Source organism: Aulostomus chinensis, chromosome 22 (genome assembly GCF_037954235.1).
Source record: "Aulostomus chinensis isolate RoL2024-O1b breed Wild chromosome 22, RoL_Achi_v1.0, whole genome shotgun sequence".
NCBI lineage: Eukaryota > Metazoa > Chordata > Actinopteri > Syngnathiformes > Aulostomidae > Aulostomus > Aulostomus chinensis.
Genome location: NC_141341.1, coordinates 19,154,973 through 19,299,151, shown reverse-complemented (window position 1 = coordinate 19,299,151; position 144,179 = coordinate 19,154,973). Strand labels below are relative to the sequence as shown.

The 144,179-nt window shown below is 47.2% G+C and overlaps 3 protein-coding genes and 1 long non-coding RNA gene across 20 annotated transcripts in view; 1 reads left to right on the top strand and 3 right to left on the bottom strand.

Annotated features, from left to right (window-relative positions):
- Positions 1 to 26,596: 26,596 nt before the first annotated feature.
- epb41a (erythrocyte membrane protein band 4.1a) lies at positions 26,597 to 103,396 on the bottom strand. Of its 14 annotated transcripts, none has more exons than XM_086194176.1 (22): positions 100,042 to 103,396; positions 72,056 to 72,375; positions 71,261 to 71,542; positions 67,166 to 67,270; positions 67,016 to 67,058; positions 66,853 to 66,928; positions 64,161 to 64,379; positions 62,154 to 62,241; positions 59,459 to 59,611; positions 59,260 to 59,357; positions 58,864 to 59,039; positions 56,748 to 56,995; positions 54,618 to 54,695; positions 53,166 to 53,213; positions 51,752 to 51,814; positions 51,572 to 51,619; positions 49,253 to 49,423; positions 34,327 to 34,455; positions 33,752 to 33,868; positions 31,319 to 31,399; positions 31,109 to 31,218; positions 26,597 to 28,537 (listed from the first exon to the last, which is right to left on the bottom strand). In XM_086194176.1, the coding sequence occupies exons 2-21, from the start codon at positions 72,365 to 72,367 to the stop codon at positions 31,120 to 31,122; spliced, it is 2,634 nt and encodes an 877-aa protein (XP_086050302.1). In that variant the 5' UTR covers positions 72,368 to 72,375; positions 100,042 to 103,396; the 3' UTR covers positions 26,597 to 28,537; positions 31,109 to 31,119. The 14 variants fall into 14 exon arrangements, with proteins under 14 accessions (XP_086050302.1, XP_086050301.1, XP_086050304.1 ...); XM_086194175.1 differs by lacking the exon at positions 100,042 to 103,396 and adding an exon at positions 83,411 to 83,589; XM_086194178.1 differs by lacking the exon at positions 100,042 to 103,396 and adding an exon at positions 83,411 to 83,589 and having other exon boundaries at positions 33,752 to 33,853.
- LOC147241066 (uncharacterized) lies at positions 60,713 to 65,540 on the top strand. The gene is made up of 4 exons (XR_015111347.1): positions 60,713 to 60,892; positions 61,795 to 62,001; positions 62,112 to 62,729; positions 65,165 to 65,540. It is a non-coding gene; the product is annotated as an uncharacterized LOC147241066 (long non-coding RNA).
- A 3,707-nt stretch (positions 103,397 to 107,103) lies between the features above and the next one.
- On the bottom strand, positions 107,104 to 116,812 carry ccn2b (cellular communication network factor 2b). 2 transcript variants are annotated; one of them, XM_086193822.1, is made up of 5 exons: positions 116,188 to 116,372; positions 114,819 to 115,035; positions 114,024 to 114,275; positions 113,292 to 113,548; positions 107,104 to 109,569 (listed from the first exon to the last, which is right to left on the bottom strand). In XM_086193822.1, the coding sequence occupies exons 1-5, from the start codon at positions 116,239 to 116,241 to the stop codon at positions 109,264 to 109,266; spliced, it is 1,086 nt and encodes a 361-aa protein (XP_086049948.1). In that variant the 5' UTR covers positions 116,242 to 116,372; the 3' UTR covers positions 107,104 to 109,263. The 2 variants fall into 2 exon arrangements, with proteins under 2 accessions (XP_086049948.1, XP_086049949.1); XM_086193823.1 differs by lacking the exon at positions 114,819 to 115,035 and having other exon boundaries at positions 116,188 to 116,812.
- Positions 116,813 to 144,078: 27,266 nt separating this feature from the next.
- Positions 144,079 to 144,179, bottom strand: part of stx12 (syntaxin 12) — a 13,553-nt gene continuing 13,452 nt past the window's right edge. For 2 of the 3 annotated variants that reach the window (XM_086193908.1, XM_086193909.1), the window contains exon 10: positions 144,079 to 144,179. This exon is cut by the window's right edge and continues 654 nt beyond it. The gene's annotated coding sequence lies outside the window, so the exon portion shown is untranslated. The other variant, XM_086193907.1, reaches the window with a different exon arrangement.

The window sequence follows — 144,179 nt, the reverse complement described above, 5'->3', positions numbered from 1 at the left end:
ACTAGAACCCTACTGCACGCTCATATATGGTCGGCTTGTATAAACAACTCAGTGGGATGTAAACATTACGGTGCTCATTATCAGCAGTGGAACAAGCATCTACTTCCTTTACTTGAGTAAAATTAGAAAACCCAGATAAAACAGGCCTCAGATTGAAGTAAAATTCTACCTTGCAAACAGAAAAGTATTTGATGTTGAGCTGATACAAGTATCAAAAGTACACTCCCAGCCATGCCTACGGTCAATTTAGAGTCTGGATTAACCTGGTCCCCTCTTGATGTCTTTGGACTGTGGAGGAAGTTGGAGTACCAGAGAGAACCCACGCAGGAACAGGGAGAACATGGAGACTCACACAGAAAGATCCCGCGCTGGGACTCAAACCTGGAACCTTCTTGCTGTGAGGCCACAGTGCTGACCACTGCACCACCGTGCAGCCGCTGTGGTCAGTCAGTTATTTCAAATGTCAATAAAACTGACAATATTATCATCAGGAGCTGCCACTGTTGAAGCAGTGCACTTATATGCAACAATATAAACATGTCTGTATTCCAGTTGTTCCTCTTCCTCCTAAAACAGCAAGAGGTGTTGCCTGGTCTTATTAACTTGAGGAAATTTTGTTGATTTGATCAATTTCTCTTGATTTCTGTGTTTCTGTCACGTGCAGAACGTGATTAGTCCTTTTCTCTCTGTCTATGTGACCAGGAGTTAGGGCGTGGTGTTTTATTTTGAAAAACTCATTCCTATGGGGACTTCCTATCTGAGTCCCATCCAACCCAAGTTGGGGGAGAACTCATCAGCCCACCTTCAAACAAAGTTTAAAAATTCAAATGCAGAGTAACTGATGGCCCCCCCCCCCCCCCCTTGCTGGAACTGCACCAGCTGTTGTGGCTGGTGTCCCACTCAAATATCGAGTGGGATCCAATCAGTGGAAAAGTAGAACTTGGTGGTGCTGGTACAACACCCTCCTTGTAACTGTGCGCCGCAGTTTGGGAGTCAAATGGTGGAACTGTCAAGCTCACATTGATGAAGTCCTCACCTCTTCAAAGTGACACTGTGTGTGTTTCAAATGGAACAATTTGGAAGGAAGAAGAGGATTTCACGCTCCATATGATCACTGAATAAATGAATGACCAGACATCTTCCTGAAAGCTGAGTGGAGCCAGAAGAGCGAGTCATCGAGGCTTTAAAGACATCAAAGGCTGATTTTCTCTCTCACGCCTGGAAAACCGGACTGACCTGATAATGTATCACACAGTGAGCTGAGCCGCACGTGAACTGGTGAGAGGAACATAACACAGTTTACAATGCAGATGTTGGCCTCCAGGCCATGCTGCTTCCCTCCAGGCCTGCTGCAGGAGGAGCATCTGTCCCAGCATCTATCAAGCTACACCTGTAGGCCAACATGCTGTAGTTAGATGGGGGTCTTTGCAGAGCCAATTAAGTGTGAGCAAGGAGAGCAGGAGACGCATGAATCAGCATACTGCCAGAGACAGCCTTACATAACTCAGGCTGACAGGGAGGAAGATGCAAATTGTTGTAACTAGTAAGCTCATCGTGCTCCGCAGCAAGCAGGCCCAAGAGAACATCAGGGATGACCTGAACTCCACTTTGATTCATCCCAGCAAGACTGACCAGGTCCCCTGAGTTGACCTGGCTGACCCCCACAATGACAACTATGGGCATGTGACTGGGCATAACAACAAGAGTAACAACTGTCTGTTACTGGGGAGCATCGGCAATTACCAGGCATTGCTAACAGATTGATGCACGATAGATCCAGACACGAACCAGCAATACTGATTTTAATGATGGAACACTGTAAAGATTGTAGGTTTGTATTCCTCCATGAAAAACTCTGAACTGCCCACATTTATGTGTTTTGGTATATTTTTCAAAGGTAGGGTACTTCTCGTACCTCATCAGTGACGAGTGGTGGAGTAGTTAGCTTCCGCTCCATGTTACAAACAGCTGGCTTCTTTAGCATTTGAGTAATTATTGAATAAGCTGTAAAGTTCATCTGGCAGATGATTCACGCTGTGTTTGTCCAGCTGCTGATTTATGAGTGTCAGACAAATAAGTTAGAATGGGCTACATGATTTATGTAAGCTAATAGTTCATCAATGGATAATTGATGAACTATTAGAGAAGCGCTTGGGGCCAGGGTCCTGACCTGGCTTCAGGGCTCCATCCAGGCACAACTCCAGGACTAAGATAGCATTTAGAATTTTCCCTCCAAACCTCTGCAGCTTCTGATCAGGCAGCCACAGCTTGAACAGAACCCACATGTTAGCACGGATCCAGAACTCTACCAGTACTGAGAGGACAGAGGGAGTACCAGTTGTGAGAGGACATTAGGAGTACCAGTACTGAGGGGACAGAGGGTGTACCAGTACTGAGGGGACAGAGGGCGTACAAGTACTGAGGGGACAGAGGGAGTACCAGTACTGAGGGGACAGAGGGTGTACCAGTATTGAGGGGACAGAGGGAGTACCAGTACTGAGGGGACAGAGGGAGTACCAGTACTGAGGGGACAGAGGGCGTACCAGTACTGAGGGGACAGGTACCATCTACAGGACCACACATGTGTGACACTGAACCAGGCTGAACATGTGATTGATAGCTGAAATCAACAGACAGGTCATGACTCCTGCAGACAAGTAGAGACAACACCCTCCCGCCACCAAACTGGACCCCTCCACCACCCGGTTGCACCGAGAAATTCTGTCCATAAAAGTTATGAACAGAACCGGTGACAAAGGGCAGCCTTAGTGGAGTCCAACCCTCACTGGGAACAATTCTGACGCAAACCAGATTCTCATTCCTCCAGTAGAGAGACTGAAAGGCCCTTTGTAAGGGGCTATCCACCCCATACTCCCGGAGTACCCCCACCTGGGAACACGATCATAAGTCTTCTCCAGATCCACAAAACACATGTCGACTGGTTGGGCAAACTCCCAACTAGCGAGGGTAAAGAGCTGATCCACGGTTACACGACCGCAGCAAAAACCACACTGTTCCTCCTCGATCTGAGATTGGCCTATCGCCCTGACCCTCCTCTCCAGTACACTGGAGAACACACCCATGAACATCACCCATGAAACATAAAACAAAATGAATGCATGTTCTCTTCCTTCATAGTTTGAAATTTTAAAATACACGATTTATAAAACTATATTCACAGTTTACTGCTTTACTCCTAGTGTGAAAACCCTTTCTACTGGTCTGCTCCTGGGTCACAGGTCACACACTCAATGTCCACCTATCCGTTCTTCAGTTCCACTTGATCTTGAGAGTTTTGCAGGAATTGCTTGCTTTAGCAAGAGATGTATAATGTTTAGCTAGTTGATGTTGTGGTTGGTTTGGAGAGCTGATCAAAAATAGCTTATAGTTTCATTCTAAAAAGTCTCTTTCTTGTGTCTGTTGTCTGTGTTCACTGAGAAGTGATTACGTCTACATTCAGAACGGTTCTCAAATAGTCACCACGTCTGCTCTGGCTTCTGCAGCTTGCCTCTACCCACGCTGAGCTCCTGCCAGCAGCAGTGTTGACTGAAGTCAGAGGGATGGTGGCCATTTGATGTCATTATAGATGTCTGCAAACATGCTGGTGGCTTTGGTTTGCTTCCATCTCACTTACTCCCTGTCTCAAATACACACAGCACAAGCATCTTTCATTTTGGCAGCTAATTCCCAGTCTGCACCTGTCTGCTCAGTGGGTGATGCCACATTTTTCCAGAGTGGAGGAAACAAGAGAAAGTTAGGGTTAATATTGGTCCAGTGTGTTACAGGAAGAGCTCTGTCACTGGTGCATTTTATATCCTGACACCCCCCCCCCCCACACACACACTTTCCAGTCTCATTTAGGTAAATCAGAACCATGTAGGGAACGTCACGCGTGGCCCTGCAGCTGAAGGTCCGTGGGAACTGAGACACCTTCCACCTTCAGATGACTTCAAGCACACCCGAGTCGAACCTTGCGTGCAAGCCTCCAGTGGCTATTTAATTATTGCGTGTATGCCTTTCCAGTTCTTGTGTGGGTGGACTGGATAAACAGTGTGTGTGTGTGTGTGTGTGTGTGTGTGTGTGTGTGTGTGTGTGTGTGTGTGTGTGTGTGTGTGTGTGCCGCCTGGTGTTTTATTTCCTCTCTGCCCATTGGCAGTGCAGCGGAACAGATTGTCAGCGTTGCATCCCCACTTTGATAACGCAGCATTTGTGGTATGTATTTTTATCAGTAGCAGAACAGACTCTGGCTCTTCAGACCTTCTGATGCAAGCAGAGCCTGACAGGGAGCCAGTGAATCATGTTCATGAAGTCAGAAAATACTCAGAATTCTAAGTAGAGATGGTATATCTTGCTTAGCTGGGACATACAGTGCATATGGGATTCCAGTGTGCCATATTAGTGAAGGTCCTGGCCAAAAAAGCTTCAAGAATCACTGGAATGGAAACATTCTGCCCAGCACTTGTAACAGATATCTACTGGGAAGGAGTCTCCTGGTGCTCCAGCCCCACCATGGTCTCTGCATCCTCAGCTGCTGTCCGAATCTTCTCTGTGCTGCAAGGTGGAGCTGAGAGAGGTGATGGTGGAGGTGACGGTGGAGGTGAAGGAGGCTGGTCAGTGTGACACCAGAGACGAGGATGGATGAGGGAGGATGAAGACGACCAGTACTCATCTCTTCCTCCTACAGCCCTGTTCAGACTACACAACTTTTTTTTGTTGGCGACACGCCCTGCTGTTCACACCACCTGACGCTAAATCGGGCTGCTGCTCACACTACAAGATTTGTCGGCGGACGGGAGTGTTCAGACTACATGATTTTCCCCGTCAGTAGGCGCGGCCGACTGCCCAGCTGGCCAGGAAACTCTTGAACGCAGTGCACGCCCCTTTCATTGTAAACATGGACACAGAGCGGAACGCAGCCCTCCAGGTCGTTTGTGCGCTACTATGTAGCGAAAAAAATCCTGTGTCCACAGATATCGCGAACCCTTTGAAGAAACCATGCCTCTCGTTGTTGTTGTTGTTGTTGTTGTTGTTGTTGTTCGCTATGCACTGCTTTCATTGGCTGCAAGGCCGTTTATGTCACTGTGACAAGTCCTGGATATCTAACAGTGCTAGATGTCCACTTTTTGTTGTCGACGTTGCATGCGACCTCCAGTCCACTGTCTTTGAGCTCTTCACACCTCATTACATTTGTCGCAGCGGGCGTCAGTGCCTCACCCCGATTTGGGGGAGGGAAGTCGCCGAAGTCGCAGACGCCTAAAATCGTGTCGTGTGAACTGGGCTTAACATGAACTGGCGTGTTCTCGCATACGTGATACTATCACAATGGAAGGATTCTGACCTCTTCAGTCTCAGCCAGGTGAAAAGGTTCTGTGGGTTCTTTGTAGAGCAGGTGTATAGAATAGTTTATATAGATGGCGGCTACTACGTAGTGATAGTAGTTCCTAGTAATGGTGATGGTAGTTCCAAGTGATGGAGATAGTAGTTCCTAGTGATGGTGATGGTAGTTCCTCGTGATGATGGAAAAAGTATTTCCTCGTGATGGTGATAGTAGTTCCTAGTGATGGTGATGGTAGTTCCTCGTGATGATGGAAAAAGTATTCCTAGTGATGGTGATGGTAGTTCCTAGTGATGGTGGTGGTAGTTCCTAGTGATGGAGAAGGTAGTTCCTACTGATGGAGAAGGTAGTTCCTACTGATGATGGAGATGGTAGTTCCTTGTGATGATGGAGATGGTAGTTCCTAGTGATGGAGATGGTAGTTCCTTGAGATGATGAAGATGATAGTTCCTACTGATGATGGAGATGGTAGTTCCTTGTGATGATGGAGATGGTACTTCCTTGTGATGATGGAGATGGTAATTCCGAGTGATGGAGATAGTAGTTCCTTGTGATGGAGATAGTAGTTCCTCATGATGGTGACAGTAGTTCTTCGTGATGGAGATGGTAGTTCCTAGTGATGGTGATGGGAGTTCCTAGTGATGGTGGTCGTGGTTCCTAGTGATGGAGATGGAAGTTCCTTGTGATGGAGATAGTAGTTCCGAGTGATGGTGATGGTGGTTCCTCGTGATGGTGGTCATAGTAGTTCCTAGTGATAGAGATAGTAGTTCCTAGTGATTGTGATAGTAGTTCCTAGTGATTGTGATAGTAGTTCCTTGTGATGGAGATGGTAGTTCCTAGTGATGGAGATAGTAGTTCCTTGTGATGGAGATAGTAGTTCCTCATGATGGTGATGGTGGTTTCTAGTGATGGAGATAGTAGTTTCTTGTGATGATGAAGATAGTATTTCATTGTCAAGTCAAGTCAATTTCATTTATACAGTGCCAAATAACAACAAAAGTTATCTCATGACACTTAACAGGTAGAGCAGGTCTAGTACCACACTCAATGAACCTCCACCCAACAATTCTCCATCAGCAAGCACATCCTGCAACAGCAGCCACCAGAACCTTCCTTTACCTGCAGGAAGGTGGCGCAGATCCAGGATCAGTGGGGACGGAGAGAGAGCAGGAGAGCAGGACAGAGACAAAGACAGAGAATGGAGGAAGACAGAGAGACAGAAGGAAAGAGAGGGACAGAGATAAAGACGGAGAGAAAGGAGGAGAGACTGATGGACAGAGACAAAGACAGAGAATGGAGGAAGACAGAGAGACAGAAGGAAAGAGAGGGAGACAGGAGGAGAGACTGATGGACAGAGACAAAGACAGAATGGAGGAGGACAGAGAGACAGAAGGAGAGAGAGGGACAGATAAAGAGAGAGAAAGGAGGAGAGACTGATGGACAGAGACAAAGACAAAATGGAGGAGGACAGAGACAGAAGGAGAGAGAGGGACAGAGATAAAGAGAGAGAAAGGAAGAGAGACTGATGGACAGACAGGGACGTGAGCAGGTGGAGCTACGGGTGGCAGCTGGAGCCTCTTCAGGTCTGGAGCCTCCTCCAGCAGCACCAGGATCTGGGATGAGGGGAGAAGAAGAGGAGTTAGTAACACGTATGAGGACAGGAGAAGGAGAGAGAAGCCCTGTGCATCATGGGAGATCCCAGCAGTCTGAGCCTATAGCAGCAGATCTAAGGGCCAGCCTAAGCTGCCTGATAGCTGAAGGCTCTGGCTCCCAGTCTACTTTTAGAAACTCTAGGAACCACCAGTAACCCTGCATCCTGAGAGCGAAGGGTTCTAGCTGGATCATAGGGGACTAGGAGCTCTGTCAGGGATGAAGGTGCCTGATGGTTGAGGACTTTGATGGTAGAAGAAGAATTTATATTCTATTCTGAATCTGACAGGGAGCCATGCAGAGAAGCCAGTACAGGAGAGAAATGGTCTCTTCTACTAGTTCTCGTCAACACGTGGCAGCAGCGTTCTGGACCAGCTGGAGAGTCTTTAGGGACTTTAGTCCATTAGTCCAGCCTGGTAGGAGGGAATTGCAGTAATGGAAGCTCCTAGTGATGGTGATGGTGATGGTAGTTCCCATTGATGGAGATAGTAGTTCCTAGTGATGATGATGGTAGTTCCTCGTGATGGTGTTAGTATTTCCTGGTGATGGCGGTGATAGTATTTCCAAGTGATGGAGATAGAAGTTCCTAGTGATGGTGATGGTAGTTCCTGGTGATGGTAGTATTTCCTAGTGATGGTGATGGTAGTTCCTCGTGATGATGGAGATAGTATTCCTAGTGATGGTGATGGCAGTTCCTCGTGATGATGGAGATAGTATTTCTAGTGATGGAGATGGTAGTTCCTAGTGATGGTAATAGTAATTCTTGGTGATGGAGATGGTAGTTCCAATTTATGGTAATCGTAGTTCCTAGTGATGTGATGGTAGTTCCCATTGATGGAGATAGTAGTTCCTAGTTATGTTGATGGTAGTTCCTAGTCATGGTGTTAGTAGTTCCTTGTGATGATGGAGATAGTAGTTCCTAGTTTTGGAGATGGAAGTTCATAGTGATGGTGATGGTAGTTCCTCTTGATGGTAATGGTAGTTCCTAGTTATGGTCATGGTAGTTCCTAGTTATGGTGATGGTAGTTCCTAGTGATGGTGTTAGTGGTTCCTGGTGATGGTGGTGATAGTATTTCATAGTGATGGAGATAGAAGTTCCTAGTGATGGTGATGGTAGTCCCTGGTGATGGTGATGGTGATGGTAGTTCCTGGTGATGGTGGTGATAGTATTTCATAGTGATGGAGATAGAAGTTCCTAGTGATGGTGATGGTAGTCTCTGGTGATGGTGATGGTAGTTCCTGGTGATGGTGGTGATAGTATTTCATAGTGATGGTGATGGCAGTTCCTAGTGACGGTGTTAGTAGTTCCTGGTGATGGAGATGGTAGTTCCCATTGATGGAGATAGTAGTTCCTAGTGATGATCATGGTAGCTCCTAGTGATGGTGTTAGTAGTTCCTTGTGATGATGGAGATAGTAGTTCCTAGTGATGGAGATGGTAGTTCCAAGTGATGTTGATGGTATTTCCTAGTGATGGTGATGGTACTTCCTAGTGATGGTGATGGTACTTCCTCGTGATGATGGAGATAGTATTTCCTAGTGATGGTGATGGTAGTTCCATGTGATGGAGATAGTAGTTACTCGTGATGATGATGGTAGTTCCTAGTGATGGTGATCGTAGTTCCTCATGATGATGGAGATAGTATTCCTAGGGACGGTAATGGTAGTTCCTAGTGATGGTGATCGTAGTTCCTCATGATGATGGAGATAGTATTCCTAGGGACGGTAATGGTAGTTCCTAGTGATGGTAATGGTAGTTCCTAGTGATGGTGATGGTAGTTCTTAGTGATGGTAATGGTAGTTCCTTGTGATGGTGATGTTATTTCCTAGTGATGGAGATGGTATTTCCTAGTTATGGTAATGGTAGTTCCTAGTGATAGTGATGGTAGTTCCTCGTGATGATGGAGATAGTAGTTCCTAGTGATGGTAATGGTATTTCCTAGTGATGGTTATAATAGTTCTGAGTGATGGTGATAGTAGTTCCCAGTGATGGTAATGGTAGTTCCTATATATGGTATTGGTAGTTCCTTGTGATGGAGATAGTAGTTCCCAGTGATGGTGATAGTAGTTCCTAGTGATGGAGATGGTAGTTCCTTGTGCGTCCGCTAGCTAGAACATCAGTCGTCTGAATGTGGACTGCAAAAAGACTGGAAAGTCTGGCTTCATTTTAATTTGAAGAGGACGAAGTCGCACTGAGCAACATCTGAAAAAACAACTTCTGCCAAAGGAGGATCACCTCAAACATGACGAACACCTCGGCCTGCCTGGTGTAACAATTAGCGAGTGGACTGAGTTCAACTGGTGGGTCGCTCTCCTGCTCCCGCCACTTCTTCCACTTCGGATGGTCAACCTTCACCATCAGCCAGCAGCTCCTCGTTGCTGCCAGAATCCGGTTGGTGACAATGATGGTTGTCTCCTTCTGAACAAACCAGCTTCAGTCATAGACGACCAGCTCTTCAGACTGGGTCTGTTTACAGTCGGTGAACGCTCCCTAATTGATGCTAACCTTAGCAGTCACAACCTGCTGCTGCTACGTGAAGCAGCCACGCCCCCAGCCAGCAGGGTCCACCTCCATCATATCCATGTACATCCGTCTGGGCTGTCGAGCTTTGATTGGCTAAACTGGCCGTGTGGAGGAATAACCTGGCCTGTGTGAAGTCTTCTCAAACAGAAAGATTCTCCTGATGAAGAGGCAGTGACCTGCTGACTTCCATCTCAAAGAACCGGAATCGAGGACCGTTTCGAACAGGAATCGATACTTAGAATCGGAATCTAGAATCGTTTAGAACAGGAATCGATGTGAGAATCGGAATCTAGAATCGTTTAGAACAGGAATCGATACTGAGAATCGGAATCTAGAATCGTTTACAAGAGGAATCGATACTGAGAATCGGAATCAGACTCAGGACTGGTAAAATACAAACGATACACAACCCTAGTCAGGACAAATTAGCAGCAATCAGCACCTGTCAGCTCCAATCAGGACTATCAGGACCAGACAGCACAAGGTTTCAGGTCATTTGCAGCACAGGACACAAGAACGTGTGAGCCACTACACAACATTTATTACCATATTTACCACCGAAACAAAAAGTATCATGAATGTGCATCATTCTATGAAGGAGGTGGGACGAGGGGAGATGTGTGGTTCAGAACCATGGCGTGTGGCTGTTGTGTTGAAGGATGTCAGTTGCTGAGAGTCATGTCGACTGCGGCGGCAGCCGCTCAATCACTCAGACAAGCAGCGTCACTGCAGGGAGCTTGTCAGTCCCCATCACAGAGCTCAGGACAGCAGTGGCCAGCAGGAAGGGGACGGAGCGTGGGGGGGCAAGGACACAAACAGGGCAGCAGTGACTGTTACATCCTGGTACTGAAATGTCCTCTGTGGTGACTCATGCATGTGGGAAGTTCTTTTACAGGAAGCAGCGCAGACAGGGTTCCTGTTTATAGTTGAGTGTCCTGCCTGATGCTGACACTCCACCACTGAGACGAGCAACCAGACAAGGGCAGCTGGAACCAACAGTAACAGGACATTTTAAAACAATCAAAGATATTGTGATTGTGATTGCGTAGGGAATTGCAGCATTAGCTTAGCACACCTGGCAGCAGGAAGCAGTTCTTCCTCTCTGACCTGGAAACTGATGAAACCAACTGATGTGGTCTGAATACTTCTAGAGGTCTGAACATGAAAACATGAAAGAAGTTGCATCAAACCGGATAGGATAAACAAAACAATCAAGCCATTGTTGGATTGATTTTTCTTTCTATTTTCTCATGAAGAGGATTAAATTAAAGTTTTTCTCATGTGAACATTCAATCTGGATTATAATCCAACTCTTACAGGTGTATTTAAACGACCATTCTACGACATGCAGAGATGGATGGGGCATTTCGCTCCTGTGAGGGACCCTAACTCAGCCTGACTCCTTCAGATTCATTTAAGTATTTAAAGAGTACATGACGTATACAGTATATAAAGGGTACGTGTACTCAGTGAGGTGTGTGTGTGTTTGTGTGTGTGTGTGGGGGGGGGGGGTAGTGACGCGACATTGAGCAGGAGGTGATGAATCACCAGATGGCTGGTTAAATATGCATCCATGTCCCTCCCGAGGACCTTCCTCCTTGGAGAGCAGGTGGAGAACCTCCCTCCTAGTAGAGCAGGGGTAGAACCTCCCTCCTAATAGAGCAGGTGTAGAACCTCCCTCCCAGTACAGCAGGTGTAGAACCTCCCTCCTAGTACAGCAGGAGGAGAACCTCCCTCCCAATAGAGAAGGTGTAGAACCTCCCTCCTAGTAGAGCAGTGGTAGAACCTCTCTCCTAGTAGAGCAGAAGTAGAACCTCCCTCCTGGTAGAGCAGGTGTAGAACCTCCCTCCTAGTACAACAGGAGTAGAACCTCCCTCCTAGTACAGCAGGGGAAGAACCTCTCTCCTAGCAGAGCAGAAGTAGAACCTCCCTCCTGGTAGAGCAGGTGTAGAACCTCCCTCCAAGTACAGCAGGAGTAGAACCTCCCGCCTAGTACAGCAGGAGTAGAACCTCCCTCCCAATAGAGCAGGTGTACAAACCTCCCTCCCAATAAAGCAGGAGTAGAACCTCCCTCCCAATAGAGCAGGTGTAGAACCTTCCTCCTAGTCGAGCAGGTGTAGAACCTCCCTCCCAATAGAGCATGAGTAGAACCTCCCTCCCAATAGAGCAGGTGTAGAACCTCCCTCCTAGAAGAGCAAATGTAGAACCTCCCTCCCAATAGAGCAGGAGTAGAACCTCCCTCCTAGTAGAGCAGGTGGAGAACCTCCCTCCTAGTAGAGCAGGTGGAGAACCTCCCTCCTTCTATGAATCAGCACATCTGAGACAGCAGAGATGAAAACCTTCCTTTACCAAACAGAATGATGATGCTGATGCTAATACAGTATTGCGAATACTGATATAAATACTACTAGTACTAATATTAATACTGGTGCTAACGGTGGCAGCTTGAGCCTCTTCAGGTCTGCAGCAGCAGCAGTCAAGGATCTGGTAAGTGGGGCAGCCCAAAGGCTGCAGTATAGCAGTATCGTCTCTCTCCTCCTTTTTCTCTCTCTTTATCTCTGTCCCTCTCTTTCCTTCTGTCTCTCTGTCTTCCTCCATTCTCTGTCTTTGTCTCTGTCCTGCTCTCCTGCTCTCTCTCCGTCCCCACTGATCCTGGATCTGCTCCACCTTCCTGCTGGTAAAGGAAGGTTCTGGTGGCTGCTGTTGCAGGATGTGCTTGCTGATGGAGAATTGTTGGGTGGAGGTTCATTGTAGGAGGGAGGTGCTGGACCTGCTCTACTTGGAAAGAGTCAGGACAGAACTTTGGTTGGGGTTTGGTGCCACACAAATAAACCTGACTTGGTCCCTCCTCTCAGAGTGAGTCATTCCTGACTTGACGAGTGGTGTGGTAGAAAAGCACTACAGTAGTATGTCAGGATTGCAGTATATATATATATATATATATATATATATATATATATATATATATATATATATATATATATATATATATATATATATATATATACACACACATACATACATACATACATACACACACACACACACACACACACACACATATATACATATGTGTGTGTGTGTGTGTGTGTGTGTGTAAGTGAACGATTAGTGGATCAAACAGACCCGTGTGTGTATTCACCTTAATGACAATAATGCATATTTGTGTTTGTATCAGACGGTCTCGCCATTTGTTCAGTGCTATGCAGCCATGTAGGGAGCGTCACGCATGGCAGGTGGAGTGGAAGGTCGGTGATACCTTCAGACGCCCAGCACACCAGGGAGCAGTGCAGCATTCCAGTCCTTGTGTTGGCGGACTGGTTAAACAGTGTGTGTGTGTGTGTGTGTGTGTGTGTGTGTGTGTGTGTGTGTGTGTGTGTGTGTGTGTGTGTGTGTGTGTGTGTGTGTGTATGTACTGATGGATTAATCATTAGTGAATCTCCCCAGTGAGACAGCATGACACAGTCTTTGTGGAAGGGGAGGGCAGAACAACTCATTACACCAGTGTTACAGTCAAAATGGGCCCAGTTGGGACCTTGTGCCTCAGGCTGCTCTGCTGAACTGTGACACCAGCTAATATTTGCACTCTGCATCTGCTATCATGCAGCTGTTGGTGACATTGTTGCTATGATGCTAACCTGCATGAACAGAGCAAGTTCATATGACCTCATTTAAATATCATCCATCCATCCACCCCTCCATCCATCCATCCATTCCTCCATCCATCCATCCACCCCTCCATCCATCCATCCACCCCACCATCCATCCCTCCACCCGTCCATCCATCCACCCACCCATCCATCCATCATCCCTCCCTCCATCCATCCCTCCATCTTCTCCATCTTCTCCTGTTCAGGGTGGTGGGGGTGCCTTCCCAGCAGCCTTCCCCCTGGACAGGTCACCAGTCCATGGCAGGGCCAACACAGAGATACAGACAACCATTGGCTCTCCCAGCCACGCCTACGGTCAATTTAGAGTCTAGATTAACCTGGTCCCCTCTTGATGTCTTTGGACTGTGGAGGAAGCTGGAGTACCAGAGAGAACCCAGCAGGAACAGGGAGAACATGGAGACTCATCCAGAAAGACCCCGTGCTCCAGCCAGGGCTCCACCCACAACCCTCTTGCTGGGGGGCCACAGTGAGGACCACTGCTTGTAAGGGAAATTCTCCTTGTAGATCATTGAGAGTTGCTAATTGTCTGAAGAATCACAGACTCGGTGTGATGAATAAAGTCTCTTTAATACATGCAGCATGGAGAGAAGACTGCTAAATGCTCTCTGCTGATCCTTACAATGTCTCAACCTTTATACCATCAACAACAAATGGCAGATGGTTTCCCCATCACAGCAACGACTGTATCACCTGTTCATCAGCTGCTTCTCACCTCCCCCCTTCATCCTGTCTGCTACTGTTGTCCATTTGTTCCTTGAGGTCAGGAGATGGTCACAGAAACTCTTGTGATTGACAAAAGGCTTCCTGAGACAAATACTCCTTATCCACAGTATCTGTTAATTTAATTCCTACATGCTCCACCGTGCTGACCTCATTTAAATACATTGATAGACTGTTCGTCCAGGAGTTTTTTTGTGATTGTTGCGGGCAAAAATCCTTGATTATGTTAAACATTTTCTTTAAAAAATGCGACAGAATATGCAGGATATTTATGCAATTTTATGCGATGAAATTGTGGGAATTTGTAAAAATTACGGTTTGATGAATAAGAAAACAAAAAGTGATTCTTCTTGTGAAGAGTCGTTTCTAATGACTTCCTATGACAAGCGAGCGCACCAAGTCACAGGAAGTGCTGGGAATCATTAGGTTCACATCTGGTTTTGTTTCAGACCTCAATAAACACACAGCTCAAACTCACAGAACCTTGATGAGTCACATGAGCTCCAAGCTTGTTTTTGTTGGTAAATGAGACGGATTGGTGGACTTCATCATGTCTCCTTCACAGGGTTTGCAGCTTTCCGATGATGTCACTTCACAACGTTCCCAAGGCAACAGGAGGAAAATGGCTGCTCTTGTGTGAAGTAAACACATTTTTCAACTTTCTGCAAAGATATGTATGACTTTTTTGCAACGAAATTGCAGGAATTAAGAAATCATGCAAGCCCCACATAAATAACGCAAAATGCGTAGAAATTAGCATCTTTGAAAAAATGAGGCCCCCGCATAAATGTGCAGACTTTGGCTGAGTATGTGTTGGATTATGCGATTGCATGGTTGTGTTTTTCTGGGTAGCAGCAGAGTGCTGAGGTGCTGTTTTCTTGGACATATTTAATAAGCATCATAGTCACACAATCAGTTTGTGAATTCAACCCACGGCAGCGCTGGATTTCCCCCTGGAGAGGCTCTCGGGGTGGAGGTGCGTCTCCCACACTGACACCACTTCTGTCCACATTAGGGTACATGTCCAGAAACATTAGAGAGCCAATGAAATATGACTCTGCATGAGCTCAGAAACTTATAGAGGAAGAAACTGAAACATTTCAGATTCAGTGACACACTCCAAGCCAGCATGCTTGACATGTGCACTGCCATGTGTAACATGGACTCATCCTGTTTGATTCATCATCCCAACCAGGATGTGAGGCGATGGTGGGCTGGTGGGTCCCGTCCTCCATCTGTGTGACAGAGATGTACCTGTTCCCGGCAAAAGTCACAGCCAGACGCAAAGATGGAGGAGTAAACAAAACTATCACTGTACCCTTGAGCGTGAATCTGCAGGTCCAGATTATGACCTGATACGAACGGAGACCTTTACAGTTGACCTTGATTTTGTCAGCTGCTCTTTGAATTCCAGAAGGTGTGTAATAACCCTTCACTTGGGCAGTAACGGTGCAGACCAGCACTGCTCCAGATGTTTTGACTCTGTTGGGGGTGTCAAGCTATCGGGGGTCTGATGTCACTGTCTCGACTCTTGTCCAACTGCCGAGTGAGTTAACAAGTCCGCCCTATCAAGGTCTAAGGAGATTCACTGTTGCCACTTCTCATAGGCGAAGTCTGGATTATTCACTACTGATGAATATGTGGACATTTAGAGAGCCCCCCCCCCCCACACACACACACACACACACACTCACACACACATTTGGATACAGGATATTTAATTCTATTTAGGAGTGCTGATGTTGTGTGAACTGTGGTTTCCTGATATTTCAGGGGACTAAGTTTTGCAGTCATCAAGGCAAGGCAAGGCAAGGCAATTTTATTTGTAGAGCCCGTTTCCACCACCAGTTTGTCTCAAAGGGCTTCACATGGCATCATAACAATATCCTCTGCCCTCAGAGCCTCACATCGACTGAGGAAAAACTCCATAGAAAACCCTTTTAACAGGGAAAAATCTGAGAAACCTCAGGGTGAGCAACAGAGGAGGGATCCCTCACCCAGGACGGACAGACGTGCAGGAGATGTTGTTACAGAGAAGAAAACAGTTTACAATACAAAATGTGGGAAACACGGAAATGTTAATAACAGTTGAAGAAGGAAGCTTCTGGTAGGGGAGGCAGGGAGGGCAAGCCAGCTTGATGGGGGACTGGATGGTAGACTGGTTCATGGGAGGGGAGCGCAGGCCGGTGTGACAGTAGGGAATAAGAGGGGGGGGGGGGGGTGGGGGGGCGATGCAGGCGGCAGTTGGGGCTCTGGTGGATCTGTGGAAACACAGAGAGACTGTGAGACACCAAGGCCAAACTACAAAGTGCAACAAGTAGTGGTAATGACAGTTCCAAAAATGTGCAGGGAGGAGAGGAGGAGAGAGGAGAGGAGAGGAGAGGAGAGGAGGGAAGGGCTCCATGTAACCTGATGTGTCCCCCAGCAGTCTAAGCCTATAGCAGCATAGCTATCAATGGTTCAGAGCTACCTGAACCAGTCCTAACTGAAGGCTCTGTCATAAAGGAAAGTCTTAAGCCTGGACTTAAACGTAGTCAGAGTGTCTGCCTCTCCGACCCATGGAGAGATGCTGGTTCCACAGTAGAGGAACCCGGTAACTAAAGGCTCTACTTCCCAGTCTGTTTTAGAGATACTGGGAGTCACTAACAGACCTGCATTCTGGGAGCGGAGTGCTCTGGTAGGACAGTAGGGACTAATGAGCTCTTTCAAATAGGATGGGGCTTCATCATTGAGAGCCTGATGAGTCAGCAGAACGATTTTGAAGTGGATTCTAGATCCTACAGGAAGGAGAGAAGCTAAAGTGGAGAGATGTGTTCTCTCTTCTTAACTCCCGTCAAAACCCTCGCTGCAGCGTTCTGGACCAGCTGGAGACTCTTTAGAGAGTATTTAGGACATCCTGACAAGAGAGAGTTGCAGTGGTCCAGCCTAGAAGTGATAAATGCATGCACCAGTTTCTCAGCATCACTCTGGGAAAGGATGTTCCTAATCTTAGCGATACTTCGCAGATGGAAGAAGGCGGTCCTAGTCACATTCTTTATGTGGGAGCTGAAGGAAAGGTCCTGGTCAAAAAATGACCCCAAGGTTCCTTGCAGTTGTACTCGGAGTTAGGGTGATGCCATCTAGAGTAGTGATCCGATTCAAGAGTGTGTCCCTGTGGTGTTTAGGTCCAAACACGATGACCTCAGTTTTATCTGAATTTAGCATTAAGAAGTTAGAAGACATCCAGGATTTAATGTCTTTCAGGCAGTCTTGCAGATGAGTAAGCTGGCTTGTGTCGTCTGGCTCCATCGACAAGTAAAGTTGTGTGTCATCTGCATAACAGTGGAAGTTGATCGAGTGCTTCCAGATTATGTCACCTAATGGGAGCATGTAAAGAGTGAAGAGAATCGGTCCTAAAACTGAACCCTGTGGTACACCATATGTAACTCTGCTATACTCTGAATAGACATCATTAACATGAACAAACTGAAACCTGTCAGATAAGTAGGACTTAGGGCAGATCCTTTAATCCCAGTTTCATGGTCTAGTCTCTGTAGCAGGATGCTGTGGTCGATGGTGTCAAATGCAGCACTGAGGTCCAAAAGGACAAGCACAGAGACAAGACCTCTGTCTGAAGCTATAAGCAGATCATTAGAGACTCTGACCAGTGCTGTTTCAGTGCTATGGTGTTCTCTGAATCCAGACTGGAAGGCTTCAAAGAGCTCGTTGCTGTGCAGATGTTCATGTAGCTGCTCCAGGACAACCTTCTCAAGACTCTTGGAGATGTAGGGAGGTTGGATATTGGCCTATAGTTGGCTAACACATCTGGGTCAAGAGAAGGTTTTTTTGAGTAAAGGGTTGAAGACAGCCACCTTAAAGGCCTGTGGCACATAACCTGTGACTAAGGAAAGATTAATTTGATTTAATATAGAAGTGTTGACTAGAGGGAAGGCATCCTTAAGGAGGCTTGTTGGGATGGGATCCAGCAGACAAGTGGCTGACTTGGAGGAAGTGACTGCAGAAGTTAATTCTGACAGGTCGATGGGGGAGAAGCTGTCCAAGTGAGCACCAAGTCTGGGAGGTGCTTCTGTGGGGACTGTAGTCTGTCCTCCATTACTGGCAATCTTTGTTCTAATATTCACAATCTTTTCAGTGAAGAAAGATAGGAAGTCGTTACTGCTGAGAGTTGGGGGATGCATGGCTATGCACTATGGTTCTTGGTGAGCCTGCCCACTGTGCTGAAGAGGAACCTGAGGTTGTTCTTATTCTTTTCTATCAGGGACAAGTAGTAAGCACTTCTAGCATTATGGAGTTCTTTTTTATATATTAATAAACTCTCCTTCCAGGCTTGGCGGACTTCCTCGTGCTGGCTGGAATGTGTCTTCCTTTCCAGTTGTCTGGTCTTCTGTTTTAAGGCACGCAGCACTGGGCTGTACCAGGGAACTATTCTTTTTTGGTTGATAACCTTCTTCTTCAGGGGAGCTACGGCATCAAGTGTCCCAAGGAGTGCTGCTGCAGTGCTGTCCACAAGATAGTCTACCTGCGAGGGGGTGAAATCAGCATAACTGCCCATTATATCACTACAAGGTGTGGCAGCAAGCTCTGCTGGAATAAGCTCCTTAAATCTAGAAACAGCAGTGTCAGATAGACATCTACTGAAGCGGGACTTTTTCCCAGGTAGGATATAATTTGTTAAAGTAAATTCAAATGTAATTAAGGAGTGATCAGACAAGACAGGGCTCTGAGGAAGAACTGTGATGAGGTCAGCTTCTATTCCATAAGTGAGTACTAAATCAAGGATGTGATTAAAAGTGTGAGTGGGTTTATTTACCCTCTGACAGAAGCCAACAGAATCAAGAAGCGACTTAAACGCAGTGGCCAGAGAATCATCAGCGACGTCCACATGGATGTTAAAGTCACCCACTATAATGACTTTGTCTGAGTTCAATGCCAAGTTAGACAGAAAGTCAGGGAGTTCTTCTAAGAACTCAGAATAAGGTGCAGGAGGACGGTACACCACAGCAAGTAAGAGTGGTTTCTCTGCTTTCCAGTCTGGGTGGGAAAAGCTGACAATAAGGCTCTAAAATGAGTTAAATGAACTGTTAGGTCGAGGGTTAAGCACCAAATTTGACTGATAGATTGCAGCTACTCCTCCTCCTCTGCCAGTGGTGCGAGGTACATGGTAGTTAATGTAACCAGGAGGGGAAGATTCATTTAAACTAACATACTCATCTTGCTGCAACCAGGTTTCAGTAAGCGCTAATACACCAGTCTGATAATTAGTAATTAAATCGTTCACTAGGAGAGACGTGGATGCGAGAGATCGAATATGAAGCAAACCACATTTAATAGTTGTATTGGGTTGATTTGCTGGAGCAGTGGTTTTAATTTTAACTAAGTTGCCATAAATTACTCCTCCAGATTTGGGTGCAGGCTTATAAAGCCTCGGGGCAGACACAGTTTCTATAGGTTGGGTGGGTGACAACACAAAGGAACCAGCAGAGGGGCGTGCTAACCTGCAGCTCTGCCTGCTGGTCTGAACTCTGGGTGCTTGTCAGGGATTAGTATGGCTAATAAACTGGCCTATGTTCCTAGATAAGAGAGATGCACCATCCAAAGTAGGATGGACGCCATCTCTCCGAATCAGACCAGGCTTTCCCCAGAAGGAGCTCCAATTGTCTATATAAGCCACATTGTTATCTAAGCACCACCTGGACATCCAGCGATGGAATGAACACATGCGGCTAAACATGTCGTCACTCGCTAAATCGGGCATCAGTAACCTATAAAACCATAACAAGTCATTTTCGTCCCAACTTAGTTTTGATCAAAGTATTTTTGCTATAAATTCTTGCAGATGATGCCAAATTACAGCCTGCAGAAGTTCAGTGTCAGCTGGACTCGTATCAAGAACCTTAAATGTCGCTTTTTTAAAATAATGGTCCGAGTCCCTTTTTCAAGTTTTTCAGAAAACATAAGAAAAATGGAGACAAAATGTCATAAGGAGTTTATTTAGGCAAAAAAAATGTCAAAGAATGACTTATTATTTTAAGAAGGTGACAAAATGAGGAAATGAGATGTAATCCTGACATGAAAGTGCCACTGGGGAAAAACAGTTCTTGCGTATGAATATTTCATTATCGAGTTCATCTTTCTCTTCCTTTCATAGTTGAACGCAACAGGCAAAACGGGTGCAGAATGAGAATTCTATGGGAGCATTTAAAAAGTTCTGCTCTCTGCAACTGAAATCCTGCAGCTGAGCTCAGAAAAATCAGTGAAGACAGCAAAGTCTCCCAGGAGAAGCTGCTTCTCCTCAAGCAGGGCTTTCAAGTCCACCGCAGAGAAGTGCACGTGAAACCGCTTCAACATGCACGGCAGCTGCTCCCTCTCATCGTGCACCCTCACTGTATACCACTGCTACTCTTTGTTGTGGGATTTTCCCCCAAATCACAACCCTTTGGTTAATTGCTTGTGTTGCCCTCCTTAAAAGGCATTAAGAGTTTATACAAAAGAAACACTGTTCAGTCTTCAGTTGTCAGAGGGGAGAACGTGTCTGTGGAGTCCAAGGCCTCCTGCACCGGCACAAGCCTCCTCATCCCCACAAGCCGGAGGAGATCCACAGCTCAGCGCCGTTTGGGATCAGTTATTTTGTGGTTAATTTTGCAGCAGGTTTCCTCAGAAGGTTTGATGCAATTTGCAACATTTCTTTTTCATTTTTGTGTTTTATCTGTAACTGGCCAAAAATTGCAAGTTGAAAAAAAAGAGATGGTGTTCTTGATTAAGCCAGATTGTTAGCAATGGTTATAATACTTTATCAGAAAATGCATTTATCCACAAAAGAGATCATGGATTGATTGATTGATTGATTCTTCAATGACCACACAGCCAGACTGGTGGAATTTGTTTTCAGTTCAGCTCCTTGGTACAGGTTCTGACATGAAGCATTCAACATATGTATGTACACATTCATGCATAGGGCCGTGCTTAATCCTCAGTGTTCAGAGTTCAGAATGTTTATTGCAAAGAGAATGAAACTGTTTTTGAAGAAGATTGTTTTGGGGGCAATTGTCCTGTGGCGCCTCCCAGAGGGCAGCACCTGGAAGGCACAGTGCTGGGTGAGTGGGGTCAGAGATCTTGTGGGCTCTGCACAGTGTCCGTTTGCGGTGGAGTGACTCAATGGGTGGTCGGATGAGCCAGTGATTTTGGATGCTCTGTTGATGATGCACTGTAATTTCTTCCAGGAGTGTGTTGAGATTGCCAAACCAGACTGGAATGGATGACGTGAGGATGCTTTCGACAATGGCTGTGTAGAAGCGGAGCAGGAGATGAAACCAAACTCTGAACTTCTTGAGCTGTCAGAGATGGAAGCGTCTTTGCTGGGCTTTTTTATAGATGAGGTCTCATTGATCAATGAGTCACAATGGCGAACTGCTGCATACGTCACAGACTTCCCTTGAGTAGGAATGAGTTCTGCTGAAGGGAACCTGGCCCTCATTTGGGCCAGGTAAGATTAATATTCAGGCTGGTGCTACTGCACAGCTGGGAGGCTGCAGGGAGAATGTTTTCTGGCTATTTCATCTACTAATGACCCACAACACCCAACGAACAAATGTAGTCTTCAAAGAAACCAGCAGGGGGCAGAGCACCATAACCTGAGAAATCCATCCAGCAGGTAAAGGGACAAAGATACTTAAGATGCTGGACTTTTTAGAGGCTAAAAGACGTATTTGTGCTGGTACTGGTACCACAGCAGAACCTTCCTCTGCTGATTCTCTGCACCGAGGACCAGCTGACATCGTCTACTGGCGGTGAGACACTGACCAGGCACCAGTGTATCATGCAATCCCACATCAAAATAGCAGAACCATCCCTTTGATGGGCACATGAAGCACGTCTGATCTGTTTAGCACGGGAAGTTCATTCCGGAACTGGGTATAAAATGGCCAAGAGCTAACATATACAAAGAGAATAGGAGAGGGCCTAGAAGTACCTCCTGTGGTACTCCGTACTTCACCTGAGAGGATGATTTGTGCACTTCAATAACTCAGAGCAGGAACAAAAGAGTGGGCTTGGTTTCTGCCCTGTTCCAGTTCCATACATTGACATCACTGCTGTGCTGTGCACCACTCGCACACAAGCACTCTAATGTTCCATCGGTGAGGCTGGTGTGCAAACACCTACAACCCGGTTGTATCAAAATGTAAAATGTTGAATAAAACATTTTGAGCATCTTGAGTTTTTCTCAAAATCCTGGCAGATGAGTTCAGTTGTTTTCATGAGTTTGACGCCTGCTGATGCGTTTCCTGTTGGTGTTGCAGAGACGACAGCAGACACAAACATGTCTCGAGCTTGAATTGCATTTTGAATCCACTGGTCTGATTTCAGTGAGCTCGTAGCTACTGACAGCAATCTCACGAATGTTCCAACTACCCTGGTGGATCTGCAGACCGAACCTGATAAGTTTGTTTTTCTCTCTGAAGGCTTTGAAACCTCTGGGATGCAGCGTAATGAGGCTCATTCTCATCCTGGGACCGCGAATACTGACGCTGCTGCTGCCCGTAGGCTCTTACACTGATGCACCAGGACGCACGCAGCAGGTGGTCAATTAACTCCAGCAATAAGACACTAATATGAGCTGCTGTGAATGCATGACCTTGTCTGAAGATGCTCTCATGTATTGAAGTACTTCTCATATTAGTGTGAATGTTTTTCCCTTGAGTTCGTAGAGTCTGCTATATCTCACACACATACCAGAAAATGTCTTATCTAATGTTGCACTGTAAGAAAAGAATAATGGAGAGTATTAAAAAATTTAAAGCAACCTTATACAGTAATAACTATGAGTTCTCTCAAAGATTTGCCATTTGATTGTCCATCCATTGCCATCTTCCGCTTATTCCTACACATTAAGGGTCGCGGGGGGGCTGGAGCCTATCCCAGCGTCAACGGGCGAGAGGCGGGGTTCACCCTGGACAGGTCGCCAGTCCAACAACCATTCACACTCACATTCATACCTACGGTCAATTTAGAGTATCAATCGGCCTCGTCCCCAATTGCATGTTTTTGGATGTTGGGAAGAAGCCGGAGTACCCGGAGAGAACCCACGCAGGAACGGGGCGAACATGCAAACTCCACACAGAAAGATCCCGTACCCGAGCCGGGACTCGAACCCGGAACCTTCTTGCTGTGAGGCCACTGCACCACCGTGCAGCCCCATTTGATTGTTCTAAGTTTAATTTCATTGATGTACCAATTACATGCAGTTTGTTTGGCTAATTCTCACAACTTTAAATTCTTCATTTTGCCAATGTGAATTTGCTTACTGACAGACTGGTGTTATTCACAAAACTACAGAAAGGTAATTAACCACACAGTAAATTTTAACTCTGGTCAATAATATTCACTAGCCAAAATAAGTACATCCATCCATCCATTCATCCCTCCATCCATCCCTCCATCCATCCATCCATTCGTCCCTCCATCCATCCATCCATCCCTCCATCTATCCATCCATCCATCCATCCCTCCATCCATCCATCCATTCGTCCCTCCATCCATCCATCCATCCATTCATCCCTCCATCCATCCATCCATTCGTCCCTCCATCCATCCATCCATCCCTCCATCTATCATCCATCCCTCCATCCATCCATCCATTCGTCCCTCCATCCATCCATTCGTCCCTCCATCCATCCCTCCATTCGTCCCTCCATCCATCCATCTATCCATCTATCCATCCATCCATCCATCCCTCCATGTTCCCCCTCTTCTCCTGTTCAGGGTGGTGGGGGTGGAGCCTATCCCAGCAGCCTTCCCCCTGGACAGGTCACCAGTCAACGGCAGGGCCAACACATAGAGACAGACAACCATTGGCTCTCCCAGCCACGCCTACGGTCAATTTAGAGTCTGGATTAACCTGGTCCCTCTTGATGTCTTTGGACTGTGGAGGAAGCTGGAGTACCAGAGAGAACCCAGCAGGAACAGGGAGAACATGGAGACTCACCCAGAAAGACCTCGTGCTGCAGCCGGGGCTCCACCCACAACCTTCTTGATGGGGGGCCACAGTGAGGACCACTGCTCCACCGGGCCGCCCAAAATAAGTGCATGATTTGGAAACCCTGTAGACCAAGCTGCACTGCACATGTGCTACATCTACTCTTTCAACTTAGTTATACCGACATCCAATTTCAAATCCAATTTATTTAATAATACATGTTTATTCACAATAGGGGTTTGTTAACTTTGTTGACATTGTTGGTCTGACATATATTTTCTCGTTGATACTGATCTATTTATGTTTTCATGTCTGAACAATCAGTCATAGAAACTCCTCTGAATAGATTGTAGTTTTCTTTTTATGGTGTGGGTGTTGAGGCTTCATCAAACCATGTCCTTGTTCTCCACTGTCAAAGATACAGCTGGGCTACATTTTTATTTTGAACTTGTAGTTGTCTATGAACACAGTACTACTTTACAGTTGATTTTCTATATTCAGACACCTGATCCTGAATATCCTATCAACCTCACACATGCTTCACACCTGCTACGATGGAAACCAATGTGTAGTGAGACAGAACTGAACACTTAACTAGACTGTCAGTATCAAGATAACATTGGAAGAACAAACAAAGACATACAAATGGATGTTATTCTATAAGAATCTTGACTTGCAGGACTGCAGCTCTCCCACACCTGGGATGCAGTCCTGCAAAAGCACCCCCCACGGCCCGGTGGACCACCGAGTGGTAAGGGGTGCCCACCCCCTTCCCCAAGAGTAACTCGGGGGAACTTGTCATCCCAGTCATGGGATGGCACCTATAACTCACCTGACAGATGACGTCGCTAACCAACACCTGGTGATTCTTCGGATGATAATGGAAGAAGCAGTCAGCGAAACTACCAAGGTGCATTCATGAAAACTAGCCTGTTTAGAAGGAATAGTAAATTAATACAGCGCTTTTCTAACCCACAGCAGGAATGACGGAGAAATGTCACTTCCTTCTCCACACCTCCATTACTGCTTTTACTGCCTGCACTCAGGTCCTCAGCTAAACATTTGAATTCCTCTACAATCAAGCTGATTGTCTGTCAGAGGCAGCGACTCACTGTGAGTGATTTACACCCCAACACACTCCGTCAGGCCACTCTGCAGTATTGCATTTCTCACTGACGTGCAAACGAAACGTGGTTTTTAAGCCTGAGGAAAAGAGCTGAGAATTGACTTGTATGATTTACTGTCCCAGTGCATAGAGCACAAGACAATGCTTTGAGTCCCCAAACTAGGCCAATAATTGCACTGAATACATTTGAGGAATGAAGGAATGTCACCACCTCTGTTAAGTAGTTCACCTCATTAGGGAGCAGCACTTCAGGAGGTCAGTCTCTGGCACGCCACAGCGTCAATATTACCAACACATTATGACCTTCACCACCTCTGCAGGCTCCTCTACACTCTTGTTAGCAACCCAGGTTTTTAAGATTCCACCACTCCAACATCCACCAGGCTGGTGTTTACTGGTGGATCTGATGTAGAACTGAACCGCCATCGTAGCTCTGCATGGTTTGATAACAGGCCCTCAAAGCTCCTGTGTGCTGGTAGGAACCATCCTTCTGTGTGGTACCAGAGAGTCAAACCACTGATGGGGTGGTGGGTTTGGGGAGGACTGTGTCTCGTCCTCTGTATTTGTAGGAGCTCTACTGTGGTGCTCTACCTCCATCTGTCGTTCTGAATCCAGCTGTTTATTTTTCCTATGTTTGTATGTGACATGTTTGAGTAACCAGTGTACAGCAGCACTTAAACGGTGCCTCTATGGGAGGGTTAGCAGCATTCCACATGCATTCAGCAATGTTAAGAATCATGAACACATCACGACTGAACACCTCTGACATACACTAACAGTTTTATCTTGACAGGAGATCTTCCTTGACTCAGCGTGCTGGGAGCTCATCTCCTCCACAGCTGGAGACAGGAACTGGAACATGCAGGCCAAAGCATTCTGGGGAAGATTCAGGCCCAGTCCCGAGGAGCTGGCTCCAGAACTTTGCAACTTGAGGTGAACTTGTGGGGAAGCCTACAAAAACATCATGGCTGTGAGCCTCGAGAGAAAGAAACCTCTTTAAGCTTTTACTTGGAGGCATGGAATTTAGAGTTGCCTTTCTACTTTGATGAGTGTCTGTTAAACTCCTCCCACACCTGTTCAGGTGACAACAACCAATGAGAATTTTGTCACCTGAAGAAAAGAGAGGTCCTCACATGTCCAGTCTGGACACTCATGAGGTTCTCCAAGATTGAGCCACACAATGTGGATATTTGGACATTCTGAAGGGGCTGAACAGCATCCAGATCCCCAAAAAACACTTGAAGTGCTTAAACAAATCCCAGTTTTATCCCAAAAGTATGACCCCCCCAGGCTGCTGGGATAGGCTCCACCCCCACCACCCTGAACAGGAGGAGAGCGGGAACATGGAGGGAGGGATGGATGGAAACGTAAACCAGGCTCAGAGTTGAATTCTTCGCTGCACCGAGGAGGGAAGAGTGAACTTAAACACAACTACAGAACAACTGAAACAGCAGTGGAAGCTTTTTACTGATAGAACCAAGCAGGAGACACAGAAGATGATAAAATACATGAGATTTTATTTCTGTGCATGGTGCTCGTACATGTCTTCCTGTGATGATGATGATGATGATGACGATGATGGTGGCGTTAAGATGTGATGATGATGATGATGATGACGATGATGGTGGCGTTAAGAATTACAGTCAGCTAAGAAATGTAAGTGACGGTTTTCTTGATTTCACCAAGAACAGCACGATGAGGACAACCGAAACACGGCTTCATAAAGCAACACAAACTACAAGAACGTGTTGGTTCTATGGAGGATGCTGACTCTGGGTTCTACTCTTCATTTTTAATAAATGATGAATTTGAAAGTTCAGTGCGTTTGCATGCACACGACGCTCCAGGGATGAGAGTTTGCAGGTTAGCTTGATGGTTTGGGTGGGTTACCGTGCGGTTGTAGCTGCAGGGTTAGAAATAACCAACATTCTCAGTGATATGAACAATAAGCGCGTTACTTTTTATTGATCTATGGAACACATTCAGCACAGCTGACCTGCTGTTCTCTTCCTGCATGATAGGGAAATCCTGTAGGGTTACAGTGGTTGAGCTGAGACTGATCTACATGAAGAGGGCCCTGAGAGAACTTCTGCTAGTACAAATACCACAGACTCGTGTATTTTTTGTGTAAACTCCTCTTGCTTCAGGTGCCGGATCATTTACTTCAGTTGCACCATCATTAGAACGTCACAAATATTTAGCTTGTAAAGAGAAATGTGTACTTGAAAAAATGAAGAACGAAGATATCAATGTACATCAAAAGTTAGTAGGTATCTTACAAAAATATTACTTTAGAATTCTTAAAGTCTATGTACCTTACCTGATAATCATATACAGGTGTAGTGACACATGTGGACATCAATAATGATCTTTATGGAGTTGAAATATGGGGTTTTGCCTCCTAACCAAGCTCCTGGGAGAATGTCACCAGTTTGAGGTGCGTTGTGTATTTTTCAGATTAGAGATGAATGATTGGGTCATGTGGGTAAACTGCTGGCCTCCGGGATCATGTGACTGGAGTTACCCTTGAGGCTGCACTCTTATTCTAGTGTTGTAACTAATTTAACCAGATAATTAACTACATGAACCAGATAAACTTAGTCACGTGACAGCTCAGTAACTGGAGTGGGGCTCAGGCAGCTCATCCTGCTAGCAGTGTGCATGTAAAGGCTCTGACCGAGCGAGTCGGAGGCTGACATAAGTCCACGCCAGACGTCTGACCGGGTCAGAACATAGTCCAACTGGATCTGGTGACTGAAATGTTCGTGGTTCAAAACCGTGAAGCTACATGGATGAGTGGTGAGCGGATCTCCAACACAAAACACACAAAGAGAAGACGGAGAGAAATAAATAGAAGTGAATAAATAAGAGCTGGGAACATTGCCTTGGTCCGGTTCTAGAGACACAAGCACTACAACAACAATAACTACTAAAACAATCAAAACTGCACTGAACAAATGGTTCTATCATAAATAAGGTGAAAGAAAGATCCTTTTTTACACATTACTGAAAAAATAGTTTTCACATTGAGAGGGAAAATAAAGTATATACTGTACAAGAAATGACACCAAACTGGGAGGAATCCCCATGAGTACAATCACCCACAATCCCTACGTCAGTGCTGTTTGGGTCATTAAAAAACTCTTGAGCTCCAAGTTATTGATAACCAATTCTGATGGTAAGAAAAGCTGTAGAAAAATAAAGTACCAGTAATCTCAAGATTAAAAGACCAAATGCCCTTGAAAATTTTCGTAAAATCTCCAGACAAATCGGAGAGGAATAACTTCACAAATGCAGTACTTTATTCGCTTATTTTCTTTAAAAAAGTGTTGTTTTTTTCTCCTCATCAGTCCAGCAGTTGATCTTTTGGCAGTAGGTGGAACACGAGGGGGATTGTGGGTAGAAGTGGGAGGGTTCTGGGGCGTTTCCTGTCTTCCTCAGGCCAAACTCCATGGTGATGGAGGTGCAAGTTCATAGTTCAGCGTTGACACTCGTCCTGTGTGATGTGGTCTGGTGTTGGAGAGGTGGGGGTGGGGGCAGCTGGGGGGGTCGAGGCGAAAGAAAGAAAGAAAGAAAGAAAGAAAGAAAGAAAGAAAGAAAGTAAGAAAGGCTTGATTGAGATCTGACATGAATCAGCACCACTTTGTAAGAGAATCAGGAGAGAAAGAGAGTCTTAAATATGAACTCCACTACACTGGCGTCTTCTGTTCTACACTGAGATACAATGAGATACAACGAGATACAACGAGATACGAGATACGAGATACACAGGGATACAACGAAATACAACGAAATACAACGAGATACAACGAGATACACAGAGATACAACGAGATACACAGAGATACAACGAGATACACAGAGATACAACGAGATACAACGAGATACACAGAGATACAACGAGATACACAGAGATACAACGAGATACACAGAGATACAACGAAATACAACGAGATACACAGAGATACAACGAGATACACAGAGATACAACGAAATACAACGGGATACACAGAGATACAACGAGATACACAGAGACATGCGATACACCGAGAACCTGGGAAAGTATTTGTGCCATTTAAAAAAACTTCCCAGTTATGATGAACCCAAAGTGGCCAAAAGACCTTAAGTGACTCTTAGTTTTGTTTGTTCTTCTATGGTTCTTCAACCTGGTTCTTTTTGTTCTGTTGTGACTTAAACAATTGTGGAGAAGAACTCCAATAGCCGACATGGTTTTGTGTGTGTTTGTGTGTGTGTGTGTGTGTGTGTGTGTGTGTGGGTGGGGGGGGGGGTCAGAGATGGTTTAACAAAGAGAGAGGACAGGAGAGAGAGGGGGGGGAAGAGAGAGAGAGGGAGGGAGAGAGAGATGGAGAGAGAGAAAAAGAGGTAGGGAGAGAAGGGGAGAGAGAGAAAGAGGGAGGGAGAGAAAGGAAGAGAAGGGGAGTGAGAGGGAGAGAGGGAGGGAGAGAGTAAGAAAGGGAGAGAGAGAGGGAGCGGGAGGGAGAAAGAAGAAGTGGGAGGGAGAGAGGGAGGGAGAGAGAGCGAGAGAATGAGAGGGAGGGAGGGAGAGGGAGAGAGAGAGGAAGAGGTAGGGACAGAAGGGGAGAGAGAGAGGAAAAGGGAGGGAGAGAGAGGAAGAGGGAGGGAGAGAAAGGAAGTGGGAGGGAGAGAGGAAGAAAGAGAGAGGGAGAGAGGAAGAGGTAGGGAGAGAAGGGGAGAGAGAGAGAAAGAGGGAGGGAGAGAAAGGAAGAGAAGAGGAGTGAGAGGGAGAGAGGGAGGGAGAGAAAGGAAGAGAAGAGGAGTGAGAGGGAGAGAGGGAGGGAGAGAGAGAGTAAGAAAGGGAGAGCGAGGGAGAGGGAGGAAGAAAGAGGAAGCGGGAGGGAGAGAGGGAGGGAGCGAGAGCGAGAGAATGAGAGGGAGGGAGGGAGAGGGAGAGAGAGGAAGAGGTAGGGAGAGAAGGGGAGAGAGAGAGGAAGAGGGAGGGAGAGAAAGGAAGCGGGAGGGAGAGAGAGGGAGAGAGAGGAAGAAAGAGAGAGGGAGAGAGGAATAGGTAGGGAGAGAAGGGGAGAGAGAGAGAAAGAGGGAGGGAGAGAAAGGAAGAGAAGGGGAGAGAGAGGGAGGGAGAGTGGAGAGTAAGATTGGGAGAGAGAGGGAGAGGGAGGAAGAAAGGGGAAGTGGGAGGGAGAGAGGGAGAGAAAGAGAGCGAGAGAATGAGAGGGAGGGAGGGAGAGGGAGAGAGAAAGAGGGAGGAAGAAAGAGGGAAAGGGATAGAGGGAGAGAGAGAGGAGAGGGAGGAAGAAAGAGGGAGAGAGGGAGAGGGAGAGAGGGATTACTCAGAGTTACTCCATGAGTGTCATGGCTGCGCCTGCTGGCGTGAGACGTTATCTGAGGAGTGTCACGCCAGCAGGCGCAGGTTCCGCTCTGGTCTGGTGATTCACATGCAGCAGGTGCAGCTTGGAGCTGCAGCACAGTTTGCCTGCATTTCACCCTCAGCAGGATCTTTGTGGGTTCTGTCTCACTCTCACAGTTTTGGCGGTAGCTCAGGCAGCGCCGCACTGCTGTGGCCCAGCCTACCTTAGTGTTCACTTTTGTGTTTGTTTACCTTTTGTTTACCTTTGTTGGTGACATTGACGATTGACCCGAGGGTCAGTGTATTAATTGTACATCTACTGTGCAAGTCCAGACACAGACCGTGCCTGGTGTGTTCATGACTTGTGTCTACTGCCCCCCGGTGGTCACAATCTACAAGCACACACACAAATGCCCTGAGCCTGTGGGAGTGTCTGAGTGAGCCAGTCGCAGCTGCAGTTTGACCGATTCGATCAAGATTTTCTCAAAAAAATTCTTTTCAAATTTTCTCAAATTCTTCAGTTTTAAAAAGATACAGGTTCACTATGTTGGTGGATTTTACGTCTGAGTCGTCATGCTAACCCATAATCTTGGAGCAGCGGCAGGCTGTCTTGGAGCCTCACACTCACACTTCCTGTCTGTCCATAAATTATCTCCATGGCAACCAGCTGTTCCCAACGTTCCCAACTTAATATCGGTCGGACTGGTGAAATGTCCGTTCTGTGGCCGGGGATGTTAACGTGGAGGTAAGCAGGCGCACACTCACCTCGGGCGACCTCACTCCGGGGAGATCTCTGTCTCTTGGTGCACCACCACCTTGGTGACCGACATGTCCGGGTGCTGCTCTTTGGCCTCTTTGATGGCCTGAGCCAGAGCCTGAGGAGGAGACACCAGCAGTGAGGACTGACTGAGCTGAACACATTCACTTGATACGTGAGAACAACTGCTGGACAACACCAGACACCTTCAGCTTTACCTTGTCGTGGTCAATCTCAGTGTCGCCAGTGATAACAATCCTCTTCTCAATACGCGTCTCTGAGATTCCTCCTTTCACAGTCTGCAAAAGAGACAAGACAGCAATGAGGACTGGGTCAGGTGGACATGGGAGGGAGGGTCAGGAGGACATGGGAGGTCAGGTGAATCATGGGGGGGCAAAGTAGTTAAGTAATACAGTATATGAGCAACAAGAGCTCTCCTGGAACAGCCATGGTATCATACAAAATGTGCTACTCTAAGGTAGCGTGACATCACCATGGTGACATGGTGATATTTCCTTAATATTGTTTTATGACCTGGTTATGTAAGGAGGTAGGAGGTGAGGTGAGGAGGTGGGAGGTTGATGAGGAGGTGAAGGAGGAGGTAGGGAAGGAGGTAGGAGGTGGGGAGGATGTAAGAGAAGAAGTGGAGAAAGCAGAGTGGGGAGGAGTTAGGAGAGGAGAAAGGAGGGAGGAGAGGAGGCGGGAGGAAGGAGAGGAGGTGGGAGGTCGGAGAGGAGGCGGGAGGTAGGAGAGGAGGCGGGAGGTAGGAGAGGAGGTAGGAGAGGAGGTGGGAAGTAGAAGAGGAGGTAGGAAAGGAGGTTGGAGTGGAGGTAGGAGAGGAGGCACGAGGTAGGAGAGGAGGTGGGAGGTAGGAGAGGAGTCAGGAGGTAGGAGAGGAGGTGGGAGGCAGGAGAGGAGGTAGGAAGGGGGGCAGGAGGTAGGAGGGGAGGTGAAAGAGGAGATGGGAGGTGGGAGAGGAGATAGGAGAGGAAGTGGGAGGTTGACGAGGAGGTGGGAGGTAGGAGAGGAGGTGGGAGAGGAGTTGGGAGGTAGGACATGAGGTGGGAGGTAGGAGAGGAGGTGGGAGGTAGGAGAGGAGGTAGGAGAGGAGGTATGAGTGGGGCGGGAGGTAGGAGGGAAGGTGAAAGAGGAGGAAGGAGGTAGGAGAGGAGGTAGGAGAGGAGGCGGGAGGTAGGAGAGGAGGTAGGAAGGGGGCAGGAGGTAGGAGGGGAAGTGAAAGAGGAGATGGCAGGTGGGAGAGGAGGTAGGAGAGGAGGCAGGAGGTAGGAGAGGAGGTGGGAGGTAGGAGACAACTTGGGAGGTAGGAGAGGAGGTAGGAGAGGAGGTGGGAAGTAGAAGAGGAGGTAGGAAAGGAGGTTGGGGAGGAGGTGGGAGAGAAGGTGGGAGGTAGGAGAGGAGGCACGATGTAGGAGTGGAGGCAGGAGGTAGGAGAGGAGGTAGGAGGGGAGGTAGGGGAGGAGGCGGGAGGTAGGAGAGGAGGTAGGAGAGGAGGCACAAGGTAGGAGAGGAGGCGGGAGATAGGAGATGAGGTGGGAGGTAGGAGAGGAGGCGGGAGGTAGGAGAGGAGGTAGGAAGGGGGGCAAGAGGTAGGAGGGGAGGTGAAAGGGGAGACGGGAGTTGGGAGAGGAGGTAGGAGAGGAGGTAGGAGTGGGGCGGGAGGTAGGAGGGGAGGTGAAAGAGGAGGTGGGAGAGGAAGTGGGAGGTAGGAGAGGAGGTGGGAGAGAAGGTGGGAGGTAGGAAGGGGGGCTGGACGTAGGAGGGGAGGTGAAAGAGGAGACGGGAGGTGTGAGAGGAGGTAGGAGTGGAGGTGGGAGGTTGACGAGGAGGTGAAGGAGGAGGTAGGGAAGGAGGTAGGAGGTGGGAAGATGTAAGAGAGGAAGTGGAGGAAGCAGAGTGGGGAGGAGTTAGGAGAGGAGGAAGGAGGGAGGAGAGGAGGCGGGAGGAGGGAGAGGAGATGGGAGAGGTGGGAGGTAGGAGAGCAGGTGGGAGTGGCAGTTCTCATCACTGAGCATGTGCAGCCTCCTGTGATCCAAACTGACACAATAACATGAAGAACAGTTGTGCCACTTTGATCGCTCGCACTCTATTGATTGGTGATTAATTGATTAATCAGTTAATCGATTAATGACAATCATCAATGATTGATTGATTGATATCCAGTTGATTGATGCTGGGACAGCAACATAAACGTAAAGGCAGGTACCAGCACCAGCTCCCGGCACCAGGAACTTGATTTAAAGGAGAACACACATGACAGACAACACGGGACAATAACCAGGTGACCTCGTGAAGGGTCTGCTAACATTAGCTTATACGTGCTGGAACCCACACAGTTCCATGATGAGATGCTCAAAATTCTCCTACAAGTCCTAGATGTTCTTTTTCCAGTGGGACTGAAAAGTTCCGTCTGGTGGCGTTTTGTTCCTGGCACTGTGGGAACTGCCTGATCACCAACCCAGCAAAGACCTGTCTGTCCAACGCTGTGTGTTTCTGCCAGAAGTGACAGTGAGCAGTGGCAGCTATGTACAGTAAACAAACCGGCCTCCTGACATGCAGCTGGCGTGGCTAAGGACACGCGGCGGCACATTTACAGTCTCGATACGGTGGAATTGATGGTGAGGCCAAGAGACCTTGGTGATCTGGGTGGTGGTGGTGGTGCTGATGGTCTCGGAGGTGACGGTCTGGGCACTCAGCAGCACTCCTGACTCCCTCTCTGCCAGGCTGTCCACCGGCTGTGGGACACACACCTTTTCACCGTTACACAAGAGAGTTCAACACACTCACACATCTGTCAGACGTAAACATGAATCGTGGGACTTGCACAGACACGTTCCTCCCACCTGGAACTGGGCCAGGACGTAAGAACCGCCTGGTGGGTTTGGAAACTTCACCTCTTTGTTTTCCCAGATTACCGATAACCTTCATAACCTCTGGAGGAGTCTGACCTGACACTGAAGTCCTTGAATACGTTCATCGTGATATGATGCAGATATACACGTGTGATGCTTCACATGCTTGTTCATGAGCACATGTATGACCTGGGAGGAGCCAGCAGGGTGGATCCAGTCTGAAGCTCAGCTTGATGTCGAGAGGCTGATGGAGGTCAGCAGAGACTACAGCTACAGCCCTGCCCTAGAGGACAGGGACCTGCTGCTGCATCCTGGAGAGGTGTTTGGGTCACCCAGGTCCCTGGAGTGTGTCTTACCTGTGCAGACTCGTAGGTGATGGTCTTGGTCTCAGTGTGGACAACAGGGACGTCCTTGTAGGCCACCGTTCCTCTGAGGGAGTTGGTAACGTCCGAGATGGTGATTGTCTGAGTCTTCAGCAGAGGAGACTGTCGAGAGAAAACACACCCTCTGAGTGTGTGTGTGTGTGTGTGTGTGTGAGTGTGAGTGTGAGAGAGAGAGTGTGTGTGTGAGAGTGTGTGAGGTAGTGTGTGTGAGTTTGTGTGAGTGTTTGCATGAGAGAGTGTGAGTGTGTGTGAGAATATGTGAGTGTGTGTGTGTGAGAAAGAGTGTGTGAGTGTGTGTGTGAGAAAGAGTGTGTGTGTGAGCGTGTGTGAGAGAGAGTTTGAGTTTCTGTGAGAGACTGTGAGAGACTGAGTTTGTGTGCGTGTGACTGTGAGAGTGTGAGTGTGTGTGAAAGAGAGGGAGTTTGTGTGTGTGTGTGAGAGAGAGAAAGTTGTGTGTGTGAGTGTGCGTGAGTGAAAGAGAGTGCTTGAGTGTGTGAGTGTGAGTGAGTGTGACAAAGTGTGAGTATACGAGAGAGTGTGTGCAAGTTTGTGTGTGTGTGAGAGAGCGATTGTTTGTGTGTGTGTGCCAGACTTTGTGTGTGTATGAGTGTGTTTGTGAGTGTAACTGTGTGTGTGTGTATGTGTGTGTTAGTGTAAGAGTGTGTGTGTGTGTGGCTGTGTGAGTGTGTGTGTGTGTGACTGTGTGATAGATTTTGTGTGTGAGTGTGAGAGAGTGTGTGACAGTGTGTTTGTGTGTGAGTGTCTGAGAGTGTGTGCATGACTCTGTTTGTGTGATTGTGTGTGTGCGTGTGTGTCTGAGACTGTGTGAGTGTGTACTGTGAGAGTGTGAGCATGACTCCATGCGTGTAAGTGTGTTTGTGTGTGAGAGTATGTGATAGAGTGAGTGTGTGTGTGTGAGACACTGTAGGTGAGCGTGTGTGTGTGTGTGTGTGTGTGTGTGTGTGTGTGCGCGCGTGCGTGTTTCTAAGACTGTGTGTGAGAGTGTGTGTGCGGGAATCTGTGTGTGTGTGTGTATTCTACCAACAGCAGCACCAAGTCACACAGACTCAAACTCCTCCCCTTCTCCCTCACAGTTTTCTTGGTAAAACAGAACCTGAGCTGCTTTTTTGACATCACAACTGTAACAATACTCTTTCACTGTGGTATTAAAAACATACTTCAACCAAAATGTGTTTTCTGCACTTCAAGTACTCAGAAACTTGTTTGAGATCACAAATGTTTTTCCTCTAGAATACAGAGGTCAGAAACCTCTTCACATCATCATCGGCCATAATCCGCATCTCCTCCATCCAGCTCTCTGCTCAATAATCCATCCATCCATCCATCCCTCAATCCATCCATCCATCCATCCACCCACCCACCCATCCATCCAACCACCTACCCACCCATCCATCCAACCACCTACCCATCCATCCATCCACCCATTCATCCACCCATTCATCCACCCATCCATCCAACCACCTACCCATCCATCCATCCACCCATTCATCCACCCATTCATCCATCCCTCCCTCCATCCCTCCATCCATCCATCTTCCCCCTCTTCTTCTGTTCAGGGTGGTGAGGGTGGAGCCTTACCCAGCAGCCTTCCCCCTGGACAGGTCACCAGTCCATGGCAGGGCCAACACATAGAGACAGACAACCATTGGCTCTCCCAGCCACACCTACGGTCAATTTAGAGTCTGGATTAACCTGGTCCCTCTTGATGTCTTTGGACTGTGGAGGAAGCTGGAGTACCAGAGAGAACCCAGCAGGAACAGGGAGAACATGGAGACTCACCCAGAAAGACCCCGTGCTGCAGCCGGGGCTCCACCCACAACCTTCTTGCTGGGGGGCCACAGTGAGGACCACTGCTCCACCGGGCCGCCTCCTCAATAACTCATCAATAATCAATATCCATCTGTCTGCTCAATAATCCACAAACTCTTGAGATCCAGCAGAAAACAAATGCAACCCTTCTGGTTCCCCTCCTGCTCATTTGCTCACTCGCGTTCTCGGCAGCGCCAGACCGGAAGCATCAGAGCTCAGCTCGTATGAACCGACCCACTGGGCTTTGATTTTGTCAGAGAAGATTCTCCTCCCTACAGAGGGTGTCGCTGACTCCGTCTCCATCTCGCCGGTTCTCTCTCCCCTCTGCCGGGCAACAGAGGAGTGTGAGAGGTGCGCATAATTGGCTCTTCGTCTTGGGTTCTCCTTCTGCCAACGCTACGAGCCTGGACCCAGTTTGCTCAGACTGCCGGGAGGATGATGCTGGTCCTGCTGGTGATGAAGACGCTGTGTCCCATTGACATGGCAAGAGGTTGAAGACCAAGAGCCAAGCCGTCCAAAACCATGTTTTACTGTGACAATGACCCCCATACGTGCATCCTGTCTGCTCGTATCCTGACATAACATGGCATTTTTGCCTTCTGCATCACAGCTGTGTTCTTTTGCCCACTGCAGCACCACAGGAACCGTCCAGCTCAGGTCTTTTCAGGTGCAGACACTCTGGGTTCAGTGGTCCGGTTTCTGTCCACACTGATTAGAACTTTCTAATAGATCTTCTCATGTTCTAGGTTTGCCACTAAGAAGGATCCTGACTGATTTACCTTGGCATTACCTCAGTGGTGCTCCCATGGAGTTCTAGAATACCTGGTCCAGCCACGACCCCGTCATCTCTTCCTGTTCTAGAAGTTTAGAGCGCATTTATTTGGACGCATCCTCATGTTGTAAGGAATGTCTTCAAATTGGGATCAACTGTCCACTGAGACTGAAGGATGACCTGAACAGATGCTAGGGTTTAAAGGTCAAGGTCAGGGAACCTCTGTAACACTGAACCCAAAGACAGCGGCCAGGCAAGAACAGGGAGCAGCCCTCTGTGTTTGGGGAGATCAATGTGAGAAGGCGCTTCAGCGAGCAGGAGAGCAACTGGAGCAGGATCAGATACCTGGCACCTTCTGCTTTGGTTTATGAGCAGGAACTCAAAACTGGCAGACTGGAGTCAGTGCAGCAGTCCATGTCCGCCGTCTGTTCCTGGGTGGGTCAGGATTGAGCACAGCTGCTTCTAGTGGAACCTGGGAGGTTCCAACTGCAGCCGTGCTACCTGACAGCTCGGTGAGCATCATGTCACGCCCAGCAGGTGCGGGACTCCTTCCCAGGTAGCGGCACCCAGAGAAGTGTCCATGACAAATCCATATTATTAGCACAAACCACGTCAAGGAAGTCAGGAGAACATGAAGGTGCTTTGCCCCCTCGCCACAGGAGCCGATTTCAACTTGCCTCCACGGTCTCATTGTTTCAGCGACAGATCAATAGATCCACAGATCAATAGATCCGCAGATCCACAGATCAATAGATCCACAGATCAATAGATCTGCAGATCCACAGATCAATAGAGCCACAGATCTACAAATCCATAGATCCACAGATCGTGATTGAGGGTCCAAGTGTGGCACGCAGTCCAGTCCAGAGTCCGGTCATTGCTGACAAACATGTTTCATGAACCTGCACCCGGGAAACTAACACTGGAGCCACGAGCAGAATCTGAACCTGCCCCAGGGAGGTCGAGGCGTGAAGTCTGTGTCTGACATATGACCCGTGTTCACGGTGCTTCGGGTCAAGACACAGAGCTTTTCAGAGGGGACCTGGTACTTCTCACCACGGTAACCAACACAATGAAGGAGAAGCTGGTTCTGGCATCACTGTTTATTCTGAGCTGTTTACCATGTGTCTGATGCAATCTATCTCACACACACACACACACACACACACACACACACACACACTGGTTACTGGTTTATTATCAGCACCAGTCTCATCCCAACACCATCCACTTTAGCCAGAGAAAAACAAACATGGTTGTGGACAGTCAGAAGCAGACATGTTGGATTTTACTCCACCTCCTGCCCCCCCGGTCAACAATCTTCACGCCCACTAACAGGGGGGTGCATACCTAGCAGACTGAACTAGTGTGACACTGTTAACTGTTCAAGGGCCTTAAGCAGAGACTCAGCAGCCTGTGTTATTAAATGTTCTGTCCACATACTGCAAAAGTCCCAGCCTCCAGGGAGGGGGTCACTCAGGGGGCTGCTGTGAGCTCCGGCGGGGCTGCGGCTGAATCACGGAGGTGATGCAGATGCGATACACCATCACAATGACCACGTATACGCAGCATGCAGACTTTATTGGAATCTTTAGATCAATAGCAGTGTTGTAAAAGTAGTAAAGACAGATTACAGGAGATCAGGTAAACATTGTACTGGTCCAGAGTCAGTCCAGGAACGGTTCTGAGCCTCATCCAGGCCACCATATAAAGCTTGACATTTCGCTGTAGATCACGGTGTAGAATTTGATATATTGATGTAAACTGAATAATATAATATGTTGATACATTCAAGCTAACATAGTTTTCATCATAACACAAACCCACAAAAATTTTGTGTGTAGTTCCACAGGAAATACGATTAAATCTAGTGGATAGAACAAAACAGAACGTCTCCAAATGTCCCTCTGTGAATCAAATCAAAGGTTTCACTCTTTCCCTCTGGCGAGTGAGCTGGTGTGTGTGTGGCATTTGGACACACACACACACACACAAACACACACACACACATACACACACACACACACACTTCAGGCTAAATATGCAACTTTTCACACTGAACAACACTTCAAAACTAGCAAAGTAACAGGATGAGGATCACACGCAGCACAGCAGAGCTGCTGCTGGACTCTGGGCGTTGCAGTCGTCAACACAAAAACTCAGTGCCACTTTCATTGCAGTCACTGGTGTCCAAATTCATCAGGTGATTTTGTCCCCCGGAGGAAGGAGCTGTATCAACAGGCTAACTAGCACCTGGTGGAACTGCTGTCTGGTCCAGCTGGTAGGAACTGTCCAGTATTCCCCCTCATTGCGGCTGCTTCTGTCCTCAACAGCAGCTCTTCCTCCTCAGCAGGTAGCGCCTATCCTGGGTCTGTTAGCGTTTTCTCTGTGCTAACAGCAGCTCAGGGAGCTAAGCTCCGTTTTGCAAACAGAAATCAAAAAATTGAACAAAAATGTTTTTTTAAAAAAAGACTGTGGAGCTGACTAGAACTAGCGACTGAATAAATCAACTAATCATGATGGCAATGACGGTTAACATGATTACTGTTTGGACTCTCAGGGCCAGATGCACTTTGAACAAAAATGGAGAAATGTTGACTTCGGTTCAGACAAATGTGGCCCAATCCAGGCTGGAATCTGTAAGTACAAGTGGATAAAATGTGAAGAAGAAATAACAGCTGCTTTGACTATGATACAAATGAGCAAAACTGGTGCTCGGAATTGTGGGAATTTCCCCTTTTTACACATGAATCATCCAACTCAACTTCTGCTTTTAGGAGGTAGAAAATCCCAACTGATGGCAGAAGTGTGTTGCCCTGCAGGTCTCAATCATACAACAGAAGGAAGATCAGTCTCTGCCTGCAAGTTTTTGAGAAACTAACGAGCAATTAGCAACGTATTAGTGGAAGCAGAAGCTAATGAATGGTAGTAGAAGCTTAAGAGTGCCAACTACCAACTATCTAAAGCCACTGCGGTCGAATGGCTCATGGAAGCCAATCCCAGTGTCATACGGGACAGATCTCCAAGACGTAATTCAAATCTTGATGCAGGTGAGTCCTTCACGAACTAAACACAAGCAGCTACCCAGTCCTGCCATGACTCCTCCCAACCATGCCGTCATCTGACTTAGTGAGCCTTCAGTTGTCCAGGTGCTCTGAGCCTGTCAGTTCTGTAGGATTGTAATTGTTTCTGAGTGAGTAAAATGGAATAAACTTGTTTTTTATTGATCCATTTCTATAGAAGAGACGTAGGCCAGGAATGTGGCTTATAGTGACATCAGAAAAGTTCATTTACAAATGTTGACTAATTACTTTTATGACTATAAATAATCATTTCTGGGTATACAGCAGTGCCTGGAAGTAAACCTGAGTGATTACAAAACTGAAGTTTACATGCGTGGTGACAAGTTTACCACCTTCATAGCTGACAGATCTCCTAGTCCCCTATGATCCAGCTAGAACCCTTCACTCCCAGGATGCAGGGTTCCTGCTGGTTCCTAGAGTTCTAACAGTAGAATGGAGCCAGAGCCTTCAGCTATCAGGCTCCCCTCCTGTGGAACCGTCTCCCAGTTCCGGTCCATGACCCAGACCCCCTCTCTAGGGTTAAGAGCACACTTAAGACCTCCTTGTTGATCAGGCTTATAGTCAGGACTGCTTAGGCTGGCCCTTAGATCTGCTGCTATAGGCTCAGACTGCTGGGATCTCCCATGATGCACTGGGCTTCTCTCTCCTCCTCCTGTCCTCATATGTGTTACTAACTCCTCTTCTTCTCCCCTCATCCCAGATCCTGGTGCTGCTGGAGGAGGCTGCAGACCTGAAGAGGGTCCAGCTGCCACCCGTAGCTCCATCTGCTCACGTCCCTGTCTGTCCATCAGTCTCTCCTCCTTTCTCCCTCTTTATCTCTGTCCCTCTCTTTCCTTCTGTCTCTCTGTCTTCCTCCATTCTCTGTCTTTGTCTCTGTCCATCAGTCTCTCCTCCTTTCTCTCCCTCTTTATCTCTGTCCCTCTCTTTCCTTCTGTCTCTCTGTCTTCCTCCATTCTCTGTCTTTGTCTCTGTCCTGCTCTCCTGCTCTCTCTCCGTCCCCACTGATCCTGGATCTGCTCCACCTTCCTGCTGGTAAAGGAAGGTTCTGGTGGCTGCTGTTGCAGGATGTGCTTGCTGATGGAGAATTGTTGGGTGGAGGTTCATTGTAGGAGGGAGGTGCTGGACCTGCTCTACTTGGAAAGAGTCAGGAGAAAACTTTGGTTGGGGTTTGGTGCCACACAAATAAACCTGACTTGACTTGACTTCCTTCTTTGAGGTCTTTGGGTCACCGTTCCATCAGAAGTCTACAGTGTTGAGATGGTAACTCTGTAGTTCTCTTACACTGAGATGATTCCTAATACTTCTACTACTTCAAGCAACAAATGTTTGAGCAGGATTTGTTTGTGCCAAGGTGAAAAGTTGCATATTGTAGCTACAGACGAACAAATAAGACTTTCAATTGTCATGCAACCAGCAGCCTTTGTCTGTACGAGGAGAGGAAGGAAACACATGCGCACAGCTGGTGTTGACTTCTGCATCTCACCAAGGAGGTGGATGGAGAAGGAAGTTTCTTCATGGGTTCTGGAAATTCTCCTGATATTCAAAAGTGAATGACAAATATTTTGTTACAATGATAATAACTAATTACACCGGTCTTATTATTTGTGACCTTCAAAGGTTAAAACAGTTCAGTAATTACTCCAACTGCAAATCATCATACAAAATACTGCATATCCTTTGTAAGACAGCAGAAACTGGATCCGTCCTGACATCAAATCATCCCAGCCAGGCCGACGTGATTGATTTGGGCTTAAGTATTTATTTATTTATGTGCCACTGGGAAAGAAAGAGAACGCTGTGATGTGTTCCTGAGAAATCTCCAGTGCTGGAATCTGACGTACAATTGGTCCGATTGTCTGCTAAAACTTGGTCCAATATCAACATGGGCGGGGCTAACGCATGTCAGTCAAGCTGCACACAGACTATCAAGAGCTTTGGTCAGTAAAAAAGGATGAAAAAGTAAACCTTGACAAACAACTTAGAAAAGGACGTTTTTGTAAAAGCAAACGCTTCCTTATGAAGACAAATCAGTGCAAACACAAATGAAAACTTCTTGTGAATAATTCTTCTTCTTCTACATGATTGAACATGAATCTCAAATCTTTTACTGAATAACTGAAGCTGGAGTTCTTAAAGCGAGACAATGTAACTTTTGAAATAAGAAATATGCCGTTCAGTCTCTGATTACTAGAAATGTAAACCAATAAAGACTTTCACTCGACGTCTTCCCCTCAGGATGTTGTTCTTCTGTTACAGGGTCCAGGCATCACATGACCAGGTCTTACTGTATAGTAGCTCATGCAGGCCCTTCACCAGGTTAAGTCACTCATCATCATCGTCCTGACGCTCTGACGTCAGGGGCCCCACCTTATAGCCATGACATAAAAAGCTGCTGGTGCAACAACAAGGCCAATGAAAGAATCGGTGGCTGGTTCTAACGCTGAGAGGTCGGAGACGACTGCGTATTTCTCAGAACCAGCTAAAATGCATCGGTCTCTGATTCAGAACCATGTATTTAAAGAAGGTGTCACTTTATTGTCGTGTGACGTGTATCTGGGCTGATAATCTGGTTGTTGTAAGGAAACATGAGGGGGTAGAAACTAGTCCACAACTGCACGGCTGGATACTGCAGTAAATGACGACAGTGGCCTCAGCATTTAGGCCTGACATCACAATGCATCAGGGTGGTCAGTGTGTGGTCACGTGTGATTGACAGACCTGCTCTGATCAGGGACGCACCTGGACGACTACGTGTCTCACATGTAACATATAGTGAGAAGTGTGTGTGTTTGCTGGCTGGTGTGTTCATGGGTCTGACAGCCAGGCTTCATCCATGGTCCTCACAAATAAACTCCTTCAACAGTGTCCGTCTGCGATGGCCGAGGCCGACACACCAGGTGTATGTGGAAGCCAGATGAATCCAGATTGTGCCTGGTTATGAGACACCTTCTAATGGCAGCTGTGGATTTTACTGGAATTATGCTTCTGTGTAGCATTAGCATGAGGAGACATTATCCTTCACTAAACACGTCAGAGGTCAGCTGACACTTCCTGTCCTGCTCCTTAGTGGACTCTGGGGCTCAACCACAAGCCTTTTCTTTTGTCAAAGTGAAACATGCATCAGCAAATACTATTGTGAGTAGTTATCTGAAAAGGTTTATACAAGAAATACATAACAGTCAGGTCAGGATTTCCCTGTCATGTTCTACTCTGTATTGCTAACCAGCTACTCCAGTAAAACACCAGTGGGGATGCAGGTGGTTCACCTGGAGGCTAGACTAGCTTTAGCCTCAGGGTTTAGCAAGCTCAAGACTGGGAAGATTCTGGGTTTGGGACCAGTGACAGGTAAACACCTACATTACTTAGCTTACTACATCTGGCATAAAACCTGGCAGTGACACTTAGAATTTCACATGGCAAAACTGATGGTTGCTGTTAATAATGAACAGTTCATCTTCACTACCTCTGTCATTTCAAGGGAGACTCAGAATTTCCAGCTGAAAATGATGATCAGCGTAAACTGCCAGGGTCCAGGGTGGACGTAAACAGCCGAAGCATGGGTTACTACACTGTTGGCTTGGTCTCAGCCAGGGTTACATGGGCTCGCTTTATGATGTGAGGGGGCTCGATAGATTGAAAGGTGCAAATATAGAGGAAGGGTATGGACTCTGAGGTAGAGGGATGCAACCATGAAAGAAGCAGTCTCTGGGTGTGCGAGGGCACCCGGGAGGACTCGATCCTCAGTCTCTTAAATGAAAGCCAGCCATAGCATGGTGAGGGCCATCACCAGCAGGCCCGACAAGAAGAAGGACATCCGGGTGTGCTGGAGCCTGGCTGGGCTTAGCTCACAAGGGGGGTCCAAGCTCTGCCCCTCATCCGGCACACTGATAGCCACCTTCATAGTGTGACCATGAGCTTGTTCTTCCTCCTCCTCTTCATCCTCCCCCTCATCAACCCAATCTATCTCACTGTCCTCCTCATCTTCTTCCAGCAGGTAGTCATGTCTGCACAGTGGCGGCTCCCCTGGTGCTGGGGACAAACTACAGGATCTTACCTTGTGTCCAGACAGAGAATGCCTCCCTCGCTGTGCTCAGCAGTGGCAGACCGAGAGAGACAGACAACAATGAACAGACACGTGGAATATGGTCAACCGACAGGAGGAGGAGGAGGGGCAGGAGGACAGGGAGATGGAGGGAAGGTACAGCAGCAGGGATGTACAGACACTTGACCTCCTGATGCTTAGATTTCAATTGCTAGCATGGAGCAACATAACATGTCACAAGCTAGAATAACCCAGCTAAGATCATACTCCAGTCCAACAGCGGTCGTCTACTTACAGGATCACATTCTCTAGACTTTCTTAACAAATCCTGGGACCTTGGGGGGGGGGCTGCAATCAAAGGTCATCTGACCCTAGCCTGAGTTTGGATTAATACCAGGATTATCAAGGTAAACTCAAGGTTTCTTGACCCCTGATGCCTCATTCTTGTGGTTCATTCCCAACCTGGTGTGAACAATTCAATTATTACTGGTAAAAATGATGAGTTGTGAAGACACTCACCTAAGAACTAAGAAACGACATGTCAGGCTCAGGTGATTTCAATCAATCAATCTTCTCAAACTGCAGTTGCATCTTGTGTGAGTTCCCTTAGCATCCCTATGATGTATTTGCTCCTGTTGAAAGGAGTCATGGCAGAAGCCAACCATCTGGACTCTTTGGAACATGAGAGGACAGGAGCTCTAGTACTGTCGTAAAGGTACTGTGTGGCTGCACCAGCTCAGGTAGCCAACTCTTACCTCAAGATGGTTGCTCTCTATTAATAACATGAGAGTTGTCATGCCCACTGACTGCTTTGCTGAGGGATATATTCTCCATACAGACACTGGACTGCCGTACAGTAATACAGCAGCTGCAAGGCTCTGCGTCCTGGTGTGGGCCATGCCGATGAAAGCAACGCTGCAAAGGCTTAAGATGATATTCTCTCTGGCAAGTTGAGATGGATCCCAGGCTTGAGAGAAGAGCAGTGACCAAGGGTTCTAGTGACCAAACCCTAAAGCTGGTGATCGTCTGGTCAGCTAATGTAACAAGACACAGAGGGTCTGCAAGCTCTGGTTAAAGCTGTGGGCATGAAACTGTTTCTTTATTCTTGCTTTTCACAAGTCAAAAACCTTGTCACACTGGTGAAATTAGCAGGTTTTAATGTTGCTCCATGACCACAGTCAAATCTGCACTCTGGCTGCCTGCGAAGAGGCCTGGCTCTTTGGTGCTGGGACAGTGAGGACGGCTGGTACCCTGAAGTCCGGAGTTCCAGACCAGGGTGGTCTGCTACAGGGTGACTTCAGTCACGGCAGCATGGGGGACAGTGATGATGTTTCTGTTTTACGTGGAACAAATGTTGGATTGTATCAATGTGTCAATTCAGACGTTTGGGATTGTCATGCTCGGGTAACTATGGTTACCAGCGGAGGTGACAGGCTTTCACTGTCTCCATATACGTTGTTGACAGCGGAGTTCCGACCGCTCATTGTATAAGAACCTGAGACTGAAATGATCCGGGTTCTGAGCTCACATCTATTGGCACTGGAGCCAACACAGGCCTAATCTACGACGGAGTCACATGACCAGGAAGTCCACACCAATGAAAGCAGTTCTCATTGCAGAGGAAGGCCAGTGAAGGGTGAGCCAGCTGGTGACTGTGCCTACAGGTGATGCTACATCTGGTTAGGTGATGGTTTTAAGTCCCCTACACAGACGACATCACAAATGCAATGATGCCAGAATAACTGGCGCTCAGGGCTGCGCTCAGGGCTTCAGGAAAGTTTTGATAATGGAAGAAGCTTTTCAGCCTTTCCCACGTGAGGAAGTGACAATCTGTGTATGTCCACCACGACGCTGTGAAAGCCTGATAAGAACAATGTTTCTTATAATGAGATTCATTTATTATAAAGTGACTGTCGTACTCTCAACTGATCAGAGGCTATGTGATAATCAAAGCTCAGTGACTTCCACTATCAGCCATCGTGCCCTCCCCCGTATCACAGGAGTTATCACAGACAGGAATCCCAGCACATCACTGGTCATTAAACACACACAACCAATAATTAATCAGAGTATGACCTTTAGCTGAGTTACTCCCACAGCCAGACAGACAGTGAGGGATGCTGCGGTGTGAAGGACCATGGCAGGCAGGTACAGTGCAGCGGCAGCGGGGATTACAGAGGACTAATATGGTGTCTCCACTGGATGGAGATTTAGAGAAGGCAGTCTCTGTCAATGCATTTTGACAGTGCAAAGTCTCCTAAATACAGCAGAATGGGAGAAATGACAGCAATGTCATCTCCACTACTTCACACTGGTTAACAGTCTGCCAGTTATCGTGGCTTCTGAGCGAAAAGGAGGAGTTTGACACGCATCAAATCTAAAGTGACCGCTTGGCGATGACGACTTGCACGCAATGCCAGATCTCTGATTAGCCTGCAAGAACAGCTCCAATGTATCGAGGAACTTGTGTAAGGTGATGCAATGGAGACTTTTTCTACTTCTTGTCTGTCATCATAATTCCAAACACTCACCATTAATACGACAACAACAAAATAATGGAGTGTTGATCAAGAAGGAGAATGATGTTATTGTGCTGGACCTTCTGTCAGGGTGGGAGTCATGGGTAGAAGAGAGCCAGAGGGGAACACTGGCAGGCCGGAGGACTGAGATCCTCGCTGACCTTTACACTCACGGTCCAGACACACAAGAGGAGAGGAGGGTGGAGCCTGAAAGGAGGAGGGTGGGGCCTGAGAAGAGGAGGATGGAGCAGGTGAGATGTAGGAGACAGGCCTGAGCTTTAGGGTGGGAATGGACAGCAGAGATAGAGGACAGGGACACAGATAGATAGAGACAGGGGGATTAGAGGATGAGATAGAGGTGGGGAGGCAGTTTTTGGCTAGTATTCATTGATCTTTAGCTTGTTTTCCAGTTTCCTTTGGTTCTTCAGTCTTCAACCCATCAAATCAGGTAAAAGACTCGTGCAAAGAAGTCATGAGAAGAAAGTGAGCCATGCTGCTGATCGCTGATCAAGCAAGATGAGGAAGCTTGGAGCAGCCAGCCATAAAGCAAGCCAGAGGTCAGGGGTCGCGGGTACGTGATTCAAGATGGTGCACCAATAAACACATCAATATGCTTCAAACGGTGATAAAAACCCTTCAACACCAATTCTGGACACTTTGTATTCCTGAAACTGACAAAACACCGGGGTTCCCTTTGAGGAATCTCTCCAAAAGTGTGTGTTCTCATCTCAGTGTGTCAGCTGGAACCTGAGTGTTCTCGTCCCGTGGCCCCTCACGACAGCAGTCATCACCTTTGACCTCCTTCTGACAACAGCTCATTTGAACTACTTAGTTTGTAGCATACTGAATTCTTATGTCTACAGTGGAGCACAAACTGAGGTCAGAGGTCATAGCCTTTGGTAGCCCTGTTCCATCAAGATAAGCTGGGCAGTGCTGACCTCCTCTAGGCTCCTGAGTCAGAAAGCACCAGCACCAGAACTAAGGGTTCTGTAAAAAGCTACAACTGTAATCTGCATCTTACACACACACACACACACACACACACACACACACACACACACACACACACACACACACACACACACACACACAAACTCATGCTGAAGCAGCGTGGGAATGACAAAAGCCAAAAAGCCAACAGCACCACCAAGTGGATGGTTATTGCAGTACACTAATGTGGACATGGGTCAAGTTGTACTATATACTGTACATGCTTAACGTAGTACATGTGTGGGTTTTTACCACTCATGTGTATTTATCATTTAAAACCCTTGAAATGCTGTGAATGTCTGAAGTCTAATATCTGGTCAGTACAAAGTACAAATGTTTCAAGACCATTCTTTTGTGTCAGTATTATTCTTTGTAATTCATGTGGTAATACACAAAAAAAAAAACTACATCCCATGGAAGGACCCTGTCTGAGCCTGCTGAACCTCTGAAAATCTCGGTGGTGTTTCTAAGCTAATACATATCACTAATATTTGTAGCAACTGTGAGTTAATTCATCTGACGGATGGTGCCAGCTGCTCAGGGGGCAGCAGCTGAGGACAGCCGACTGAGCTCTGTCTGTGTGGGCCAGCTGGTTTTATCCTCCACTGAAATGTGGAATTCACGTGGGGGCATCTTTGCCCCTTTGCTCTTGTGATATTTGGCTGAAGCTTTCGATGCTCACCAGTGTCGAACTACAGCAAAACTGATAGTTGGGGGAAAAATTGCTGTAACCAACTATTAACCCTTTGGCTGTGACCCTAACCTACCGGTAGATTTCCAATGGGGGACCCGGTGCAGAGCACCCATCCAGTACCTGCTGCTGTGTGCATCTGCTGTGTCTGCCCCAGTTTTTGCTGGGTTCCCACCCCTCCCATTCTGTGTGTGTGTTGTCTGTCATCGCCTGTGGGGGGTGGGCATGGCTTCTGATTCACTTCTCCAAAATACTTTTACTTTTTGGAGAAATAGTGTTCATATTTAACAGTTTTGTTCAGGTCTTACAGTTTGGTACGCACTCAAAACTGAATCATCCAAGTTGTTAAATTTATAAAACTGAAAAATTGTAAGTCTTGTTTCCTCAGGATATGTAGAAATGGACACATTTATAGTGCAGATGCTGTGTAGTTTTTCTCAACTACGGAGTTCTTCTACTTACAACCAAGGGGGTTTTAGCTCTAGTTTAGTTGCTGAGCATCGTTTCTAGTTTCTAAAGGTATTTTTCCACCACAGGAACTCTGGACACTGGCGGTGCAAACATTTACCAAAGTGACCCCCTAATTTATGCAGTGGTCAAACATAGAATGAGTCCAGTTAGGGCCATGCTGGCACAGCTCAGAAGAACTTGGCCCCCAGGAGTCAGACATTTCTCCCCCAACACAGCTGTGAAAGAAATTCAACTGTGGTCACGACCTGCTCCAAGGCCCCGGAGTCTCTGTAGTGGAAAAGACCAGAGCTGGGTCATACATGTGCGGTAAAGCATCCACCCAAACAGGTGCAAGCCAGCGGGGGAGGTGTCAGGCACAGTTTGTAGTCGTAAATGTCCAGCAAAGCTTGTAGCATGCAACAGAAATGAAAACGCCAGTGTGGGAAGCATTTGAAGGTGAACTGGCAAATGTCTGCTCAGTAACGACCGCTGTTGGAGCCTCGCGACGTGGGCACTACTCACCGCTGGCTGCAGCTGGCCGTTGATGCTCGCTGTGCGGAAGGGCGAGTTGGTGGACAGACGCTTGTCCCACTCACTGGGTCGAGGGTCTGGGACCGACTCCATAAAGCTCCTCTTCAGCTCACTGATGCTCGTGTGGTGGCGCATGATCTCAGTCTGGGTCTTATCCACGTCCTTCAACCACAGAAGAACAGTCGAGTCAGGTGACCACCAGGTGGATAAGATGGGACAGAGCGATGGAGTGAGATGGAATGAGAGTGAGACGGCCACCTGGCGGAAGGGGTTGCCAGCCAGGGAGTCCAACTACAGCTCATGTCTTGGTGTTTGGCTGTTTGCACACTGACACTGTGGGGACTCGCCCTCCTTATGGGGACATAATGCAAATTATAGTGTGACGCCTTGGATTCGAGTAAAATTAAAGTGGGGATTAAGCTACAGTTAGGATTAAATTCAAATTAGGTTAGGGTTAAAGTTAGGATGAGGTTGTTAAATTGAGGATAAGACAAAAGTTGGGATCAGGTTAAAGTTAGGATTTGTTGAGAGTGTTCTGGGTGAGGTTAGGGTTCGTCTCTGGGAAATAAATGTAAATCAGTGTGAACCCCCCGCCTGAAACAGAACCATCACATGACCCCTTCAGTTAATTTTGGACAAGAAATCTCTATAATCATATTTACACTGCTGACTATGCGCGTGCATGTAGTACCTGTATTCTCTTGAGGTATTTGGTGTGACCTGCTTTGATGGTATGAATTTATTACTGTGGCATCAACAAATACAAAATATAGTAAATTAATCACCAGATGGTTTCAAATAAGTTGATGTCCAGTTACATGTGTGTATCTCTATCTATCCATCTATCTATCTATCTATCTATCATCTATCTATCTATCATCCATCCATCTATCTATCTATCTATCTATCTATCTATCTATCTATCCATCTATCTATCTATCTATCTATCTATCTATCTATCTATCTATCTATCTGTCTATGGAGGGATGGAGGGTTGGGGGAATGGATGATGGATAGAGGGATGGAGAGTTTGATGGATGGAGGGAGGGATGGACGCAGGAATGGGGGGATGGAGAGATGGATGGAGGGATGAAAGGCAGGAGGGATGGATTGATGGAGGGATGTAGGAAGGGATGGAGGGAGGGATAGAGGATGGATTGAGGAATGGATGGATGGATGGATGGAGGATGGAAGGAGGGATGAGAGATGGAAGGCGGGAGGGATGGATTGATGGAGGGATGGAGGAATGGATGGAGGGAGGGATGGAGGGAGGGATGGAGGGAGGATGGAGGGAGGGATCGAGGAATGGATGGAGGGAGGGATGAGGGAGTGAGGGATGGAGGGAGGGATGGAGGGAGTGAGGGATGGAGGGAGGGATGGAGGGAGTGAGGGATGGAGGGAGGGATGGAGGGAGGGATGGAGGTACCCCAGTAACAGGGAGGAGTCTCTAAGCACTGCTACGTTGGACACAGGGACCATGGAGGAGAGAGAACATGACACTGAGACATTCATGAAACGTTCTCATGCACAAGTGTTGTCATGTCATGTTGAATGTTCTCAAGTGAAATGTTAGATGTGAATGTCTTTGCCATCCTGAGTGATTGACTGTTACCATGGATACATCATAGATGTCTGGGGGAGGAGTTACAAGTAACCATCAGGCTTTGCTTCCTGTCTGCTCATTCCCAGAGTCGAAGTTGAGGGACAACTGCTTGTGCTTGAGAAGATTCATGAGCGCCGGCAGGTGAGAGCGAACTGTGACGAACACGACTGGGAACCAGTGGCGAGCTGGGAGCAGCAGCTGGTGAGGCCTCGACTAGCTGACAGAGCCATGAAAGATGTCCTGTCTTTCACCAGCATCTCTCCTAATGCTGGTGAGAACTCGCTGGCGACTGTGGACTAAGACGCTGCTCTAGATCACCTGGGATGATGTCATGGTTTGAGCAGGTCACTCTGATCTCATCAGATCAACTCTTTGTTTTCCATGAAACAACAGAAAAAGTCAAGCTCATGTTTTTGCAACAATTTGTTCATGTAACAACTATTTTCTTATCTTTTGTAACAGTTCAGGCTAAAAGTCCATTTCCAACACTTCTAAAACTGACTTTGATGTCTGGGTGTCATCTGGCGACCCCCCCCTCGGGGTCGCTGGGACGCCCCCTGCTCTGCTGAGCGTCTCTACAAAGTTCATGCACCTGATGTTTGGAGAACTACCAAGCACGACTTCAAGAGCTGCAGGCCCAGTTCACCACTCGAGCAGGGAACATTCACACATTCACCAGATGAAAACGTAGAAGTGAAACTACTTGCATGAGAATCAGAGAGGAAAATAGTGCATGCCAAGCCTTGGGGGCGGAGCTGGAATCAAGGCAGTAAATGGAGAAACACACAAGAGTCAAAATAAACACAGCAGCCACAGAAATTCCCAGCAGGCAGAGAAACATGACGGACGGACGGACGGACGGACGCGTGACGACTGAAGATACAAACCTCCAGCATCAAATTGCTATGTCTGATATAAATAGTCTCCCCCTCCAGTTTCTTTGCTCTTTTCTGTGGAGAACGGAGGGAAAGGAACAGCAGGTTGGAATCAAACAGAATCAAATCGAACGGCTGAATCTCTGACATGTCACTGAGCAGCTGCAACCATGGCGACAGCATCATCCACAAAACAAAGGAGCATGAAGACAGGTGAGGATCCAGGTGAACCCCCAACACACACACACACACACGCGCACACACACACACACACACACACACACACACACACACACACACACACACACACACACACACACACACACACACACACACACGGGTGCCATGCTGCATGCTGCAGTGGAGGAGACAGGAGTCTGTTTGTCTTGACTGTGCCTGCAGCAGCAACTTCCAACATTTACATATCCAGAAATAATTCACATTCATTTATCACGATTTTCATGTCTCATCCCTGCTGGGGAAAATTATATTCAGGAATATCAAAATTAGATTCAATTTGAATTTAAAAAATTATCCAAGTATGAAACCTCAAATCAATGTACACATAAAGGACAAGATCCTACTTTGTTTTAGAAATTCACTGTGAAAAATGGGGATATTTTCTGAGTCTGAGATGAAACCAGACTGCATGCATGGATCAACAGCTCATTATTACTTCGTTACACCGGCTTTGCCTCTGAAATATTTATACTTCATGTGGACACAATGTTAGTTATTCATGCTTTTATTCAATATTCCCACAATGTTCCCATGATTTTACTCCAACATTCCCATGATATTCCCATGACGTTCCCAAGCCTCTGAGGTCAATTCTCAGGACAACAGGCAGAACCACACACTGACTCGGTGCCAACACGATCCACAGCACACGTTCTTGTTCTCTCTTATGCTGCTTCTTATTTATATTTAGAGAACGTGTCCAGGGGGAGTTAAATATCAACTTTTCCACTAAACTGGAAAATGTCAGGAAACATTTCATATTCATGAGCAAATTCAGGAGCTATAAAATGTGTGATTAGATTTTGAAACACCGCTGCATCTGGAACAACTGGATCCATTCCTTCTATCTGGTATAAACAGCGAAGACTACAAACTACATGGCAGAAGCTTATGAGGCAATAAACAAGACAAACAGGAAGTGATGTCATCAGAAGCCTCTCCGGCTGTTTTTTCATACATTCACATCTGGAAGTATATGAACTATGAAAAAAAGGTTTTCTGAATGAAGAACAAAGCTGCAGCGGGTGACTTCCTCCGAATGACAATTATCAAGGCGTGAGTGGTGTCCGAGCCACGAGCACGCACGGAACGCCTCGCATCTCTGCCAGACAACAGGGAGGAAATGAGGGGGCTGAGGGCGTGCAGCAGGGGCAGTACAGGCAGTGACTCAGCAAAGCATGCTAACCTTCCTCACTCGCATCGTCTCCGTCTTTCCTTTGTCCTGAGGAGAGTTCTGCGCCGCCACAGGAGAGAAGCACGAGGTTTGAGTTATGCTGCTGCCTCCAGCCGACCCAAACAAAGCACACGTGCATGAAAAACTGTCATGTGACCTCAAGTCTCAACTTCATGAAAAAACTTTGCCTGGATATGAAAACTTCATGTGACCCAGTAACGATCAGTCAATGACAAAGGCTAGGCTGGAGAATTACTACAGTACTTCTACGCACTCACCGCTGTGTACTTTCTAACCATAGTTTCATTCATCGGATACTTGCTGACTCACTACAGTTCACGACGGCACCAAGAATATTTCACTATCAGTGAACTTCTAATTTGAGGTAGTTGAAAGTGTTACTTCTCCCAAATACTGCATATCAATAATAATAATAATAATAATAATAATAATAATAATAATGATAATAATAATAATAATAATAATAATACAACTAATTGTAGTGTTCAGCTCACTTAAATGATTTTCTAGCTTGAAGCTAACAGAGATTGAGGGCCAAACCAGAGGAGTTCTACTTAGTTCTAATCTTCCCAGCTTGATGGGGGACTGGATGGTAGACTGGTTCATGGGAGGGGAGGCAGGGAGTGCGAGCCAGCTTGATGGGGGACTGGATGGTAGACTGGTTCATGGGAGGGGAGGCAGGGAGTGCGAGCCAGCTTGATGGGGGACTGGATGGTAGACTGGTTCATGGGAGGGGAGGCAGGGAGAGCGAGCCAGCTTGATGGGGGACTGGATGGTAGACTGGTTCATGGGAGGGGAGGCAGGGAGAGCGAGCCAGCTTGATGGGGGACTGGATGGTAGACTGGTTCATGGGAGGGGAGGCAGGGAGTGCGAGCCAGCTTGATGGGGGACTGGATGGTAGACTGGTTCATGGGAGGGGAGGCAGGGAGAGCGAGCCAGCTTGATGGGGGACTGGATGGTAGACTGGTTCATGGGAGGGGAGGCAGGGAGAGCGAGCCAGCTTGATGGGGGACTGGATGGTAGACTGGTTCATGGAAGGGGAGGCAGGGAGAGCGAGCCAGCTTGATGGGGGACTGGATGGTAGACTGGTTCATGGGAGGGGAGGCAGGGAGAGCGAGCCAGCTTGATGGGGGACTGGATGATCATCTGTCTGGATTAAGAAGCCCTGGATTATACCAGATGGTGTTTATAAACAAATGTTTTGTTTTGTTTTTTTACAGTTTAGCTGTAGTTAGCCATCAGTCTCTGTTAGCTTCAAGGTAAATATATGTGGCTGGTTGTTCCCGCATACTTCAAGTAGTGAGTGCTTGAGAGGTGAAATACACTTTTCAAAAGAAGTACTGCTTTAACAGCAGTACAAAGTACTGCAGAGGAGACAGCAAAAAGAACCACAGCGTGTATGGATTGTGATTGTTCCTCCTCATCATGCATCGCAGAACAAACCTGGATCTTTTTTTCTCGTTCCCCATTGGTGGTGGTCACAGAGGGGGAATGCCTCCGCTCTCTCCTGGACAATGTCTGCTAGCACAGACACAGCTCATAAATCACCAGTAGATGCATGCACAACCAGACCAGCCCCCCCCCCCCCCATTCCCTTCTTAGACCTAAACTCTGTGGTCCCATTGACCTCAGTGCTCCATGTCCACGACTCTACTGATCATGGCTCCTGCTGGAATCTATTGACTGTCAGTGATTTGATTTGATTTGATTTGTGATTGTAATTTTTGTCAAATCAATTTATTTGTCTCATCATCCAGAATTTAACTATGTAATAAATTAACCATTAAAACTAATAGTTACTAGATACAGCTGCTCTGGGCGCCCATCCCTCTACCCATCCATCCACCCATCCATCCATCCACACCTCCATCCATCCATCCATCCACACCTCCATCCATCCATCCATCCATCCACACCTCCATCCATCCATCCATCCACACCTCCATCCATCCATCCATCCATCCCTCCATCCATCCATCTACCCATCCATCCATCCATCCATCCACCCATCCATCCATCCATCCATCCATCCATCCACACCTCCATCCATCCATCCATCCATCCATCCACCCCTCCATCCATCCATCTATCCATCCATCCATCCATCCACCCACCCATCCATCCAGCCATCCATCCACCCCTTAATCCATCCATCCACACATCCATCCATCCATCCACCATCCATCCATCCACCCATCCCTCCATCCACCCACCCCTCCATTCATCCATCCATCCATCCATCATCCACCCCTCCATCCATCCATCCACCCCTCCACCCCTCTATCCATCCATCCATCCATCCATCCAGCCCTCATCCATCCATCCCTCCATCCATCCACCCCTCCATCCATCCATCCACCCATCCACCCCTCCATCCATCCATCCATCCACCCCCTCCATCCATCCATCCACCCATCCACCCCTCCATCCATCATCCATCCACCCCTGCATCCATCCATCCACCCATTCATCCATCCACCCCTCCACCCCTCTATCCATCCATCCATCCATCCACCCCTCCATCTATCCATCCATCTATCCATCCACCCATCCATCCATCCACCCATCCACCCACCCCTCCATCCATCCATCCATCCACCATCCACCCCTCCATCCATCATCCATCCACCCCTCCATTCATCCATCCATCCATCCATCCATCTATCCATCCATCCATCCATCCATCCATCCATCCATCCATCCATCTATCCATCCATCCATCCATCCATCCATCCATCTTCTCCCTCTCCTCCTGTTCAGGGTGGTGGGGGTGGAGCCTATCCCAGCAGCCTTCCCCCTGGACAGGTCACCAGTCCATCACAGGGCCAACACATAGAGACAGACAACCATTGGCTCTCCCAGCCACACCTACGGTCAATTTAGAGTATCAATCAGCCTCGTCCCCTCTTGATGTCTTTGGACTGTGGAGGAAGCTGGAGTACCAGAGAGAACCCACGCAGGAACAGGGAGAACATGGAGACTCACCCAGACAGACCCCATGCTCCAGCCGGGGCTCCACCCACAACCTTCTTGCTGGGGGGCCACCATAAAGACCACTGCTCCAGCGGGCTGCCCTGCTCTGGGTGCACCACACTCAAATGGCTATTTTTGAGATTCATAATACATTTAGCATATTCTCTCTTTCTTTCTGAGTTCTTCTGGCAGGTTCTAAAACTCTGCTCTACTGACACTTTCCCAGCGTTCCTGAGGACATTCACCAGCCTGAGCTAAAACACTCAGCTGAACAGAGATCTTAACATTTTCACTGTTTACTACACATTAGCAAAGCTAGCGCATAGCTTCAGCTCCCCAGCTGTGTACATTCCTCCAAGTGCAGTGGGATCGACCTGCTCACACACTGGAACATCAGCGCGTGTTGGACTGTGTCGGCTGGTTCAAGGGCTCAAAAATGCCGGACAATCCATCAAACTTTCCCCTGGTCGGCTGACGTGACATGTTCAGAACCCCTTTGCTATTTTTCTTTCCCTGACGCATCTTATGTGATATGTAACAGAAGTGGACACATTTAGCTGCTGCACAAAAGTGGAGATGTGTTTGGGGTGCCTTCAGTACCTTGATTTCTGGAGTGGACTCTGGCCTGGGGCTCTGGCTTTTGGTGGACTCGGCAGGACGATGCTCTGGCTTCACTTCTGGTCTCCTGTCAGCTGATCGATGGCCCCTGGCTGTGGAGCTGTCATGGCGGTTGGTGCGATAAAGGGTGCGTAGCAGCGGGGACGGTGTAACCTCCCCGGGAGACACTGGTGACATCACGGGAGCACTGACCGGACGAGTGGATTTGTTGTCCGGTGTGGATGCCATGGCTGGAGCACACACGCACGCACGCACGCGCGCACACACACACACACACACACACACACACACACACACACACACGTTTAGAAACTCTTGATGAATTTATCCCCAGCTTTGTAACATTTGCTCACTGATCTCATTTAGTTTGATTCCCCTACAACATCAGAACCATTCTTGGAAGTCTAAGTGCAGTCAAGTGTTGCCTCTATTTCTGCTCGAGGCTCAGCTCTCAACTCCCCACCTGTCCTTTATTTCTCCCCATCCCACACCAGAGTGGGCAGGCTGGGCGCCTAGTGGGGCGACGCCCAGGTAAACTTTTGAAGTGATTTACCTGGAGAAGAAGGCAGCCCAGTGGCAGGAGGATGGGACTGAGCTCCTGCCGTGAGCCGTGGGCCTCGCGTCACTCGCTCGCAGGAGCCATTCACCTCTTCATTGACTATTCAGGATTTTCTCTTTGGTTTGATTTACATCTACGAGTGGTGACGTGCAAGCACCCGCCTCTCAAAAGCAACACGACTTTTGCTCTTGATTTGTGTCCTATACATGAATGTGATGAGAATCTGACTACATCAACTACACTTTCGTATTATTAATCACAGTGACATCATCAAGGTTAGGTTTGGTAAGCTGATGAATCACCGCCAACTGTCACAGTAATAACAAGATGACAAACACAGATATGAATGCAAGTAACAAGTTATTATAAAAACAAGGCAACCTTCATCAGACACATTGTGTCCTCATGAAGACTGTAGATACTTCCTTCAAGTGGAAGTAAGGAGTAAAGGCTGCTTTACGGAGAGTGACCCTTAACTTAAGATCCTGATGAGGTGGTTTTAGAGGTCGTAGTGCAGAACAAATACTGAGCGTCTGGCTCGTGTGCTACTGTGGTGCCAAGTTAAGCCTGCTGAGATTTGCGTGCATCCCTCGAGAGCACGCACAGCGCAGGAGATGCATGCATTATTCAGCAAAACTGAATCGGCAGGACGATGAGATTTGCATGCATCCTTTTTTAAGCCAGGAAGTCACACACAGGAAATTCTCTGTGTTTGGTCAGAAGAGTCCAAAATATGAGCTGGAAAAGCTTTTCACCCGAGAACAGAACTGGACCAAGGCACAAGTGAACTAAGGGCCTGCTCAGGACCACCAGGGGGCCCCCTAGAACATTTGAGTTATTTTTCTTTTTTGCTGGTGTATGTATGATAATAAATCCATTATCATCCATCTATCAATCCAAACCAAGATTATCACAACACACAGTCCTTCTGATTCCTCCAGCCTTGACTTCTTAAACATTCAGAAGTGAACATGCACTGCGTTCTTTAAACTGAAGGTTGCAGTACAATCGTGGGTGAATTGTGAGTACATGCTTGCTGCACTAAAGTAGACTGCACACAAACACTGGTTGCACAGTAACCTCATCACTTTTGTATAAACGACGCCGTCTTCTGATCGGCTTCTTCTCTCAGACTTTACTCCACCTTGAATTGTTGGCTCAGCTCTAGAGCCGTGGGCGGGGGGTCATCTGGTCCAGGGAGTGTTTGTGTGAGTGGAGAGGAAGCTGCCTGCCTGCCCTCCTCCTTGTTACGGTGGTGGGATGTGAGCCAACAGTGAGTGTGTTTTAAATATTGTTTGATGGTGAGGGAAACAGCTGGAGGGGATGGTCCTCACCAGACAGGTACCAGAGGTCAGCTGATGCTCAGAGCTTTGAGTGCCTCCTCACAGCAACTGGCTTAACAATTCTGAATGATATCAGCATTTAAGAATGAGGCAGGCAAGAAGGTGCCCATCTTCCATCAGTGCTGTGACTCTCAAAGCCAAACTGGAGCTGATTGGGAGACAGGCATATACAGCATAAGTAGAGCTGCTGCTGTACCTCCGTCCATGCTGCGAGAGTTCCTCTTGCTGGATGAGCGCTGGAACAGAGGAGCCGGTCTGTCAATCAGAGAGCTGGCCTGCTTGGTCTGGGCCTGAGTTCGACCGCTGTAGCGAAACTTGGAGCCCAACGCCAGGAACTTTCTGGGTGTGGTGGCCATCTCAGTGGAGGTCAGCCTGGGCAGAAAGGACCTCATCATCAGACTCAGCACAAAAAACACACATTCAGAAATACCAGCAATACATCAGGCTACATCACATTGTGACTGAGCGGCTTTGAAGTTTTCTGATGTCAATGACCCCTTGCCACACCCACCACCAACAGGCAGTGCAGTTGTAGTCGAGGAATTGTCAAGTAGATAGGAGAGTTACTCCTTAACTGAGTCAGATGTGTTACCTGAAAAAGGTGTGATGTTCCACACACACTTTCCACAGTTTCTTGGCTGCTTTGTAGTTAGGAAGCTTGAAGCCGATGGCGCTCTCGTACTGTTCCACCTGGAGTTAGGGTTCAGGACATCAGTTCAGATGTCAGATATACACAAGGACTCTCTGAGCAGAAGGACGTGCAGAAATGTGCTGCCATGATGTCACTGTACCTCTGAGGGTCTTATTTTGATGAAGAAGCTGCTGCGTTTGTATGAGACCTTGAGGACTTTGGGCCAGGGAAAACGGTTGATCCTCAGCTTTTCTTTGTAAACCATCAGACCACTGGAGCACACGCCCAGCATGATGTCAACACCATCCAGATCCTGACACACCCAGAGACACAAAGATCCACATTCGGGTCAACATTAGGATCCTGACCTTAAGGGCCAACAACGGCGCTCAAATAAGGATGGACACAAATACAAAAGTGTGGTTAGGTGCTCATTCATCTGGAGAGTCCAGAGTGTCAGTGAGACAGTTTGAACCTTGGGGAGGAGGTGACAGAACCCCCTCCCCCCTTGCAAGGAGGTGTTCAGTTGATCTGGATCCAGAACACCCTTGATGTACTTGAACCCAGTCCTCACAAAACACCCCCTAAATGCTGTAAATGTATCTTGGGGGTCATCAAGTCTAAAGGGCCCTCCACTATCAGACAGGCAACCAAGCCCACCCGGAATTCATGTGGTGCAGCTGATCTAGCCAGAGGTCGGTTCTGGCTAGGTCCCACCTCTCCAGGCATTGGACTCCCCTGCTCCAACTCTTCTCAGACATACATTAGCTGTTGGAGTCATAGAGGAGTACTGAGGAAATACTACACTTGAAAAATGTATTTCCAAAGTAAGAGCTGTCAAAATACTCATGCACATGTCAGCTGGGTGCAAATATTTAGGTGGATACACCACTACGCCCTCTGCACGGAGGACACATGACCCACATCTAATGAAGGTACAATTTCACTTTACTTTTAAATTAGATTGTACAACTCATTAGTTGTAAAGAGCTGAATATCTAAATCATCAAAACAAACTCATGTAGCAGAGGATGTGAAGTACAGCTGAAAACTCAAGCTTGAGGAAAAGACGAAGGCGGGACGCAACTGATAGAAGAACGACACAGAACGGAACTGAGGACAACAAGGACTGATGAACAGGTGAGACACAGCTGACTGACTCATAAAAGTATAAACAGAACAAAGACACAGGATGGAAGAGATGGAAATTAAACTGGAAGAGCAAAGAGTTTGTGATGAATAATGGCAAAGATTCCAAAACTAAGAGTCTTTAAACAAAAGTTAACCATAACCCGAATGAAGTAGAAGGTTGGAACATGACACGATGATGATGTCATTCAGAAAGGATGGTTTTTTAGACATGTAGATAAAAGACGTTTCAAATACCAAATGATGATAATGATGTGATAGTGAACCAGACAAACAGGATGAGGATCTATAGACTTGTGGGTTGTTGTCTGTGGGGGCCAGTGCCACCCTGTTTGCTGTTGTGTGCTGGGGCAGCAGACTGAAGGTAGCAGATGCCAACAGACTAAACAAACTCATCCGGAAGGCCGGTGACATTGTAGGAGTAAAGCTGGACTCTCTGACGGTGGTGAGAGAGAGGAGGATGTTGTCTAAACTCCACACAATCCTGGACAGCATCCACCACCCCTCCATCAAGTCCTGGTTCAACACAGGAGCACATTCAGTGCTGGACTCATCCCACCTAAATGCACCACAGAGCGCCACAGGAAGTCATTCTTACCTGTGGCCATCAAACTCTTTAACTCCTCCCTCTGAGTGATTTCAGAACTTAACTGTTGCAATACCTCAACTGTGCAGTACTCTTTTAACTGTGCAATGCTCTTGTCATAACTACTGTGCTTTGTAAATAGTTTAAACTTATTCTTATTTTATTCTTACTCTTATACTTTATCTTTATTCTTATCTTAAAGACTGCACTTTCTAATTATTGTAATTGTAACTTTATACTTTACTTTATAGTGCTTCAAGAGCTTAATAACTGTAACAACAGAATTTCCCCCCGGGATTAATAAAGTATTCTGATTCTGATTACCAGCAAACAGAGAAAATGCCATCTGCTCCATGTGACTGATGACTCACTAGAATGGGACGGTATCTCCAAGACTGGTATTTGAATGGTAACTGGGCCCAACTTACATCAGGGATGTGCAGTATTAATACCACAGCCTGGAGTACCTGTTGCCAGTGTCAGACAACACAGCAGCTAATAACACTTTAGAATTGTTGCACTTTGCTACACATGAAGATGAAAACATGTTATAAACACATTTTTTGTAATTCCATAAAGAAGAAAAACATGTATCCTGATTCAGTGTAACACGTCTGGCACATCTGTGGTGCATCAAACCCTTGACCTTTACCGGAGCGGTGACATGAGAATTTAGGCTCATGGGCCAGACATATTTCCTCTCTGGACACAGTGATGGTGTCAGCAATGTATGTATTAATAGATGCTTTTTATTTGGACAGATATGAGGCCTAAGACCCGTCTCCAGGACTGGAATCATCAGTGTAAGTAGAGAGGAGAGCCCAGGCCTGCAGCAGTTGTCAGATGACCTGACTGTCATGTTCTTCACACAATCAACCACACGGGGGCAGCACACTCTTTCACCTGAGATTGGTTTCGGTTAGTGTTTCGATGAGGACACAATGACCTGGTTTCTTCTGCTGACCCGTGTAAGTCACATGTCTCTGTTGTCCTGGAGTGATGTCATGCCTCTTAGGCTCCTTGTGTTTTACATCTATGTCATTAAGTTTCAGTCCAGCATTTCTTTGATTGTGATTAGGAATCATGCTGGGCAGCTGCGTGTTGCGGATGAAGGGCTCACCTTGGCCTGGTGGAGGTCCACACCGTACATGGACAGCTTCTTGGCGTTCTCCAAGAACATCATGTCGGCCTGTGCTGGACTCATCGACCTGCCACAACAGCAGAGGGTTTAACCAGCACGCTAACCTGTGATGGCCACTGTTCATGTTCATGTATACAAGGGACAGCAGCATGATAAAGGACACAAGCACCTTAAGGCAAGAGCTACAGTTTTCAGTTGTTAGGTTCAAACATCTCCAGGTAGCTCAGAGTCTGGAGGTTTTTAGCTAGCAGTATGTCACAGGGGCCAAACTGGGCAGGAATGCCCACAGTGTCCCTCCTCTCTACTGACTACAGACTGTCCCCTTCTTATTCACATTCGCTCCCCTCATGTGTTTGTGATCCAGGCATAAATCCACATCTCCTGTGTTTGGAGAAAAAGAGAAACCCTGAAAAGAAAGATGGTTACAATGGAGAACTTTTTAATAAGTTTAGTGGACCCCATGTTCGGCAGCCCGGTGGAGTAGTGGTCCTCACTGTGGCCCCCCAGCAAGAAGGTTGTGGGTGGAGCCCCGGCTGGAGCACGGGGTCTTTCTGTGTGAGTCTCCATGTTCTCCCTGTTCCTGCTGGGTTCTCTCTGGTACTCCAGCTTCCTCCACAGTCCAAAGACATCAAGAGGGACCAGGTTAATCCAGACTCTAAATTGACCGTAGGCGTGGCTGGGAGAGCCAATGGTTGTCTGTCTCTATGTGTTGGCCCTGCCATGGACTGGTGACCTGTCCAGGGGGAAGGCTGCTGGGATAGGCTCCACCCCCACCACCCTCAACAGGAGAAGAGGGAGAAGATGGAGGGATGGATGATGGAGGGAGGGATGGGTGGATGGGTGGATGGATGGATGGATGGATGGATGGACCCTATGTTCATGTCCACATACATGTGACCTGTTCAGGTACATAGAAACAGTAGCAGACATGAACATGCAAGAGGGCCTACAATTATTTTGGTATAAAATGATTGCAGTTCTATATTTTTATGAGCAGGTTTTAAAGGTGCAACAGACAACCATTCTATGAAAACAAATATTTGGAAAAAATCCACGTTTTTTTTTTAACAAGTCCAAAATTTTGCTAGTATCTAGAGGCCAAGCAGTTGAGCGTCTCTGAGGCAGCGTGAGCAGACTGGTGTCAGGTGTACCAGGCGTGGCTTTGACCAGGACCTCAGGAGCTTCAGTTGCTGATTAACCAGAGAAACATTTGAGAAACGTGGGGCTTAGTTCCGTTAGCGTCTCACATACTGTCGGACCGATAAAGCAGCAAGACGAGGGTCAGTACTGGTCCAGCAGCTCTGCGCTGGTTTGGAGGACCAGGAGGACTGAACAGCCATGCTGAGGGGGCCACTTGCTGATGCACAGCTAAGCTAACGGTTGCTAACTAAAAATAGAAATCACTCAAGTTGGCAACTTTAGCCTCTGGCAGGTTCATGTTGTTATCATTTATGTGTGACAGCATCACCATGGTGACAAGGTTGACCACATGACTTGTCTGTCTTATTACCCCTATTCCACCTCTGACCACATGTGGTTAGCTGAGTCCTGGTAACCAAGAGATGAGATTAGTGCAGCAGGAGGGAGGGAGACACCTGCTGGCCGGGAGGTGGAGGTGTTGACCACTGCGCCTGTAATTTTTTTTCTTTGGTTTAGCAGCTACAACAAATTAATAAAATTGTAGATCACATTGACATTTACATCATGAAGACAGCCCCTCTGGATGATTTCCGTGGTAATGTCTGCATAGAACTACAAGAACTACAATACTACAACACTCTTAAGAACTACAATCAGACATGGGTTGTATTGCAGTCAGTGAAGAGTTGTTTTACATTGTATTCCTGCTAATAACTGTCTCCATTAGCTGGACATGTGGGGGAGAAGCTTCTTCATCAGTTATTGACATCTGCCAGAGTCAACAGTTTTGTTTTTTTTGGTTCCCGAGGTGTTGAAATCGATCAGAGACTGAGTAAGGGTTCTCACCTGTAGGTGCGGTGCAGCTCCATCATCTTGTCCTCCAGTTCTTTGGTCTGACCGTGGACCATCTTCATATCCTTGGCATACTCGCTGCCATGCACCTCGGGGTCATACTCGCCCAGCTCTGACTGCAGGGCATAGGAGCCCAGTAGGGCCAGCGTGACGAAAGAACAGGGCAGGCGGCCCTGCAGTATGTCTTTACGTAGCTGCAGACACAAGTAGTACCTGCAATACAACAATGGGATCATATGTTCTAAGTCAGCAAAAGTCTCAGGCTTCAGACCCAGGAGGTGTTCACCTATGAAGACCATGAAATGTGGTTTAATGTTCCAAAAATGGCCAGTAATATCACAGTACTGTTGGTTTTCCGGTTTTTGTTACGGACGTCATTACCAAATACTCCTGAGCTCTGGTTTGTGTATTGCTTCATGTTGCTATCTATGTGGGGTTTTTTATCTCCAGGCAAAGGGTTGGTCGATTACTGAGCATGCAGCTGCACAAAGAAGACAAGAACCTTGAGAACTTGCACACAGATGTTTTCTGACTCCTGGAGTCACTAAGAAGTAATACCAAAGGAAAAAAAAACATATTTATGAGCTCAGGACAACTATTAGTGTGTACCTGAAAGGGAAAATACACTTTTTGGGTGAAGTAGGGCTGTAATAGTACACAGTAAAGTCATGGGTTTCTACTGTAGGACAGAAGAAGTCACAAAATCAATGGAGGTCTTATTGGTGGGACATGGGTGCACATAGCAGGGCGCCTGGTAGGGCTCGGACATCACGGGGCAGGCAGGAGCTCTACATCAGCACCAGCTGCTCTCTCCTCTGCTGATGCGGTGCAGTGATTGACCAACGAATCAGTGCAGCGCTCAGATATGACAGACCTTACCGCCCTCCTCGTTCTTCTTTTATTTGCAACGTAGACATACCCTTAATGCACACAGTCTTCCTCTACAGCAAGTGTCAGCTATTCACCCTATTTTTAATTTGGTTGCTTCCTTTTTCCAGAGATCCTCTTCCTCTGATTTACCACTGGATATGTTGTGGAGAAATGATCATCCCGGAATGGATACTGATTTTGAGTGGGGGCGGATGTGGAAGAATATCAGGGAGGCCTCCCGCAATCCGGATCACCAACAGATTCATTGTAATTATGTCCATAGAACCTATCTCACTCCACGTACATTAAATGCTATGAAACTGATCAACAATCCATCTTGCAGCCTTTGCAATTTGAACTCAACAGGTACTTTTGTTCATGTGATGTGGGAGTGTCCACCGGTTAAACAGTTTTGGACTAATGTTGTCTCTCAGCTCTCAAGCTTGACATCTGTAACTATCCCTGTTCTGTTATTGAATGATTTGTCTGGGCTGGGGCTGTCGAGGGCTGTCGAGGGCTGCGAGGCGGTTGATATTGGCTGGTATCACTGCTGCTAAGAAGCTGGTCGCGTTGCGATGGAAGCCTCCCCACTCTCTTGCCCTCAAACACTGGATTCTCACCTTTTTAGATGTCGTATTCACGGAGATGTCAACTGGTAGAATTAATGGTGCAAAGGAATCCACCTTGAACAGTTGGAGAGAGGCAGCCAACTCACTAAAGAGATTATTATAATGATTATGTTCTGATCCCGTTTAGTTGTTTTGCGTTCCCCTATGTATGTGACTGTGTAATTGTGGAGATTCCCTCTATACAACAGTGTACGACACCTGGGTTGTGGGTGGGGGGCTGGAAGGTGGCACACCTGTTTTTTTTGTTTTTGTTTTTTTGTTGTTGTTGTTTTTTCAGTTGATGTTTTGATTTGGGTTCTGGTTAATTCAGCGGCTCGTGTGGCCTCAGTAAATGCTGTAGGTCAGAGACACTGTGTCATGTATGCTTGCGATGGACTGTAAAACTGAAGATATGCTCTCGCTCCTGAGGGGAGTCGAGGGAAATACTAAGGCTGGTCCTGGCATACCTGTATGCTCCAGTAATAATATGCTTGCTTTCGGCGTATGGTGCTGAACCCAAACTTCTCTCTTTTTTTTGTAATATGTTTTTGTACTTGTTTTGGTGTTTATTTTGCTTACTGTTTGTTCTATGTAAAATATATGTTGTATATTGTTTAATCTATGTTAATCAATCAATAAAAATTTGATCACAAAAAAAAAGATATGACAGACCTCTGCAGAGGTTGGTGTTATATTCTGTCAGACCTGCCCAACACGGAGGAGTCACTCTCACCCTGGGATCCAGCCTTCAGTCCCATTTTGCAGGATTCAGTCTGGTAGTTTTGTGTAATTCTGTTGACAGTGAGGCAACTGGAGTGAGAACGTCCACCAATGTCAGTGGTGAAAAAAGTGGAGAGCCAGTGTTTCATGAATGGATTTGTCCTTTGTCCTTGGCTCCTGCTACGACCCTCTACCGAGCTGCTATATTAATCCTGTAATTTGAATCAGTTCTTGCTGGGGAAGATAAGTCCCCCATCCAGAGGTGTGGAGAAATAAAGAATAAGGATAAAGAAGAATTCTGGAGTCACTAAGATGTGATGAAGGAGGGAAAAACATGATTGTAAGGTCCAGACTCCTAGACGGTGAGTCAATGTGATGTTCTCTATGATTTATACACTGTGTAATGCTCATATTTCTCTGAAATGTGTATTTTCCTGGTCCACCTCCACGAGTCCCTACAGTAATGTTTGAAGATAAAGGAGCAGTACCTCGTGATGTCCTCGGACAGCTGGGCTGGGTCTGGTGGATAAAATTTCACATTAAAAGTGAAATTATAGTTGGCCCCTTGAGAAATAAAAGAGATGTGGTGAAACAGCATTTAATCGGTATGAAACGTGATGCAAAGACATAAGACTGTGCAGGTGCACTCACCTTGCACCTGCCTGCGTATCTCCTTGGCAAGGTCCATCCAAGTCTGTCAGAAAGACAGCAGACATAGCATGAATGAGAGCTGAGATGGGTACACTGACATGTTACCAGCTGCCTGTCAACACAGAGGATGTGATGTGAGGTCCAGCTCACCTTCATGGTGGGTGTCTCCCAGATGACCAGACCATAATAGTCTTTCTCCAGCAGATTGAGGTGGTCACATACTTTCATGAAAAGCTCCTGGCCTTTGGCATGTTTCTGGCACAAACACGCACAAAAGGGAAGATGAGCATCAGTTAGAATCCACCTGCTGTGAGCAGCCCGGGGAGTAGCACTTAGCACCGGAGCAACGTCAGCATTGATTTAATCAGTCAGTTATAGCCATTAGAACATAACTGGTACTCGGCCAAAGTCTGCCGGTTGATGTCAATTTTAACACATAATTTTCAGTAAAAAATGCTGGTAATATTGGGTTTCCTTAGAAATTATGTCCTTGTGTATCCAGTAGAGGGCGCTCCAACTCTTCTCATGTTGCGCTCCACAGCACCCCCACAGAGTGAGAGGGAAGCAGTGTCTGGTACTGAAAAGCCAACAGTGCATGGGTACTAACACTGAGCAGTTATCCTAAATGGAAGTTTATGAACTGGGTGGCCCAGTGGAGCAGTGGTCCTCACTGTGGCCCCCCAGCAAGAAGGTTGTGGGTGGAGCCCTGGCTGGAGCACGGGGTCTTTCTGGGTGAGTCTCCATGTTCTCCCTGTTCCTGCTGGGTTCTCTCTGGTACTCCAGCTTCCTCCACAGTCCAAAGACATCAAGAGGGGACCAGGTTAATCCAGACTCTAAATTGACCGTAGGTGTGGCTGGGAGAGCCAATGGTTGTCTGTCTCTATGTGTTGGCCCTGCCATGGACTGGTGACCTGTCCAGGGGGAAGGCTGCTGGGATAGGCTCCACCCCCACCACCCTGAACAGGATAAGAGGGGGAACATGGAGGGGTGGATGGATGTTGAGTTGATGATAACTAGTTTGTGAAATAAAAAAATGACTTAATAAGTTTCCTGTGACGCGTCTCATTGTATCATGTCACACTCGACTGAGTGTGACATGATATGCTAGCAAGCTAAAGAAAGTCAGGATAGCCTAGCTTAAATATCAGCTACCTTGCTAAACTGTTTAACCGAGCCAGTCAGGGCCCAATGGATGATGTAACGGTAACGTTGCAGTACCTCAAAGTAATATTACGCTCACTAGGCATCTGCATGCTACCAGACAAGATCCGACTGGACCAGTTTAGGATGATGCATGGACTGCGTTCTTAACGTGTGGCGTTGAGGAGGAAGAAGTGTTTCTGGTGGAAGCTTGAACTTCATGGAGGAAAGAAAATGTGAACGCAGGTGGAGAGGACATCCCAGAGGCACGTTTCAAATCCTGTTTTACCAGAGACGTTCCTGACACTGTGTGTCCTTCTGCCTCTCAGCTACACACTCACTGACCTCCTCATGACACACTGGGTCATGTGATACACACCAGTAACAGACCACCATCAGTTCAACTGCAGTAAATATGTTACTTTGTTAATGCTTACACTGTCAGACACGTCTTTGTGATTACTGAGAGGATAGTGGGCGTTTCTCTTCAATCTGAATCTTTGTAACAAGTTTTTGGAATGATTGTTAATCCTTCAAAAGCTGTTTTTGGGGGTTTTTTCCATGAAAAATGTACAAAAATATTGAATTGGCTGATGTATCGGTTATTGGAATATTTTATTCCCCAATATCAAAATCGGCATTGGCCCAAATAATCCATATTAGAAGGGCCCTAGTTAGTATGCAGGCACACAGGAGTTTTCTCTCATGAAACTTTACGGATCCGAAGACATGCTTCAATCATCTGTTCCTTCAGTTGTGACTCTCAGGGATGAATCAGAAGGAAGTTTAGATTCACCAGACACAATGAACCAATGCCTGATTGTTTTCTTAGTTGTGGCCGTTACAGGGCCCTTATGTCTCAAAGTGACTGGTACGTAGTAGCTAGTCAATTAGGTGTCCTGCCTTCCTCAGAGCCCACCATAATCACCATCAGCCCCTCAGGGTCACATGGACATGTCTGTAAACTCTGCAGTCACTCCAGTGTAGAAGGGGATCCAAGTCCTGATGATCACCAGGATATAGTCAGTAACCTTCGCTCTACTGGTGCCAGATGAGGGACTGGTCTCTGTGCTGGTCTGATTAGATCTAAGTGCAGCTTTGATACCATTGACCACCATATCCTTCTACAGAGACTGGAACCTGTTACTGGTATTAAAGGAACCACACTAAACTGGTCCAGGTCATATTTACGAGGTCATCTCAGTTGCTACTTGTTAATGATGGTTCCTCTGAGACCACTACAGTCAGTTCTGGTGTTCCACAAGGGTCTGTGCTTGGACCAGTCCTCTTCACCCTGTACCTGCTTCCTCTAGGTCACATGATCAGGAAACACTCCATTAATGTTCACTACTATGCAGACGACACTCAGCTGAACTCATCAATGATGCACATGGAACAAACCAGCTGACTAAACTGGAGGCCTGTCTGAAGGACAGAAAAACATGGAGGACCATCATTTCCTTTATTAGACTCTGATAAACTGAAGTTCTTGTGCTGGGCCCAAACACCTGAGGACCACCTGATCTGATGAGACAGGTACCCTGGATGGCACCACCCTGGCCCCCAGCACCACCATAAGGAACCTAGGAGTTCTCTTTGACCAGGACCCTTTAACTCCCACATTCAACAAATCTCCAGGACGCCTTCTTCCATCTACGTAACATCGCTAAGATCAGACACATCCTGGCTCAAGAAGATGCAGACAAACTAGTCACTGCTTTTGTCACTTCCAGGCTGGATTACTGCACCTCCCTCCTACCAGGCTGGACTAATAAGTCCCTAAAGACTCTCCAGCTGGTCCAGAACGCTGCTGCCGCGTGTTGACTAGAACTGGTAGCAGAGACCAGGTCTCTCCTGGACTGCTTCTCTGCATGGCTCCCTGTCAGATTCAGAACAGAATTTAAAATTCTTCTTCTACCGTCAAAGTCCTCAACAGTCAGGCTCCTTCATCCCTGACAGAGTTCCTAGTCCCCTATGATCCAGCTAGAACCCTTCACTCCCAGGATGCAGGGTTCCTGCTGGTTCCTAGAGTTCTAAAAGTAGAATGGAGCCAGAGCCTTCAGCTATCAGGCTCCCCTCCTGTGGAACCGTCTCCCAGTTTCAGTCCAGGACCCAGACCCCCTCCTATGTTTAAGAGCAGACTTAAGACCTTCCTTGTTGATCAGGCTTATAGTCAGGACTACTTAGGCTGGCCCTTAGATCTGCTGCTATAGGCTCAGACTGCTGGGATCTCCCATGATGCACTGGGCTTCTCTCTCCTCCTCCTGTCCTCATACGTGTTACTAACTCCTCTTCTTCTCCCCTCATCCCAGATCCTGGTGCTGCTGGAGGAGGCTAAAGACCTGAAGAGGCTCCAGCTGCCACCCTTAGTATCAGTACTAGTATTAGCACAAGCAGTATATATATATATATATATATATATATATATATATATATATATATATATATATATATATATATATATATATATATATATCAATAATAACATAATTGTATTGTCTCTGGAACTGTTGTATATATAAAATATAGTTTGAAAAAATGCACCAAAGGGAGTTGCACTCCAATTTCTTTGGCTGCTATAGAATGACAATAAAGGCTTTGATTCGATTTAATCAGTCTTCTCAGTACTGTATTAGCATTAGCATTGTGTTCACGACCATATAATTGCTCATATCATGCTGGAATTGATGCTTGTTTTTAACCTGTAGGTGTGATTACTGGTAGCTAGTTGTTGTTATTGTTTGACATCTTTCTCCTTCCAGCCTGCTCACGTCTGTCCATCAGTCTCTCCTCCTATCTCTCTCTCTTTGTCCCTGTCCTCTCTCTCTCTCTCTCTGTCCCTCTCTTTTCTGCCTGTGTCTCTTCTCCATCTTTGTCTCTGTCCCTGCCCTCCGTCTCTCTCTCCCTCCAGCAGGTCAAAGCAGACGTCCGTCTCCACTGATCCTGGATCTGCTCCACCTTAGTGCTGGTAAAGGAAGGTTCTCATCTCTGCTGTCTCAGATGTGCTGGTTCATGGAGGATTGTTGGGTGGAGGTTCATAGAGTTCACATATTAGTAACTTGAGGCTGAACCAATAGTAGCCAGCGTGAGTGTGCAGTGTCTCACCTCCAGCTCACACTCGTACAGAGTGTCGTCCAGCAGGGTGACTTTGATCTGCATGGTCTTGGGTCGACGGGGAGCTCTGGCAGCTTTGGCCTCCTCCTCTGGTGTCTTCTCCTCCTTCTCTCCTTTACTGCTGCCTTCAGAGCCACACTCTTTCTCCTCCTCCTCCTCCACCTCTTTCTTATTATCCTCCTCTTTCTCCAGGGTAGCCTCCTCTGCTTGCTCCTTGTCGTTCTCTTTGTCCTTTCCTTCCTCCTCGACTTCCTTCTTCTCTGCCTGCAGGGCCTGAAAAACACTTTGATGATATTATCAGAATCTTTTCTGTGTGATCAGTGTTGAATTGAAATTCTATTTGTTCAAATCCAAGTTAAGTGGGCCAGAAGTCAATTCTTCTCTCATGATTAAGATGTGGTGCAGACACAGACTGCAGAGATGCCGACAATCCAAACAGCCAGGAACCACATCAACCAGACTTTTGCAACTCAGGATCCAAATCACATTTGTATTTTGATTTGAATCAGATTTTTACAGATTTGTAAATAGATGTTATCACCACTTCCATGTATGCTAAATATACAACGGATGACGATAATTTACCACCATGTGTGCTAATAAAATGCCCTGAACCAACCTCGACCTCTACAAGTATCAGCACCTTCAGTCTATTTCCTGATAGGGTGACAAAGTCTGGACACAACAAATCAGATCTCATCACTTGCAAGTGAAGGTGTGGACAGAAATAGCTCTGATTTGAGATGATTCTGGTTTGAGAAAGAAATCTGGCCCATGTGTCCTGACCTGAGCCTCAGCGCTGCTGACTGAGTGCTGGTCCAGGGCTACCTCTCCCTCTGTCCTCAGCTCAGGTTCAGGGTCAGCGATAGGAGCCTTTGCCTCCTCTTCCTCTTTCTCCTCCTTCTCTCCTGCCTCACTCTCGCACTGTGAGCGTCTCTTCAGGAAGGAGGAGAAGAGACGGGAAAGGCCGCGGCCAGCAGAGTTGCGGTTGCGAGGCCGGAGGTGCTCCTCCTCTGGAGAGGGCGGCCTGGCGTCCTGGCCAGCCTCCTCCTGCTGCCTCGGCTTCTTCTGGTGACTCTCTGCCTCGTCTGTTGTCATGGTAACACCTGTAGGGATAAAGGACCTGGTTAAGTACAACGGGGGGAAAAAAGCGGGAAGAAGGAAAGATACTGAGACTCGTGAGGTTCTGTCATTCTCTGTCTCCTTTTTTGTTAGCATGATCTCTCAGGAACTCCTCGACTCAAACATATTTTGCGCTGTTTTAAAACTGGGTTTGTGTTTACGCTTGAGAGAAAAGGGTGGAGGGTTTCAGGTTCGTGGTTAATGTGTCTTTGCAATTGAGAAAATCTACAACATACATACATAAATCTTTTTGTCTTTGGTAACACAAAAGTACTCTAACACATCAGTTCTGGGGAGGTAACTAGTTCCTTTTAACTGAGTAAACTAAGTTCCTGGCTGTTTCCAGCGATTGAAACTGCAACTGAATGTCATTTATCATGCTGAGTCGTCGAACACTGTGGGAGATCCATTACACCTGCCCCCCAGGACCAGCTACTGGGACTCTGGCCCTGGAACTCTGGTACTGAGACTCTGGCCCTGGAACTCAGGTACTGGGACTCTGGCCCTGGAACTCTGGTACTGGGACTCTGGCCCTGGAACTCAGGTACTGGGACTCTGACCCTGGAACTTTTCTAGGCATTTTGATAAACAAGTAAACAAACCTAAAAATATACTAAAAAAATCTCCTGATGAAAGCATCCCACATTTAGGTGGGTAGGAGAGGGTTCATCTTCCCCTCCTGCACCTCCAACCTGAATCTAGATGAGTGTGGTTCAGGTCACAACGTCTAGGACAGAGAGTGAAGGACTTCCTGTCCTGGCTGATTGGCCTCATTGATGACGTCACAGGCCCAACAGCCAGAGGTGTCGACGCATCAGTATAACCACACAGCAGATGATGGACCTGCACCCCCTGTTCACTGTCACCAGAGACCCCATCTGTCCACCCCCCCCCCCCCAAATCTGTACACACACACAGAGACTGTAGACCATGAGCACAAGGATCCCACAAAACTTATTCTGCATGTCTTTGCCTGCAACTCTACAAAGTGGTCCAAGGCTCAACAGAGGTTTTAGTGAGAACAGGACCAGCCAAACACTCCACCTGACATACATATCCATATTTCTCTAAATGGGTTTCTACTTCGTCTCACAAGGAGCTTCTCCTTTATACATCACAACACATCTCAAATCATCGCATTCTGTCATTTCGCCACCAATCGATCAAACCACAATCTCGTGTCATGTTGCTTCTGCTTTGCTGACTTAAGCTTGATTTACAGTCGTGCCATCAATCAGTGGTGAGGGTTCCTGCATAGCTGTGTCGACGTCCTGGGTCAGGCTGCCTGATGTGCTTCTCCCTGGAGAAGGAGCTCTGCATCAGTGCACCAGCTAACTACCACCCTTCCTCAGAACCCGTATCCACTCCAGCGTCTCCTTTTCAGCATTACTTCAACGAAACAAGGTGGTAGTTCTGGATTTGAGCCTGCTGGCTGTCTTCCTGCATAGAGTCTGCATGTTCTCCCCGTGTCTGAGTGAGTTCTCTCTGGGTTCTCCAGCTTCCTCGCTTAATTGGGTGTAGGTGTGACTGTGAGTGTGATCGGTCACCTGTCTCCATGTTTCGGCCCTGTGATGAACAGGTGACCTGACTGGGGTGACCTTGCCCCCAATGACAGCCTGGATAAACCCCACCTCTCATGAACCTGAGCGTGATGATTAGTATGGATGATAAATTTAAGTTGGTAAATGGAACTGTTGTTCACTTATTAGCTCCCGCTCCAAAATCATTTGAATTTCAGCCTCAGTTATTGGAAGTACAGTAAAGCCTGGTGCCAGCTGGTGTTTTGGTGGTGTAACTGCAGCATTCAGCCAGACCACCACCAGTATAAGTGCTCACCAACAGCTGAGGTCACGGGTGTAGGCTTCAGCTTGGACCATCGTGCTAACACCTTATCTCAAAGCTCTGACTCCAGAGAATGCTGCAACCTGGTGGCCTTCCTGTGCTACTACACAGTTGTCTCTTGGATATGAAGGAATATTGAGACAGAAATCAAACTGTGATAGGCTGAATATAAAACACGGAGTTCAACTGGGGTTAGCTGCTTAACATTGGCTTAGCTCGTAGGAGCATGATGTAGAGAGGAGTGTTTCATCTCACTAACGGTACCAGACATCCACCTGCTGTTGCATCACCTTTCATTTCAACTTCCATGAATTTTCAACCAGTTTTTATTTCAGAATTAAAACACTGAAATTACTGTTGACTTGGTGAAACTGCAGCCTCCTTTTTCAGACAGGCACTTAGGCTGGAGCTACTTGGGAGGCGTTCAGGTATCAAGAACTAATTTGCACCCTCCTGACCCCTGCAGCTAATCAGATTCAGGTATTCACACAGATCATGGTGGGGTAGGAACTCTCTCATGCAGACGCCAGTTTGTGAAACAGAAGCAAAGTTAAATAGTCACAATGTATTTGACATCTTTAAGATCTTTTTTAGTCGCAACTACTCAAACTTTCTTCACCCTGATGACTCGACATGCCCTGTCCTTTTATAGAACAATGAGGGTGCAGCTAAAATCACAGCTCACCCTCATGCATAGCTCCAGAAACTGCTGGCAGCCGGCAGTGCTGAGTGGACGCTGGCACACACACTCAAGTGCTGACGGGGCAGAGAAAAGTGAGAATGCCGGCTTTACAGCAGCAGGTGTACACATCAACAATGGGGTAGGACAACCACGGCCTGGTGGCTCAGGGACCCTGTGGTGGCATCACCTACATCCCTCTTCCATCACAGGGAGCAAATAAATAATGTACTATTTCAGTTCATCTTTGTTGATGACCCACATAGAAAATACAGCCCTAGCGTTTTTTAGCCAACTTCACCATCCAAACCTTCATGAAATTTGATTCCTAAGATCAAAAACAAGTAAAATGATTTGATGTAGGCCACCCAGGTTTAGAGTTCTGTCAGATTCTGAGATTAGGACTGAGACTCAGGTGTGGCTCAGAGATGAATGTGAAATGCATTTGAGAAATGAAATAAATGGTAGGTTTCTGCCTGTGTGTAGCTTGTGTCAGAGTGCTGAAAGTGAGCTTAAGGACAGAAAGCGGCTTTAAAATTAATCGGGCCCTGTGTGGGATTAAAGGCTGTTGCATGCTGATGCAGAGCCCAGCCCACCCCCAGCACCACCCCGCCCGTGCAGCAATGCACTTCTGGCGTGAGCTCTGGAAAAATTCCAGAGAACAAGGATCCTGGTCCTGTTGAACAAAAAAAGGAATTACTTCTGTGCATGAAAACAGTAACTTTAGAGTCTCTGATTACCAACCTGACTGTAAATCTGAGTAGCTGATATGCTTCCACACCAGCGCTGCACTGAGTGAATGAAAGCATGACCTGGTGTGTTTGGTTCCATACGTAGGGTAGAGGTAGGGTTAGGGTAGGTTTAGGTCGTGGTTGGGTTTAGGGACAATGAATTCTGTCATGCCAAAGCCTACCAGCTATTAAAAACACTAAAAGAAATCCTTTTACTGGCTCCTGGAAATAAAATAAATAAATAAATAAATAGCTAAAAAAAAAAGGAAATTCAGCAGTGCCTTTGGTCATTTCTGTGTAATGAACTTGTAATAACCATGTATTAACTCTGTAACAAATATATATAATAAATATACAATAATACACATGATTAGAAGAAGTAGATGATTAAGATTGAATAGGAAAGGTTCAGGAAATGATAAAAAGGATACAAAGAAATAAAAATAGATCGTTCCATACAGTTCAAGTAGATAAAACGTGTTCACTCAGTGGGGCCCAACCACAAAGGACCTGGCCAAGTGCTAAGACAGAAGACGTGCTAAATACAATCAAAGTGCTCACAGAAAACAGAAGAAAACCAAACCATAACAGTAAGACGGGGCCAGGGTTTCTGTGGCCGGGGTACCAACTAAGTGAGAATCAGGAGGGTACATCAGTTATTACCATGAAGTACAGGTTAAGGGTAGGGTAGAGCTCGGGTTACAGTAGGATGAGGGTAGATTAACAGTAGGGTTAGGGTAGATTAGGGTGGGGTTAGGATAGATCAAGGCTTGGGTTGGGGTAGATTTAGGGTGGAGTTAAGGTAGATTAAGGGTAGGGTGACTGCCTTTGCCTTTCCCTGTTTTCAATCCCAGTCTTAAATTTTAATATCTCGTATATTATATTATATTAAATATCGATGGTGGGTTGGATTCACTTTGAAAACTATACAAGCATTTTTCTTTAGCATCAATGGACAGAATAAATACAAAATCTCCTCTACGAGCTCTATTTCAGAGGATTGCTCTTCATACCTTTGCTGTCTCCCCTCAGTTTCTCTGTACAAAATGAAAATAAATATCTATTTCTTTCTCTCACTTACAGAGATGTGTGCCTTTATGCTTTGTCTTGTTCATTACCAGTCTGTTGCTCTGTTGGATGTGATGAACGTGAGTGTGAGGGATAGAACAGGAGGGAGAGATAAATATAGAGAGATTAAGAGGCAGATGAGTCAGAACAGTTATCAAGAACAAGTGGCTAAACCACGCAGCCAACATCAACGAACATGGACGTTGATGGAGCACCTGCAGCGATGGAAGGAAGCCTTTGGTGGCTCTTAATCACACAACGCACACTAACACACACTAACACACACATACACACACACCTCAATAGTGAACATCTCAGTGTAGTGAACACTTGAAGATGGTGAAAACCTCAGGACTGACTACCTCAGCTTAGTGAACATCTCTGTATATTGAATAGACATATAGACTGGAGGCCCCAGTACCGTGAACACCCTCGTGAAGTAAAAAAGCCACTAAAGAGAACAACTCAGAAGCGTCTACCTATACAAGTACTACACAAGACAGCAAGGTACATCAGAACATTGAACTCATCAGAATAGTGACCAGCTTGGTATGGTGATCAACCTGGTATAGTTACCAGCCCAATATAGTAAACCAGCCCAGTATAGTTACCAGCCCAGTATAGTTACCAGCCCAATATAGTAAACCAGCCCAGTATAGTTACCAGCCCAATATAGTAAACCAGCCCAGTATAGTGACCAGCCCAATATAGTAAACCAGCCCAGTATAGTGATCAGCCCAGTATAGTGACCAGCCCAATATAGTAAACCAGCCCAGTATAGTGACCAGCCCAATATAGTAAACCAGCCCAGTATAGTGACCAGCCCAGTATAGTGAACAGCCCAGTATAGTGACCAGCCCAGTATAGTGAACAGCCCAGTACAGTGACCAGCCCAGTATTGTGAACAGCCCAGTATAGTAAACCAGCCCATGATAGTGAACAGCCCAGTATAGTGAACAGCCCAGTATAGTGATCAGCCCAGTATTGTGAACAGCCCAGTATAGTAAACCAGCCCAGTACAGTGATCAGCCCAGTATAGTGAACAGCCCAGTATAGTGAACAGCCCAGTATAGTTAACGAGCCCAGTATAGTGAACCAGCCCAGTATAGTGACCAGCTTGGTATAGTGAACAGCCCAGTATAGTGAACAGCCCAGTATAGTGAACAGCCCAGCATAGTAAACCAGCCCAGTATAGTGATCAGCCCAGGATAACAAACAGCCCAGTATAGTGAACAGCCCAGTATAGTAAACCAGCCCAGTATACTGAACAGCCCAGTATACTGAACAGCCCAGTATAGTAAACCAGCCCAGTACAGTGATCAGCCCAGTATAGTACACAGCCCAGTATAGTAAACCAGCCCAGTATAGTGAACAGCCCAGGATAGTAAACCTGCCCAGTATAGTGATCATCCCAGGATAGCAAACCAGCCCAGTATAGTGATCGTCCCAGGATAGCAAACAGCCCAGTGTCGTAAACCAGCCCAGTATAGTAAACCAGCCCAGCATAGTAAACCAGCCCAGTATAGTGATCATCCCAGGATAGCAAACAGCCCAGTATAGTGATCAGCCCAGTATAGTGAACAGCCCAGTATAGTGATCAGCCCAGTACAGTGAACAGCCCGGCACAGTGAACAGCCCAGTATAGTTAACGAGCCCAGTATAGTGAACCAGCCCAGTATAGTGACCAGCTTGGTATAGTGAACAGCCCAGTGTAGTAAACCAGCCCAGTATAGTGATCAGCCCAGGACAGTGAACAGCCCAGTATAGTGAACAGCCCAGTATAGTGAACAGCCCAGTACAGTGAACAGCCCGGCATAGTGAACAGCCCAATATAGTTAACGAGCCCAGTATAGTGAACCAGCCCAGTATAGTGACCAGCTTGGTATAGTGAACAGCCCAGTATAGTAAACTAGCCCAGTATAGTGATCAGCCCAGGATAGTGAACAGCCCAGTATAGTAAACCAGCCCAGTATAGTGAACAGCCCAGTATAGTGAACAGCCCAGTATAGTAAACCAGCCCAGTATAGTGATCAGCCCAGGATAGTGAACAGCCCAGTATAGTAAACCAGCCCAGTATAGTGAACAGCCCAGTGTAGTGAACAGCCCAGTATAGTGAACAGCCCAGTATAGTGAATTAGTGAATGAAGTGATATCTGACAGTTGTGTTGACCTGCTGAGTCTCACTGAAGCCTGGCTGGTGACGATGAGGATGCTAGTCTGAATGAATCCACTCCTCCAGTTACATGAACACTTACATTCCTCCAGGCTCTGGCCCAGGAGGTGGCGCTGCTGCCATTGTTGACACCAGTTTAGTAATAAATCCAAAACCAGAAGAAGTTTCCATTCATCTGAAAGCCTGATTCTCTGTTTGTGTCCTCCAGCCTGGAAACTCTCCAGCCTCTCTGATTGATTATTGAGGTCCGTCCTCCTGGTCCGGACTCTGGATTCTGATCTGAATTCTCAGTTTCTATCAGTTTAGTTCTAAATCAGATCAAGTCATGATTGGAGGAGACTTCAGTATTCATGAGGATGTTGATAACCACAGTCTGGTACTGCATTTCTCTCTCTTCTAGACTCAACTGGTGTCCATCAGTCTGTCCATGAACCCACTCACTGTCACAACCACACCTCCACCTCCTCCTAACATGTGGAACTGAAGCTGAACATCTGGTTGTGTTTCCACAGAACGCTTTTATCAGACCACCAATCAATCACTTTGGAATTTGGACTGATCAACTACACTCCACTCAGGAAAACTGTAGTTTCCAGATGTTTGTCTGATCAGGCCACACCTGGATTTAAGGAAGTGGTTCCATTGGTGCTAAATTCAGTGTCATGTCCCACTGTAACAGAGGGCGCTGTTGTCCACCTTAGTCCCTCCCAAACTGATCATTTTATCCATAGAGCAGGAGGCACTTTAGCAACAACTCTGGACTCTACTGGCCACTAAAGAAGAAAACTATGAATCCAAGGAAACAAGCACCTTGGTACGGTTCTGGAACCTGACAGCTTCAAAAAGAAACCCAGAAACTGGAGAGAAGACGGCGCTGCTCCAAACTGAAGGAGTCACATGTAGTCTGGCAAGATGGCCTTAGAACCTAGAAGAAAGCCCTTGGTAGAACCAGAGCAGCCGACTACTCAGCACTAATAGAGGAACACAAGAACAACCCAGGTTCCTCTTCAGTCCTGGAGCCAGACTGACAGAGAGCCACAGCCCTACTGAACCAAGTAGTCCTGTTTCCCTGGGCAGCAAAGAGTTCATGGACTTCTTTAATGACAAAATTCTCCTGATTAGAGAGAAACTTCTTCTCCTGCTGCCATCAGCTGACAACATGGCACCTAGAACCCAGAACCTTAGAGGCAGCTGGAGGACCAGACACACACTTGGATAGTTTTTCTCCCATCAGCCTTCATGAGCTCAGTTCAATAATGTCCTCCTCTAAACCTCCACCTGTCTCCTAAACCCCATCCCAACGAAGCTGCTCCAAGACTCTCTCCCCTCGTTAGTCCCTCCCTCTTCGATATGATCAATGTGTCGCTGGTATCTGGTTCCGTCCCTCAGTCCTTTAAAGTAGCAGGAATTAAACACTCCTCAAAAAACAAGCCTGGAACCAGAAGTTCTACCAACTACGGACCAACATCACATCTTCCTTTTCTCTCCAAGGTTCTGGAGAAAGCAGCTGCTAAACAGCTTTGTGACTTCTCCACAGCAACAGCTGACTGGAGGATTCAGTCAGGTTCCAGGTTCATCCAAGCACAGAAACAGAACTAGTCAAAGGTACCAGTGACCTCCTACTGGTACCAGATAGGTACTGGGCCCAAACACCTGAGGACCACCTGATCTGATGAGACAGGTACCCTGGATGGCACCACCCTGGCCCCCAGCACCACGTAAGGAACCTAGGAGTTCTCGTTGACCAGGACCCTTTAACTCCCGCATTCAACAAATCTCCAGGACGCCTTCTTCCATCTACGTAACATCGCTAAGATCAGACACATCCTGGCTCAAGAAGATGCAGACAAACTAGTCCCTGCTTTTGTCACTTCCAGGCTGGATTACTGCACCTCCCTCCTACCAGGCTGGACTAATGAGTCCCTAAAGACTCTCCAGCTGGTCCAGAACGCTGCTGCCCACGTGTTGACTAGAACTGGTAGCAGAGACCAGGTCTCTCCTGGACTGGCTTCTCTGCATGGCTCCCTGTCAAATTCGGAACAGAATTTAAAATTCTTCTTCTACCATCAAAGTCCTCAACAATCAGGCTCCTTCATCCCTGACAGAGCTCCTAGTCCCCTATGATCCAGCTAGAATCCTTCACTCCCAGGATGCAGGGTTCCTGCTGGTTCCTAGAGTTCTAACAGTAGAATGGAGCCAGAGCCTTCAGCTAACAGGCTCCCCTCCTGTGGAACCGTCTCCCAGTTCCAGTCCAGGACCCAGACCCCCTCTCTCTGTTTAAGAACAGACTTAAGACCTGCTTGTTGATCAGGCTTATAGTCAGGACTGCTTAGGCTGGCCCTTAGATCTGCTGCTATAGGCTCAGACTGCTGGGATCTCCCATGATGCACTGGGCTTCTCTCTCCTCTTCCTGTCCTCATACGTGTTACTAACTCCTCTTCTTCTCCCCTCATCCCAGATCCTGGTGCTGCTGGAGGAGGCTCCAGACCTGAAGAGGCTCCATCTGCTCAAGTCCCCGTCTGTCCATCAGTCTCTCCTCCTTTCTCTCCCTCTTTATCTCTGTCTCTCTCTTTCCTTCTGTCTCTCTGTCTTCCTCCATTCTCTGTCTTTGTCTCTGTCCTGCTCTCCTGCTCTCTCTCCATCCCCACTGATCCTGGATCTGCTCCACCTTCCTGCTGGTAAAGGAAGGTTCTGGTGGCTGCTGTTGCAGGATGTGCTTGCTGATGGAGAATTGTTGGGTGGAGGTTCATTGAAGGAGGGAGGTGCTGGACCTGCTCTACTTGGACAGAGTCAGGACAGAACTTCGGTTGGGGTTTGGTGCCAAGCAAATTAAACTGACTTGACTTGTGGTCATCAGTGTGGCACCCCAGCAAGAAGGTTGTGGGTGGAGCCCCGGCTCCAGCACAGGGTCTTTCTGAGTGAGTCTCCATGTTCTCCCTGTTCCTGCATGGGTTCTCTCTGGTCCTCCAGCTTCCTCCACAGTCCAAAGACATCAAGAGGGACCAGGTTAATCCAGACTCTAAATTGACCGTAGGCGTGGCTGGGAGAGCCAATGGTTGTCTGTCTCTATGTGTTGGCCCTGCCATGGACTGGTGACCTGTCCAGGGGAAGGCTGCTGGGATAGGCTCCACCCCCCTGCGACCCTTAATAGGAATAAGTGGAAGAAGATGGATGGATCAAATCTTGAGCTGTCAATCACATCATCATCACAGTGGAGCCTTCATGAGCCTGAAAATGAACCGCTTTCAATAAAAGACTCCATCTTGGGGAAAAAAAACACATTTGATATTTACATTGATTTTTAATACTTTGCCAAAACTAACAGAGGGTTCTGAGGTGCCTCTACCAGCCATCAGGGGGCGATCAAAGCAACTTTGCTTCACCTTTGCAGTTTCGAAGTGTGTAACGTGTCAACAGGATGTGACAGTCACCATGTTTACCCAACTGATCCACAATATCAAGCAAAGTTATGACATTATTAATAATATTTCACTGTATCAACACAAGATTCATACATATTGTGCAGAAACAAACTTTACTACAATTTACAATACAATTGAAGAGCAGGAAAGACATAGCACAGACTTGCAGTCAGTAAATGTTCATAACTAGAAACCTGAAATTAAAGATCTGTGTTTGAAAAACTTTCAATAAAAACCACAATGTGTTTCTGACATCCCATAATTGCAACTCATGAAATAGATGAATATGCAGATACTTTTGCTGAGAGTGACTGGTGGCCACTGTGTTGTTTTCCACACCAGCACTGGTTTCCGCACTATCTATGATGTCACAATGACGCTCATTGGCCCACCTATTAAACACAGCTTTAAAAATACGCACAAAAAAACTTCATAAATGTACTGAGAGACAAACTCTGCATTTCTAGCCAGCAGCACTCAAACATTCACTGAGAGAAGACATAGTTTTGACCTGAGAGTCTCATGTAGGTCAAGAGTTCCCCGAGTTACCAGAAAACCAGTGACCCGGTGACCCCAGCCGCGGTTCTGCAGCGGTTCTGCTCTTCTGAAGCTGAGTGTGTGTGACCATCACACACCTGGATTCACACCTGCTCCAAACGCTGACTGGTTCATGTGACTCACAGTGGACAAGAACAAAAGCGCCACAATTCAACAAAGTAGAGAGAAAACAGCGACGCCTGTCAGCACCACCCAACACCCCGCCTCCACCGACGCCTGTCCACCAGCCGAGAGCCGCGGCCGCCACCCAACACCCCGCCTCCACCGACGCCGCCAGCGGGAACAAATGTGCGAATGGGCCACTGTTCTCGTCACTATGGACCGTCTCAAGAATCAGAACCTCCTCTAGTGCCGCCACTTCGCTCTTTGAATTCATCAGAACCGGGTTCGCGGTGCAGGGCGGGAGGCGCACCTGTCTGCAAATGGCGCTGAGCGTGAAAAAAATGTCAACAAATTCCGTGTGAGCAGCTCAGTGAGATGATGATGATGATGATGATGATGATGGTGTTGGTGATGATAGTGATGACGAAGGTGGCGCTCCCTCACCCGCTCGGTTCCGATCATCCAGCAGAGGAAACGGTACGGAGAAGTTCGGTACTCAGCAACTACGGCTCCCTCCGAATCTCAGATCATCAAAGATGGAATTCATGCGCGGCTCCAACAATGTGTTTAGGTTGCAGGAGTAGCGCGGGCCAGTGTGCCCTCAGCGCGGTCTTGCAGGCAGCCGCATGCGCGCGGTGTCCGCAAGCAGGGCTGATTAGCGCCTGAGCCTTATTGTGCTGAACTCTGACAAAAGCTAACATCAACGCAATCAAATAAGAGGAGTCACTTTTATAGTGCAACAAATTATCCTTGTTTTATTGTGTACTATTTTCAGTCCATTCACAACGACTTTTAAAAAGTACACAAATACTACTACACTAAAGCAGGCCAACTGTCCTTAAAAACACTGTTGAACAAAAGTAGATATTTTGTTGAGAACTAGCCTTTATTTCACTAGCATAACATCAGGCTTGGATTTGGTAGTAGTACTACTAGTAGTAGTACTAGTAGTCGTACTAGTAGTACTAGTAGTCGTACTAGTAGTCATACTAGTAGTACTAGTAGTCGTACTAGTAGTAATAGTAGCAGTAATAGTAGTAGTAGCAGCCTCCACAGATAATCACTACTTACACAGAAAATTTAAAAATCGATCAAATGACTTCCAAATAAACTTCTGCTGACAGGCCCCACCATGGACTGGTGCCCCATGCAGGGCTCCACCCCCACCAGCCTTAACAGGATAAGAGCTAGAACATGGATGGAGGGATGGAGGGATGATGGATGGATGGACTTCTGCTGATTTGACAATGAAATGTTATTTCTTTGTGTTCTGAGCGTTAGAACCCCTGACGCGAGCACCCTGACTGCCTTCATTCAGTTCCTCCAGAACACCCTGCAGTGAGCCGAGGTTCTGAAAGGAACCGACACAGAGCTGCTGAGACTCCGTCAGCCATCAAGCCTGTGAGGTGAAACACTGGGCAAATGCAGCCTAACCATCTTTTGGCTTGCCTCCATAGTAGAGGAGGGTGGGGGTGGGGGCTTTGTATGTAATGAGGCAAGTGTATTTGTGGGGCAGCCAATGGGAGCAGAGCAGGGAGCAGCCTGGACCAATCACAGCTCTTCAAGCTGCTGTTCAGAGCTTCACCATCAGTAACCAAGGATACTGGAGTCCTGAGCCTCGCAAATCAATGCATCCATTTCAGCGTCGTGTGTGTGTGTGTGTGTGTGTGTGTGTGTGTCTGTATGTGTGTGTGTATGTGTGTGTCTGTATGTGTGCGTGTGTCTGTATATGTGTGTGTGTGTCTGTATGTGTGTGTGTGTGTGTGTGTGTACATGTGTTTGTGAATGTGTGTAGGCTCCAATCATTTGAATAAATTTATGAAGATGTGGCTGATTTCGTGCCGTGGCGGCGTTTGAGGCCGGTGGCTGTGAGACGCTGCAGCCCCTCACGTGTCGGCCTCTCCTCATTGCATCATGGGAGGCTTCATGGCGACAGGCTGTGCCTTCACTGATCAGAGGCACCAAGACTGAACGGCAGCCATGGTGGAGGAAGAAGGAAGGAAGATGCTGCTCCCTGCTGGTGCTTCCACTCACTTCTTCACTCTCCCTCCTCGACTGCCATTGGCTTAGCGTGGGGGGGGGGGGGGGGGCATCTATGCTGTCTGCATCAGCCAAACTTTTTATTTTCAACAATCAAAGTTCACTTCAGAGAAATGACTCCTATTGGTCTAAAGTTTCATTTTTGACCCAACAGAGACACAGAGAGTGATCAGGTTCTGCAGAGGACCCTCCAGGTTCTGTGGCCAGGCTGCCGATCTGCATGGTGGGGTCTCAAGAATATACTGCTAAGAACATATATCTTGGAACGTCAGTGAAGATTATTGATTTTTGTCTCTGATCAAATATTTTCTGACATGGTTATCGATTGTTTTCTATTTTAAAAAGTCAATTTAAACTTCATGTAAGGACATATTAATGCAATTATTGAGAAATAGCAAGAATGATGTGAAGTTGTTTTACAAATATTTACATATTATTGTAGATATAAGTGGAATCTGGGAGCTGAGTGGAACTTCAGTGGAACCTGGGAGCTGAGTGGAACTTCAGTGGAACCTGGGAGCTGTGTGGAACCTCAGTGGAACGTGAGAGCTGAGTGGAAGCTGGGAGCAGAGTGGAACCTGGGAGCTGAGTGGAACGTGAGTGGAACGTGAGTGGAACGTGAGAGCAGGGTGGAACCTGGGAGCTGAGGGGAACCTGAGTGGAACGTGAGAGCCGGTCCTGTCAAGGTCCCCACAGGCAGCCTGACTGGAATAGGCGTATCTAAGCCGTCCTCAATGTTGGGTGTCTCAGAACAACAGTCCCTCCTGCATCAGCAACCTCCGTAACCTCCCCCATCCCAGCACAATAGGGCCCCTCCCCTCCTCCTTCACTCCCTTCCTCCTTCATTCTGCTCACCCCCCCCCCCCCCCCCATGTGAAGAGCAGGTGCTGAGCCAGACTGTCTGCTGAGGTGAAGAGCCGATGGGGGTCTCCCCAGAGACCAGAGGGAGGACACCAGTGTCGACCCCCTAACCTGCTCGACACACTCTGCTACACATGTGTACTATAATACAGTACAGGAACAGAGGCTTTACACGGAGGACGCGCTGGTCCCTGCTCACACTGAGCCTGTCTGCCCCCAAGCAGAGACACCAGTCTACTGAAGACACCGGTTCACTGCAGACTGTAGTCTACGCAATACACAAGTCCACTGAAGACATCAGTTGAATAAAGATACCACTGATGGCACCAGTGTAGTGGGACACCCTGCCACTGCAGACAACAGTCTCATGAAAAAAAACAGTCCACTAAAGACACTAATCTTCTGAAGACACCAGTCCACTGCAGACACCAGTCTACTAAAGACACCTGTCCACTAAAGACACAAGTCTCATGATGAAACCAGTCCAATAAAAACACCAGTCCAATGAAGACACCAGTCAACTGAAGACACCAGTCCACTGAAGGCACCAGTCTAATGAAGACAACTGTCCCTTCAGACACCAGTCCAGTTAAGAAACCTGTCAACTGCACACGAGTCCACTGAAGAAACCAGTGCACTGAATACAACAGTCCAGTGAATAAACATGTCCACTGCAGACACCAGTTCAATGAAAAAAACCCATCCACCCAAGACAGTAGTCCACTAAAGACACCCGTCTACTTAAGAGATCAGTCAAATAAAAACACCCGTTCACTGATGACACCAGGGTAAAGAAGACACCCGCCCACTGCAGACAACAGTCTCATGAAGACAACAGTCCACTAAAGACAGGAATCTTCTGAAGACACCGTCTAATCAAGACACTAGTCCACTGCAAACACCAGTCTCCTGAAGACACCAGTCCACTTAAACAGTAGTCTACTGAAAACACCTGTCCACTGAAGTCAGGAGTCCACTGAAGAAAGCTGACTTCAGATGCCAAAGCCAATGAAGACACCAACCAATTAAAGAAACCTGACCACTGCAGACACCAGTGTACTAAAGACACCACTCTAATGATGACAGCCCTCCACTGAAGCCATCAGTCAAATGAAGACACCTGTCCACTCATGACACCAGTCCAATGATGAAACAGTCTAATAAAAACACCAGTCCACTGTATACACCAGTCAAGTGAAGACACCAGTCCACTGAGGACAGCAGTCTAATTAAGACACCAGTCCACTGAAGACAGCAGTCTAATTAAGACACAAGTCCACTGCAGACACCAGTCCACTGAAGAAAGCTGTCTACTGCACACATAAGTCCACTGAAATAACATGTCCTCTGCAGACACCTGTCTAATGAAGATACCAGTCAACTAAAGACACCTGTCCACTGAAGACAGCAGTCCACCGAAGACACCAGTGTAATGACAACACCCATCCATTATAGACACAATTCCACTGAAGACACCTGTCCACTGACAACATCCGTTGAATATAGACAACTGTCCACTGAAGACACCAGTGTAATGAAGACATCCGTCCATTACAAAAAAGTCTGATAGAGACACCAGACCACTGCAGGTACCAGTCTAATGAAGACATCAGTACAAAAGACACCAGTGTTCTGAAGACACCAGTCTAATCAAGACACCAGTCCACTGCAGACACCTGTTCCCTGAAGACACAAGTCCACTTAAACACCAGTCAACAGAAAACACCTGTCCAATGAAGACATGAGTCCACTGAAGACACCAGTCTAATGAAGACACCAGCCCAATGAAGAAACTTGTCCACTGCAGACATGAGTCCACTGTAGACACCAGTCTACTGAAGACAGCAGTCTACTGGAAACACAACACCACTGAAGAAACCAGTCTACTGCAGACATGAGTCCACTGAAGAAACCAGTCAAATAAGACAGCAGTCCACTGAAGACACCACTCTACTGAATACAACAGTCCACTGAATAAACATGTCAACTGCAGACACCAGTCAAATGAAGAAACCCATCCACTGAAGACACCTGTACACTCAAGACACCAGTCCAATGAAGACACCAGTCCACTGAAGGCACCATTCCACTGCAGGCACCAGTCCACTGAAGAAACCCGTCTACTGCACACGAGTCCACTGAAGAAACGTGTCCACTGCAGACACCAGTGTGCTCAAGACACCAGTCTAATGAAAACACCAGTCCACTGAAGACACCAGTTCACTGCAGATGCCAGTCTAATGAAGATACCAGTCCACTGAAGACACCTGTCCACCAAAGACACCAGTTTACTGAAGAAACATGTCGACCGCAGACACGTCTCCGAAAGACACCAGTCTAATGAAGACACCAGTCCACTGAAGACACCCGTCCTCTGAAGACACCACTCTACTTAATACAACAGTGCAGTGAATAAATGCAAAGACCAGTCAAATGAAGAAACCCATTCACTGAAGACACCAGTCAACTAAAGAAAACCTGTCCATTCAAGACACCAGTCCAATGATGACATCAGTCTAATAAGAACACCAGTCAACTGAAGACACCACTCCTACTGCCGTTTAGACCACTTTTAATTAGTAACTCAATTGTGAAAGACGTCTTTGAGACCAAGATTCACCCTATTGCCATCAGCGACCACGCACCAGTCACTCTGACACTCACAAAAAAACTAGAACACCACTTTCTAAACAATGGAGATTTAATACATCATTGCTCAAGGACCCCAATTTTATTAAATTCTTTGAGGAGGAATGGACAATATTCTGTGAGATAAATGACCAGCCTGATGTCTCAGCTTGTGTGCTGTGGCAGGCGGCAAAAGCAGTCATGCGGGGCAAAATAATATCTTACTCTTCATGTAAGAAAAAACAGGAGAAAGCTCTCAAAACAGAATGAAATTAAAAAATTAAAGCCTTGGAGACAACTTATGTCGCCTCCCAAGAGGAACACCTACTGAGAAACAGTAGTGTCCTACAGTGTCCTGGGCTGCCGCCACTCCCGGACAATGGGAGGATGCGGGGGGACATTAGAGGGATGGGGGCTGGCCTCCTTGATGCTGATCGGACTGGGTGCCCTGACCACGGGCTGCCGGCTGGGGGTCCCGCCATGCACGCTGGGCCTGGGCCCTCCCTGCCCTTGCACTGCGGGGTGGTGGACCCTCTGCCTGGATCTCCGGACAGTGCCCCTTGGTGCTCCAATTTGACCCCTGGACCAGGTAGGCTAGACTCCCTGTCGGCTAGTTGCGGTGGTGACGGGGTGGTCAGCAGGACCAGTCTGGAAGTTGGCCCCCTGTGGGTCTGGCCCATTCCTCAGCCCCTCTCATCATATCTCTGTCCCATCACATCACATCTCATGTGACACTAGGCCTTGAGGGGCTGGACCTCCCAATTTTAATCCCATCGTAGACATTTAGGGCTTGGGGGAGTGCATGGGGATGTACTGGGAGACTCTGCCATCTTCAACTGGCGGGGCTCCCATGCCCTGGGTGCCTCCCCCAATTTTAAATACATTCTAGTCATCCACATCATCACATCTACATTCCCACGCACAACACGAATCCTGCACCTATGTTGGGATGGGGGGGTGGCTGGGGCGGGGAGTGGGTCCATTGCTGCCCCTTTTGCTAATTGCACCAACGCGGGCCTGTGGGCTTGACCGGTGCTCTTGGGAGGGGAGGTCTCCCTCACAGCATGGTGGTTGGGCTGGGGTTGGTTGCAGGCCTTGCTGTTGTGCGATGGATCGCTTGCTGGCGGTTTTACTAGGTCTGAGGTGCCCTGGACCGTATCCGTATCTATGGAGTACTCAGCCCCTGTATGGAGGAAGATGAGGGTATGATTTTTTTTTTTGTTCGGGGGTGGTCCTGGACGCGGGTGCCTTCGACTCACCCCGGCAGGCGGGCTGGGCCTCTCGGGTGAGTGGGGGGTCCTTTTCCTTTTTTTGGGGGGGGGGGGGGGGGGTTGCTGGCTGGTAGTGCCTTATGTCCTGAAGCTTGGCCTGCTCTGGGGGGAGGGGGAGAATAGGGGATGGGTGGAGGGGATGGGGGTGGAGGGTTGTGGGGTAGCTCTGTACAGGGGCAGTGGGCCTGGTCGTTGCGCCTATGCTTTCCTGCGGGTCCTGGCATGGACTGGGCCCGTGGCTGTTTCTTGGGGGTGGGGGGGGGGGTGGCCTGGGGATCACCGTGTTCTGGGGGTTTCTGGGTGCCCTGGTGGCTTGGTCCTGACCTGCCTGCTATCCTGGACTGGGGGCGTGATGTCCTGGTCGTCCACATCAGCTACACTCAGCTACGCACAGCATCCAAGACAAATGGTAGCACACACATACACACACACATACACACGCGCATACACACGCGTACACACATGCGTATACACACATACACACATGCGATGCACAACTGATCCATAATCACACACTCAGACATTTATTCGAAAAATTATATTAAACCAAATGGTAACCCTGCACTGGAAATTCTGCAACCAATGTTTTTTTCTTTTTTTCCTCTCTGTTGTTATTGTTGTTACTATTTTTTTGTTTGTTTGTTTGTTTTTCTGCTATTGTTGTCGTTTTTGTCCCCCCCCCTTGTCTTCCCTATCCTGTCCCTGTTCTCCCTTCCTATCCACTCCTGAGCCTCAGTCCAGTAGGTTTATCAATGAACCAACACCATTCCAAATAAAATTCAAGCTGCAAGCAGCGTTGTAAGGACCTGAGCCCCTGGCCTGAATCCAAGGGTGTCTTAATCCCGTGTGGAGGCCTTGTAGTTTAGGAGTTAGAAGCCTGAGTCTGATCAGAGAGTGAGAGCAGAGCTGAGAGCTGGCCCTTTAAGAACCCCTCCCCCACTGCTCTGTCTTTGATCTGTGCTAGAGTGAGAGCAGAGCTGAGAGCTGGCCCTTTAAGAACCCCTCCCCACTGCTCCGTCTCTGATCTGTGCTAGAGTGGAGAGCAGAGCTGAGAGCTGGCCCTTTAAGAACCCCTCCCCCACTGCTCTGTCTTTGATCTGTGCTAGAGTGGAGAGCAGAGCTGAGAGCTGGCCCTTTAAGAACCCCTCCCCCACTGCTCTGTCTTTGATCTGTGCTAGAGTGAGAGCAGAGCTGAGAGCTGGCCCTTTAAGAACCCCTCCCCCACTGCTCTGTCTTTGATCTGTGCTAGAGTGAGAGCAGAGCTGAGAGCTGGCCCTTTAAGAACCCCTCCCCCACTGCTCTGTCTTTGATCTGTGCTAGAGTGAGAGCAGAGCTGAGAGCTGGCCCTTTAAGAACCCCTCCCCCACTGCTCTGTCTTTGATCTGTGCTAGAGTGAGAGCAGAGCTGAGAGCTGGCCCTTTAAGAACCCCTCCCCCACTGCTCTGTCTTTGATCTGTGCTAGAGTGAGAGCAGAGCTGAGAGCTGGCCCTTTAAGAACCCCTCCCCACTGCTCTGTCTTTGATCTGTGCTGGAGTGAGAGCAGAGCTGAGAGCTGGCCCTTTAAGAACCCCTCCCCCACTGCTCTGTCTTTGATCTGTGCTAGAGTGGAGAGAGAGGAGGAGCACCAGGATCGGAGTGTGGAAAAGTGGAATAAGTCGGCATACGTTGGTCAAGAGGGACACAGAATACCATATTTTTGTAGGGGTTTTTGTCAGGAATGCAGTGGTGTGTTTGTTAAAGCTGTGGGATGTATGGTGTAGACGTGAGAAGCGTTTGTTTGACAGTATGTACCCTGAGAGGACACCGTCTCCCCATAGACTTCAATTGTAAGGTGAAACGTGTCTCCCCCACTTTGAGGGCTTATAGAATCCAAACCGAGTAATTAATATAAACTTAGAAAAACTTTTAATCAGCACAGTTGGGAGAGTAATGTGTGAAAGTTTGGAAGTGATAGCATTAATGCCCTAGGAGGAGATAGATTTTGTTCGGGGAGTAAAAAAAGTCCTCATTTTGACAGTTTTGTCCAAATTGTGGACATTCTGTTGTAGATAGGTGAAGGGTCAGAGTGTAGGAATTTTGCGTCTTCATGAGACGAGTCCAACGTCTCATGAAGGACTCACTCAAGACACCAGTCCAATGATGAAACTAGTCTAATATAAACACTAGTCCGATGAAGACACCAGTCAACTGAAAACACCAGTCCACTTAAGACACCAGTTTAATGAAGCCACAAGTCTACTGAAGACATCAGTCTACTGCTGACACCAGTTCACTGAGGAAACCTGTCCTCACCAAACACACATCTACTGAAGACACTAGTCGACTGCAGACACCAGTCCACAGAAGACACCCGTCCACTAAAGACACCTGTCCACTCAAAACACCCCTCCAAAGAAGACACCTGTCCATTGTAGACATGCTCAACAATAATCATGCTGCCTCCACAACCTCAACTGACCATCCCTGTCTGTCCCGGCAGTCCTTGACTGCCCCAGCACTGTCTCTTCTATGTCCTTGCACCATCCCTTCACTGTCCCCTACTGTCCTAGCACTTCCTTTCCCCTTCTCCAACTGTCCTGGCACTGTCCCTGCATCATCCCTTCACTGTCCCTGACTGTCCCCAACTGTGATGGAGTTTGGGTAGGGGGTTGGGGGCCCATAAGTCCTGGTTGATGTTTATCGTGGCTGTAATTCTTGGACAGCACTGACTACAGTCAAAGCTGCTGTCCTCACTCAGGCTGCATGGGTCGCTATGAGATAACATTTTATCAACAGTTCATGTCTTAATCTGTTAGACCAGGGATTCCAAAAGTGTGTGCATGTGAGCTGCGACTAGGGTGTGTATGAGATAAAAAAAAATGTGTTGGGGGTTTGGATTGACTCCGATGAAAATTATGTTTTTCATGTTGTTCATGTTCACATGTTCATGTGGCATTTTTCTGATGCTAGAGGACGCATCCTGAGAAAATTAAGCTCATAATCGCATTTCTCAGTATTTCTGCATTCAAATTGCTGTGAACCAATGGCAGACCCTAACAGGCAGGCTCAGGAAAGACTGGCTTTCAGACGTCACAAAGCCACTGGGCGACCTCGAGCTCCAGCCCCGCTCTGCTCGTTCAGACTCTGAGGAGAAGAGAAGATGGCGGATCAACACGTATGTGCTGTAGCGGGTTGTAATTCAAAGAGGAAAGATAATGACATGAGCTTTCATAATCTACCGAAAAACTTTGCTGTGAGAGAGAGAGACGGATTCTGTTTCTTGGTCACAGCAACACAACAAACCACATTGTGGTTTGCAGTCAACACTTCACATGAGTCCGTTCACCAACTGGCAGCAAAAACAAATGGGCTTCACCTCCAAGTTCAGTTTGAAGCCAGATGCTGGTCCTTCTGTCAAGACACTATCAAGTGGACAGCCTGTATTTTTACCGGTAAGTTCTTTTTTTTTTTCTGTCAGGTGCCTATAATTCAACCAAGTCTGCCCACCGGGCCCTAGAGACCCGATCCTAACCAGGTGAACCACAATCGGAGGGCCCCCTCCGGCCCAGGTTGTCCACTGTCGCCGTTTCAGACAAACGATTCCTCTGGCACCAGTGGTTTGCCTCTGCCTGCCGGGAAGGACGCATCAGGCGACTGCCCCAGAACGAGACCAAGATGTCTCGTCCACACCAGCAGTCTTGCCGCGGAGCCCGCCAGTCCTGTCTCCGCTGCCACGTTTGTCTCGATCACACCAGGTTTGAAATCCTGGTGGGATTATCTCATACAATAAAGACGTGTAAATAAACATTTCCTTCGTGAAATTTAAAATCAAAAACTGACATATTGCTTAATAAATAAATGCAGGCCATTCAAAATGCACCTCATCTTAAGGATCTTAAGTGTAGGAGAGGTTATCGTCTATGTCCTGAATGCAGCATTGTTGCATTTTTTTTCCCAAAGGTGTGGGGAAGTGGGGGTGCGTCAACTCAGGGGGATACAGAAGGAGGTTTGGGAACCACTGTGTTAGACCAGTAAACACTGTCTAATTCAAATAGTGAAAAATCCTCAGAGCACTGGGACTGTGCATCTGGAACATTACCAGTTGGAAACTTTCTAGAAGGATCCCAGGATTGTAAACTCTGTGCTCTGAACAGCAGACGGGTTGGGTTCACGGTCAATCATGCAAACTTTTGTAATACACATTTTCCATCCATCCATCCATTTTCTTCTGCTTATTTCTGTTAAGGGTCGCGGGGGGTGGAGCCTATCCCAGCAGCCTTCCCCTGGACAGGTCACCAGTCCATGGCAGGGCCAACACAGAGAGACAGACAACCATTGGCTCTCCCAGCCATGCCTACGGTCAGTTTAGAGTCTGGATTAACCTGGTCCCTCTTGATGTCTTTGGACTGTGGAGGAAGCTGGAGTACCAGAGAGAACCCAGCAGGAACAGGGAGAACATGGAGACTCACCCAGAAAGACACCGTGCTCCAGCCAGGGCTCCACCCACAACCTTCTTCTAGGGGGCCACAGTGAGGACCACTGCACCAACGGGCCGCCTAATACACATTTTCAAAATGGCAATTTTGAATCCATCTGTTTGTGACAAGGGCTTTCATGGATTCTTTCTTAAAACAAAAAGATGAAAAATTCTCGAGCTTAACTTCCCATAGAAAGTGTCTGGCAAGTTTTCTGGAGATAAAACTACAGATTCGGCCTATGAAGTTCACATGTTTTCCAGTGGCTACACATCGTATTAATATTAAATGATTTTTCTTTTTCTACACCATGAGGACAACTCACAAGAAATGAGCCAGTGAGGACTGAGTGACAGGCGTCACACCTGCACTGCATCTGTACTTTCTTCTTGGGTCCTATCTGGCCTGCTTTCGTCCGACCAACATCTACCTGACATGAACAAATGTCCCCACATTTCCGTCGTCTTTCTGTTGAGCCAGGCTCAACTTCCTGCTGCCGTGCGCCGCCTCAGCAGCCTCGCTGTGTTTTGACCTCTACAACTATTCCACATCTGCCTGCAGGCAGCATGTGAGTAAATACTGGGCTCTCCTCTCGGCTCTCTGCCAACACTGGATCAGTCTGCTGACATTTGATGATGATAATCCATCCTGAGTCCGAGGCCACCTGTTCACCCATTTCTTCTGCTCTGCTCTCTGCTGCCACCTGATGGACACACTCAGTTAGTGCTCATCCTTAAGAGTTGAATGAATCAAACAAGGGAGAAGACAGAAAAATAGACCTGTCCACATGCTCAGTCAGTTTGGACTCCAAAACATTCTCTTCTATAAAATACACAAACTTCTCTGAAAAGGGCCCCCCCCCCCCCACGACAGCCCCCCCGGCGCTCTGCTGTACGAGTAAGTGGGCAGCATCAGCGAGTGGCTGAGCACAGACAGTGACTTTAGCAACATTTTGAAATGTTTCAACCTGCCAGCGTTGACCATGACATGAAAGTGGGAGGTCAGGTCAGCTGTCACTACTAGTGTGACTTACAGGATGTGATGTCATTCTATCTCAGGTGATCAAACATGCTCAGGGTCATGTTCAGTCACTCTCAGCTTCCACATCATATCACCAACAATTAAAGCTTGAGACGCAAATGCTTCGACCGTCAATGAGCTTCAGCTTCAAAATCCACCTTCACTTAGATCTTAACTGCACACCTGGGAATTCTCGTCACGGCATCTTGTTATCAAGGTGACATTTAGAGATATGAACTTCGGCAAAAGATATCAAAATGTGGCATCTTCTGCTGCAGTACACACGCAAACACACGCATGCATACATACGCATGCACGCACAAATCACAGCCAAAAACCAATCCCTTCTAAATGAATTTAAAAACCTTTTATTGTAATAAAACAACCTGGCATAAACTCTCATCAACTGTATAAAGGACTTTCCTGACTGTGAGATTTAGTTCCTATGGATGAAAGTCACTGTACATCCGTAATGAGCTCTGCAGCAGGACGGATAGGTCAGGTAGCAGGGAGCAACACAAACAGGAAATCCAATAATCTCACCACTTTAAAAGAGAAACCTGCCCCTGAGCTACAGAGAAGATTTGCTCTCCAGTATCAGCATCACTTGCCAGCCGAATGTCTAGTCAATAAAACATTCTACCTACAAAACACAGTTTTTACCAGTCAAAAAAAAAAGTGTTGCATATCATATAAAATAATAGATTGTTAAAATAATAATCATGCTCATGAGTAAAAACTGGTTAGAGCAGATTGTTGGCTAATGAACCGTGTTTAGCACTTATAACAACGAGAAAAGACGAGCACGACAGAGCCTGATAGCTGCTGACAACTTTTCACTTGATTATTTGATCAAATTTGGAAGATTATTTGTGTTTTGTTTCACTTTGTGTGAAAGAAGAAAGTTTTACAAATAGGAAGTAGAATACCAAAAAATTGGTAAAGCCCTCCTGGTCTGAGAATCGATGATGCTCTGGGCTCACAGTGGTGACTGGTGGGCGTTCAGCTGTAGAGGCTGGCGATGGAGGGATGTGACCCCTTCAATGGGAACACTGAACGTCACCCAACTTCTGCTCAAGTTAACTGCAGTTCTATTTCATATCAGGTCAACACGCCACCGTATGGGTCATTCTCTCCAAGGGTGAGCTGTTTCGGGAGACAATTAGAAAATTAACACCTCCGCCCTTTGGGCGCAATCAGAGCCTACAAATACAGCTGCGCTATCACCTGCTCAGTCTCTTTTTCTCCTCCAGGAGACCAGTTGTGTGAGTATGGTTTTCAGATTGAGACAGAATATTGTATGATTTGGTGATTGATTAACTGCCTTCTTCTTCCAGATACTGCTTAATTCTTGCGGTAAGAGAGGAAGAGTGCGTGGATCCTTGTGTGGTGCCGCGGGGAGGCTCTTTTCCCAGAGGGGAGAACTCTTCCTCTCAGCTGTATTTTTGTAAAAAAAAAAAAAAAAAAAAAGGAAAACGAAGGTAAGGGGACTTACCTGTGTTGAGCTGAGAGGAGCCGCTGCGTCCGGAAGGTTGTATGCTGCCTGACGCTTTTTGTTTTTGCCACACTTGAGTTTTTTTGTTTTTCGTGCTGAGAGGAGCCCCTGCGTCTGGGAGTTCGCACGCTACCTGAGGCATTGTTTCATTCCCTTGGTTCACCTGGGCATTCTTGGCTTGCCAGACCATGTCTCAGGACAGCGAGGGTTTTTGCTCTCAATCCCTTGCCCTGGTCCAGGCCCATCAGCAGGCTGAGCTGGAGCCGTGGGTGGTGTGTGAACCGCCGCTCGAGGAAGGAGGACAGCGCTCCCGGAAGAGGAAGCGCCCAGCAGAGCTTGAACAGCTACAGCGGCAGGTGCAGTCTATGCAGGATGCCCTTTAGGAGCTGGTGCATGCACAGCGTCCTGTGGGGCTGCATACCATGACCAGGCCAGATCCTGGGGACTGGGATAGGGATCCAGCTGTGCTGTCTATTGCAGCCTCTGACAGTTGGGAAGGTCTGCACAACCCCCAGTCCGAGGAGGATGATCAATCGCTCTCTGACATGGGGGATGCTTCTGTGCCTGAGCAATTGAACCCTTCTGATAGAGCTGTGATTGCAAGGGCGGCAGCACACACACAGCTGTCCTGCCAAGCCGCGCGTCCAGCTACTTCAGTGTTTGACCACTACCCTGAGCCTCAGGGAAGGTGTTCCGTTGGGGCCAGTGTGTTCAAGGGTGACCATAACTTGCCTCAGAGGCAGGCTGAGGGGCCCTATGGGCGAACCACCCAGCCCGCGGCTGTTGGGGTCCCCTTTGGAGGGGTACTCACATCAACCTGCTAGAACTGGAGGCAGTGTATCGGGCCTTGGTGCATTTCCTTCTGGTAATTCAGGGGAGACACATGCTGGTCCACTCCGATAATTCAATCGTGGTCGCTTACATCAACCACCAGGGGGGCTGCGGTCAAGGTCCCTGCACGACTTGACGCACAAAATCCTCCTCTGGGCTCATGCTCAGGGTGTGTCCCTGAAGGCCATCTACTTGCCAGGAGTGGCGAATGTGGCAGTGGATCTCCTGTCTAGGGGCGGCCCCCAGCCAGGGTAGTGGCGACTTCACCCACAGATTGTGGAAGCCATTTGGGCTCGGTTCAGGGAAGCCCAGGTGGACCTCTTAGCCTCACAAGAGACCACTCATTGTACACTGTGGTACTCTATTGTAGGGCCGGTGGGGACTTTGGGGGTGGACGCTCTTGCACATCAGTGGCCCCGGGGCCTGTTGTACACTTTTACCCCCTTTCCACTCATACCAGCGGTATTGGTCAGGGTAGAGAGGATGGGGGCCAGGTTTCTGCTTGTGGCCCCAGCCATGAATGGCAACCTTGCAGAGGCTGTTGGCAGGGAGCCCTTGGTGCCTCCCAGTCTGGCCAGACATGCTATCTCAAGGTCGGGGAGAGCTCTGGCACCAGAATCTGGGAATTTACAGGTTACATGCCTGGCCCTTGGACGGGAACCGCCCTGCGGCTTGAGTCCTGCTGTTATGGCTACCCTACAGACAGCTAGGGCTCCCTCTACCAGAGCACTTTATGCTGGCCGATGGGAGCGGTTTTACCAGTGGTGTGCAGAGACAGGCCAGAGCCCAGTCTCTTGTGGGACACAAGGGGTCCTCTTGTTTTTGCAGTCCCTGTTAAAGAGAAGGCTGACTGAGTCCACCTTGAGGGGCTTTGTGGCTGTCATATCTGTTCATCAAATCCCTATTGAGGGTAGGACATTGGGCGCGCAACCCCTTGTTGGCCAGTTTTTAAGGGGGCTAGGCGTATCACGCCATCACGGTCCCCTGTGGTACCGTCATGGCATTTGCAGCTGGTGTTGCGGGCTCTGTCGGAGTCTCCTTTTTAGCCTTTGTCCAGTTTGGGGCTGGAGCTCCTTTCCCTCAAGACGGCTTTTCTTCCTCTGCAAAGCGGGTCTCTGAACTGCATGCCCTGTCTGTGCATCCATCCTGTTTGAGGTTGGGGGAGAGGGCTCTGCCATCTCTCTCCTGCCTAATCCAGCCTTCTTACCGAAGGTACTCCCTCGGTCTTTCCTGGTGCGGCCCTTGGTTGTGGAGCCCTTTCACCCTCCACCTCATGACTCTTGGAGGCGGCTCAGTTACATTTAGCCAGTGCGGTCCCTAAGGATTATATGGCCTGTACGGCCCCAATTAGAAAGGCTGACCAGCTTTTTGTCTGCTATGGGGGTACCAAGCTGGGCCACGCGCTGTCCAAGCAGCGGTTAGCCCACTGGGTGGTCCAGGCCATAGCTCGGGCCTATGATGGTGCTGGAGTCCCTCCGCCCAGGGGCCCACTCCACCAGAGGTATGTCCACCTCTTGGGTGCTCTTCAAGGGGGCTCCCTTGGAGGATGTCTGTGAGGCGTCCGGCTGGGCCTCTTCTGGGACCTTTGCAAGGTTTTACAGACTAAATGTTGGTTCGTCAGTTGCCTCTGCTGTCCTGTAAGCAGGCCATTGAGGTGTGTGGTCCTTACCATGCTGCGACGTGGCTTCAGGGTGAGTGTTCACCCGGTGGTTTTGTTATTGTGGGCCTTCTTCTGTCCGCAGAACAAGAACAGAAGAGGTGACCAGTATTTTCTGTTGCAGTAGGTGATCCTTGTCGGTCTTTGGCTGTTGTGCCCCATGACCTTATTGTTTATTATTTCTTTAGTTAAAATGTATTATGATCAATGAATGGCTGTCCTCAGTGTCTTTGAGCCTCACTGCATCTCCTGCCTGACCTTATTTGCTATACTGTTGACCCATATGGTGGCGTGTTGACCTGATATGAAATAGAACGGATGGTTACAGAAGGTAACCAAGGTTCTATGAATGAAGGTCAACACGCCACCTTGGTTTGTCAGTCAGTTGGCTGGTTCGGCCTCAGTCGGAGAAAAGAGACAGGGCAGGTGATAACGCAGCTGCAGTTGTAGGCTCTGATTGCACCCAAAGGGCGGAGATGTTAATTTTCTAATTGTCTCCTGAAACAGCTCACCCTCGGAGAGAATGACCCATACGGTGGCGTGTTGACCTTCATTCATAGAACCTTGGTTACCTTCTGTAACCATCCGTTCTTCATTTGATTTGTTTTCATCAGTTCTGTTCAAGCAGACTTGAACTAGACTTCACCAGAATAAAATGTGGTATTTCATGTGCTTTCAATCTATGGATACATAGGAAGTCCTCATCAGGAAGCAGGCGGCAGATGAAATGGACAGAGATTGGACAGCAGCAGCAGACTGACCCAGATATGTCAGTGAATGCAGTGAGAATGTACATTTCTCTCTCTAAATGTACTCACCGTTATGTTCAGGAAGGGTTCCAAGTCATCAGCAGTAATGAATCCAGAAGTGTGAGAAGGGAGAAAAGAAGACAAAGGAAGGTAAGGGTTAACAGACTTAAATCCAGCACTTGGACAACATTTTCAGTCCAACCAAGTCTTCCAAGGAAGAGCACTTTGTCTTCAGAGACTTTCCCTTCAACCACCCAAAGGCAGTAACGTGCATAACTGACTCATAAGTCCCTGATTAGCTTGATTTTATATCATCTAACTCATTGTGGACAAATCCATCACCTTCTAATTCACTCTGAACTGGAATCATTCATAACAAGTTGAGCTAAACCACACAAAATACATTCCAGTATCATTCAATCCGTCATCAATGCTGCTTATCTTGTTCTGTCTCAAGGGGTGGAGCCTATCAGAGCTGTCATTGTGCAGGGTCTCCCTGGACAGTGTGTCATACATGATGATGTCACTGGACGGCAGAGCAAGAAATGGCGGAGTTCTGGGTAGGCTGCACACAACAGCGGCTGCCCAGGTCCATCATTAATGTTAATGATAAACACAACATGGTAGTAATGGTAAAATGAATAAAGTTATTATTACTTTAATATTCATGTGGATGTTGATAATGACAGGCTGGGTGCTGCATTTATCTCTCTCTGACTGTCACATCCTTGTACAGAGACTGGAACCTGTCATTGGCATTGAAGGAACTGCACTAACCTGGTTCAGGTCATATTTTCTAGGTCCACCTCAGTTGGTACCAGTGAATGATGGTTCAGCAAGAGGTCCAGACTGTAGAACAGTAGCTGCATTACTATCTAAATTTGTTTTCCAACGTTTCTGCTTGCCAGACACAATCAGGTCAGATAATGGAAGCCATTTTGTAGCTGATACAATCATAAAAGCTTTGAAGATGTTTGGGATCATCCCCATTTCCAGCAGTAGAACAAGCTAATCACGCCTTGAAAGCAAAATTATCAAAAATTATGGCAGATAGTGAATACAGGCTTAATTAGGCAGTAGCTTTGCCGCTAGCTTTGATGTCAACGAGATTCCAAACTGATGAGCACACAACACATGAAATGCTGCCAGGAAGACCAATGTATGTGCTGTATCGTAGAGGTCCATAAGAAGGGCATTGTGAGAAAAAATTGACAAATTATTTGCACACCTAACTCGAATGCACAAGGCCATATTTCAACGAGTAAAGAGTGTTGCAGAGGACTAAGAGCCTCCATTCACAGCCCACTACAAAAGGTTGTACCAGGAGATTGGGTGTGTGTCAAGGTGTTCAAAAGAAGGTGGAACCAACCTAGACTTGAAGGGCTATTCAAATTCCTCTTAGTAACCCCGACAGCCCTTAAACTAAAAGGTACGAGGGTTTGGTTCCATCTTAGCAATTGCTGCAGAGCAAGAGATCCAAATAGAGAGGAGCCTGGACCAATAGGGGACAGTTATACATTCCCTGCAGGAGAAAGACATTTACAAGGTCCATAAACAGAGAGATGCTCACAAAGATAAGCTGCAAGACAAAGACTAGACAGTAGAAGCACAGTTAAGTAGTGGGTCGTGGCAGAAAGACAGAGCCAGGATAGCGGTATAGACACAGACAACAAATAAGATATGATTGAACAAGATCCAGGACAAGAGCATGATCCAGAACAGGAGTGAGGAAGGGACATCAGCAGGAGCAGATCTGGTCACTGGTCATGAGGCGAAGTAAGAACCAGCTGACCTGATGTGGACTAGCAACTGGAGTAGTGGCGGCAAAGCAAAGAAGTTACCACCAAGGACAAATGTAACTGTTGTACATCACATTAACTACAACTTCAAACCTTGACATTAGGCCCAAAAGGCAGGACTCTATCCCAGATCACAAGTTTTTCTGCCAAATAGGGTCCAGTTGGATCCCAATGATCCAACCCTGATGGGACACTCCCCACAAGACCTGTGTGGAGCCATCCTACTGAGAAACCAGCAGTACCAGGGAGGGTATACCCCAGGAGTCCAAGACCTGGAACCTCCAATACAGAGACCACCAGCTCCAGAATCCTTTGAACCAGCATCTTCACAAGGGGGCAAGAGGCCTGCCATCCATGATAGATCCAAATCAGCAGCCAACTACATCATGCCTGAAACAGATGCTTCAGCAAGCCTTCAATGGATATGCCCCTGTCCAGCAACCAGTACCAGATCTGTAACCAAACTGTAATCTACCGGTGCCTGAGGATGCAGCTGATGATGGCGATCACACTGGATCATGCTACCGAGTGTACAGTCCTTACGCTCCAGTAGGATCACCACCACCTGAGCCAGAGCTTGAGCCATCATCTGTGGCACTCACAGCAGTTGAAGAGTTGCAGTGGATTGCAAACTGGCCTGAAACACCAGTCGTTATCATGTATCCTTCATTCACTATGTTACACTAATTATAACAAAAGAGCACCATGTACAGTGTTTGATATATGAGAGCACATTGAGAACCGTGTTTTGGGACCTATATTCACATAATTGCATGAATTCAAGAATATATGTACTTTCTAAACTACTTGAGTAATAAAACCTGCAAGGTACCTCCCTCCCTTTAAGTCCGTTTCTATGTGTGGTTAGGAAGTCTTCAGCACCGCCATAATGCAGCTAATCCTATAAAGGTGTGAGAATAAATCAAATCAAATACTGAATCATCATATTTACTGCTAGGCCCGAGCATTACTGCACTCTCTTAGACATGATTATCACTGCATTCTGTGCATTGGCATTAAAGGAACCACACTAAACTGGTTCAGGTCATATTTACTAGGTCATCTCAGTTGCTACTTGTTAATGATGGTTCCTCTGAGACCACTACAGTCAGTTCTGGTGTTCCACAAGGGTCTGTGCTTGGACCAGTCCTCTTCACCCTGTACCTGCTTCCTCTAGGTCACATGATCAGGAAACACTCCATTAATGTTCTCTGCTATGCAGACGACACACAGCGGAACTCATCAATGATTCACATGGAACAAACCAGCTGACTAAACTGGAGGCCTGTCTGAAGGACAGGAAAACATGGAGGACCCATCAATTCCTTTATTAGACTCTGATAAACTGAAGTTCTTGTGCTGGGCCCAAACACCTGAGGACCACCTGATCTGATGAGACAGGTGCCCTGGATGGCACCACCCTGGCCCCCAGCACCACCATAGGAACCTAGGAGTTCTCCTTGACCAGGACCCTTTAACTCCCACATTCAGCAAATCTCCAGGACGCCTTCTTCCATCTACGTAACATCGCTAAGATCAGACACATCCTGGCTCAAGAAGATGCAGACAAACTCGTCCCTGCTGTTGTCACTTCCAGGCTGGATTACTGCACCTCCCTCCTACCAGGCTGGACTAATAAGTCCCAAAAGACTCTCCAGCTGGTCCAGAACGCTGCTGCCGCGTGTTGACTAGAACTGGTAGCAGAGACCAGGTCTCTCCTGGACTGCTTCTCTGCATGGCTCCCTGTCAGATTCAGAACAGAATTCAAAATTCTTCTTCTAGTACTTACCTGTAATAGCAGTACTTGCTAGTACTGGTAACTATTACCTGTAGCAGTAGTACTCACCTGTAATAGTAGTACTTGCTAGTAGTAGTAACTACTACCTGTAGCAGTAGTACTAACCTGTAATAGCAGTACTTGCTAGTAGTAGTAACTACTACCTGTAGCAGTAGTACTTACCTATAACAGTAGAAGTAACTATTACCTGTAGCAGTAGTACTCACCTGTAATAGTAGTACTTGCTAGTAGTAGTAACTGTTACCAGTAGCAGTGGTACTCACCTGTAATAGAAGTACTTGCTAATAGTAGTAACTACTACCTGTAGCAGTAGTACTAGCTGCTGCTAGTAACCCTGGTCACCGACCAGCTACTCATCAAGTCACCAGTCAGTTCTCGTTCCTGTCACGCATGAAACCTTCCTGCTACCTTGCGTGACCAATTCACAACCCGGAACCGCCTCATGACCCGTGACCAACTCACGACCCGGAACCGCCTCACGACCCGGGACCGACTCACGACCCGGGACCGACTCAGGACCCGGGACCCAGCAGCAGCAGCAGCGGGCCTCGCGCTGACGGCCAGCAGATTAACAGACGCTCCGTTCCTGCACCTGGAAGGTCGCTTGCGGCTCCGCTGCTCTTCTTCCCTCGTGGTGTCGCTTCTTTCCATCCGCCTCAGAGACCGGATCAATATCACTCCATCAACATCACTCCATCAACATCACTCCATCATCATCGCACACCGGCAGCTCGCCGCACCGTCACCGCGACGCGGAGGGGCGGCAGGAAATGCTGCGTCAAGTTGCTGCCTGTTTCCCCGGAAACAGAAGCGACACATCCTCATTTTTAGGGCCTGAGCCTGATTCTTCTTCTTCTTCTTCTTCTTCTTCTTCTTCTTCTTCTTATTATTATTATTATTATTATTATTATTATTACTGTGAAATCATGAAAGTCAAGCACACGCACAGACACGTGGTTTATGGCTGCAAATACTCACTGCCCCCCCCCCCCCCCCCACGCACACAGCTGCGGCTGAAGGAAGAAGTACTGCAGTACTGACACACATCCCATCCACCAGCCTACTGTACTGTCCATGCATCTAGCTCTCTCTCTCTCTCTCTCTCTCTCCCTCTCGCTCTCTCTCTCTTACACACACACACACACACACACACACACACACACGGGCCTATATGTACTAAAGGGAAGCTTTGAGATCTGTGACACCAAACTGAGTCTCAGGTTTGTTTCTCCAGAGAGCTCAGAGTTCTCTGAGAGCTCAGTCCACTCTCGTCCCTTCAGCTCCTTCGCCTCACGCGGCGCTCGGCGCCCTGATGGAGAGCTCTCCTCTTGGTTGAAGCAGACCAAGGCCCTGGTTGTTTTTCGTCGTCTATCATGTTGGCTTTATTGTAATTCACGATATATTTTTGAAATGATGACTGTATGTAGAATAAATTAATTACACATTTATGATTGTAGATTGCTAAGACCTTCTGCTTTTATATTAATTACATTTTCCATTAATAATTTTAAGTATTCCACTACACATTAATCAGGTTTTTTTCATGAACCACATAAAAACATTAAAAAATAATTTATTGGTAACTTGAGAGCTGCATCTTTGTTTTCTTTATGCGTCAACAGGCTGCATTTGATGCTTAAAGTTGTGAAGATTGAACTCCCAACGTCGACATGTCATTGGTAGAGAGCGCCATCACTCTCAAATGCTGCATCATGATTGGTTAATTCACCTCATACCTTCAGTTAGCGTAGGAGGGATGGAGCTGCAGGATGAAAAAGAAGGTCAAGCGTAATTTGGGTAAAACTTTGTAAAATGAAGACGGTGAGTGTTTATGTTGGTTCTGATCCTTTTTTGAAGACACCGGTCAGCATATGTGGCAAACAGTGATGCTAGCGAGTGACGCTGTGAGCCAAATGTGGCCCAGAACTTGGGTGAGTTCACATCAGCTGTTGACTTCACTTCCTGCAGTCATATTTTGATGTGAAGAATTCACACTTTGGGTTATTATTCCTACAAACAGCCCTCGACGGTCTTGGAGTGACATGAAATTGACTGGCGCATTGCACAGAATACAGGACTTTGTTGCGTGTGACATCATCCTCGTGAAGCTCAGAGATATTTCCATGTGAATTTTGTGATATTGGGAAAAACTGAGTACCGTTGTGGTAACTGCAGTTACTCTATGCAATTTGTAATCCGTGCTTGTTTATTTCCTTTCTGTTCTTCTTGCAGCTTCCATCATGCTGTTGTTCATTGGATGGACGGAGAAAAGTAAGGTCAAAAAAGCCTTCATAAACAAGTGGCGTCAGGGCCACAACACTGTGGGCGCCATGGCTCAGGGGTAGAGTGGCCGTCTAGCAATCAAAGGGTCGCTGGTTCAATCATCACCACGTCCAAGTGTCCTTGAGCAAGATACTGGACCCATGATTGCTCCTGATGAGTAGGTTGGCGCCTTGCATGGCAGCCTCCACCATCAGTGTGTGAGTGAGTGAGTGAATGTGATGACACTGTAAAGCGCTTTGAGTACCGCTAAGGTAGAAAAGCGCTCTATAAAATTGAGTCCATTTACCATTTAGTCCATTTAACACTGTAAAATATCATTGTGAGGTACAATTGTTGTAACGCTGTTCAAAAAGTTGTTGAGTGTTGTGCATTGGTGTAGGGTTGTGCTTCCAAAACAGAGAGAGAGAGAGAGAGAGAGAGAGAGAGAGAGAGAGAGAGAGCGAGCGAGCGCTGGATGCATGGACAGTACAGTAGGCTGGTGGATGGGGTGTGTGTCAGTACTGCAGTATTCGTTCCAGTGGTTCTTCTTCAATCCAACCGTGTCTTCGTGTCTGTCCAGATGTTCAGATCAGTATAGATTGTCGGCAACAGACACGACCAGTCACAGGTTCCGTTTGTTTCAGGTTGTTCCTGTTTCCAAGAGCCTTTTGATGGCGGAGGAACTCTCCTCACTGACACCTCAGTGGCACTTCCTGTTTGCAGGGAATAACCATCTGAGTGCCTCAGTAGGTGTGGTTCCCAGTCAAAGGGGCCGGCACCAGCCAAAGCCTCTCTGGCACACGTGTGCATCTACTTTCAAGACTTCAGTGGTGTCAAGCAACAACCAGAAAGTGCCTGTCGTGACCTCGGATCAACCACTTCCTGAATTCAAGAGCGTCTTGAGCGTGAAACAGTCTATCAAGCTCTGTCTTGTGTGTCCTATTCAGCTTCAGCTTCCGTATGAAGACTTGGCTTCTCTGATTTCTCTCTCATTTGTAACGCAGCAGCATCTCCGCTAACTACGGACGGGATTATGTCATGCTGCAGTGGACCGGAGGCACTTGGCTCCTGGACTCCAGACCTCCTCCTAGGTGATCCAGCTCCACCTCCTCTGTTGCTGTGTGGCATTCCAGATCAAATCTGAGTTCAGCCATGAAGCCTGAACCAGCTTCTGCTCCAGTTTCATCTGAACCCACCGCTGCTATTCTTAGAGCAGCTCAGCCGACTCACACATGCTATTTTCAGACACAAGAGCACGACCATCATCCAGTGTATCTACAAAAATATACTTTGTTTATTGGATAACAGGCAAAAGTGCAAGATAAGAACTCACTAGTATCTTCATCAGGTGGTTACAGTGACAACCTAAGTCAATATGATGCAGTCGTACAAGGAGGACACCGCGTTAAACAACTGGCATAAATTATAGCACAAAACTGTACACAGTCGTGTGTACTCACACAAGGGTTAGGGTGAGGGTTCTTACTCTTAAACAGTAAACAACAGGCGTCACCGCCCGGGCTCGCCACGGGCTGGACCTGCTGCTCTGTAGCGTCGCGTGACGATGGACACTGAAGAACTGATCAGTGGTCCAGAATCTGCCTCCAGCCGCTCAGGAATCAAACCCACGGACTTTAACCACCGATTAACAAATGTACAAAATTCAATTCATAAAAAAGATTCAGAGGTGTGTGCGATGTCAAAGGGGTGTGATTGATGTGAGAGGCACGTGTGTGTGTGTGTGTGTGTGTCAGAATGTGTGATGTCACACACACCTGCAGCAGCCCTGGCAGTATTTGTTCTTTTTCTTTGGCTGAACGTCTTAATATCAAACTACAAAACATGACAAGAAAAGACAACGTGACAGAAGTCACTCACCCTCAAATCTCAAAGTTAATCAGTCAATTCTCAAAATGTTTCAGGAGCGAGAAAGAACGTTTTTTGTGTTCATTCCATTATGACCTGTTATTTTTACTCTGGACACAAAATGTCCTGTCAACCTCTAACTTGCTTCTCTGGACTCCAACACAGGAGGAAATGAAGCTGAATGAAATGTGATGGCAGTTAAAGTGGTACTTCATCCAAAAAGTGTATATTTCCTTTTGAGTACTTTTGAGTACTCACTGACAGGGGATTTGAACTCGATGCTCGGGTCTTGAGCTGGTTTTAGGAGACTTGGATAATACCACACGACGACCTAGAGAGTTTGCAAACGCACATTTCTGCATAGTTTAGCTGTTGTTAGCCGTCAGTCTCCATTAGCTTCAAGTTACATAGTCGTGGCTGGGTCCTCCTGCATTCTGAAGTCACTAAAAAATGATGCAGGAGGGAAAAACTTCTTTGTGAGCTCAAGAATCCTACTAGTGAGTATTTAGAGACAAATACCCTTTTTGGATGAAGTATCACTTTAAGTAGCTAATCAGAAGGCTAACATTAAGTTAGCAACACAGAAACTAGCTACATGACAAAGACCAAAGAAGGGAAGTAAACATTTGTCACATTCACCTGCTCTAAGTAGCAACTGAAAATAACAACCCTGCAACTTATGAAAGTACAAGTACATTTGTTATTCACCACAACGCTGTTGAGTGATGTCAAAGCAGCTTCTCTCAGCTCTAAAAACTTCTCCCTCTCTTGGTGGATATTCAGAGTTCCACAAGTCTTCAGTGTATTCTTTCACTTCCCAGGTACATCCAAATACTCCTGAATGAACCCACCAGCTGCTACTTCTAAAAAACTCCCTATGACATCAGACATGTGTCTTTATACTTCCTTGTCAGTGTGTCTGTCCACCAAATACATGTGTGTGATAAGTCATGACATACTTGAAAGAAAGGAATAGCTGCCAAAGTTCTTCTGTGTGTGTTTGTATTTGTCTTGAACAAGGGACTGTGTGTGTCCTCTGGGCCAGATTAGCGTTAGCTGGGCTGTGAAATGTCCATCTGTCTGCAGCGTGTGGTGTGGCTGGATAATCTTGCTGCTGTTCAACATCCTCTAAACCAGAATTTCCTCATCTTCTCACTTCAGAACTTCCAAATGAAGGTGCCAGAGGCCCCGGGACCCCTACAGGTGGTCCAAGCATGCTAACTGCTAACGAGTCTGTCAAAACACAGCCATAATTGAATGGATTCAACTGCTATTTGTAAGTAGGTGGAGAACTTTTTGTATCTCAAGAAACAACTCCTGCATTTTTTAAATAATTTTTTTTCTTTCCTTTGTGGTTGCTGGACTTCACATTACGATGCCCGTCTGTTCTTGTGGACCTCCAGAGGGCCCCGACCCCCACTTTGGTAACTCTGCTCAAACCAAAAATACAACCACATGTTACTTTAAGACCGGCTTGGATGACAATGTAGGTGTGTAGTGGTGTAAGCGGGGAAACTATGCTGTCAAGGCCATCAGAGTCCTGGTCATGTGTTGGTGACCCTCTGGTCACATGTCATTGTCGTAGTCCCCGATCATCCTCCGTGTGCTGGACGCCAGGAAGATGTCATTGTCCCGAGGACAGTCGTAGTGGCAGGAGCAGGTCTTAATGAACATCATCTTCTTCCTGAAGACGTCTCCCTCTGGACAGCGGAACTCCACCTCAGCTGTGATGGTGGTGTGTGGCGTGCAACAGCGGTTGTCGGTGCACACACCACAGAACTTTGGCTTGTATAACCTGGTGCTGGAGCAGCCAGACAGTTCGAAGCGCATTGCTCTCTGGGCCTTTGGTGTCCGCATACATTTCCTTCCCCTCTGTAGAAGACATAATGTGTCTGATGAGAAAGATTTTCTGATAACAACAACCAGCGGACGGGGCCAGGAGGTAGAGGCGGGCCCATCAAAGTCATGTGTCTTTAATGCATTCCAGGACTAAAGGTCCCCAAATTTGAGTGTCAGTGGGAAGGAAACCAGCTGAAGGATTGTGGGTATTGCATATTTATTATTATAATTATTATTGTAATTATTAAAGCTGCAAGCAGTGTTGAACGGGCCATCGATCCTCGCGAGCGTCGGGCACGGGGCAGTCAAAGGGCTTCTGTCCCATGCATGTAGCTGGTAGATGTTGTCAGGCCTGGGCTGACAGCTCTGACTTTACACCCCCCCCCCCCCCCCGGTTCCTTCCCTCCTTTGCCCTGTCAGCTTGAGGAGGATATCAGAGTATTCTTCTTATTAAATATCCTCATAAATCTCATGATTTGGCCAAATCTTACACTAGAATTCACAATTTAGTGGGAAAATTTGTCTTGAATCCAGTGATACAGGTTGGAAGGTGGCGAGACTTCTAGCTTAGACGTCAGAAGCCTCAGTTTGACGCAAAGTATTTGTCCAGAGATTTCCTCCCCATTGGTCTACATTCTAAAGTGCAATGTGGCACAGCAACTTTGGGGGCTAACAGAATCCAAACTATTTGATTTACTACAAAGTTTCTAAACTCTTTCGTTCAGCACAGTGTCATAAGTCATGTATTAAAGTTTGAAGGCAATACCACTAACGCCCTAGGAGGAGATGGCGTTTGTTCAGGGTCCAAAATTGGCACAAAGATGTACTTTCATGTGCACATTGTGGACTTCTTGTAGGATTTAGGTCAGGGGTGTCAGCGTATGATTGGTAGGTCTTGATGGGACAAATAAATCAGTATTGGTCCCATGTCTCTACAGTGGTTCCCAAACTGTGGTACGCGTACCCTCAGGGGTACGTCATGTGACATAGAGGGTACACGAATAATGCAAAAAAAAAAACCAGACAAACATGGTTTGCAAAGAGCCTCAGTACATTTTTGGCGGATAAATAAGTGCTTGTTCACACACTGTCATGCATAGACATGCACAGGCTACCCTCTGGTCTAGTGGTTAGGGAATTAATCGCCAAAATAAACACGTTGCCTGCTGCTTGGCTAACCTGCTAACCAGCTAAAAAAGGATAAATTGCTAAAAAGGATAAAACGCCCTTCCAGAGGGACATCCACTGCTGCCACCAGTCAGCCCACAGTCAAAGGTGCACTTTCCAGCGACGGCAGAGAAACAACCTCGTCAAAAAGGCGAAAATATGATGAAAACTACTTTGGGGTTCACTTGGATTAACACTGGTGGATTTACTCGGCCACAGTGTGTTATACGTGCCAAAGTACTGTCTCACAACTCAATGAAACCGTCGCTGTTGCGCAGACATTTAGGAACAAAACATGATCACTTGAGAAATAAGCCACAGGAGCGAGAACTGAGAGGACTTTCTACCAGTAAGACTTGCATTGGGAGACAGATACCGTTGATAGGAGGGGGCTACAAGCACCTTACATGGTGAGTTACCGAGTGGCTAAAATCGGCAAACCACACACGATTGTAGAGGACTTCCTTGTCCCTGCTGCCACAGGTCAGGACAAGGCTGGGGGTAACGCCCAACAAAACTATGCAGACCATGACTTCATCAAACAACACAGTTTCATGTCATCAGTGACATGGCAGAGGACGTTTTCAAACAGCTCCTCCATCCAGTACGAGCCGGCGAATTTTTTACGCGCTACAGCCTGGCACGTCCTGGTGTCCCGGTGTCCATTCATGAAGGGACAATGAAGGAGGACATACTTTTCTGTAAATCTCTGGAAACAAGGGCAACTGGAGAGGACATTTTCAAAATGCTGGACACCTTTGTGACATCAAACAGACTTAAGTGGACACAATGGGTTGGTATCTGAACCGACGGCGCGCGGGCCATGACCAGGAGACACAGCGGAATAGTAATGCGCGTGCAAACGGTTGCTCCTGCTGCCACTTGGATTCACTGCAGCAGCTGCCGAGAGGCTCTTGCTGTCAAGGGAATGCCTGCCAGCCTGAAAAATGTTTTGGACACAAGAGTGAAGATGGTGAACTTTGTGAAAGCCAGGCTCCGGAACTCTGGCATATTTTCTGCATGATGCAGTGGGCAGCGATCACGAGACCAAGGTGCACTTGTTATGAAGAGGCGAAGCATTAAGACGTTACTTTGAACTCAAAGATGAACTTAAGATCTTCTTCAGCGATCACAACTTTCCTTTGTCTGAGGATCTGCACGATGGGGTTATCTCTCCAATATTTTTCTCGCCTGAACGAACTTAATCTTGGATTACAGGGGTTTCAGCAACCATATTCAACGTGCGAGATGAAGTTGAGGCCATGCTAAAAAAAAGTTGAACCTGTGGTTAAACTGCATGGAGAACAACAACAAATGAGCTCTGCCTGACAGGCAGGGTGAAACAGGAGGCTGTGAGCGGCTGCGCGGGTCTGGCAGGTCAGACAGTTGGACACATCATCCGTTTACTGACGTGCCTGCTTCCTCATCAACATCTGAACTGAGATCACAACAGATGGTTCCCTGAAAATGGAGTTCGATCAGAAGCCACTGTTGGATTTCTGGATCGGCACGGAACAGAACGATTTAAGACTCAGACTTTCTCAAATTCAGCCTCATTAAAGCTGCTGTTTGCAATTTAGTTTCAGGAGGTTTATGATTGAACGTGGAAATGTTTGGTAGATTCCTTTTTCAAAAGTGAACTGGTGTTGCTCACTAAAAATGCTGGAAAGAACTGCTCTACTTGGTGAAAAATAAAATAATAGAGAAATAAGTGACTTTTGATGTTACATGCCATGTGCGTGCACGCGCGTGGTGATGGTGGTGGGGGGGCTTACAGACAGAATTTGTGTGTGCAGGAGTAGGGGGTACATGGCTGGAGGTCAGATGTCTGAAGGCGTACGTGGTTATGAAAGGTTCGGGAACCACCGCTCTACAACATTCCTACGGGCTGCGGCGGTCTTAGATTTCTTAGATGGCGCTGTGGAGCACATTTTGGCACTTTGGGGGTTAATTTTTTACATTTTATTAAAGTCTCACCAGACCTGATAGGCGGGCCAAATTTGGGGAGTTTTGGAGTGCGTTTAGGGGGTCACATTGAGGATCAAATTGGCAGAATAAGAAAGAAAGAAATGGAACAGGGACAAAAGGGTCCTCGCACCCCTTTGGGGCTCAGGCCCTCATAATATTAATAATAAAAATAATAATAATTATTATTATTATTTTTATTATTAGTTTGTATATCTGGTGTTTTTAAACTTCCTCATATGTTGCAGGTCATATCAGATTTCAAACTAATATAAAAAATTCAGTTTTCCAAGAGAAAATTCGGAGAGTATCCCTACAGCTTCATTTGGGCCACGCAGTCACGCGCGAGATTTGATTTCATTGGTCACAGTTGATCCCACCAGTGTTCCGTTAGTTCTGATGTCAGTCAGACTGTCTGGGGCTCCCTGATGATCTGCTGGGTGGGAGACCTGGATTGTGCCTTCAGTCTCCGAGAGGAATCGCAAAGAGTTCGTACGGGAGGGAGCGAGGCAGGGACTGAGAGGCCAGCAAGGCTTCAAGCATTCCATCATGAACCCTTCCAAGGGAGGCCAGGGACCCTCATCCTCTGGTCCAGCACCAGCGGCACTGCTCATTTTACTGACCTTGATGTCTCTCTCCTGCTGGATGTTGCAGGGTCGGACCATGCACATCCGGGTCTGCCGCTCCAGCTGGCAGCGTTGGTTGTCGTTGGTGATTCGGGACGAGACCGCCACACCGCAGCTGGCGGAGCACTCACTCCATTCGGTGGTCTGGACGATGCAGTTGTCCCTGGGACTCTCCGCCGGCGGCCCGAGAGCTGACGCATCTCTGAAGACTGAGGCGGGATCCAAGGAGGGCAGTGGGTGGAAGTGAGAGGAGCCTGCAAGGACAAGCAGTGGGTTGGCGTCCAGACCTGCTCCGGACTCCCACTGTCAACCTGCTCGGTTCTGACGAGGTCTGAACTGCTGGGCAGAAACAGTGGAAGTGTGTGTGTGTGTGTGTGTGTGTGTGTTCTTGTACTTGCTACATAGTGAGGACTAGAATACATATTTAACCAACAGGGTGAGGACATTTTAGCCGGTCCTCACTTCTTCAAAGGGCTGTTTGAAGGTCAAGACTTGGTTTTAGGGTCAAGGTTAGAATCAGGTTCAGTTTAGGTTTAGGGTCAAGGTAAGGGTCAGGTTCAGGTTAGGTTTAGGGTCAAGGTTATGGTCAGGCAGTCAGTTGAGATGGTTAGGGTTAGGGGGAGGGGCTAGGGAATGTATTACATCATTGAAAGTCCTAACAAAGATAAGTACAAGGGTGTGTGTGTGTGTGTGTGTGTGTTAAGTCTGCACTCATGCGGTGACACTGACCTCCGATCACTGACTGGTAGTTGTTGTCCGGGGGGGTCTGGTCACACGCCCACTCCTCGCAACACTTCCCTGGGATGTGGATGCGGCGAAGGTACGGGCAGTCGGGGGACGGCAGCTGGACGTCACTGGCACACGTGGGCACACATCCGATCTCTCCATTCATACACACACAGTGATGCTTACAGCTGGGCTGGAAGGACTCACCGCTACGGTAGACCTGCCCCCCCAGGTCACATGTCTGACCCTCTTGAGCTGTGGACAGACCGTGTGACAGTGGGACGTTCAGTTTGTCTATAGTTGCAGCTCTTGACCTGCTGCTCATGATAACTGTGTGTGTGTGGGGGGGAGGGGGTAGGTTTAGGGTTACTAATTGAGTTTCTAAGTAATCAGCATGTTGACGTTTCTCCTGTACTCAGTGGTGCAGATTCCTGTTCAGGGAGTTTTTGAGGGCAACGCCAGCAAGTTTATCCAGGTGCTGAGGAGCACTAATGCAGTATAAATACCTGTCCTGGGTTGCTGTGATAACTTTTACGACCTGAGGTGATGTCACTTGAGTCAGCATCTGACACAGCTGAGTGCTGCCAGTTTGAACGCTGGAGCACAGTGCATTGTGGGGAATGAAGGCTCAAGGATTAGAGGAAGAGGAGAGGGAGTGTCACGCCCCCCCAAAATCTCTGATTCTTGAATCAGATGTTGAGATGCTTGTTGTCTGACCTGTTTAACGTCACGATCAGCAAATATACGGTACGAGTGGAGAGGACGGAGGTGTGGAGCAGGTCTGAAGGGACGCCTTACCCATGCAGATGCCCGTCTCAGTGTCACTCAGCAGGGCGTAGTCACAGTAGAGGTCCTTGTGATGGTCGCAGGGCTCCAGCAGGGAGCAGGGCTCGCCCAGCTGCCGGGCACACACTTTACAGCAGCCACAACCATCCAGGATCAGACTGGTGCCCACCGGGCAGGGGGGAGGGTCAAAAGGGCAGGCACAGGGCTGGGAGCAGTCCTGGGCCACTGTCTGTGACACACACACACACACACACACGTCATGCAGTAGAAGCCTATAGAGTTGTGTGTGTGTGTGTGTGTGTGTGTGTGTCAGTGATCACAACTGAACAGCAAAGTAAGACCGCCAGTCTATCATGATCCAGACCCATTCAGGTCTACACTGCCCAGGTAGATCTCAGGCTCGGATCCTGCTCTTCCTCTGAGGTTCATCAGTTTTTTTACTTGCTCGCACTCATCATTCATTTTATTGTGATCAAGTTCATACCAGTATATTCCCGTTTATACTGTTATGAACTGAATAATACGGGTATCACATTTTAAACTGTGTTCTTTTCTCCTCATCACTTTTGTACCTCAGTATACTTGGACTTGTACTCTAAAGTGAACTTGTCCAAGAGTGACCAGTACATGGGGGGAAAGTAATTTCACTCCCTTATTATACTCATGTGCAATGGTATTGAATCTGTTCTTCATTTGAGTGGCTTAGTACTTTTACTCCACCACATTTTAAGGTAAATATTGTGCTTTCTGAGGAAAAAGATGTTGCATAGAAAACCCGACGAAGGTGAAGTACTATCAAAAGGACACAATCAGAGCAGCACTACTGCACCAGATCAAGACCTCCCAAGTCCTGAATACACAACAAGAATGTGTTCTTTTGTGAAGGCTCAATATCAAATTCTGTTCTACTTCCCTGAAGTAGAATTTTGAATGGAGACGTTTCCTGTCTATTTCCTCCTTCAACAGAGGTTCAACTCGGTCCCTCCTGGCGACTCCAGAGCTCCGAGAGACTCAAACATGTATGAACATGTCCACACACACAATGTGAGAGGTTATGTGTGGACACCCTGCAGATTAGCAGCCCTTTAGAACCCGGCTCCTATTGTTGTTGGCTGGTTTAACACATCAAAAGCCACAAGATGGCGACACCAGACTGCGGTGGCACCTGATGGTGTGAGTAGCGCTGTCGCTGCTGAGGGGAAGTAATGAGAGAGAATGTTTGTAAGGAGTGCTGCTTTTTCCCAGCCACAAAGCTTTCAGGGTGCTGACTCACGCTGCGAGACACACTCCCTGATGTGTGTCCTACGCACCATGGCTCCACGGCCTCGACGAGTTTAATGCTAGAGGCGCAGCTTCTTAAAAAATAGTGAAGAAGACTTACCGATGAGATAATCACCAAAAGAAGAGAGAAGGAGGCTGAAGTTTCCACAGACATGTTTGTCCACAGGCTGGTGTCCACTCAGTAGTTCTGGTTCCTGTGGCAGGAGGCTTGACTCGCTCCTGTTGTTCTCCTTGCAGCAGACTGGAAGCATGGGGGGAGAAGCTGGCTTAAATACCAGCCCAGTGGGTGTAGCCGGAGAAACTAGAGCCATGCCACTCTTCTCAGAGAGGTGAAAATATTCCAGTTCAGAGGGTCCTGGTCCAGAGACAGCCTCCTCAGTCACATCATTAGTTCATATGGGTGGGGGCGGAAAAAAGGCCAACTGTGTTAACGTTGAGGTAAGTAACAGCAACAGAGCCCTGCAAGGGCTTCGTTCCAATTATTGTCACGTGTCCGCTTCAAAGGCCAGACTGTGTCTGAGGCAACAGTTTCACAGTTTAGATTCCAAGAACGTTGCTCACACGATCACCAACAGTTTCATGTGTGAGGAGGACTGTGGAAATATGGACGACCTGTTCCAAACCCACCACAAGGATTTCCACAGACACCACACAACCAGCAGTCTCACTGAGCAAGAGCAGTCACTAATACCAGTGACGGCTTGGTGCCATTCTGGGCCGACTGGTTTCCAAGATAGACACATTCAGTACCCAGCACTGAAGGCAGGAGAACTCTAGAAATCTTCTGTCATGTTGGGACATTGAAGCTGACGAGCACGTCAGTGACGCAGCTGCTGCAGAAGCAGGTGCTACTGCAAACACTGCTCATCTAAGAACCTGGTGTTTCTTCCTGGTTCTGGTTCTTTCCACACAGGCAGAAACATTAAGTCCAAAGTGCATCACATGGCTGTTAGTTAAGTCACTGGTCCCCTTACACACTCTCATGCTGAGAGTGTGTAAATAGCCAGAGCCATGTGCTCGCTAGGGGGGGAGGCTAGCTGCTAGTGACCCCTGACCTGCAGCTCAGATAAACACCTGCTACCTGGCGCAGACCTGCAGGTTATGTTGCTCTCACTGACCCACAGGCACCACAAGCAGACAGCACCACCAACTGGTTGAGTTTCTGGGTGTCTATTGTTGCCCACAAACATGAGGGTGCTGGTTCAGTTCTGGTTCCCTCCAGCTTGGTTGGTATTCTCACAGACCCAACTAGCTGGCCCTTCAGGTGGCAAGCTGGATGAGGGGGCATGTCATGGTCCCTAGCACCGCCGCTGGTCTGGGGGGGTAACGTAACACCCGCTGCTGTCTTCACTGACCCTTTCACTGCAGGATTTCAGGTTCTACACATGTCAACAATGAACACTTTCAGGTGGGAGACACTGATCACGCCTTCCATGTAATCTGTTGGGAACCGCCTCTAATCTGGGACACACCTGCAAGTGTCAGGACAGCCAATCAGACCCCAGAAGCAGTACCATTTGAGGGAAGACAGAGGTCACTAAAGGGTGAAAGGGTTAAAAAAGAACTTCAGCTGCTGAAAGGCAGTGTAACAGTTAGTTGTCCTCCAGGTGGAGAACTAGCAGAAGAAAAGGTTCTGGTGGACAGTTTGACCCCCAGGCCTCTGCAGCACCGTCCTCCCGAATGACTCCGGGTCACTGACCTCCGCCCAGTTTGCTGACGTGGTTTGCTGGTGTCCAGAATCTTGCTGTCACCCCACAGCCCCCATTTCATGCACCATCTCAGGGGTCAGGTGGTTCAAGTCCTCGTCTCTGATGGGTCACATGATGAAAACTGAGATAAAAACTTCAGGTGTGTGTGTGTGTGTGTCATTGGCCTGATGTGACCTCATTCTCTGTGTTTGCTCAGACACGTGGTTCCTCCTGGTTATTAGTGCCACTGGTTGGTGACTGTCATGTGTAACTAACCACTTTACCACCTAAACGATAGCAAAATAAGTGAAATGTTTTTAAAAATTTAAAAATTCAGGTTGTTTATTTTTTCATTGTTTCACAGACTAGTTCTCTTCCACTGACATGGTGATTAAAAGGCTTCAGGGGATTTCGCAACAATCAGGATGTGGGATTTATGTAATGAAACAGTGAGTCCTTGTTATGTGCTGCTCCTCCACATCGTTCCATGTTCTTGGTCTTTTTTATCCTGCCATCCTAACCCTAACATTACATACCAGACTTCAGACTAATAGCTGCCATGTTCAGACAGCTGACATGATGCCTGACAGACACACTGATCAGGGACAGCCCGTGGCAGTGCGGCACAGCCAGCAGATGCTCAGCAAAAACACTCCTGATCAATGTACCAGGAAATCTTGGTGAGCTTGAATTTAAATGTAGCACCATGTGGTAAAGCCAGAGACTGACATTCCCACTTCTACATTTCAAGCCACGCATGTTCAGTGATGTTTTGTTTTTTTCTGAATACACATTTATTATTTCTTATCACTTTATGTATTTTTCATCCTTCTCCTCAATACCATAGTTTAGGTGGCAGTACGTTCACCTTAGTCTTTGGCTTCAGATCAGACAGCGTACAGGTGATAGCAGGTTGAAACACACTTATTTAAAAGAATTCAACATGGTTATTAAAACACACACACACACACACACACACACACACACACACACACACACACACACTTGCCTCCTGTACTGGTCTGATCTTTTTAAAAGAGTCACACCCGACTGCAGGGCTCCTGTTAGTGCCATTTTCCAAATTGATTTAGGTTGAGCCAATTGATAATTGTTGTTTTAGTTATTGCATTTTATGGTTACATAATCTGTTGAATTGAGTTGAATTTAACTGTTTATAAATCTAGTTTGCATTGCATAGAACCGCAGATATTAATGAGCCTTACGCTAAGAGTCTAGGAGTTACGTAGAGCACGAGTTGTGTGCATTTTGTTGTGACGTAGTGATGCTCGTGCACTGAAAAGTATACAACTGTATACTCTGTACCACCCTGCGTCATTCAGTAAAGGATGGAGCGAACACCAGTTTTCTACCGTCGTCAAAGATGAACACGCGTAGTGACTCGTTCTTTCCGTCTTAGGAGTGGTAAAATTGAATGAACATAAGAAATAAGACCATGGGGACATTTGCCACTTACAGCTATTTTATAGTGAGGGGGAAGGTAATTGGAACCCACCATTTTGACAGGGGGATTTGTTGAGTGGTTGAGTTCGTAAGTTGCACATACCAAGAGTTCTATTGCTAAAAACATGAAGAACACTTACCTTGTATGTGTTGATGGTATACTTGATATTTTGAAATGTTTTTCTAGGAGTAAGGTCACTTGGATTGTAGGTGGGTTTGTGTGTCAGTCCTGCACTAGGGAGAGTTGGTTTGATCCAGCACGGAAAAGGCTCTGGCTGGAGAGCTCCAGGTTGGTTTTGTTCTATGACAGTGGAGAGTGAGCTTGGGCGCCAGGCTGCCGAGAGCTCTGCCCATACATGACATGAGAGTCTGCTTATGCTCTATGTTGTTTGCTTGAGTTGAAGCATGTATGTTTATTATATTCATTTTATTTGAATATCCATTTTTTGGAGCATAATTTTTGAATATTTTTTTGTTTTACCTTGCAAGAAGACAATAAATTTACATAATTGCAACTTTTGGTTTGCCTTGTTCTGTACACCCAGCACTCATTCAAAGGAACTCTTTTACACGCCACCTGGTGACAACAGGAAATGATACATTTGTCCTCTTTGATGTCCTACTAGTTGATCGACCAGATGGGGTAAGAACCTCCTTGAGAACTTGGTGATATGTTACTGTGAAGACTGAGGGATCTAGTTAAGTGATCTGAGATGCCAGCCAGTCAAACCAAACAGGTGTAGGGGCATGGGCAGGGTGCAGGGGACAGGTGCAGAAGCAGGGTACCGGTACAGGGACAGGGTACAAGTACAGGTGCAGGGTGCAGGGGCAGGGCTGGGTACAAAATGTATTTCGCTCATATCTCTCTGGCCGCACTCAATTCGTTCAGTTAAAATCTTTCACATCCGATCCCTCCCCCCTCTCCTCTGGTGTTCCCCAGGGCTCTGTCCTTGGCCCTATCCTTTTCATCATATACCTCCTCCCACTTGGACTGATATTCCGTAAGCATAACATCTACTTTCACTGTTACGCAGGGGGACACCCAGCTCTACGTTTCCTCCAAACCTTCTTCCACCCTCCCACCCTCCTCCCTCTGTGCCTGATTACAGGAAATCAAATCCTGGTTCACCTCAAACTTCCTCAAACTTAACAGTGATAAAACAGAAGTAGTCCTCATTTCCTCCAAATCCACACTCAACAAGCATCCCAGTTTCACCCTCACCATTGACAACACCTCCGTTTCCCCTTCCCCTCAGGTTAAGAGTCTGGGTGTAGTCCTCGACTCCACCTTATCATTCCTTACCCACATCAGCAACACCATCCGGTCCGCCTACTTCCACCTCTCACTCCCAACAGCGCTGCAATCCTGGTCCACTCTCTCGTCACCTCCCGTCTGGATTATTGTAACTCACTTCTTTTTGGTCTCCCACACAAACTCCTCCATAAGCTTCAATTGGTCCAGAACGCAGCTGCCCGAATCATCACCAGAACCCCTGTCATCAGTCACATCACCCCCATTCTACATCAACTCCACTGGCTTCCAATTAAACACCACATTGACTACAAGATCCTCCTCCATACATTCAAAACCATCCATAACCTCGCCCCTTCATACCTGTCAGACCTTCTCCACACCAACATTCCCACCCGGTCTCTCAGGTCTTCCTCCTCCATCAGCCTCAACGTCCCCTCCTTCCGTCTGACCTCCATGGGGGCTAGAGCCTTCAGTTGCTCTGCCCCTCGCCTCTGGAACTCCCTCCCTCCTGACATCAGAAACACTGGCTCCATTGATACCTTCAAAAAACTTCTCAAAACTCACCTTTTTAGACAGGCGTATGGCTGAGTGCCCTCTTCTGTGCTCTGCTAGAGACTTCTGTTGTTGTTCTTTTAAATTGTGCATGTTTTATTGTTTTTTTTTAAACTGTTGTACGGCGACCTTGAGTGCCTTGAAAGGCACCTTATAAATAAAATGTATTATTATTATTATTATTATTATTATTTATTTCTTGCTTGCTTGCTTGCTTTCTCTCCTTCCAGAAAAATAGGACGTGGCACCCATTGACGAATTTTTATTATTTATTTTGTTTATTTTTCTTGAGTGCCCCTAGACAATGTGATGCCCTAGGCAACCGCCTACATTGCCTATGCCTTGAGCCGTCCCTGGCTCCAGGACTTGGAGGGTTGCTGTTTCAGATCAGGAGAAGAAAGCATTCCTCACCTGGAGAACCAGACTGCCTCCTGTTGTAGGGGAAGGAGCAAGCACATCTGATGTTTATATATAGGAGCAGCAGGACGAGGAGCAGGTCTAGGAGGAGGAGGAGCAGGTGGAGCAGGTTTGGAGGCAGTGGGGGTCAATGTCTCCAGGTTCTCAGGCAGCAGTGCTGCTCCTCTGCTGGTCTGGGTGAGTCTCTAATATCACGTCCCTCATGACTCCACTGACCAGAAACCATCCTCCTCTGGGTCCATGGAGCCAACGTCTCCTGCTGCTCCTCTACATGAAGGCATCATGGAGGCACCAGACAAGCCTCAGTAACTCACTGGAGCAGGTGAACCACCTGGAGCAGGTGGAGCACCTGGAGCAGGTGGAGTACCTGGTGCAGGTGGAGCAGGTTCACTGGTTGTTTAAAGGCGAGGGAGCTTGGCGTGATGAAGTCTTGATTGACCTTAAATGTGCGATGGCACTTGAGCAAGCACCAGCGTCAGCCATGACTAAAACAGGACCCTAGGGCCCAAAGGAGGCCCAAAGGAGGCGCAAAGGAGGCGCCCTCTCCAGATGCCTGAACCACCTAAACTGACTACTCTCAAAATGGAAGAGCAGCCGCTCTACTCTGAGTTCCTCCTGATGACTGAGCTTCTCACCCTGTCTCTAAGGGAGAGCCCAGCCACCCTGAGGAGGAAACTCATTTCGGATCGGACTGGTTTAGCACCCGCATCACTGCGGATGCCACCCCAATCTGCCTGTCAATCTCCCGCTCCATCCGACCCTCACTCGTGAACAAGACCCCGAGATACTTACAGAGATAGAACTCTGAAACCTGAGACAGGACCTCCCCCCCGACCTGGAGTGGGAAGGCCACCCTTTTCCAAATCTGAGGACCATGGCTTCAGACTTGGAGGTGCTGATTCTCATCCCAGCAGCTTCACATTCAGCTGTGAACTGTCCCAGCAAGAGCTGGAGATCGTGGCCTGATGGAGCAAAGAGGACCACATCATCCACAAAAAGCAGAGATGACATCCTCCTGCCACCAAACTCAACCCGCCATCACCCGGCTGCGCCTAGAAATTCTGTCCATAAAAGTTATGAATGGAAGGTTTGCCAGAACCTTTTCAAAGCTGACCAATAGTCATTCTCCATGGCCTCACCAAACTCCTCCCACATCCGAGTTTTTGCCTTGGCAACTGACATGGCTGCACACCCCTTGGCCTTCCGATACCGGTCGGCTGCCTCTGGAGACCCACAGGCCAACCATGCCCTGTAATCCTCCTTCTTCAGCCTGACGGCTCCCCTCACCTCTCATGTCCACCAGCGGGTTTGGGGATTACCGCCGCAGTCCCAGCAGCCTTACAGCCACTGCTCACAACTTCCTCGATGATGACAGAGCAGAGCAGAGCCCATTTGGACTCAACGTCCCCCACTGCCCCCGGGATGCAGTCAAAGCTCTGCCAGAGGTGAGAGATAAGACAATCGTGACAGGTTCTTCTGCCAGGCGTTCCCAACAAACCCTCACTACTCGTTTGGCCTGCCAGGGTTGTGCAACGTCTTCCCCTGCCACCTGATCCAACTCACCACCAGATGGTGATCAGTTGACAGCTCAGCTCCTCTCTTTACCTGAGTGTCCAGAACATGCGGTTGCAGGTTAGATGATACGACTATAAAATTGATCAGAGACCTGCGACCTAGGATGTCCTGGTGCCACGTGCACGGGTGGGCATCCTTTTGTTCGAACATGGTGTCAGTTATGGACAAACTATGACTTGCACAGAAATCCAATAACTGCAAACCACCACCAATCATGCCCCTCCAAGTCATTGCCCGCGTGAGCATTGAATTCCCCCAGTAGGACAATGGAGTCCCCAGTCGGGGCACCATCCAGCACCCTTCCCAAGGACTCCAAAAAGGGTGGGTACTCTGAACTGCTGTTCGGCGCATAAGCGCAGGCAACAGTCAGGATCCGCTCCCTGACCCGAAGGTGCAGGGAAGCAACCCTTTCGTCCACTGGTCACTGGTCCAAACTCCAACATACAGGTAGAGATTCTGGGGGCTTTCAAAAAGCCTACCCCAGTTCTCCACCTCTCACCCAGAGCAACTCTAGCGAAGGAGGAGTCCAACCCCTCTCAAGGACTTGAGTTCCCGGCCCGGAGCTATGTGTCAAGGTGAGGCCAACTATATCTAGCCGGTAATGCTCAACCTCTTCCACCAGCTCTGGCTCCTTCCCTGCTTCGGTCTGCTGCCCAAACCACAAAGCACCGGACCCATCCGGTTCCTCCTGCGGGTGGTGGGTCCATGCTGGTAGAGGACGAATCCATGTATCCCTTTTGGGCTGGGCCCGGCCGGACCCCATGGGCTAAGGCCTGACCACCAGGCACTTGCCAACTGGCCCCTACCCTGGACCTGGCTCCAGGGTGGGGCCCTGGTGCCCCTCCGGGCTGAGTATGCAGATTCCTTGCTGTGTCTTCCATGAAGGGTCTGTTGAACTGTTCTTTGAACCAGTGTAAGTGAGAGGTGGACAAGTAGAAACCTGGAGTCATAAAGGTGATACAACACACATGAGGATAGAAACTAGTGTAGTCTGGAGACTTTTGATCTGTTAAAGTGTGAGAGACAACGTTTGTCACAAGCAGTGCTGCAGAGTCTTGCAGGTCAATAATTACAAAAAAACTACTCTGGTCAGTGTGAAAATGACTATTTGAGAAACCTACTCAAAAAGTATCAGGTTTAAAAATGACAAGTTCAAGTTACTTTGAGCGATGTTTTAGACCCTGAGGGGTCCAGAAACACCGCTAGCTGGAACCAGGACTGGGTACATTTGGTCTGGCCGTGTCCTTCACTGTCACAAACACCAGCACAGACACTGATGAAGAAATCAGAGGGTGTTCACCATTACTGGATTTACTGTGCAAGTACCAGGCTGGGTTATAAAGTTTCTTCATAATAAAAAGTATAGCTGAGTAAAGAGTTGAAGTACAGATTTAATAAAAGGAACAGGAAAAGTACTCATTACTTTGAAAAGTGACTTTTGACTCATGGACGTTACCAGCCACCATCTCCAGTCTCTCTCAGACATATTTTGAGGTCCGAGCTGAAAAGCAAAGGTAACAGTGTGAAAGCTGATGTAAAAACTTGGACTCTGATGTGTGATGATACGCAACAAAAGCAGACATGAAGGGGACAGACAGAAGCTCAGCAGCCCAGCAGGAACAGCCCAGAAACTAACACATATTAGGATGTAGTGAAGGACTCAAGGGTTCAGCTCAAGTCTGGGAGGGGCATGTGGTTATATCACCTCAGCAGAACCTAAATCCCTGAGTGCCAACTTCTGCATTTTCCTGCACACATGTTTCTGCCTGAGTCTTGTTCTGCCGCCCTTTTGATTCTTAATCAAGTGAATAATATTGACATAAATGTGCTGAGGAAGTTCAAAGAGTGGGTATCGTTCCTGAGAAACTGAGCCTGATCCATGATGGATGAGATGCTGGCTGGTCCCGGGTGGGGCAGCAAGCATGCAGGGGGGGCCAAACACAGAAGCCTTGCTTTCCTCTTAGTTTTATCTGAAGCTGAGAGATTGATCGCAACCTTGAATTAAACCAGGTCCAGGTTTCTGGCCCTGTCGAGGTCTTTCCAAGTGATGAAAGACTGCAGTTCTATGGTTTTGACTGAGCTGAGTCCCAGTAATCAAGTCAAAGACACACACAGACACACACACACAGACACACACACACACACACACACACACACACACACACAGGGAAGGTGGATACTTAAGAGTGTTACTGTGAGCACTATTTTACTTGGAAGGATCATGTTTTAATTGAGAGAAATTCTTGATAATAAACCTGATCATGTTAACACCACAAATATGAAAGTTTTTCTTCTCAGCGTCTCTCTCTCTCACACACACACACATACACACACACACACACACACACACCTCTGTCCCTCTGTGTTGCGATAATTCAGCAGGGAAGTTCCCTGATGTAATCGGTTTGTGTGGCCCATCACACCGTGGCCAGCTCCCCACCCTCGTGGGCAGAGGCTAATCTGGCTCTAATAACACTGGTCAGCGCATTAACAGGTGAGGTCGTGACACAGGAAATTTGAGTCAGCTGAGATAAAGAAGTGATTTAAGGTCATGACCTGGCCTTGGCGTCTCGCTGTGCAGCAGGAGGTTGGGGAAATTGATGATAAGCCTGTTGCCCTCACACATGGTGTGGTAGGGAGAGAGAGCGGGGAGGAGGGAGAGCAGGGGGGAGTCCTGGGAACACGGGAGAACATGACAGCTCACAACTGAAGGTTTCCACAGTACAAATGACTCATAGTATTCAGCTATTTGTTCAGTTGCACAAGTGTGTAGCGGCAACCTGCTACTGAGGTATAGACACTTCCCATTGTGATGCATTCATCAGTTATTGATCTGTTGGTGGACCATCATCAGCCACGGATTGTGAAAGGGCAGCACTATGACTGGCATGTCTGCTACACAACTGTCACACACCAAGCAGTCGCACGCGACTCATTGTTTCGAATCTTTTTTTTTGTCTAACTTTCAAACCAATATTTCTGGGATTCCCTTGCGCACCGCTAGAGGGAGCAGTTTGAGAATCATCCATCCATCCATCCATCCATCCCTCCATCTTCCCCCTCTTCTCCTGTTGAGGGTGGTGGGGGTGGAGCCTATCCCAGCAGCCTTCCCCCTGGACAGGTCACCAGTCCATGGCAGGGCCAACACATACAGACAGACAACCATTGGCTCTCCCAGCCACGCCTACGGTCAATTTAGAGTCTGGATTAACCTGGTCCCTCTTGATGTCTTTGGACTGTGTAGGAAGCTGGAGTACCAGAGAGAACCCAGCAGGAACAGGGAGAACATGGAGACTCACCCAGAAAGACCCCGTGCTCCAGCCGGGGCTCCACCCACAACCTTCTTGATGGGGGGCCACAGGGAGGACCACTGCTCCACCGGGCCGCCAGTTTGAGAATCAGTGCTGTACATTATTTATCAAACCATCCTGCCACATGAGCCTGCACAACTCTGGTTGTGCCTATGTGTCTAAATCACTTTAACTTTGCTGGTGTAGCAGATTTCATCAGCAGTGCAGGAACAGTTCTATCTCCTGCCTCCCAGAGTATTGTTTTGTTTTCTGGAAGCTCGGTGGTGCAGTGGTTAGCATCGTTGCCTCACAGCAAGAACACTTCAGTCACTACTGTCCAGTTGACCCAAAGCTGCACTGGGTTGAGAAAGAAAAATGAAAACAGTGCACAGTGGATAGGATATATAGTTTACATCAGCTCCCATCCAACCTAATAAAATATGGTTTATCTTGATAAACAACATGACTGACTCACTTTCACCTGGAAGCATGCATCATTAGTTTGAGTTAAAGAGGACTTATTAGAAGCGCTTCGGTGCTTTGGCTGGACCGAGCTGCAGCTGCGGCCAAAAGCAACAAGCTGAGCTTTAATTCCAGTCAAACACATTCACTCACTTCAGCTGTAGCACTGTAACACAGGATGTAATTAACTCTGCGTATCCCACTGTGACTAACAATTTGTGGAGTCAGGTGGCTTGTTTTCACTCTGAGCGCTTATGAAGGCCAGAGGGACTGAGGTTCAGAGATCGCTGCTCAGCAACGAAATTATGCAACAGGGAGCACCATGACTTCCTACGGGGGTGAATGAAGGCGCTCACGTCTTCTGCTTGAAGCGGCCTGGTGAAGGCAGAAGATTTGTTCTGCCACTGCACACGATGCTGAAGTGAGAAGAAGCCTGGCACAACAATATCACTTCATCATGCGCGTACATAAGGTTTTTACAATGTATGACTAGAATGAACCCAGATCTGAAGACGGTCCTAGCAAGCACAAGTAATGACAGCCAAACAGAGGTTTTACCATCCTATCCCAGTTTTTGGCTCAGTCTCCTCTGACAGTGGCTCCGTGTGTGTGTCACAGACATTCAGCACCTCTGAGCCCTTGGATCCTCGCGCTCACCTCATGCACACATCTGAAAAAAAAATCACAATTATCATTTAAATACATCTCAAACATCATTTAAAGTAAACCACTGAGTGGATGTATAAATATGATATGAGATAAGATAAAATAAGATCTGGAAATTCTGTTATTTCAGTATGGGGGAAAAGACAGAAAAAAGAGAAAGGAAACTTATTTATATATATATGTACATATATATATATACATATGTGTGTGTAAATATATCTATATAAATATATATGTTTGTGTGTGTGTGCTGTTTATATATATGTACAAAGAGTTTAAAAGTAATAAATAGATTATAAATGTGATTAAAACTTGCAATCATGAGTAAAATTATCACTGCACCTCCCTCCTACCAGGCTGGACTAATAAGTCCCTAAAGACTCTCCAGCTGGTCCAGAACGCTGCTGCCCACGTGTTGACTAGAACTGGTAGCAGAGACCAGGTCTCTCCTGGACTGCTTCTCTGCATGGCTCCCTGTCAGATTCAGAACAGAATTTAAAATTCTTCTTCTACCATCAAAGTCCTCAACAGTCAGGCTCCTTCATCCCTGACAGAGCTCCTAGTCCCCTATGATCCAGCTAGAACCCTTCACTCCCAGGATGCAGGGTTCCTGCTGGTTCCTAGAGTTCTAACAGTAGAATGGAGCCAGAGCCTTCAGCTATCAGGCTCCCCTCCTGTGGAACCGTCTCCCAGTTTCAGTCCAGGACCCAGACCCCCTCTCTAGGTTTAAGAGCAGACTTAAGACCTCCTTGTTGATCAGGCTTATAGTCAGGACTACTTAGGCTGGCCCTTAGATCTGCTGCTATAGGCTCAGACTGCTGGGATCTCCCATGATGCACTGGGCCTCTCTCTCCTCCTCCTGTCCTCATACGTGTTACTAACTCCTCTTCTTCTCCCTTAGATCTTTAACTTACAACTGAGCAATGAAAGGGAACGTTCCCTACAGCCTCATCAGTGTTAACAGCAGTAGCTGCAGAACTGATATCACAACTGCTAATCTACTTGTAACTTAGAGTTTACAGGGATTCCAGTTATTGTTGCACGTTATCATCAACTTATCCAAAAGGCAGTTCTTCAAATGTCTGTGGTTTAACAGTCTTTCAGTCTTTGGTTTTCCTCCATGAGGTCATTACATTCCCTCTGTATCTTTCAGTCTGTTTGTTGTGGCATTCCTGCCTCAGCATCAGGCGCTGACCTTTTGTTTAACTGTAACTTATCACACCCTTGAGCCCAAAAATGGCAGGAAGCTGTGAAAGACATATAAAAAACATAAAGCATCATAAGAATGTATTTAGAAAGCAGTACAGTTCATAAGTCAGAACTATAACTTTACATTTTCTCTGTAATGCACTCAGTGGAAAAAAGGTGCAAAAGGATTTGCAAATTGTTGCATTTAGAGTTTAATTACCTCTCACGCTAAAGCTCAGCTCTTTAGCTAACGGTTGGTGAAGAACTCCTCTGGTCCACAACAATCACAAATGTGCTTCATAGGTGCCATTGTTGCTCTGGGCTCTGGGCTTCATCTGACAGGCTTGTGGGGAACTCCTGTACCAATCACAGTCAATTCTCTTATTCTACAGACAAGACTGTATTTCATTATCCAAGGAACACCCATAGAATCTGAGCATGAAGCAGCTTTGTAAGATCATTTGTGCAGTTAGCAGAGGGGCAAAGGACAAACAAAGATAGCATCACCTATCCAGCTTCATATAACCCAGACGGAGGCAGGCTGCATGTTGTGCACCAAAGCCTGGCCTTTGGAGACTTACAGGGGTTACAAAAACACCTCGCCTTTAATGAGGTGAGGTGGAGGGCTAAAAATAGCCGGGGCTCCTGGACAGAACTGCAGTGGTACCTTCCTCCTCTGATCACTCAGGATGTTGTTGAAGTCTGGTACATTCCTTGCACGCTTAGCCAGCCTGCATACTTGTCTCTTCCCCTTCTCTCTGTTTTCCTGCATCCACAACCTGCTTTGCTGCGAGGGACATGATGACATGATGTTCTCCACTTAAGAGGAGAAGTAGTTTTGTGTTTTGTCCCTGGAAGTGACGAACACATCCATATATACATATATACATATATACATAAACACACGCGCATTTATACACAGTACAAACAGTATATACGATTTTTGACAATGCATAAAACAAGCATTCGCATTAGCATTTTAAAATGTGTAGTTCTTTCATGATCAGTGTTTTTATGTAGTGTATTGTGTGATATTAGCATGTTGAGAGTATAACTCCTGTTAAATGTAGACTGAAACACCATACAGGGCAAGGAGGTTCTGCAAGTTTAGTCAACCTCTCCCATGAGAAGTAACTGGAAGAGCAACCTTAACCCTGAGGTGCCCAGTCAAACCTCCAGAGTTTGACTGGGGTCAGTTGTTTTTATTTTGATTTATTAAGTCTGACCTCCTGCTCTACTAATCTTCATGTTCAAACTGACCTTTGGCCGTTTGCCCTAACATTGACATAAAACCCTGAAACAGACTGGATTTTCAGTAAAGACGGTTACAGTTATACCGAAAGACAAATGAAAAACGGCTGGTGTTTGTGAACAACAAACAAAATTCTATTTTCTTTGATATTTGTCAGCGTTGGTATAAATTTATATCGTATACAATCATAAGGTTGTGTTTTCAGCGGTTGCCCAGTTGCTAGCTAGCTTGACTTCGCCATGCTAGCAGCTGAGATTTAACAAAATAATGAAGTTATGGAGTTTCTAAACTAAAAAGTTAGTATCAGTTAGTGAAGGTTTACTTCAAATTTGAGGTTGGTTGCCAGCAGGTTTTATTTAGGTTGTTTGCTGAATCTGGTGATGTTGGAAGTTTGTCGGCGAAGTAACGGCTGATTACTGTCATTCACTGCAGGCAGAATTATGGGTCCACTTTGCCAGGTATTTCTTTAAGTTTCAAATTTATTACCATTTCCTAATGTCAAGTGTTGCCCGTGAGTAGTTTTATTTGTCTTGCGTTGGTGTTGCTGCTAGACCATGAACCTACCTGTTAAATGTCATGAAGCTAGGTGGCTAATGCTACAGTAAGAAGCAGTGAGCACTGGTCAGGCCATGGCGAGGCACTGGGCATGACTCCTAATTAATTAGATTAGATTTTAGTTTGAATGGCGGGAATGGAGGGTTTCAGTGGTGAATTTGAGCCCGTGGTCATGGCACGCCAAGCCACTCATCAACAAGACAGCATAACATTTCAATAACAAGTGACCTGATGTTTAACTTGGCTTCGGCTACTCATGAATTGTTCATCTTGTTATCTTTGCATAAAAGCCAATGTGTGTGGACACGACAGGACTCATAAGAAGTAATTAAAAACATTACAGAACTTTATATTTCCTTCTCCAGGGACCATGATGTGGTGAGATTGGATTCTCAGTGCTGCTTCCTCTTCACTTGTCGATTTGCTCGACATGCATGGCTGAACCAACGTTCATTTGTTCAAAGATGCCCCTGAAGGGGTTAGGAGCAGCTATACATAATAGCTTCTGTGCATGGACATGAACAGACTCATACAAAGAAATTGAAAACTTTAAACACACAATTTTAATTGCTGCTACTGCCGGCTGAGGACGGTGGAGGCTGGTGGCTGCTGCCGCTGGTGGTGGCTGCAGGTGGCAGTTGCCAGGTTGTTAAAATATTTCTGTAAAATGTTTTGAGTAATTACATTTTACGCAAGTCACATGAACCGGAAGTGCTGAACAGGAGATGAAAGAAATGAGAGATGCTACATGAAGGAATTTTATACCCATCAGGTTTATCCACCACTGGTTTAACAAGGCATGCGCGGTAAAAAGCATTCTGGTTCCCTCTGTTGATGAAATATGTATTTAACATTGTTAGGGGCGGCGTGGCTCAGGGGTAAAGTGGCCGTCTAGCAACCAAAGGGTCGCTGGTTTGATCCTCGACCCCAGTGACCATGTTGAAGTGTCCTTGAGCAAGATACTGAACCCATAATTGCTCCTGATGAGTAGGTTGGTGCCTTGCATGGCAGCCTCCACTATCAGTGAGTGAGTGAATGAGACGACCCTGTAAAGAGCTTGGAGTGCCGCTAAGGTAGAAAAGCGCTCTATAAAATTGAGTCCAGTTACCGTTTATGTGGTAACTGAAACTTTTTTACTGTTTCTTGTTTTCATGGTGTTCCATGATTCTGAAAGGAGGAAAATAAACATCAGTTGACATCAGTAGGGAGCTGGAATCTTTCCCAGGCAGAATAGATATCGTAGGGGTTGAGATAAGCGGTTAAAGGTTAGGGGGTAGGGGTTACACAATAGGGGTTAGAGGGTAGGAGGCTAAAGGTTAAGGGTTGGAGGTTAGAGAGTAGGGGTTAGGAATTAGAGGTCAGGAGGTTAAGGTTAGGGGGTAAGGGTTAAAGGTAAGGGTTAACGATTAGGAGGCTAAAAGTTAGGGGTTCAGAGGCTAGAGTTTAGGGGTTAAAGGGCAAGGGTTGTGGGTTAGATGTTAGAAGGCTAAATGTTAGAGATTAGGGGTTAGATCTTAAGAGGATATAAGTTATGGGGTAGGAAGCTCATGGTTTGGGGTTATAGGGCAAGGGTTGGGGTTCGAAGTTAGGAGGTGAAAGGTTAGGGCAAGGGTCGGGGTTAGAGGTAAAAAGAATAATGGTTGGGGTGAAAGGTTCGGGGTTAAAGGGTTTGGAAAAGAGGTTAGGAGGCTAAAGGTTCGGGGTTAGAGATTAAGAGAATAATGGTTTGGTGTTAAAGGGTATGGGTTAGAGGTTAGGAGGCCAAAAGTTAGGGGTTATGGGTTAAAGGTTAGGGGTTAGAGGGTAGGTGTTAGAGGTTAGGAGGCCAGAGGTTAGGGGTTAGGGTTATCCGCAGATATCACAGCACATAAATGCAAGTACATCAACACAAGCATCTACTATTGTAGATGTACTTTTGTCGTGTTGTTGTTGTTGTGGAACTAACTGTGCCACTCTCTGCTCCCTTAATTGTGTCCCACAGTTACACGAAAAGTTTTCTGAATCTGAATCTGAATGAATCTGAAGTTTTTTTGTCGAGTGTTTTCCTTGTATTTTTAGCAAATATATTATGAATTAATATGTAATTTGCCATTATTGGAAAAAAATGAAAAAATCTGCAATTGTATTTGCTGTGGCTTACTGGGGGTGTGGAGCAAGCTGATGTTATCAGAATCAGAGGCTGGTGCTCTGTGGCGCCCACCAGAGGGGAGGAGCTGGAACACCTGTTCCTGTCCTGATCCAAACTGTGTCTGTGTAGGAGATTGTGGATCCCAGAAACCTTTGGCATTGGAGACACAAGAAACCCATAATGGAGCGGAACTGAAACGGAACATGTAAGATCAATAGGTTCAGTAATATCAGACAGCAAGACATTGGAAGGATAAATTCCTCATTTGCCCGGTGGAGCAGTGGTCCTCACTGTGGCCCCCCAGCAAGAAGGTTGTGGGTGGAGCCCCGGCTGGAGCACGGGGTCTTTCTGTGTGAGTCTCCATGTTCTCCCTGTTCCTGCTGGGTTCTCTCTGGTACTCCAGCTTCCTACACAGTCCAAAGACATCAAGAGGGACCAGGTTAATCCAGACTCTAAATTGACCGTAGGCGTGGCTGGGAGAGCCAATGGTTGTCTGTCTCTATGTGTTGGTCCTGCCATGGACTGGTGACCTGTCCAGGGGGAAGGCTGCTGGGATAGGCTCCACCCCCACCACCCTGAACAGGAGAAGAGGGAGAACATGGAGGGATGGAATTTCCTCGTGTGTCATGATAATCTCGTGATAACCAGATTTATAGATTAATAGATGAACCAGTTATAATGGGAACTACAAAAGTACAGTCCAAGATAAGGGAGAAACAAAACTTGAACCCTGATCCAGATGATGAATGGAAACATGTTTAATAAAATTCATAAAACCTCAGATTTCTTTTTGGACAGAATCAGCATGAAAAATAAATAAGAGATATTTCTTGATACCATAATTGACCATGAAATTAAGGCTTTTTAGAGTCTGTCACTGCTGGAATGATTCACATCATTAATATTCATGAAAAATAGAAAAAATATTTCGGTTTGACGCATTTATGTTCATGGGAGAAATCTTAAAAATAGCGCTCTTTTTAAAAGCAGAACACATACCAGGAACAAGGATGAAGCACTTTTCAGGAGTGTGAGAGTCACACAATCATCTGTACATGTGTGATGGACTCACATGCCACAAGACCCCCCCCCCCCCCCCCGCGTCACCTCACTCAGCATCCCTGCTGCCTCCAAACCAAACCACCCAGCATCGTCTGCCTGCAGCGGCCCGTTTGGGCCGGTTCCTTCCCCAGACAGCAGGTCACCATGGTAACAGAGAAGAGTCAAGAGTCCCACCACTGAAAGAAGCACGTTTGGACGCCTTAAACTGCAAAGTTAGGAATGCTGGCTGAAATCTGCTTGTGTCTTGTACTTTAATTTGTTTTCCATTCAGAGCTGCTAAATTTAGAATCACAAAGTCACAAAAACACACAGCTGTTGTGTGTATTATAAAAAAAAGCCTGGGTGCATATATTTAAGCTGCAGAGAAGCAGGGAGACAGAAGCTCCCTGACGCAAGAAGGAAGTCATTACTGACAAGCATTTATGATTCATGTAAATGGGTCATTTTGCTATTTTGCTCTGTTCTGTGCTCACAGACTAGAACAAAGAAGCTTTTTGTCTTCTCCCTTGAACAGTTTTCTGAGCTGAGCGGTTTGATTTCAGGGTCTGAGGCCAGTTGCTGTCATAAAGTCTACAGGTTTGTTATTTTGGTTTCACAGACAAACATAACTGGACTTGGATGTGTATATAAGTAGAGTTGCAGCAGTGAAGCATCTGAGCCACTGCGACACCAGTTGGAGGACCAATGGTGAACCATCGGGGTGAGGGTTCTTGATGCTGGTCACTCACTCAAAGAAGGAGGTCTTCAGTCTTGCAGTAGTTGCAGTGGAAAGGTTGCTTCCTGGAGCTCTGGAACTGAGTTCTTCCTGAAGTCAGATGTGAGAGGCAGAAAATCTACAAGGAACGTTCTCCGCTGCAGCCGTGCTCCTCATGCTCCTCGTTCACAGCAGGAAGTGCCAGTCAGACCACAGGAATGCAAAGCACTGAAGCAGGCATGGTTTTCCATGGGGGGGGGGGGGGGGGGTAATCTAATGGACAGTGGGACTGACACTGGTTTAAAGCATATGGGGCCTTTGTTTTTTGCTGCTGTGATGGAGTCAGTCACATGGTTATGAGGTCAAACATACAACATAAACGGCTACGTGCCTTGATGTTTGAAAAGACTTCACATATTTGTCTTTGCGCTTACTCTAAATTGACCGTAGGTGTGGCTGGGAGAGCCAATGGTTGTCTGTCTCTATGCGTTGGCCCTGCCATGGACTGGTGACCCGTCCAGGGTGAACGCCCGAACCTCTCACCCGTAGCCGCTGGGATAGGCTCCAGCCCCCCCATGACCCTTAACAGGAATAAACGGAAGACAATGGATGGATGGATGGATGGATGGATGGTCTTTGCACTTCTCCTCTGGTGTCTCGGTTCATGAACTCAACACTGCCCCTTGTGGCCTGGAGCACTTCCGTTGTGGTGCCTGTGTTTGCAACATTTCTACTCCACGTGTGTTTTGGCGTTGGTGTGTTTTTCCTGGTAGAAGTGTTCCAGGTAGCTGCAGCGTGTTCGTTGATTTGCAGCACATTCCTTCTCTGCACTGCATGTGTTTTCTGAATTTGCTGGTGTTTTCTGTGTTCCAGCCACCATGGTGAAGGACCCCCAAATGAAGTCCTGCTCAGGTCCCCATGAGGGCTTAGAGCAGCTCTGAACACTTTCATCTTCTGTCCTGGCGGTGGCGGTGGTGTGATTGGACATGTGTACAGCAGCAGCTGCTACAAGTCAAAGTGTTTAAACGTTACCGTGTGTATCAATTACAGAGCAGAGTGACAACGGTACAGGGAGGACACAGGGAAACTGGTGGTGCTGCCCTTCAGAGGAAGAATATGTTCATACATTGGGGATCTGCATGAGTCCAGCAGGGTCCAGTGCCACCAGACGGGGAGCGTTAACAATCGTTCAGAGGCTAAATTGGTCTTATCAAGTCATGATGAGTCTGTTGTTTGCAGCTGTCATGGTTACTTTCACTCTTGCATCGACTCTTTTAACTGAGATTTCAAGGCAAATTTGTAGCTTGCCAGTCTAACCTCCTGGAGGAGGCTGTTATGGAGCCCTGTTCCCAGGAAGCCCCATCACCCTCAAGAGTCTGGCAGCTGCATCGCTGCACTTCCACAGAGCTGATAAAACCAGGAGTGACTGTCTCAAGGTTCTCAGGGAGAACCAGACTGGATAACTGTAATGTGGTTCTACTGATGCCTAACAACATGGCAACACTGGCTGCCACCTCCGACCAGACCTGCTCCACCTCCTCTAGACCTGCACCACCTCCTCCCTGGCCAGGCTTAACCATCTGCCACACCTGCTACACCTCTTCCTCCTCCTCCAAAACCTGCTTCACCTCCTCCCAGACTCAAGTGGTTCTAAATACCCAACCAATTGGTTCACAACAACTTTTTTCTAAAATCTAAAAGCCAAACTGTGATGAGTAAGACGTGGCTGGAACAGGGATGCTGCCTGAGCTGTGACATGCAGTTGATGAGGGCTGGTCCCCCTCCAGCCTTGGGTTCTCAGTGCTCTCTCCCCACCTTCTGTCTGATTTGCTGGGAAATACCTTGTTCTGTAGAGTCCTGAAGTGTCAGGGCTTCCAACCAGAACATCTGAGCTGGAATCTTACTTATAGCTTTAAGCTGCAACAATGGACATCCTGGTTTGGGACCCAGGAGAATACAGCTGATTGGATTCAGTCGTTCAAAAGAATTTTGACTTGGTTATCATAGCGATTTCTTAGTGTAGTTAGTTAGTTAGTTAGTGCTGCAAATTGTCCATTAATAGAACTCTCGTTTCTGGAATTACAGCATCTGCACAGCTTCAGGGCTATGAAACTGTATTTCTACTGTCTTTATTAACAAGCAAGAATCTCCCTGCTGACGCCAGTGAAGTTGCAGTGAAATGTTCCACCTGTGCAGTCGTGTTAGCGCAACCCAGTCTCATGTCAAAAGGTGAACAGGCTCCGTTTGTCCTCAGGTCAAAACGTATCAGTTCTATGATGAAGGCCTAAAAATTGTGAAATGTGTACGTTTTTTCCCCCCTATTCTTTTCTACTGGAGCGCTGGTAGGTCATGTGACTCTTTCATGCAGGCCTCTCCAAACAAAAACATGGCGGCCGCTCCTGTCATGTTCGGAGGAAAGTGCCTTATTCCAAGATAGTTTTGATTTAATAAAGCATTCTGATGACATTTCTAGAGAGAAATATACATTTTGTTTTCATAATCTTCGCTCAGTTCTTGTGTATAATCTTTGGTTTGTTCGTTATTACGATGAATCTTTCACCTCTCGGAAGAGAGTCGTTACAGTGTCACGTTCCTGCTGTTGCTATGGCGGTTGCTAAGGACGCTACTGGCGTCATTCCAAGTTTTCTGCAGTTGTTATGGCTCAAACCACGGAAACCTAAATGGCGTTCATGTTGTTGTATTTTGTCGTTCCATTGCGTCGTTATCTGAGTTGATAATATATTTGTGGGGCTGTTGACTAATAAAATAATATAAAACATATTGGCCCAGGAATTACCATCAAAATATAAAATAGCTACGCTTGTTTGTTGTTGTTTGTGTGATTGTTGACTACAGCTGTTCAATAAAAATAATTCCATAAATCCGCTACCATGGAAGTTGACCCCCTTTCTTCTGTGAGAAAATCCGGAAGTTGTTGCTCACTCCAAGGAAAAAAAAACAAACATTTTAATACTTTATCTTTTGATTAATAAGACAATCAACAAATTCATTTAATTTCTGGATGTTTATTCTACCTACAAAGTCCATTTGTAACCATTACAGATCGACCAATCAGCATTAAGAATATAAACAATGATTCAAACTGATGGCGCCGTCTGCTGACGTCACATCCGTCACAGAGGCTAATTCCTGCACTCAGAGGTGGCCTTTTAGTTCCACCATTTCACGCTATATTTACTGATTTATTATTGAGGGGAACAAACCACACTGATGTCTGGGTTCATCAAGGATATCATTAAAGAAATCCAAACTATTTGGCCAGTTAAATTTATCCTAACTGTTCTTCATATATTGTGCTGGTAATGTCATGTCATTTCTTTTCCAATGTAACTTTTGTCGTTCTGATGTGTGTATTTTTACTGCTCCAACAAAGCTGTTCCTCTTCTGGGGGAAATCAATCATTCAGGCAATCAATAACTGAATGTCTCTGATGCTGTACTGTAGTATTGCAGTACAACAACACTCTGATCCTTCCTTTTCAAATGTTTTTATTGTGTTTCTCTTATCAGGTGTTCAAAATGATGACAATAAAAATCAATAATTGATATTCAGCTTTGTTTCAACAATAATAATTGATCAGAAATGAGGCCTGATGGCTGAAATAGCAGCTTTGTGCTGTTCAGTGACACCTGCTATGAAAAGGAGTCAAGGCCGTCTTCAAGATGTGAAAATGTTCCAAAGATCCTTCTTCATGTTTGTCCTGAACAAGATTGTTGTCAGGCCTTTTTTCAAAGGAGCTCCAAAAGGCTCACTTAACCCTTTGAGGCCTGGCTGAGACATGAGGCCTGTTGACCTTTGACCCTGTTGACCTGGACGTAGATCCTCTCATGTGGAGCAGGTGTTTGACTGAAGGTGCTTCTCCAGCTTGGACCTCTTTGCTGATGGGATTTCTGGCTGATGTCTGGTTAAACACTTCAGAGATTTGGGATTATTCCGTGATATTTGCCCTCTCGCACGAACATCTTACATGTGGCGTTATTTGAGCTCAACTCTTCTCAGTCATTGGTCTTAAAATCCAGAGTGGTGCCTACAGCAGCCCAGAGGCCTGATCCTGCTCTCAGGGCAGCAGCAGCTTCTCTCATGTTCTGGCTCACCGTCTCTCACCTGGACTCATGAGACTCACGTAAATGAATGACAGATTGATTTAAGTATTCCTAAAGAGATATGGGACCCTTTAAATGAAGATCAATATTAATTGGAAAATAGACGTTTTTCAAACCCAGTCCTATAGTAGAAGCTTTTATAACTACAACTTACTGTCTTCTCCCTTGTGCTATTTATTGCCAGCAAGATTGTCTTTATATGAAAGTGGCCAACAACAGAGCATGAACTCCACTGGCATCCTCTTGTTTTCCTCTTTTTTGAGTGAGAAAATACTGAGAAGGGGATGGGGGTGTGGGGGGGCACATGGAGCCGTGTAAACATACAGATCGAGCACAAACAAGGCACAGAGGGATGTTAGCTTAGCTGCTAATGACAGAACTGTCTGAATCATCAAACCTCTGACAACATGACACAGAAAGAGGGAGGGATTTGTGTTATATAATAAGAAAAACAACAGAATAACAAATTAACAAATAAACCAAAAACACACTTCTTAAGTCCGTTAACAGGACGAGTGTAGCATGGCCTTGCATCTTCTCCTGGTTACACACTCTCTCTCTCTACACACACACACACACACACACACACACACACACACACACACACACACACACACACACACACACCGCAGTGGAAAGGAAGCTTGTCCTGAGTGCCTGGAGCTGAGGGCTGTTTTGACTGTGAGGAGCTGGCAGAGGTACACATGTCCCCTTGGATTTCAAGTGGAGCAGGTCTGAGAGGAAATACCGCTGGCACCCAGTGAGAACAGGCATGCCTCGCCTTTGGATAAAACATTCCAGCAGCAGCACTGCAGGCTGGGAGGAGGAGGCCGACAGCACATTGCTGCGTGTTGCTGTAAGCTGTCAGCCCTCAAGGACAAGAGAGGGGATTTCTTAAAGCTATCCCACAGGTCCTCATTGAGGCTGGGGGGTATATCGCGTTGCCCTCCTGCCCACCCCGCTTCTCTGTTTCCTCTGAGTGCACTCGCACACACCCAGACAGGAGGAGCCCTTGAAGGCCTTCCAGCTTCAGCATTTGGCCCGTCTGGAAATAATTAAAGAGGGGGAAAGGTAGATGAGGTGGCCAGACCAATTTTCTCAGTCAGTCAGTGAGACCCACCCAAACTCAGTACGGTGAGTACTCAGAGTTCTCTCCCACAATCCCCCTGTGACACCACTGCTGGTTTGCTTCCCCGTTCAGCATCATACAATCATGCTTGTTTCCAGCTCGTGCAGGGCAACCTTTGCTTGAGAGGACCCACCAGCTGCACGTACATGGTGACCCCTGACCTGAGAGAACAGAGCCAGCTAACTGGAGTAGAGAAGGAATTCACAATAAGATACGTATGGACCTCTTCAGTCTGATGACGCAGCGACTGTCAACACTGATAAGGCAGCTGTCAAGCAGCTCTCATGCTGGGAAATGTCGATGGCTCATACCACCGTACAATGTTGACGCTGCATCACAACAGAATCATGTTCAGCCCCGTCCCAGAGAGGAGCGTGTGAGCCCCCACCCTCTCTCTTTGGCTGCCCTCAAAGCCGCCACTGTTAAAGCTCGAATCTCGACTTTTGTCGCCCCCCTGTGGCGGTGAGCATAATCACAAACAAAACAGTCATTCTCTGATTTCTATTTCAGACTTTGAGCATCACAGAACCTCATTAATGTGATTCACTTTCATTTGTGAATTTGATGGCTATGGCATACATCAGTACAGGTAACGATCGAGGAGGAAGAGGACGAGGAGCAAGAGGATGAGGAGGAGGACAAATAGGAAGAGGATAAGGAGGACGACGAATAGGAAGAGGATGAGGAGGAGGACGAATAGGAAGAGGATGAGGAGGAGGACGAATAGGAAGAGGATGCGGAGGAAGAGGATGAGTAGGAAGAGGATGAGGAGGACAAATAGGGAGAGGATGCGGAGGAAGATGATGAGGAAAAAGAGGAAGAGGAAGAGTAGGAAGAGGATGAGGAGGAAGATGATGAGGAAGAAGAGGAAGAGTAGGAAGAGGATGAGGAGGAAGATGACAAGGAGAAAGGATAGGGAGGAAGAGGACAGAGAAGAGAACTGGTAGTTGTTTCTTGCTGTACAACTTGTGACATTCAGTATACTGTACTGTAAGTACTGTAATGTTCATTGTAGTATTACTTTTACTGGCTGCGTACATTCGTAAGTGCATTTTCCGATTTGTAGAACTGAAAGACGACCATGGGGAGTGGGGTGCTGCCTTTCTCTCCCAACCACAATTGAATCCTTCAAAATAATGGCATCTGACTGGGTGAAATCCAGCGAGGGACTGAAGACCTCGTCACCTTTGAGGGAATCATCAGTGTCTCTCAACTGTTGTCCGTTTTCCTCCAACACAACAGACTTGGCCTGAAACGAGTGTACAGAGGACCTTTGAGTGCAACTCTGCAGGAGCCAAAGATCTAAGGTGTCCGTGGGAGTGAGTGGGACCTACGGACGCGTTCAGCACTGATGCTTCCAGCACCACTCCAGGCTCATAGGCCTTCTGTTCCTGTAGGCTAGGAGTTGCAGTTGTTACTTTCACAGTACAGCAGAAGTCTGTCTTGCTGTACCACTGACTGTACTAAACTACGTCACCTGTTTTGATCGTGTTTGGACAGACCCCATGACTGCCCTTTGATGGGTGAAGCAGGGCTCCATCTGGCGAAAAGGAGGCAGGGACAGAACTGGTCAACGCGCCACTGTGGAAGTCCCCCCATATATGATATATAAATATATATATACTGTATAATGTAGATATTTACTATATAGAATTGATATTTATTGTATTAATTAATATGCTGAATACTGTAGATATGTAGGGCGGCCCGGTGGAGCAGTGGTCCTCACTGTGGCCCCCCAGCAAGAAGGTTGTGGGTGGAGCCCCGGCTGGAGCACGGGGTCTTTCTGGGTGAGTCTCCATGTTCTCCCTGTTCCTGCTGGGTTCTCTCTGGTACTCCAGCTTCCTCCACAGTCCAAAGACATCAAGAGGGACCAGGTTAATCCAGACTCTAAATTGACTGTAGGTGTGGCTGGGAGAGCCAATGGTTGTCTGTCTCTATGTGTTGGTCCTGCCATGGACTGGTGACCTGTCCAGGGGGAAGGCTGCTGGGATAGGCTCCACCCCCACCACCCTGAACAGGAGGAGAGGGGGAGATGGAGGGATGGAGGGAGGTTTATTTAAATCAGTAATCATCCATCATGCCTCCCTTCATGTTCCCCCTCTCCTCCTGTTCAGGGTGTTGGGGTGGAGCCTATCCCAGCAGCCTTCCCCCTGGACAGGTCACCAGTCCATGGCAGGACAGCTGATGGATGGACTGGCATTGCTCAGGAGTGTCTACTGGTCAACTAAGCCTTCGTGGATGGAGGCGTTGGTTGGTTTGTTCGGTCACTCACCAGCTCCTCTGATCAGAATGGCCACCTCTCTCTTGTGAAAGGGTTATTTGTGCTGCGATTGTCTCCAGATCTCACACACACACGCACACACACTCCCTGCATCATCACGCATGACCGACATCTGCAACCCATTTCCCTTGTTCATTCTCCTGAGGCGAACCTTTTGGAAAAAGTGAGGCAACACTTGGGAATGTAAACACAGCTCCCATCTGAAAGCAGCCTTTATGTTGCGTTATCAGTCAGAGGACACAGTGTCAACTCACACACTTTTACACTGAACACAAACGCACAGCACAGGAGTGGCAGACAACAGTTTCACTGAAAGAAGGAGCTCTATGCTCATGGACGGTGAATCTCTTGGCCTCGAACAGGTTATGCGACCATGCAGTCGAATTGTATTTACGATGAAGAAAACAACGGTCAACTGCGCTGCAGAACACGGAAGGCGGGACTCACCAGACTTTGTAGTTTTGTGGAATGGTTCCGATAACTTTGACAGCCTTTCTGAACAACACTTCTTCGTTCTTTGTCACGGCTGCTAAGGTTAGCATCTACTTTCTCTGAAACATGCCTGACCTCTGACCCTCCCTGATCAACAGCACTCACTCACAATGATCCAGACAGGTCTTCACCTCTCATTCAAGTATGCCTCATGTCCACAGTCGCCAAGACTAAGACTGACAAGGTTGGGTTTCTTGGCTTCCACATACAACTCATGCTGTAGGAGGTGGATACACAGACCTCTGGAAACTGCTGATCCTCTGTGTCAGGGTTGCTTTGCTGGGTGGAGACTCCTGAATGCCATGATTTTGCTTCCTGTTCACATGAGCACGTGCACGCCAAGTGCACACCCACCATCCTGGACTATGTCCTCAGGTGTGTTCCTGTGATGCCCAGTTCAGGTGGAGATTGTCTCTGTTTTCAAATATTTGTAGGATAATCGGTGCACTCAGGAGATCACAAATAGACGCAGTACTTCATCAGTCACTGGATGAACACATATCAGCGATGAGCCGCCGGAGGGAGAATCAGTCACTGCAAGACTCCTGAGTCCTGAAACCGCAGACAGCCATCCGGCCTGAGGTCGTCCCTCCAGTCCTGCAGGAGCACAACCCCGTGGCCGGATGGAGCTCAGGACACTGCTGATCACTGGTGGAAAGTAACAGTATTTCTACTCAAACACTACTTTAAATAGTATGTTGCGGGTTCAGTACTTTGAGTATTCCATGTTAGGAGACTGTATAATTTCACTCCACTACATTTATCAGAAAAAGTTTTTGTACAGAAAATGTGACAAACTCCTGATGAAGAGGATGAAGATGATGATGACACAAAGAGGAGACTGTCAGCTGGACCACACGCAGCCCTCAGAGCTCAGTGGTTCAAGGCCACTCGAATACACAAACGTCAAGTATTTGAATACGTACTTTTACTTTTGGTATCAAAGTAAACACAGTATTAAATACTTGTTTTCATTTGAGCAGAATTTTGAATGGAGACTTTTTACCAGGAGGCCCGGTGGAGCAGTGGTCCTCAGTGTGGCCCCCCAGCAAGAAGGTTGTGGGTGGAGCCCCGGCTGGAGCACGGGGTCTTTCTGGGTGAGTCTCCATGTTCTCCCTGTTCCTGCTGGGTTCTCTCTGGTACTCCAGCTTCCTCCACAGTCCAAAGACATCAAGAGGGGACCAGGTTAATCCAGACTCTAAATTGACCGTAGGCGTGGCTGGGAGAGCCAATGGTTGTCTGTCTCTATGTGTTGGCCCTGCCATGGACTGGTGACCTGTCCAGGGGGAAGGCTGCTGGGATAGGCTCCACCCCCACCACCCTGAACAGGAATAAGTGGAAGGAAATCAATGGATGGATGGATTTTTTACCAGAGAATTATTTTACTTCAGTAAAGGTACTGTGTGCCTCTTCGTCACGCTGGTACTGCAGCAGACATGTACTGGTGATCTGCTCCAGCACGCCAAGTGCCAGCACAATGTACTGTGACTGCCTCTTTAATGTGGCCAAGCAAACTTCCTGTGAACTTCAGAATAAAAGTTACATCAACTGAAGAGTCCCCTTCTGTTGAGGGAAGGACGAGGACATTGAGCAGCAGAGAGAAGTCGCGTGACAGCGGTGATGATGGCTGGTTTCACACGCATCCATTTATGTCCAGCTATCTACTGTGATGTCAGCCGCAGCAAGAGACGAGGCGTCAGATGTTGAGAAGAACTGGTCTCACACCCAGAAGGTGTTTTAGACATTTATTACACACACTGACAGGAGTCAAAGAAATCAATAAAAATGGTGCATTTGAAGACTGGAGTTGCTCTTCTG

Bases quoted from the DNA above. Each gene is read 5' to 3' on its own strand.
- epb41a (XM_086194176.1), bottom strand. From the start codon at position 72,367: ATGACAACAGACGAGGCAGAGAGTCACCAGAAGAAGCCGAGGCAGCAG. The intron at 56,996-58,863 runs GTACAGCAGCAG...TGTGTGCTCCAG, and splicing joins CTCTCGCAGCATGGACGGAG to CCATGGCATCCACACCGGAC. The intron at 54,696-56,747 runs GTACTGAAGGCA...TGTCTGTGCTAG, and splicing joins AGTCCACTCCAGAAATCAAG to CAGACATTGTCCAGGAGAGA.
- ccn2b (XM_086193822.1), bottom strand. From the start codon at position 116,241: ATGTCTGTGGAAACTTCAGCCTCCTTCTCTCTTCTTTTGGTGATTATC. The intron at 114,276-114,818 runs GTAAGGCGTCCC...GTCTGTCCACAG, and splicing joins TGAGACGGGCATCTGCATGG to CTCAAGAGGGTCAGACATGT. The intron at 109,570-113,291 runs GTCAGTAAAATG...TGTCTTCTACAG, and splicing joins AGCAGGAGAGAGACATCAAG to AGGGGAAGGAAATGTATGCG.